Here is a 144,179-nt window from a genome sequence, read left to right on the forward strand (position 1 = left end):
TCCAGCACATAGCAAAGTGCCTGGTATTAAGTAAGCACTAAATAAATGCTGGTTGAATAATGCATGAATATGAATAAGTGAGTGAATGAGTGGTCTGATACATATGGTCTTTCAATTCACTTTCATCCATCTGTTCTACGATCATATTTATTGAGTATTACTATTACTCAACACTAAGCTCTGTACCTTAGGAGGAAAGTAAGCTCACCCTGCAGGATGTTTTTGCTCCCCCTTGGAGACTACAGAACTGTGTAACATCCCTTCTTTCTTTCTTTCTTTCTTCTTTTTTAAAGGAAACGTGGTCGCTGACTGCACAGGTATGCTAACTCCTCCATCTAGGTGAGTGAACTCCAGGCAGGTTGAGTTAAGAACATTGGAAAACTGGATAAGGCATGATAAGGAAATATGCAAGCAGCTCTGCTCTTATCACTTAATATCACTCTACATGTATTTTTTTTCCTCTGCCAGAGAAATACAGAAGGACAGATTTATCTAAGGCACTGGTACATCAATGTGTGTGTGTGTGTGTGTGTGTGTTTCTTATTTCTTCTGCTCCATTGAGTAAAATATTTGAAGTCAGGACAGCTCAAGATCAAGTTTACTTATTTGTTTGCTTATTTTAGATGCCGGCTTATGTAAAAGGGTGTGACTGATGGAAATCTCTGGACTCTCCAGGAGAAAACAAAACTGCATAGATTAAAAAAGCAGTGAAACAGCCCATAAACAAAGAACCTCTTCTGGGTTCAAATACAAAGATAGTGTTATTCTTAGAGTGTTAGCTCTTTCTTTTGCCCTTTTGAACCAGAAGATCAAGGTCAAATGCAGTAAAGAAAGCAAGATTCCCATACAAAATTTAACATGCCTCCTCCCTCTTCCCTGGGAGGAGTAGGGTATGGAGGGGGAGTAAAAAGCTCTAAAGGAAATTACACACCTGGGGTCAGCCTTGAGGCCCTCCTTGGAGTCTCTCAACCCTTTCTTTTCTTGTGGTTGCCCCACCATGAAAAAGGTGTCCCTGATGGTAGGGAAATCTTCCAGCAGGGCTCTCAGGCTATTGCAGTATGCCATAATCTGACCATGAAGAGCATAGTGAGACATACGGCAGTTGAACCTGAAAAGTCAGAAGAGATGATGTCCACAAAGTGAATCAAAGTTATTCCATTCCATTCCTTCTCAGAAGGATCTACTTCCCTAAAAGATCTTTCAAAGATAATAGAGGACCTCATCAAGAAGAAAGTTCTATCTGGGTCAGGTTGCTATTGCCTGAAGGCAGAGGCATGAACCTCTTCAAAGCACCTCCCATCCTTCACTTCTGATACTCTTCTATGTGTCAGAGAATAGTTTGGTTTGGTTTTATCCAAGAAAACTGTGTTTATTTAAAAACAAACCACCTAGTGATCTGAAGGGGCACCTGCACCCCAATATTTACAGCAGCAATGTCCACAATAGCAAAACTATGGGAAGAGCCCAATGTCCATCAACAGATGAATGGATAAAGAAGATGTGGTATATATATACAATGGACTATGACTCAGCCATCAAAAAAAAAAAAAAAAGAAATCTTACCATTTGCAATGACATGGATGGAACTAGAGGGTATTATGCTAAGTGAAATAAGTCAATCAGAGAAAGATAATTATCATATGATCCCACTGATACGTGGAATTTAAGAAACAAAACAGGATCATAGGGGAAGGGAGGAAAAAATAAAACAAGATAAAATGAGAAGGAGACAAACCATAAGAGACTCTTCTTTTTAAAAAGATTTTATTTATTTATTTGAGAGAGAGAGAGATGAGAGAGCACACAGAGGGAGAAGCAGGCTCCCCACTGAGCAGGGAGCCCGATGCGGGGTTCTATCCCAGGACCTTGGGATCATGACCTGAGCCAAAGGCAGATGCTTAATTGACTGAGCCACCCAGGCGCCCCCCATAAGAGACTCTTAATCATAGGGAACAAACTGAGGGTTGCTGGAGGGGAGAGGGGTGGGGGATGGGGTAACTGGGTGATAGACATTAAGAAGGGCATGTGATGTAATGAGCACTGGGTATTATATAAGACTGATGAATCACTGAACTCTACCTCTGAAACTAGTAATATACTATATGTTAATTAATTTAATTTAAATTAAAATACGTAAATAAATAAATGTTTGGTAGAAACCAATAAATAAATAATTAAGAAAACCACCTGACTCATTGTCTGGATTTCTACATAACACTGCAGTTTATTGAATTCAGAGTCAGAGAAATTAGCGTATGTTGTGCACATATACCATACTTACTTCTGACAATATTCAACTGTAACGTCTCTCTTGACTTTACCAATTTCATCCTGTAATAAAAGAGAATGATAGTTCTTCTATTAGATGGTTAGCTATAAAAACTCTCCATCCTAGTACATGTATACAAACTTATAGCAAACTTAAAGTAGGAAAATGTCGCAGAGTTGAGATACTCTTTCTGAAGGCCAACTTGCTGAGAAATACTCCTCCATGGTTCTCTCCCATTCCTGCACACCTTGCTGAGTATGCCAAGAATGCAAGGCCCTGACCACTCTTTACTTGGGCCATTTCTCAAGGTTCTGTGTGCAAAGAGCAACCTTGAGGGATGGGTAACGTCTCCCTCCAGGAAAAATAGCAAGCTTGCCACAAAAAGAGGTAGATTCCTTAAGCTCCGTGTCATTTGACTGGGACAAAAACCCACTGCATACATCTAGGCTCCTCCATGTTGCCCCCTTGGGACTTGGGAGGCAAAGAGAACTGATACAAACATAAAGGTCATGTCACTTGCTCTGCTGTGAGTCATAAAGTTCTTTGTCTATGATCTAGGAGTCCTGTGTCTTCTAATCTGATAGGCACTGGATAATCCTGAAGTGCAGTTAATGAGCTATAAAATTTTTCATTTGGTCAATATTTTTTGAATATAGTAGTAAAAAAGGTAATTGAATATCTCAATTACTTATTAAAAGGAGTCCTTTGCCTCCATTATTGCTCAGCAGTAGTCTAGAAGTTTGGCCTCCCTCACATCGCATTTGTAGAACTGGATTAAGGGAAATTTAAGTCTTTCCTTTTCAGTCATAGATAGGGAAGAAGCCTAGAGATTGTAAACCTATGATTTCTCTCCCAAAGAAATATGCATTAGTCTAGTGACTTCCTCCTCAAAAAATTAATGAATAATGAAACCATATTCACAAAATTAAGCAATACTTTGAACTGCTTAAAGGCTTGAATTTTGTATTTTCCAACAGATTGGGCTAGTATAAAATCCTTAAATAGAAACATGTCATTAATATCTGGATAATCAGATAACACATGAATTAGATAGTAAGAGCCCTTGCTCACCTTGTCTAAACCCCCTGAACATCTGTGGGTCACTCAAGAGTGGGCTAATGTTCCAGAGCAGGTGCTAAAACTAGTTCCGTTTAGAAAGTGACAAAATAAAATGTGGTCTTGGAAAAAATGTGCATATTTTTAAAAACTAGACTGCAATTAGCTTGAATTACTTCCTTTCTATTTCTTATTGAATTCCCTTTTACAGTTCTTTATATTTTCAATAGTCCTATCCAAATAGGCTGAAAGCAACAGATTACAAGTTAAGAATTTTTATTTGCTCAAATGTAAAAGATAATGAGAGCTTTAGGGAGCCCTTCTCACTAAACTCACAAGGCTCTTCATTCTGTCGGCCATGGTTTGTTTCCTGAGGAGGAAGGTGTTCAGCATCATGTCCCGCAGCCCCACCTTTTCTAGTTGAATAGACACAAAAGCCTCCGGAGCCCTGACAAGTGAACAGAGACATCTGAGCCCAAGGCAGGAAGTAAGTGTACATATAATAAAAAGACAACACAAGAGCTCCCTGGAGGACAGGAAACCTGGGGCTGAGTATTAGGCATCACAAAGGAGAGCAGGTGGCTCTGTCTCCATGGTTCTCATCTTCTTCAGATGTTTCTGATTATATTCACTAGGGATGCTGATGTGTCACTGCCCTTCTTGTGGCCCCCATGTGCCTAGAGCATGTATCAGCAGTTCCTCCTCTGTCCCGAACTTCAGAGCCTGGCTCAGTGTTTATACTACCCAGGTCCCTTTGTGCCCTCCTGGCCTCTACTGCAGGGGTTCCTGGACTGAAGTAGCCACGCAAGGGTCCTCTTGACTAGACATATTGGTCTTAAATCTTCCATCCACATGTTGGGAATGGGAACTTAGGGTATTTGAACTCTGGCCATATGTCAGACTGATGACATCTTGGATAGTAGAGTAGTTTTGCTTGTTTGTTTGTTTGTTTGTTTTTTACATTTTAAATTTGCCAGAATTAAATTAAACTATCATTGGAAATACTCAGAATATTTATTATAGAATACAAATATCTCCTTTCTCTGTCATGATAGAGAGATCGGGACATTATAGGACATTCCTGATTTAGAGCCATCTCTCTGTAGAGGCTCTAGCTCTCTGATAATGCAGCACCTTATTATCCTAAGCATTGATAAAACACTTGTTAGAATAGTGAGGGGTAGTTCCGTGCTTTTCAGTCTAAGATAAACATGGAAAATTTGGAGAGGCCCATATTCTTCTTCCTTGTGTTCTGTCTTCATACAAGGTCTTAAAAATTAAACACATGCTGGTCACTTTGGGAATTTAGGCATCCTTCAATCCCACAATCTGTTATTAATTGACTTAAAAGAGGACACTTTTGTTATTTTAAACAAACCCCTAGGGTAGTACCTTTTGGTAGGCTGGAATCTTTCTGAAGGATGAGTAAGGGTGTCTGGCACTTTTGGAGTTGGGGCTAACAGTAAGTTCTCTATGCCATTCACAATTCTGGAATTTCTTCTTCTGGCTGGACCCATTCCACCATAATTTCTCAGATCTGAAGTTATTTCCTAAAATGTTTTAAACCAAAGTGAATTAAATTTGTTGGATTTGTAAGTCCTGTAGTACTGGCCGCAAAATGATCTCACAGTTGCAACTGACCGCAAATACACGTAAAATGCTTAAGTATGTGGGGTCCGGATGGATTGGAGTGGAAGAAAGAGAGGAGAAGGGTAACAGAGCGGAGGAGAGGACAGGGTACAAGAGGGAAGGGAAGAGAGATTTTGCACAATATGGGGGTGAGGCAGTAAGTGTAACTATTTCTACAATAAAGTACAGTTGTCTAAATTACCCTGAAAAAAATTCTCCACTCTACAAGATAGCTAGTTGGCATGCTCTGTATAGAGTGGCCTCTCAAGAAATACTGCTGATGGACTTCATGGCTGCAAGGTCTGAGAAACTGAGGCAGGGTACCCACTGTGGTTCAGCCTAAGCAATGGAGGTAGGCTATATATGCTGCCATGAACAAGGTAATGATAAAGGGTGGGGGAGTGAGAGAATGTGGAAGCAAAACTTCCTATGGTATTATGTTGTGGCAGCCTAGATGGACTGATACAGGAGCAATAAATGCACACTACTTCTATCCTTCTATCACCCTCTCACTCCTTCACTCTGACAGCCTTGCTTTCAAGTAAGTCTTGCTTTCAACCCCACTAGAACTGCTGTCTCAGTCAGCAATGAGCTTCTGAGAATGTCAAATGGCCTCATTCTAATCCCTGCTCTTCTGGTTCTTCCCTCTACATTTAACTCTATCAACTTTCAACTTCTTATTCTTTTTTCATCTTCTTTTAAAAACAGTAGCTTTACTGAGATATAACTGACATTTAATAAACAACACATATTTAAAGTGTACAATTAGATAAGTTTTGGCATATGTATACAACTATGAAATCATCACTGCAATCAGAATGACCATCCCATCCATCCAGCCCCCTTTCTCAAGCAACCCACTGTTCTCTGCTTTCTCTGACTAAAAATTAGAATGCATTTCCTAGAATTTTATATAAATGGAGTCATGTAGTACATACTCTTTTTTGTATGGCTTCATCCATATTGTTGTGTATCTCAATAATTCATTTGTTTGTATTGCTGAGTAGTATTCCATTATATGGATATACCACAATTTGTTTATCTGTTCACTTGGTGAGGGACATTTGGGTTCTTTCCAGGTCTTGGCTATTTTAAATAAAGCTGCTATAAACATCTGTGTATGTTTCTGTATGAACATATGTTTTCATTTCTCTTGGATAAATACCTAGCGGAATCCTGGTAAGTGTATGTTCAACCTTTTAAGAAACTGTCAAAATGTCTTCCAAAGTGATTGACCATTTTGCATTCCCTTCAGCAGTATATGAGAGTTCCAGATCTTCCACATCCCTGCCAACACTCAAAATGGTCAGTCTTTTAAATTTTAACCAGTCCTTTAAATTTTAATGGGTGTGCAGTAGTGTCTCACTGCGGTTTTAATTTGCATTTCCCTAACAACTCTAACTTCTCTAATAACTAAAAAGGTGTTAAACACCTTTTTATGTGCTTATTTACCATCTGTACATCTTCTTTGGTGACTCATTTCTTCCTGAAACATTCCTCTCCTTTGCTTTGATAGCAGTGCACAATTTTGTTCTCTCCCTGTCTCTCATCTCTTTCCGTCCCTCCTCCCTTCCCTCATTTCCTCTTGTTCCCTTTCATTGTCTCCATCATTTATTCCTCCTTATTATACCATCAGTCCTCATCTTGTCCCACCCTTGTAGGAGAGCATATAAACACACACACATTCACACATTATTTCTATATATTCATACACATTACTAGATATTCATATATTACTATATATATTCACATATTCATTCATATATATGTAAATATATGTACACAATACATATATATTACATATATGTAAATATATGTAACCCTAATGTCTTCCTATTCCTGCCCTGTGCTCCAATCTAGCGACTTTCAACATTTGTTTTTTGAATGGATCTTAGGGACTCATAATCCTCTCACTCTCCATTTTAACAAGAATAGCCCCACTTATATCTGTTTTATATAATTAGTATTCTTTGTAAGATTAAAGTACTTAAATAAAGAATTCCTTATGTCAACTATGTATGAAAATCACCAGTGGTGGTCAAGCTAGACTCCTCATTTTTATCTAGTACCCATCTGCCCTTTATTGTTCCCAAGCCTGAGTTATCTGAAAGCTCTTCTTTCTGTCTGTCAAAAAGCTCATCCTGGGCGCCTGGGTGGCTCAGTTGGTTAAGCGACTGCCTTCAGCTCAGGTCATGATCCTGGAGTCCCTGGATCGAGTCCCGCATCCGGCTCCCTGTTTGCCAGGGAGTCTGCTTCTCCCTCTGACCCTCCTCCCTCTCATGCTCTCTGTCTCAAATAAATAAATAAAATCTTTAAAAAAAAAAAAAAGCTCATCCTTCAGGTTTTCCCAAATGCCCCTTCTCTGTGCTGCCCTTCCTAGTTTCCCAGATGTGACCTTTCTTTTCTTTAAATTCCTTCTATAGCTTGTTGAACCTCTTTTATGCCTGTGCTTAAATGACTTGTGAGCCTGTCCCCCTTATATACCCTGGTCTGTAAGTTCCTCAGGAGCAGGAATTGTGCCTCAGTATTTTCTGATGAGCCTAACTTATAGGAGGTACTGAATTAAGATTTGGGGGGTTGAGATTTAAAAAAATCAATATAACTCACTCTATCCTTATTTTCTACTTCAGTATTTAATTTCTATGGGAATTACTATTTGGCAGTAGAAGCGAGGAATGAGTATTCTTGCCATACTCATAAATTTGGATTCTCCTATTAACATGAAGAGTAGAAATAGATAAATAGAGGTTGAGAAATGTGATAAGGGGTAAATATGGTGAGCTGTAGAGAATCTATAAGACTTAATGTTAAAAGGCCACCTGGAAAGTTGATTTCCTAAAACCATGTTTAATTTTACTGGCGAACATACATACACATGAGAACTATACTGTTGTTTAAAAAAGTGGGGGAAAATCTCTATGAACTGATGTGGAGTGATTTTCAGGATATACTGTTAAGTGAAAAAACAAAGTCCAAAAGAGTATATGTAAATAAAATCCAAACCCCTTTCATGATAAAATCATTCAACAAACTAGGAATAGAGAGAAATGTCCTCAACCTATAAAAAGCATCTATGAAAAACCCATAATTAACATCATAATTAGTGGTAAAAGATTGAAAGCTTTCTCCCTAAGATCAGGAATAAGATAATAATACCCACTCTTGCCATTTCTATTCAGCCTTGTACTGGAAGGTCTAGTTAGGGCAATTAGGCAAGAAAATGAAAGAAAAGGCATCTAGATTAGAGAGGAAGAAGTGAAAAGTATTTCTATTTGCAGATGACATGATCTTGTGTATAAAAAGTCCTAAGGAGGAATGCCTGGGTGGCTCAGTCGGTTAAGCGTCTGCCTTCAGCTCAGGTCATGATCTCAGGGTCCTGGGACTGAGCCCTGTGTCAGTCTCCCTGCTTAGTGGGGAGTCTGCTTCTACCTCTCCCTCTGTCCCTCCCCCTACTGCTTGTGCTCTCTTTCTCTCTCTCTCAAATAAATAAAATCTTTTTTAAAAATCCCAAGGAATACATACATACAAGTAAACTATTAAAACTAATAAACTAGTTTAGTAAGGTGGCAGGATACAAGATCAAGATACAAAAATCAATTGTATTTCTATACATTCGCAATAAACATTTTGAAAATGAAATTAAGAAAACAATTCCACGGGCGCCTGGGTGGCTCAGTTGGTTAAGCGACTGCCTTCGGCTCAGGTCATGATCCTGGAGTCCCGGGATCGAGTCCTGCATCGGGCTCCCTGCTCAGCAGGGAGTCTGCTTCTCCCTCTGACCCTTCCCCCCTCTCATGTGCTCTCTCTCTCTCTCAAATAAATAAATAAAATCTTTAAAAAAAAAAAAAAAGAAAACAATTCCACTTATAATAACATAATAAAAAGAAAAAATATTTTGGAATTAATTTAACAAAAGAAGTACAGAACTTGTACACTGAAGACTACAAAATACTGTTGAAAGAAATTAAAGACATAAATAAAAAGACATCCATGCTCATGGATCAGAAGAATTAAGATGGCAATAGTATCCAAACTGATCTATAGATTCAATGCAATCCCTGTCAAAATCTCAAATGTTGTTTTATGTGTGTGTGTGTGTGCAGAAATTGACAAGCTGATCCTAAAATTAATATGAAAATGCAAGGGACTCAAAATAGCTAAAGCAATCTTGAAAAAGAAGAACAAAGTTGGAGAACTCATACTTCTTAACTTCAAAACTTAACACAACTCTACAGTAATCAAAACAGCAGGGGTACTAACATAAAAATAATAGACATATAGAACAATGGAATAGAATTCAGGGTCAGGAAATACACTCTTACATTCATGGTCAATTGATTTTTGACATTCGTGTCAAGACAATTCAATGGGGAAAGATGAGTTTTTTCAACAAATGGTGCTGGGACAGCACACCACATGTCAAGGAATGAGGTTAGACCCTTTCTTCATACTACACACAAAAATTAACCATAAATGGACATAGACCTAAATGCAAGAGCTAAAACTACAAAACTCTCAAAAGAAAACAGAGAAGTAGATCTTTGTGACTTTGGATTCAGCAACGATTTCTTAAATATGACACCAAAAGAATTAATGACAAAAGAAAGACTAGATGAATTGGCCTCATCAAAATGAAAACCTTCTGGCCAAAGGATACCTTCAAGAAAGTGAAAAGATGACCCTCAGAATGGGAGAAAATATTTGCAAACCATATACTTGATAATTATACATATACTGATACTTGTATTCAGAATACATAAATAACTCTTATAATTAAATAATGAAAAGACAAATTTTATTTTATACAAAGGGCAAAGAATTTGAATAGAAATTTCTCTAATGAAGACATATAAATGGCCAATAAGCACATGAAAAGATGTTCAATGTCATTAATAATTAGAGAATGCAAATCAAAACCACAATAAGATACCATTTTACTCCCAATAGAAGGGCTAAAATAAAAAAGAGACATTAACAAGGGTTAGCAAAACTCAAAACATATGTCCTTGGGCGCCTGGGTGGCTCAGTCGTTAAGCATCTGCCTTCGGCTCAGGTCATGATCCCAGGGTCCTGGGATCGAGCCCCGCATCGGGCTCCCTGCTCTGCGGGAGGCCTGCTTCTCCCTCTCCCACTCCCCCTGCTTGTGTTCCCTCCCTTGCTCTCTCTCTGTCAAAAGATAAAATCTTTAAAAAAAAACAAACAAACATATGTCCTTGCAAAAACCTGCACATGAATGTTCATAGCAGCATTATTCATAATAGCCAAAACGTAAAAACAACCCAATATCTGTCAGCTGATGAATGGATAAACAAATGTGGTCTATCTATATAATGAAATATTACTCACCAATAAAAAGGAATGAAGTACTGATACATGCTACAACATGGATGAAACTTGAAAACATGCTAAGTGAAAAAATCCAGATACAAAAGGCCATTTGTTGAATGATCCCATTTATGTGAAATGTCCAGAATAGGCAAATCTATAGAGCCAGAAAGTAGATTACTATTTGCTAGGGGCTGAGGGAAGGGGGTAGAATGGGGAGTGACTGCTAATGGGTACAAGATTTCCTTTGAAAGTGATGAAAATGATCTGGAATTAGATAGTGGTGATGGTTACAAGATCTTGTGAATTATATACTTTAAAGGGGTAAATTTTATGTTATGTGAATTATATCTCAATAACAACCAAAGAAATCTGGGGGGAAAAGTGTTATACATTATGTGTAACCTTTTGCAGAAAAAAGAAGGGACAAATGTCTCCGTTTACTTTTGCAAAAAGAAATGCAGGAAGAATGAAACAGAAAACAATAAAATCATTTGTCTACAAAGGGTAGAGGTGGAAGAACATGATATTTTCTGCTGGCTGATTCTAGCTAGCCAATATTATAGAGTTACATACAAAGAAAAAATTGTTAGCAAATCACTAAAAATTAAGAGACCCAGTAAGGATTTGGTCATGTGTTGACTTCACATTAGGAAAGGAAGGAAGGAGGGAAGGAAATAAGATAAAATGATAAAAGAGAAGGGAAAGAAGGAAGAAAGAGAAGGAAGGAAGGGGAGAAGGGGAGGAAGGAAAGAAGGTAGGAGAGAGGGGGCAGGCTAAAGGGAAGAAGGGGCAGTATGGGTAGCCTGGCATCAGCTGTCATAGTGGCAACATGCCTCAGGTTTCTCTATCTTATAGGCTGACCTTCACATCAGCAGGACAGCCCCACCAGGGCGTGTGATAGAAGGATGCCTGTTGGACAGCCACCATCAAGGCATTTTTCTGAGCTGCTTGGCATGCAAGGGTCACTTGCATATTTTCCACTCCTGAATGGAATAAGAGCTAAAGGAAGAAAATGTGAAAGATATTAGGAATTTCTGCCAGAAAGAAAGAGATGAAGTTGAGGATTTCAGATCACCACTTATTTAACATGTAAACATATGAATCAAACTGCAGGATGAGCTGAGATCCTTGCTCCTCAGCCACAGGACTGAATCTGGTCTCTCTCTAAGCACCATTTCATCCCGGAAGGCACCCTCCAGGCCTGATTTGCTCTGTAGCTGGACACCAACAGGTTTCTGGTCAGAAAAGGATGAGTTGGCTCTGATGAACTAGCAAACGTGCTCAGTGGCAGCCTTTTAAAACTGCCAAGATTAGATCAATGTTTAAAAAATAAACACACAGGGGCGCCTTGGTGACTCAGTCAGTTAAGCATCGGACTTCAGCTCAGGTCATGATCTCAGGGTCCTGGGATTGAGTCCCGAAGTGGGCTCCACACTCAGCAGGGAGTCTGCTTGTCCCTCTCCCTCTGTCCCTCCCCCTGCTCGTGCTTTTTCCGACTCTCGCTCAAGTAAATAAGATCTTAAAAATACATATATAAATAAATTAAAAAAATAAAAAAATACACAAATACAAACCTATACATACACACACAGAAGCAAAAAGATTCATCTGAGTGGAAAGGGAAAATAACAGTACCAAGTTTAAGAGATCAGATAAAAGCTCCTATAATAGGTGCATGTTTTAAAAACTCGGTACAAAGATGGTTCACTACAAGTGCTTCCTTTTAAAACCTAACAGAAGTTATTGCAAGGGTGTTGCAGGCTCTATGTTTCAAACCAGACCAATATGCACAACAAATAAGACAAGGCTATCATCATTGTTTATGAAGTTGGAAGCTTTTCTTCTACATGGGAGCCAAATGTATGAATTAAATATGATGATTTGTAAAGAAATACATGAGCAAATTGCTTAATTTTACTTTAGTTTTCTTTAAAAAAAATAATTTACCTTAAGGATGGCTTCCTTTGTATAAAAGCTAAACTTGCCAACCTGGTGATCATCCACCTCAGAGATGGCTAAGACAAGAGTAGTAGGAGAATATCTGCAAGAAGAAACATGACATTGTTCTGTTGTACCATGGCGTTAGTCAAGAGACGCCCATTCTGATGGGACCAAACCATATGTGATCAGCTCTGAGACATCAGCAATAATACCAAGTGCAGATGTTACACAAGACTTGATATTTCTGCCCAAAGACTGAAGGGCTCTGGGGTCTTTTTAATCCTTATTGGACTTGATCTCCTTGCAGTTTCCTTGTGGTGACCACTGACTCCAAATTCTTTTTCTCTTGATCACCATTCCACTGTTTTATCCTGTTTCTCTTTGTACTTTTGACCTCATGTCCTCAGGCTCTTCACTGACTCAAACCCTTTTATCCACTCCCTAAAAGCTGTCCAGTTCTTTCTCTCTTCCACTGCCCCAATAATTATTTAAATGTTCTTTGCAACCATGTTTATGCCTTGGGATATAGTCCTTTGTCCATACTTATGAGACTTTGTCAAGTAATTTAATATCTATGAATCTTGGTTTCTTCATCTGTAAATGGGAGATATCACCTATCTCATAGGGTTAAGGCAAATATTAAATGGGATAATATGCATGAATGTGCTTTTTAAAATGTAAGCCACTATGCTCATGTTTGATATATGTTGTTGTTATAACAGCACTACAAAGTGGCAACTTTAAGGAATTAACATACATAAAATAAATGCAAACTCAAGAGACAAGATCCTTGGATGCATAAACCTTCCCCTGGTAATTCAGAACGCTCCCCAGATCTTACAGGATTGTTGGATCATTGTTGGGAGAATCAATCATGGCTTGACCAGGTCACAGATCATTTGGGCACTTTGTGCTGATTGGTTGATTCCAGTTGAACAAAAATATGCCCTATTTTACATCAGTGCAGAATACCAGCTCCAGCAGGAGGCCTTGAAGAGCCAGAGCATAGCTTGGCTCCAGGCTGGAGACCTAACTAGCCTCATCTGAGGCCCAATCATACTTCCTGCCTTCAGTTTCTGTGAGACATCTCTATATCCTTATGATAAATTCTCTTTTTGGTTTAGCTAGTGTGACAGGATAGAGCAGGAAATATTTTGCCTCCGGGGGACATTTGGCAATGTCTGGAGACATTTGTGATTGTTACAATCGGGGAGGAGAAGGCCTATTACTGGCATCTGGGAGGTAGTGGTCAGGGATGCTGATAAACAACCTCTGCTGCACAGGACAGCCCCCTAGAAGAAAGGGTTATCCAGCCCCAAATTTCAATAATGCCAAGGTTGAGAAATTCTGGGATACCATATTCTATCATCCTAACCTTCTCCATTTCAGCCCATGGTCTCTTTGGAGAAGAGAGGAGTCCTTTAACATATTAACACATCAAAGTTACATTTTGAGCACTGATCCACACTAGCAAAACAAAGGGGATTTTTCCTCCTTGGAGTCATCTTTGCTTTCCTTGGGGTGGGGCCAGTACCAGGAATCTCCAGGAACAGAGCTCGGACCCTCAGGGGAAGGGCAGACTAGAAGAGAAGGAAAGAAGAGGGAGACAGAAGTTTCTCCTCAGCACACAACAAAGGCTGACTCTGCACAGAGGAAAAAGATTCCTTTCCCTGACTAAGTAGACTCATGATCTGTTACTAGTAAGAGTGTTTTCTTTCCAGCAATGGGCTGAACCTATGGGGCATGAAGAAGTTTCACTGCTTTGAGTCTGCTTCTGCTGCTGGCCAACAAAAGAGTGACTGAGATATTGCCATACACGTTAGATTCGTACATTATATTAGAGTTTCAAGGAAACAGGGGCTCAAAAAATTTGACTGACTTCTTCCTCATCCCAGGGGAAGTGGGTGAAGTGATCTGGACTTCTGATCCATGGTTCTTGCCCTATGAGACAAACCCTCATACCCCTTTCTACCCAGAAGCAACACGGTCAACCTGGGCAGTGGCTGAGCCTGTGATTCTATCCCACTTGAGCTCTCTGATCCAATTGTTCCATTAATCAGTGTTTTTAAATTCAATTATCCCCCTTCATTGAGATCTCTCCCCCGCCCTTAGTAAAGTAAAAAAAGAAAGAAAGAAAAAGAAAAAGAAAAAAAGAAATGGCATCATGGCAGATAGAATATAAGAGAGGGAATTCAGATATAAAATTGTATTTGTGTGTCCAGTGGTGATAGAAATTATTTTTCACTGGCTGTTCATTCTACCACTACATTATTTTTACTTTGAACTTTTCAAGGCTCACCTGTCCACTTGATCAGTGTCCTTCAGTAGAGAGGTGATAAAGACAGGAGATGGACGGTCCACTTTTTCTTTGAGTGGTGCAAATTCAAAGTGAACAGGTCTCAGATACAAATGGAACTCTTCAAAACCCATCTTCCATGCCAATTCCTTATAGAGACTAAAAGGGGGGGGGGGTAGATAAAGAACCGAGAGCATTTACTATTATTTTCCACTAAAAGAAAAGTAAGTGGTAAGAAAACCCAAAAAATCTGAATAAGCACAAAAGCAAAAGTCAAAACAAGATAAGCCAAGTCCAGTATAAAGTGAATGAGTCACAAAGGTCTTGCATCCACTCTACATTATGACAGACAGTTAAATATAGAAGTTAAAGTAGGAGATGTGTTTGGGTACTTCCTCAACTCTCATTTCCTGCAAGCTGGCTTTTGTCCTCAGAGTGCTCATGGGGTCACCAATACTGCTTTCAATACAAGGCTATTTTCTCTCAGAGCTCTTTGCAGCTGGCCTCATCCTCTCTTTGAGGAACATCTTTGTTCTCTTGGATCCAGGATCTCCATGTTCCTGCCTCATGACCACTATCTCTCAGTCTTCATTGGCTTCTCTTCCTCTTTATTTTCAAATCCTAGTATTTCCTGGGGTTCCAAACCTGGTCTTCTTCTTATCTTCTCTGTCCCCTCCTTGGGGTGTTCATCTTCCAACCCTGAGCCCTAATGATCACCCCCTATTATAAGAACCTGTGGCCCTATCTCTGTCTTGTCCTAAATCTGAGCTCTGCTCCCACATTTACATGGCTTGGAGCAAGGCTCCGTTCAGATGCCCCTCTGGCATTTCAGCCTTAAGAGTCTAGAATGTCTTCCCCCCACCCCTCCTCTCACACCCACATTCTCTAACACATTTCTCCATTTTGAGAAGTTGGTACATTAAGGCTGAATTCAAATGGCACCTCTGTTAGTTTGCTAGGCTCCTGTAACAAAGTACCATAAACAGAGATTTGTCTCACAGTTCTGGAGCCTAGAAGTCTGGGATCAAGGTGTTGGTAGGGTTGGTTCCTTCTGAGGGCCGTGAGGGAAGGATCTGTTCCAGGCCTCTCTCCTCGGCTTATAGATGGCCATCTTCTGCCTGTGTCTTCCCATCATCTTTCTTCTGGTGTATCTGTGTCCAAGTTTCCTCCTCTTATAAGAACACCAGTCATATTGGATGAGGGCCCACCCTAATCATTCCATTCCTCTGTAAAGACCCTACCTTCAAATGGGGTCACATTTTGAGGCACTGGGGATTAGAACTTGAACATATAAACCTGCCAGGGAACACAGTTCATCCCTCAACAGTGCCTCTTTTATGAAGCTTCCCTTGATCCACTTACAGAGAATGAAATGCTCCATTTTCTGAGTTCCCATAGTATTTTGGTTGTATGACTAAAATATCATATTAAACTGTAGTAGAACTAACTTTTAATGAGCTCCCTGAGAACAAGGATCAAAAATTATGGGGAGGTAGTATCATAAAAGTTAATAAATATCTTAACTCAGTTTGAATTCTGCTTCTACTACTTTCTAGTTATGTGATCTTAGGCAAATAACTTAACCTTCTGAGCCTCTACTTCCTTGCTGGTAAAATATTAGTAAGGATCCTCTTAAGGATATTCTGGAAATTAAATGAATGAATACACATCAAGTCCCCAGGACAGACCCTAACCATAGCAGACTCTCGGTAATGGTTGGTGGTAGATGATTGGGCCCTTTAGGTCTTTAGGGCCTCTCATGAGGACTAGAACATAACAGAACTCATACGTATTTGCAACTGACCCTTTAATTCCACATCTTTCCTGCTTCTAAAACATGTCCACTTGGATGTCTTCCCATCACCTCACATTCATACCTAAAACCTAACTGTTCCATCTCTCTGTCTCTCCCTACCTGTTGAGCCTTCCAAACCTCTGTCAGGCTTGAATACTGTCACTGACTCCTCCCCTCCTCTCTCCAGTCCTCTACTGCTTCTGCTCTGCTATTCAACTTCATCACAGTTAAGAGCAAATCCAGTAAATATTCAGAGCGACCGTGTAGGTCAGGCCTCATACCAGGTGATGGGACACCACAGGAAACAACATGGACAGTGTTTTTGCAATCAGTGAGCTGACACCAGCAGGAAAACTGATAAACCAGTATCAAGCATTTAACTGAAAGGTAATGTACCGAATGGAGAGGAAGCCCGGGTGCCAAGAGGAGGGCCTAGCCTCGCCGAGTGGTCAGAGAGGCACGTAGGGAGGCTTGTGTGAAGAAGGAACAAGGGAGCAAGGTGGTCATTTCAGCCAGTTAGAAAGCTCACTCTGGCTGCCCTGGGGCACAGAGGGAACAAGACTTGTAGACGGGGAAACCTGTGGTCTGTTCTCCCCCATCTGGATCCTCAGTCCCCCTACTGACCGAGCTAAATGTACACTCTCCAGACTCATTTCTATCAGCCGGTGGCGGAGGGTCAGAAGTTCTAGAAGTTTGGAAAATGTCTCCAGGAGCAGCACAGGAGAATCTTGGCTTTGGTTCTCTCCTTTGTCTGCTGCAGACTTGAGTGCGAGCAGACCTATCTCTTCTAGGAGAAAGGGATCTCCCATTACTTTAGCTGAAAACAGCTGAAAGAAAACAAAGCACTTTTTAAAATCTAAAAAAAAGAAAGTTCACATATTAAGAAAAACAGTCTCGGTGGCACAGCCTCTGGATCCAGATTTCCTGGGTTCAAGTCCTAGCTCTGCTGCTTATAAACTGTGAAATTTTGCTATCTCTCATTTTCCTCATCTGTAAAGGGGGGATAAGAATAGTCACAGTAGCTAAGAGGAACAAGTAGATAAAAATTACCTAATAGGATTGTTGAGAGAGTTAAGTGAGTTAATACATACAAAAGTGCCTGGTACATAGTATTTGCTGTTATCATTATTATAAATATTTTAAGCCAAAATAAAGAATAGAAGAAGTCCCTGATATTTTCCAAGTATTTTAGAGGCCAATAATAATAATAATTTCCTATAAACTCTTCTAACTGCAGTTTCAAAATTTCAAAGTGTTTTCACATACATTTTTTTTTTTTAAAGATTTTATTTATTTATTTGACACAGAGAGAGACAGCGAGAGCAGGAACACAAGCAGGGGGAGTGGGAGAGGGAGAAGCAGGCTTCCCGCCGAGCAGGGAGCCCGATGTGGGACTCGATCCCAGGACTCTGGGATCATGACCTGAGCCGAAGGCAGACGCTTAACGACTGAGCCACCCAGGCGCCCGTGTTTTCACATACATTACCTCATTTCTATCTTCACAAGATCCCCATGAAATAGGAATCACGGACGCCATGATTTCTATTTCATCGGTGAGAAATCTGAAGCAACACTGAAACTTTCCAAGGTCACACAGCAGTACCAAGAGTAAACTTATGCTTCCTAATTCCAAGTTCAGTAGTTTTACAGTATGCTAAACTGCCTTTATAGTTCTCCTCGTGGAAGAGCCAGCCCTGGGCAATTTTTTAAATAACCTCATTGTTCTTTAACTCCTTCCTGCCATGGTCAGCTCCTCTGCTCTGACATCTCTGCTACCCTTTCACTTACTCCCAGCAAGGACCCAGTTTGGGGCCTCCCCCGCATCTGCCTTTCCTGGCTTGGCTCCCTGGGGGTGCACAAGCTCCCTTATCTGTCCACTTATCGACACAGGCTTGTTCTACTCGAAGATGCAATTTCTCGATCCTTGAAGTCTTCCAAATGATAAAGAAATGTATTAAACTAATTTCTGCATGTCTTCTGAGGGCAATACCTGCCCCATTTTTCGGCCTAATACAAAAGGTTAATCTGAGGATTTATCATTTCTGGCTACAAATTTGAACACATTTTGAAAATAAGAATAATTAAAACTGGCATGGCATCAATGGGAAACTAGACAAGTATCTCAAATATTCACTATGAGTTATAAGAGAATTTAAAGTACATTTAAAAGATCTGGTACCATAATACAATGTGAAAAGAATCTGCAGTAAGTGGTAGTAAGATACATGACTGGTAATTTTGGAAAAAATTCAATTTTGAGCCATACTTCATACCCTCCTCTCTCTCTCTCTCTCTCCAGGTAGAATACTAAAGAAGTTAAATATTTTTAAAATGAAATCAAAGCCTTAAGAAATTATAAAAAAGTAAGACATAAAACATGTGGGAAAAGATTTGCTTTCTGGATTTAGAAAGATAGAAGAAATCACAAAGAAAAAGATCAACAGATTTTACTATATGAAAATAAAGTTAAAAAATAAAAAGACAAATTGGGAGAAATATTGCAGAAAATATGGTAGACAAAAGGGTTAAAGTCTTCATTTAAGAGAGCTCATGTAAGTGGATAGGAATGGCATTAGGATTCTAAGAGATAAAGGGGAAGAACAGAAGAGTCACAAAAAATACAGCTTGTGACAAGACATTTAGAAGGATATTTAGTCTCAACAAATACCAAGGAAATGAACATTAACAGTGCAATGCCAACTGTTATATATATAGAGAGATTTATTTATTTTTATATAAATATATAGAGACATTATATACTTATACCTAATACTGTACAATGTAGTACAATTGGTACTCTTATAAATTATTGGTGGCATTTCAATATGCCAACTTGCATCCAAAGACTTAAATTTTGTTCAGTAATTCCACTTCTAAGAATGTATTGAAAGGAATTGATTTAAAATATGGAAAAATCTGTAAGCAGGGAGATGTACCTCATAACATTTTAAATAATAATGAAAAATTAGGAACTACTTGAATGTCCAACAATAGGGAAATAGTTGGATAAGTTATGATTCATCCCTTAAGGGAATTATACTCATAAAGGTTGAGTATAAAGACTAGTTAGCAATATGGAAAAATATATAATACAATGTTAACTGAGGAAAACAGGGGATAGGATATGAAGGATATGATTATAACTATGTAAAACATGCATTTGAAGAAGACTTGAATTCAGAAAAAATAATTATTGTGAATGCATTTGAGTGATTATATTTAAGGTAATTTTTTTTTTTTTCTTTCTTCTTTTGCTAAAATTCTTATTTTTTGCTTTCTTCTTTTGCTAAAATAAAATCTTAGTTTGGGCAAGAGGGAATAGGAGGCCAAGGCAGACACATGGAAGGGATATTTTTGGCAGCTGGGGCCCTTGAAAGTTTCTTCATCATTCAGCAAGTACCCACACAGAGTAAGGTCAAATTGGAACCCCAGGCTCAACTGTGATAGCCTTAACAGAAAAAGGAAGGAATTAAAATCTAACTACAAATACCATGTAAATCATTAGGCCACAGTTTGAGCCATAGGACATTAGAGTTGAAATGGGCTTTAGAGACCATCAAGCTCACTTCCACCCCCCTCCCCTCAAATACACAAACATGATGTTAGAAAATAGGAAAGGGAAGCTCAGAGAGGCTAAGAGACCTGTTAGAGTCACACAGGAAATTAATGGCAGGGCTGAACTTGAGTCCAGGTCCCTGACTCCTCACTTAGCCCTCTCTCTCCTCTACCAGATCTCAGCTCAGGACAAAAAGAGGGAATTTCAGGAAGAGTCTCAGTGGAAATAAAATATATAACTTTAATTAAAAATGTATGTTGTTAAAATATATATATATATTATATATATATTTATATGTAAAATAAGCCAAAAAAACATTTCCCACATACCTATTACCCACATACCACATACCCATCTCCCTTCTAATTGTAGCAGTATCCTGATAAAGAGGAAACTTTAACCAAAAATGAAAAAAGAATTACATAAAAATGTTGGCAAGGCCTAGGACTATGATCTGTCTCTGGCCAAACAGGGGAGGAACAGAGCCAAACAGAAAAACAAAGCTAAGTAGTAACATCTGGGTGGAAACATTCTCTTTGCCAAGGAACGCCCCCTCCCAGACCCTCTTCAGAGAACCTACATCTCTCTGGAGCTGAATGCTGTACCAGGACTCGGGCCTGGCTGGTGTGAGCCACACATCCAGGGCCAGCTGCAGCACACGCCTCTCCAGCAAGGTGAGGCTGCTGACGGATGTGGGTCTGCAGGTGTGGCGGGCCTCCCGGAGGAGGTACTCAAGGGATCGGGGGATGAGTGATGCGAGACCCAGGGAAGGGTGGAACTCCAGCAGATAAATGTTTTTCAAAGCTGGGCTTAAAAAGAGAATCCATCAATGACAATTTTACACAATGAAGAACTTAATCTATTTCAAAAGATATTTGAATTTTTCATTTTTTAAAACCAATAAAACAGCTGCTATAATCCAGGACATTATAAAAAACTGGGAGTTCAAAGGGGCCAAAGAGGCCATCCAGACTCCACCAGATTATACAACATGCTCTTTGCTTTAACATGAACCCCTTTAAAATTGGAAGCTGTAAGAGTTTATTCCTAAAAGTCCAATCTGATTCTTAAACTGTATATGGCAAACCTGTAAGCATTCCAATAATCGGCATTTAGTCAAATATTTGAAAACAAAATAACTTAAAATTGAAAATATAACTTAAAAATAAAAATATTAAACAAATAATTTCCATGATTGGTTTCTATTTTTTCCCTGAGTCTTTATCCTTTTCCCAAAAAATGGTAATAAACAGAGACAAATTTTAAACTCTGTACACAACTGCTAGAATCATTCATGTTTGCCATAAGAATGTTCTATTTTATAAATGGATGAGACCAGAAATGAGAAAATGCTTGTCTGTCGGTATTCCTTTGAAAAGAGAGGATACAGCACAAGTCAAGGGCCTTTTTCTACCTACATCGAACTAAAGAGCATAAATAACTTCTTAAACCTAGGCAAATGGGTTTTTCTTTGTTCTAAATCTTAAAAAATACAACCCTAAGGTTAGAAAGGAATCTCATCAAGCAAATAACATTTGCTTTTGAGACTATTCTGTCAGGTCTTGGTATCCATATAATCCTAGCATGTTCTGCCAAAAAACCATTTCCTGAACAGTGGAGTCTGGCCATACATAGTCAGCTGCACACACACACACAGCTGATGTCTCAAGCTTATTACAGTGAAGAAATCAGTTCTGAAAAAGGTCTGTGGAGAACATGCTGTCTTGTGCCTGGAACTCCCAGGGCTCTTTCTCAAGGGATAAGGTTAAATGTAAGCTAGGAAATCCCATGGCATCCTGCTGGTCCCCAAGAGGATTTCATAGCCAGTGTGGCAATGTCCTACTGAAAGTGTGCACTTGACAGGAGTGCAGGGCCATGCCTCTGTTGTTCACAACTGTCTCCTCACCTCCTAGCACAGTGCCTGGGGCCTGTAGCTGCTCAACAGATACTTGTTACATGTTGAAAGGAGCTGGACAATTTCTCTACCCATTTGAAGACAAGCCTGGGGCTTGTCACCCACTTGCCGATTCCCTCACTACCCTTAAAGGCTGGGAAGGAATGGGGGTTCAAACTACATGTCAAGGGGGTGACTTAAAGTATGAACCTTCTCTGAGTGATCTCGGGAAATTTAATTTGCTCCTTAAAGGGGTAGGGGTCACAAGGTGAGTCTGCAGAAACCTTTTTGGTGACACTTACTAGAATAAGTAGATTTCTTCTTAAGAAACTTTTAAGCACATCCGAGTGTCATATACATTGGCTTATGTGGCACCTCTGATTAAACCCTCTAATGGCATTTTAAGAGTAACTGCTTTTTTTTTTTTTTTAATAGAACTTCTCAAGAGAATACAGATTCTACACCTGGTGGTATAACTTTAATTCTAGCCTCCTATTCTTTATTACTTACAAAGCAAATGGATACTGAGTATGCAAGAAAATCCCTCTTCTGGGGCTTTTATATCTACTTCACTCATCTTCCCAAATACTTGAGAGGTACTTTATAGAAGAGTATTTAAACTTAACACCATACCTTAACTTATCTAAAAGATTAAATGTAAAATGTCTGAAGACAATGCCACCATACCAGCTATTGTTGATGGAAACAAGTTGTTTGCAAATTATGTTAAGGGGAAGCCCAAAGTTACTGCTATCATCCGGACGGCCTTCCTGCCAAAGCCTCTGGACATACTCCCGCTGACACTCTATCTAAAAATGTAACATAAAAGTTAAAATTAGAAAAGTTAAACTTGCCCATGGATGTGAATTATGAGCCCTAGTATGAGAAGAACAGCAGTCCTTTGCGTCCCTTCATTATTTGACTAATTTTCACCCAGACACGGTTTTGAGGATCCACTTACACGAAGACACACTGTCTCTCAGTCTGAGCCAAGGGTCAGCCAATAAAAGCAAAGGCGACCAAATTCAGACAATCTTAAGAGGCATAGGAAAACTTCTTTCTGTCAAATAATGGACTACAAGGGAAAACTTCTAACCAGGTCTAAGGTAAATGCACTGCAACAGTCTATCTCCTGCTTACTTCCTGCCCCTGGCTTTTCCCCCAGAGGACATACACGTAATTTTTTCCTTCAGTGTCCTAAAAATAGCCACAAAAAAATAATAAACATAACTTTATACATTAATGGCTTGTAAAGGGGTATGTTTCATCCTCCTTTCAATACCAATAAACTCGATCATCTAGTGAAAATAAGTTTTCTATTTTTTGTGGACCATTAAATGTAATTAGGGTTGGAAACTTCCTTTAAAGACCATAGTTATGCTTGGAATTCAACGATGCAAATGAGCTTACAAATAAACATGCTGTACATGCTGCCCTAGAAAACCTGGATTCTGAATGCGCAGTGAAAGGAAAACACTTTTCAGTTCTGGCCTGGGTTTTCCATCGTCTTCTCGCATGTAATATTTTAAAATCCAATTGTACTTACGTGCTGATTGAGGATGCCCCTCACGAGCTGCAAGTGAAGCCTCAGACAGGTGCATTCATCTCGGTAGGCCTTAATGAAGTAAGGGTGGCTGAAATCAAACCTTGGGCGCCTGTGCATGATGTCAGTGATCACTTGTGCTAAGGCAAACCTCTCCTCAGGGTCCAGAACGTGCTGGTAGGCTTCAAAGTAACAGTTAAGAAGCTGCAAATAAGGTTTATAGTCAGGGAACAGCAGAAGCAGCCCTAGGTTCCAGCAAAGAGAGGTGAGCCTCCCATTCCCCATGCTTTGGAAAGCCCTGGAGCATCAGCAGGAGAGAGATGGCTCAGACCCTCCGGGTACCAGCCTGGTGCAGGCAGCTGCAGCACCAGGGCAACCCAAGGGTCATTAGTAAACCCACAGAGGTAGGAAGGGCAAAGGAAGGAACACTAGTTTTGCCTGTGTCCCCTCTTCCTCTGCTCTCCACAAATAAAAGGGGGGGTATATAATGAATAATATAACATCTAATAGTTATAAGCTCCAATGAGACAGTGCATGCAACGCCACTTCATCAAATATATTTATCTGCAACACCCTTCTCCGAAGACTCATTCTCCCGCTCCCATTTTACTCCATCACCAAACGTAGGCAGGTGGCTTCTTCCTCTCTCTTTTTTTTTTTTTAGTATTTTTATTTATTTGAGAGAGTGAATGACAGAAAGGGTAGGCAGGTGGCTTCCTTCCCTCTTTTTAAAAAAATATTTTTATTGGGGCACCTGGGTGACTCAGTCATTAAGCGTCTGCCTTTGGCTCAGGTCATGATCCCAGTGGCCTGGGATGGAGCCCCGCATCAGGCTCCCTGCTCTGAGGGAAGCCTGCTTCTCCCTCTCCCACTCCCCCTGCTTGTGTTCCCTCTCTCGCTGTGTCTCTCTCTGTCAAATAAATAAAATCTTAAAAAATATATTTTTTTATTTATTTGAGAGAGAGAGAGCAAGCGCACAAGCGGGGGGCAGGGGAGAGGCAGAAGGAGAGGGAGAAGCGGGCTCCCTGCTCAGCGGGTACGGGACTAGATCCCAGGACCCCAGGATCATGACCTGAGCCAAAGGCAGACGCTTAACGACTGAGCCACCCTGGTGACCCTCCTCCCCTCTTCTTATCCTCAGCTCCATTTCTGACCCCTTTTCTTTAATAGTCTGCCCAAATTTCACCTAGAAATGATAGGGCGTGGTAGAATGGAAGGCTGAGGTGAAAGTCCCCTAACTACAAAGGCATTTATCCCAGACAGGACTCTATTAGGAAGGGCTTCATGTACAGAACTCTCAAAGGCATCGAGGGAGTTTCCCTTCTAGTGGAGGTCACAAACCTTTTCTAAAAACCAAAGAAAGCTCCCAGACACTAACCCAGTAACCATTGAAGAGGGTTCTCAGTGTGGGAATTCAGAGAAAGATGCTCTTTATTTTGCTTTTACATTTGTCTGTGACCTTAAGAATTTATGTTCTGTGTATAAATTCTGTTTTTGTGTAATTAGTCATGGTGCTAATCGGAAAAATGCTCTTCAGAGATCACTGGGCTGGAATCCCAAACAGGGACCTAAGGGCAAGATAAGCAGTTCTGAACAGTGTAACTACTGTTCAGGCCTGTCCCACATTATACCAAATACATTAAGACGTGCTCACATCCCAATCAAATTCTTTTCTGTAAAAATGTTAAATGATATTCATAATTTTGCTTTTCAAGTTATTTGGCTACAAGCGACACATTGAATTAGTGATTGGCTCTGATTTCTGGGCAGTATATACTCAGAGGTCCTTATGAAGTGAGAAGATCTGAGCTATAAATTTTCAAATGCAATGAGAGGTTTATAAGTGCTCAGTTACAATGTTTTTACATTTTACTGACATGTAATTAAGCATTTATTGATAACAATTTTGTATTTTCTTTTCATATTTCGGAGTAATGCATGTGTTTTTCCTCAAATTGCAAACATTTTCAGTGGTACCTGCAAAGCTCTTAGATCCTAAACACTGAGTCCACATTGCCTGATGGATAAATCGGCTCTGACTGGAAGCTTCTGAGGCTTTATTCCATTCATTTCACAACAGAACAAATTCCTTTCCTCTGAGGATCTAATCCAACACATCCTCCCTCCAGGGTTTAGATCAAGAGGTCCCTCCCCAGTCCTCTTTCACTAGCTCCTCTTATGGAGGCTTTACTCTTCTGGAAGGTGTCAGCTGTCATTGTAGCCTTATCACCAAAGTCACATAGGCTTGCCCAGTGTGTGCATTTAATTGGCAGCAAGGAGTGAATTGTTGAGGTTGCAATTTCTACCAACCTGACAGCCTAGCACACTCTGACGTGCATCAGAGAAAGAGTGTGTCTTGTTTCCTTGGGTGTTGGTCTTCCCAGTGGCTTGAGGCCAGGAAATCAGCCCTCATCTTAACAAACTAAGAAATTTCCTAAAAGGAGATAAAAAGCCCCTCTCTTTGTGTGGAGTCCAGAGCTAAGAATGCAAAACCAGAAAGAACTGAGAAGGTGCAAGCACCACTTGAATACAGATGGCAACAGTGCAGGAGGCAAAGGGGAGTAAAGGACCCACGTGGCAGGAAAAGCCAGGAGTGTCTCCATCTTGCCATTCATGGCTTCCAAGGCTCCCAAATGAGGTAAACACTCGAGAATCAATAGCAGACCAGGAATCAAATGCTGCCTTATTAACAGATGTCCGGTATCCGGCCTTCAATGCTAAAGCACAAGGACAGAGAGCCTTGGGCACTTTATTTAAAATAGCATCGGGTTTTGCAGGATACCCTTTGGGAAACATTGGTCTAAGGGACCTTAGGTCAACCTTAGCACAAAAAGGAAAACACTAAAGGAGGCCAAAAGCTCAGAACACACAACTCGCTCCACAGGTTAGAAACTCACATATCTCAGAGTGCGAAATGAAGGAAGGTGGAGATTGCCAGGCCTATGAAACAAGCAGGGTGGTCTAAATTACCTGTTCCCTCCGCTGAGCTCTACTCTAGAATAGCATTCAATTATTAAATAGTAGAAGACAAAGCAGAAATGAAGGAGTGATGGGTAAGACCGGTGTCACTCAGTAGCCTAGGGGGGGAGATTAGGAAAGAAACAATCACTTCCCTAAATCATTCTGGACTAACTTGAGCCTTTTTGACTGGGCCAAGGCAATCCCAGGAGCCGGTTTATAGTATTTGTATGCCTTGACCTGTTTTTTTTGTACAAAGAGTCCTATTGTTTGGCTATTTGGCAGAAGTTCATGGGGCAGGGTTCTTGCCAGTGATTTCAATCTGCTGATACCAGGTTGCAGAGGTTGGCACTAAAATGCCAAGCTCACTTGTGTTGTTCATAGGATTGCCCAATTTAACAAAAAACATACAGGTCATCTAGTACATTTGAATTCCTGATAAACAACAACTTTTTTAGTATAATTATGTCCCAGATATTGTCAAATCTTACTTGGCAGTCCTAGCTTTTGAAAAGGTAAAAAGTGGCTCTCTTTACACTGAGAAGGCTTTCTCAAGCATTGGCCTCAACCTCGAGATGCTCTCAGATGGGCCCTTGCATAATTTTATTGTTAATTCTTTCCCAACAGGGGGTAAGACCATGATCTTTCTGCCTTACAAGTTCTATTTATGATCTGTTTGCTAACTGGCCCATTTCCATTTAGACTCTGGGCTGGTATTTGTCTAAGAAGTCTTCCTAGCGGGGCGCCTGGGTGGCTCAGTCGCTAAGCGTCTGCCTTCGGCTCAGGTCATGATCCTAGGGTCCTGGGATCGAGCCCCGCATCGGGCTCCCTGCTCTGCGGGAAGCCTGCTTCTCCCTCTCCCACTCCCCCTGCTTGTGTTCCCTCTCTCGCTGTGTCTCTCTCTGTCAAATAAATAAATAAAATCTTTAAAAAAAAATAAAAAATAAAAGAAGTCTTCCTAGCCTGTCAAATGTCACCTGTGTGTGTCAAGGGCCAACTCTCAGGCAAAATAATATGTGATACACACTGATGGGAGGTCTCAAATATTGGAGAAAATAGAAAAAAAAAAAGTCAAAATGAATAATCTCAAACCTGACTGTGTTTGTATTATTTTTACCTCAAACTTTTTATATTTTCTGAGACTTAAGAAACTTAAAAAAATAGCATTTTAGGTCAAATGAAAGTGCAAAACAGAAAATCAATGCTAGGCACAATTTGTCGGTTTTTTTTTTTTTTTTTTAGTGCTCCAAACACTAATTCAAACTACCCCAAAAATGTGTCCTCTGGTGGCTGTAGACAGAATTAGCATTTGGGGCACGTGTCACTTAGCGGCCTGTACAGCTGATGCCTGGCTTCTCTAAGAGTTCCTTAATCCACTTAAATTCACATCAGCTCTAGTTTTATGAACATTTATACATAATACAGTTACTTTAAGGATTTAAGACAACCCAGTGTGTTTGAACAATTCTTAACTCTAGTGTTTCCAATATAATTTAACAATCAAAAACAGCTGAGCAAACTTGGCAGTAGAATCAGTACTGGGAGAAATCAATTGTACTCTAGATAAAAATATGGTTTATCCATTAAAAATAGGCTCTTTTGACAGAATTTCTGATTTAGAAGGCCACATTTTACAGTTTTGGCACAGATAGCTCAGTTTCTATAGAGAACTTATTGTCAGGGTGAGAAAGGAGGGAGACATATTCAATGATTTTTTTTTTTAAGATTTTATTTATTTATTTGACAGAGAGAGACAGCGAGAGCAGGAACACAAGCAGGGGGAGTGGGAGAGGGAGAAGCAGGCTTCCCGCCGAGCCGGGAACCCGATGTGGGGCTCGATCCCAGGACCCTGGGATCATGACCTGAGCCGAAGGCAGATGCTTAACGACTGAGCCACCCAGGCGCCCCAATGATTTTTTTTTTTTAAGTTAAAATAATTTCATTTACCGTAGAAGAAACTAGTGGACAGCCCTGGTAGCTTAGCACAGAATGAAGCATGGGCCAAAGTGTAGAGAAATCGGTTTGTTTTTCAGTCCTCTTTGCCCTTCTATTCTTCTACTGCCATTGAGTCCTGTCCGGGGCCTCCATAGGAGGCCTAGGAGCACTGAAAGGGAAGGCGGGAAGAGAGAGTCCAGAAAAGGGGGGCTGTTTAAAACTCATGTCTGGACCAACAAACTTGTTGAGTTTAGGGATTCTGTCTTATTTACCTTTAATGTAGCCTTTTCAATTATTACACTCTGAGTCTAGATCTCTCACTTAGTTGATCAAAGTAAGTTTCTAATTGGCAGATCAAGATTGCAGATGCAGGGGGCGGAGCAAGATGGCGGAGGAGTAGGAGACCTGGATTTCGTCTCCTCTCAGGAATTCAGCTGGATAGGGATCAAACCATTCTGAACACCTACAAACTCAACAGGAGATCGAAGAAAAGAAGAGCAACAACTCTCTCATCAGAAAAGCGACCACTTTCTGGAAGCAGGGACCCAACAAGCGGCAGATCCGGGGAGACTCACCTTCCTCCCCTGGGAGGAGCCGCACGGGAGTGCGCTGCAGGGATCTGCTGGGGTGGAGACTCCACACGGGCTCCGGTGCCAGGGATAGAAACGCGCGGTCACAGGCCGGGTGAGCACGGAGTGCGGCTGGAGACCGGGGAGACGGGAGTGACTGACGGCTTTTCTCTGGGGTCTCACTGAGAAGCGGGGCCCCGAGTTCGCGGCTCCTCCGTGGCGGAGATTGGGAGGCTGCCATTTTCACTCTCCGCCTCCAAAGCTGTACGGAAAGCTCGCAGGGAACAAAAGCCCCGGAGAGCAAACCTGAGCAGATTACTTAGCCGAGAGGGGGCAAGGGCGGGGCAATTCCGCCTCCTGCAAAGACATTTGGGAACCACGGCAACAGGCCCCTCCCCCAGAAGATCAGCAACAACAGCCAGCCAAGACCAAGTTTACCCATCAATGAGAACGGCAGAACTCCAGCTGTAGGGGACTACTGCACATAGAATTCATGGCTTTTTTACCATGATTCTGTAGTCTTTCAAAGTTAATTTTTTTTTAACTGTCTTTTTTTCTTTTTTTTCTTTTTGAATTTTTCTTTTTCCCTTTTTCAACCAACATCTTATCAATCCCATTTTTTTAAAAAAAAAAAAACATTTTTATTTTTCATTTTTGGAGTCATATTCTATCCCTTCATAGTAGTTACCCGTATTTTTGGCTTATATATATAAGTTGTTCTCTCTTTAAAATTCTGAGATAGTTTCTTCTAACAGATCAAAATATACCCTAAATCTCTAGTATATGGTGTTTTCTATTCCCCTGCCTGATCACATCCTCTCCCTTTTTTTTTTCTTTTTTTAAATCCTCTTCTTTCTTTTTTCAAACAACTTCTTATCAATTCCTTTTATAAAATTTTTTATAATTTCCATCTTTACAGTCATATTCCATCCCTTCATCATATCAACCCTTATTTTTGTACATATATAAGTTTCTCTTTCTTTAAAATTTTGGGAGGCACTTTCTTCTAAAAGACCAAAATACACCCCAAATCTAGTGTGTGGCACTGATCTATATACCAGCCTGATCATATTCGATCACATTCTGGTTTTTTTGTTGTTGTTGTTTTGTTTTGTTTGTTTTTGTTTTTATCTTTATCTTTTTCTTTTTTTTCTTTTTCTTTTTTCTCTCTTTCCCTTTCTTTCCCCACTGCTTCAGGTTTTTTCTGATTTGTTTAGAGTATATTTTCTGGGGACGTTGTTAGTCTGCTAGCATTTTGTTCTCTCATTAATCTATTCTCCTCTGCACAAAATGACAAGACGGAAAAAATCACCTCAACAAAAAGAACAAGAGGTAGTACCGACTGCCAGGGACCTACTCAATACGGACATTAGTACAATGTCAGATCTAGAGTTCAGAATCATCACTTTAAAGATACTAGCTGGGCTTGAAAAAAATATGGAAGTTATTAGAGAAACCCTTTCTGGAGAAGTAAAAGAACTAAAATCCAACCAAGTAGAAATCAAAAAGGCTATTAATGAGGTGCAATCAAAAATGGGGGCGCTAACTGCTAAAATAAATGAGGCAGAAGAGAGAATCAGTAATATAGAAGATGAAATGATGGAAAATAAAGAAGCTGAGAAAAAGAGAGATAAACAACTACTGGATCACAAGGGCAGAATTCGAGAGATAAGCAATACCATAAGACGAAACAACATTAGAATAATTGGGATCCCAGAAGAAGAAGAAAGAGAGAGAGGGGCAGAAGGTATAATGGAGCAAATTATAGCAGAGAACTTCCCTAATTTGGGGAAGGAAACAGGCATGAAAATCCAGGAAGCACAGAGAACCCCTCTCAAAATCAATAAAAATAGGTCAACACCCCGACATCTAATAGTAAAACTTACGAGTCTCATAGACAAAGAGAAAATCCTGAAAGCAGCTCGGGAGAAGAGATATGTAACCTACAAGGGTAGAAACATTAGATTGGCAACAGACCTATCCACAGAGACCTGGCAGGCCAGAAAGGACTGGCAGGATATATTCAGAGCACTAAATGAGAAAAATATGCAGCCAAGAATACTATATCCAGCTAGGCTGTCATTGAAAATTGAAGGAGAGATAAAAAGCTTCCAGGACAAACAAAAACTAAAGGAATTTGCAAACACAAAACCAGCCCTACAGGAAATCTTGAAAGGGGTCCTCTAAGCAAAGAGAGAGCCTAAAAGCAACATAGACCAGAAAGGAACACAGACAATATATGGTAACAGTCACCTTACAGGCAATACAATGGCACTAAATTCCTATCTTTCAATAGTTACCCTGAATGTAAATGGGCTCAATGCCCCAATCAAAAGACACAGGCTATCAGACTGGATTAAAAAACAAGACCCATCGATATGCTGTCTGCAAGAGACTCATTTTCGACCCAAAGACAGCCCCAGATTGAAAGTGAGGGGGTGGAAAACCATTTACCATGCTAATGGACACCAAAAGAAAGCTGGGGTGGCAATCCTTATATCAGACAAATTAGATTTTAAACCAAAGACTGTAATAAGAGATGAGGAAGGACACTATATCATACTTAAAGGATCTATCCAACAAGAAGATCTAACAATTGTAAATATCTATGCCCCTAACATGGGAGCAGCCAATTATATAAGCCAATTAATAACAAAAGCAAAGAAACACATCGACAACAATACAATAATAGTGGGGGACTTTAACACCCCCCTCACTGAAATGGACAGATCGTCTAAGCAAAAGATCAACAAGGAAATAAAGACTTTAAATGACACACTGGACCAAATGGACTTTACAGACATATTCAGAACATTCCACCCCAAAGCAACGGGATACACATTCTTCTCTACTGCCCATGGAACATTCTCCAGAATAGATCACATCCTAGGTCATAAATCAGGTCTCAACCGGTACCAAAGATTGGAATCATTCCCTGCCTATTTTCAGACCACAATGCTTTGAAACTAGAGCTCAATCACAAGACAGAAGTCAGAAAGAACTCAAATACATGGAGGCTAAAGAGCATCCTACTGAAGAACGAATGGGTGAACCAGGAAATTAAAGAAGAATTAAAAAAATACATGGAAACCAATGAAAATGAAAACACAACTATTCAAAATCTTTGGGATGCAGCAAAGGCAGTCCTGAGAGGAAAGTATATAGCAATACAAGCCTTTCTCAAGAAGCAAGAAAGGTCTCAAGTACACAACCTAACCCTACACCTAAAGGAGCTGGAGAAAGAACAGCAAATAAAGCCTAAACCCAGCAGGAGAAGAGAAATAATAAAGATCAGAGCAGAAATCAATGAAATAGAAACTAAAAGAACAGTAGAACAGATCAACGAAACTAGGAGCTGGTTCTTTGAAAGAATTAACAAGATTGATAAACCCCTGGCCAGACTTATCAAAAAGAGAAGAGAAATGACCCAAATCAATAAAATCATGAATGAAAGAGGAGAGATCACAACCAACACCAAAGAAATACAAACAATTATAAGAACATATTATGAGCAACTCTATGCCAGCAAATTAAATAACCTGGAAGAAATGGATGCATTCCTAGAGATGTACCAACTACCAAAACTGAACCAGGATGAAATAGAAAACCTGAACAGACCTATAACCACTAAGGAAATTGAAGCAGTCATCAAAAATCTCCCAACAAACAAAAGCCCAGGGCCAGATGGCTTCCCAGGGGAATTCTACCAAACATTTCAAGAAGAATTAATACCTATTCTTCTGAAACTGTTCCAAAAAATAGAAATGGAAGGAAAACTTCCCAACTCATTTTATGAGGCCAGCATTACCTTGATCCCAAAACCAGACAAAGACCCCATCAAAAAGGAGAATTACAGACCAATATCCCTGATGAACATGGATGCAAAAATTCTCACCAAAATACTAGCCAATAGGATCCAACAGTACATTAAAAGGATTATTCACCATGACCAAGTGGGATTTATCCCTGGGCTGCAAGGTTGGTTCAACATCCGCAAATCAATGTGATACAATACATTAACAAAAGAAAGAACAAGAATCATATGATCCTCTCAATAGATGCAGAAAAAGCATTTGACAAAGTACAGCATCCTTTCTTGATCAAAACTCTTCAGAGTATAGGGATAGAGGGTACATACCTCAATATCATAAAAGCCATCTATGAAAAACCTACAGCGAATATCATTCTCAATGGGGAAAAACTGAGAGCTTTCCCCCTAAGGTCAGGAACACGGCAGGGATGTCCACTATCACCACTGCTATTCAACATAGTATTGGAAGTCCTAGCCACAGCAATCAGACAACAAAAAGAAATCAAAGGCATCCAAATTGGCAAGGAAGAAGTCAAACTCTCACTCTTTGCAGATGATATGATACTTTATGTGGAAAACCCAAAAGACTCCACCCCAAAACTGCTAGAACTCATACAGGAATTCAGTCAAGTGGCAGGATATAAAATCAATGCACAGAAGTCAGTGGCATTCCTGTACACCAACAACAAGACAGAAGAAAGAGAAATTAAGGAGTTGATCCCATTTACAATTGCACCCAAAACCATAAGATACCTAGGAATAAATCTAACCAAAGAGACAAAGGATCTGTACTCAGAAAACTATAAAATACTCATGAAAGAAATTGAGGAAGACACAAAGAAATGGAAAAATGTTCCATGCTCATGGATTGGAAGAACAAATATTGTGAAGATGTCAATGCTACCTAGAGCAATCTACACATTCAATGCAATCCCCATCAAAATACCATCCACTTTTTTCAAAGAAATGGAACAAATAATCCTAAAATTTGTATGGAACCAGAAAAGACCCCGCATAGCCAGAGGAATGTTGAAAAAGAAAAGCAAAGCCGGCGGCATCACAATTCCGGACTTCCAGCTCTATTACAAAGCTGTCATCATTAAGACAGCATGGTACTGGCACAAAAACAGGCACATAGATCAATGGAACAGAATAGAGAGCCCAGAAATGGACCCTCAACTCTATGGTCAACTCATCTTTGACAAAGCAGGAAAGAATGTCCAATGGACCAAAGACAGTCTCTTCAACAAATGGTGTTGGGAAAATTGGATAGCCACATGCAGAAGAATGAAACTGGACCATTTCCTTACACCACACACAAAAATAGACTCCAAATGGTTGAAAGACCTCAATGTGAGACAGGAGTCCATCAAAATCCTAAAGGAGAACACAGGCAGCAACCTCTTTGACCTCAGCCGAAGCAACTTCTTCCTAGAAACATCGCCAAAGGCAAGGGAAGCAAGGGCAAAAATGAACTATTGGGACTTCATCAAGATAAAAAGCTTTTGCAAAGCAAAGGAAACAGTCAACAAAACCAAAAGACAACCGACAGAATGGGAGAAGATATTTGCAAATGACATATCAGATAAAGGGCTAGTATCCAAAATCTATAAAGAACTCATCAAACTCAATACCCAAAGAACAAAGAATCCAATCAAGAAATGGGCAGAAGACACGAACAGACATTTTTCCAAAGAAGACATCCAAATGGCCAACAGACACATGAAAAAGTGCTCAACATTGCTTGGCATCAGGGAAATCCAAATCAAAACCTCAATGAGATACCACCTCACACCAGTCAGAATGGCTAAAATTAACAAGTCAGGAAATGACAGATGTTGGTGGGGATGCGGAGAAAGGGGAACCCTCCTACACTGTTGGTGGGAATGCAAGCTGGTGCAGCCACTCTGGAAAACTGTATGGAGGTTCCTCAAAAAGTTGAAAATAGAGCTACCATATGATCCAGCAATTGCACTACTGGGTATTTACCCCAAAGATACAAAAGTAGGGATCCGAAGGGGTACGTGCACCCCAATGTTTATAGCAGCAATGTCCACAATAGCCAAACTGTGGAAAGAGCCAAGATGTCCATCAACAGATGAATGGATAAAGAAGATGTGGTATATATATACAATGGAATATTATGCAGCCATCAAAAGGAATGAGATCTTGCCATTTGCAACGACGTGGATGGAACTGGAGGGTATTATGTTGAGTGAAATAAGTCAAACAGAGAAAGACATGTATCATATGATCTCACTGATATGAGGAATTCTTAATCTCAGGAAACAAACTGAGGGTTGCTGGAGTGGGGGGTGGGGTGGGAAGGATGGGGTGACTGGGTGATAGACACTGGGGAGGGTATGTGCTCTGGTAAGCGCTGTGAATTGTGCAAGACTGTTGAATCTCAGATCTGTGCCTCTGAAACAAATAATGCAATATATGTTAAGAAAAAAAAAAAAGAAGAAGAAGGTAGCGGGAGGGGAAGAATGAAGCGGGGGAAATCGGAGGGGTAGACGAACCATGAGAGACGATGGACTCTGAAAAACAAACAGGGTTCTAGAGGGGAGGGGGGTGGGAGGATGGGTTAGCCTGGTGGTGGGTATTGAGGAGGGCACATTCTGCATGGAGCACTGGGTGTTATGCACAAACAATGAATCATGGAACACTTCATCTAAAACTAATGATGTAATGTATGGGGATTAACATAAGAATAAAAAAAATAATAATAAAAAAATAAATAAAAAAGATTGCAGATGCAAACTCTGTAAAGGCCAGTTCCCCTTGAAAAGAGGAACAGTATTCAAAGCCCAAGGCTCCCACCCTTTAAGCCCAGCCAGGTGTTTTCAAAAATTGGGTGACCTACATCTCTATGAGTAATAGACCAGAAAGGTCGACGAAATGGTAAACCATCTAATCTACTAGAAAAACAGTTCAAAGAAAACATTTCCACTTCCCCATCTTCTGACCACATCATAGTGCGCTGTAAGCTGGCTTCCACCCCCATACCTCTTCTGAGAGTCCTATGAAGCTGGCAATGACCCTGGTGACTGACCCCACTGCCTGGTGTTTAGGCATCATCTTTCTTGATGTTTTGCTGCACTCCACACTAGTAACTATCCTCTCCTAATTAAAATGTTTTTTTTCCCCCTAGTGGCTTTCATCACACTATTCCTTCCTTTTTTCTCCAGTTTCTTTGGCTTTGTCTTACTCCTTTCGTGGATTCTTGTTCTAGGACCTTCCCCTACAATTTAAGTGTTACCCAGGGCTGCATCTCAGACATCTCTGGATTTTCCTAGTCATTTGATTCATTACTGTGGTTCAATGTTCACTCTCATACCTCAGCTCATACCTGCTCCTGACCTTCAAACCTCCAGCTCCCACAAAACAGTCACACCTGTTTTAGCAAGCTCTCCTCGCATGCTTGTTGCCACGGACTCAGCACTATCTTCCCCTCTAAAGTGCCCCTCCTCCTGCATTCCATTTCAGTTAGTAGCCTCCTCCCTGACCCTGAGAAAGTCATTTTTAATTCCTTACTCTCTCACCCGACCATCCAGTCTTCAAATCCTGCCATGTCCACTTCTACAAAGACTTCTCGAGTTTACCCCTCCCTCCTGTTCTGACTCTTCCATCCTTGGTGTAGGTCCCCTCCTACCTCTCCAGGTCACTGTTGCAATAAGGGCACTTGTTCTCTGCAGGAGCTCTATCCAGTCCATTCTCCACACTAATACCCGAGCAGCTGTTGAAAACAGAGCCATGATCGTATTTCTCCCTTCCTGAAACTCACCAGTGGCTCTTCTTTGCTTATAAAATACACTGTAAATGTAGCATGGATTAACAGGCCTTTCACAGCTGCACCCAAACACATAGTCAGCTCGTTTCTCATCATGGCTTTAGCGCCTAGTCATACTAGCCTTCTTGTTCCCCAAACTCGCCATCCCCATTTTATACCTCCCTGACATCGCTAATGCAGTTTCCTCCACTTAAGAATTTTTTCCTTCTCTGACCGACAACATCTTCCTCATCTCTTAGGAACAGGATTAAATATCTACTCCTCTGAGAAGATTTGCCAACATTGCCTTTACTCCGATAGCCCCCCACAGGGCAAATCGCTCCCTCCACTGTGGTCTCCGGGGATCTTGCATGTGCCTGAGTTGTAAGCTGTTAGTCACTGGGTTGTAATTTTTACTTAAGAGATTGGATCAACTTCTATAGACTAGAAATTCCTTAAAGACAAATTATCTTCTCTTATTTATCCATAGGTTCCTAATGTCTGGAATAGTACCTGGTGCAGAGTAGATACTTAATGTTTGATGAATAAACTCCTAACAATTGGTGATCATCAGAGGGGTTCATAATCCATGCCAAGGACACAAATGAAGAGCAGTGTTTCATTTATTACTAGGATATAAGCCATTGATGATATGATGATGAATTTAGCAAACTTCTGTTTCATTGCTTTAAACTTACCCTCAGAACTTGCTGCACTGAGCACATACCTTGCCCAACTGCTTGCCCCCCGTGTGGTGTATTTCTAAAGACTCTAATAAGGTCAGTTTGTGTTTCACAGAGTGAGGTTTGTCCCTGACAGGACAATGAATGTGAATGGAACCATCATGCATTCTCACTAAACACACACATAAAAGCCTAAATTATACAGCCCTCTAACAAATTATGCCTGTAAGATAAAGAGGTATCCTTCCCATTTTATTTCTTATTAAAAGGAACCACAGTAAAGAAAATAAAATGTATTATTCACATCCTTACAACTAGCTGAGATGATTTAAATAAAATAATTATTTACTTTATTAGGAGCCTAATAGACCCCTAAAAGACCCACTGAGTTTTTTCGTTTTTGTTTTTTCAATACTGGGTTTTGTAAGAATGTTTAACAGATGTTTTATTTTCTAGGGAAAAATACCTGACGCTTGTTTTCTAGAAGGGCTGCTTCCCAAGTCCACATGTCATACAGCACAGCAAATCTATCCACACTTGCATGGGCCCATCCCCAGTCCTGGCCAGTATTTGACTCGTTGCCCTCTTTGTGACCTGGGAGAGAAGGGGATGAGAATGACCAGAGACAGGCCTTTCCACAAAGCTATTCTTATTAGAAAAGCAGCCCTTCAACTGTCAGCTCCATCTCAGGAATGAAAACACTGATACAGTCACAGGGATTCCTAAGAATCAGCTGGAGAGCCATTGGCAAAGACTGGGACATACTTGTTGACTTCTAAGTCAGTAGAGGTTTTTGTTTTTACTCTTTAATTTTAGTTTTAAAGACTAATTTTAGAAATGTAACCAAAATTCAGTTAATACGAAATCTTCACTAAAATGTCCTCAGACCTATAATTTAAAGGCAAAACATACATTTCTCCTTCTCTAAAAACAGGTCCTCGGTGGTTTAACAATAAACCCAGTTTAACCTGCTATTTCAAATGATGCTAGCCAAGGAAAAACTCTTTAGAGAAGTTTCTAAGATATTCCTTAATTATGTTAATTATTAACTGAAATCAACAAAGGTAATCATTGTTATTATTCTGCTAAAATATTTTCCCACTACATTAATGTTAACTTTCAGTATCAGTATGATTATTGCTTTTAATTTTTGAGTGGTCTATTTCAGAACGAAATATCAAAAAAGAAGGAAATTTTCAGGGACTGAACTTTGAGTTCAGGAATTATCACACATGTGATGGGTACTGAACAAGAGAAAGACTTTGATCAGGAATTTCTCTACAGCAGTTGGGAAACCATTTCACAATGGATGACTACATACTTCCTAGCTCAGTTGAAGGATGCTGTGTGGCTAATGACTACTGACTGTTCCAATCAAATTAAATTCTTAGCAGCTTGAAATGGTTGCATGGGATTACAAATGAATATCAATAGAAACGATGCATTAGTATGTAGAATAACCAGTAAAGATAAAAGCCAAAGGCCGAAATTAAATGCTGTAGAATGTTGGATGCCATCACTGCATCCCATGATTCAGACACCCAGTGGTCTGTGGCAAAGAGGAGTTCAAGCCAACATTAAGTTAATTCTGCCTGGCTCAGAAAGGTTAATTGTCAAACGTTCTTTGAGCAGCATTTTATATCAATATGAAAATGAATGATTCTTCATTACCATCTACATAATTACAAAATAGCACAAACCCTTGCTAAATTTCCCTTTAGGTGTTGCAATATCTCTAGAAATTTTAAGCTCTTTCCAAATATAATGCTGGTGTTGTCACATTATTCCAAAAGGATTATTCTTTCCTCACCTATTTCTAAAATAGGATACATTTGAGTGGTGCCAAAAGGAAGTAGAGAATACATATTATAGGTTATTTGATTACCCTGAGTAATGATTTCTCCCTTTGGTGCTTATCTGGCATTTTTCTACCCAGAACTTCTTGCGTCCTGGTGGTTTTTTGTCAGGAACCCAGGAATGTGTCTGCTTCTAACTGCTGTCTGCCCAAGGTCAAACACTTTTTTTTTGTCACTTAGGGGAAAAAAATCATTACCTTCACTTGCTTACTTTGCTTCCCTCAGGGCCCAGCATGACACCACTTGCACCCAGTGAGTAATGCAGAAATGCCACTGAGGAACGAGTAGAGTCTAAACAACAGTAAGAATTATAATCAAGCTTTGAAAGAATAGTTACAGTCTCCAACAAGAAGAGGGACTTGAGCTGGAAACAGAACCGTATCTTTTCTAAAGAAGGTATATATTGCGGAGGTGTATGTGCTTACTGAATTTTCACATACTCTTGGATATGCATTTATATTTTGAGGTGGAAGGTGTTAAATGGAGCCCTTAGTGTTTATTGTTTGTTTGGCTGGCTGACTTCTGACCTTTTCCTTTCTCAATGTAATGGCTGGCCACAAGCAGCAGTTCTGCCTCTAGCTCCTTCAGATCACTCAAGGCTTCATCATACATGATATGTACTCCACGCTGGTCCTGCGTGTAGATGCAAGCAGCGTCCATGCTGTAGTAGTCATCCTGGTTCTCCACTTCCGAGAACTCCATGAACTGGACACTGTGGACCTGGGGAAAAGAAAGCCAAACCCAGAAGTTACCGGAGAAGGGAGAGCTATATTTTGCCAGCCCAAATGGCAGGCTTCTGCTCTCATGCAATGGGCTGTCAGCATGGAGCTGTACCTGCCGCATGTATAAAGCGCTGCATGTAAAGAAGGAGATATTAGCAAAGAGTGTTGGCAGGGAAGGGTGGTGAGATAGACAAGTAGCTGATGAAGTTCTTTCTGATTAATTCAGGGCTACCTGGAAAAAGGCAGGCAATAGAGCTGAGTGTTATAGGTGTTCTCTGAAGTCAGAGTGCCTGTGTCTCAGGCAAGTCACTCAGCTACTCTTAGCCTCTGTTTCCCCATCCGTAACATGGGGACAGTGGAGATACCACAAAGGTTGTTAAAGGGAGTATGTGACACTGTGCTGATGAAGCACTTGAGATCTATAAACATTAACTGTTGAAGATTTTTTATTTTAATTATACAAATACTTTAAGAATACATTAATACAGTCTCATGTCTTAGTAATATACTGAATTGAATAGCATCCCCCCAAAATTCATGTCCACCTGAAACCTGTGAATGTGACCAGATATGGAAATGGAGTCTTTGCAGATATATATAGGTTAAGATGAGGTCATACTGGATTAGGGAGGCCCTAATCCAATGACTGATGTTCTTATAGAAAGAGGAAAATGTGGAGATAGATACATGGGGGAGAAGGCCATGTGAGGACGGAGACTGAGATGGGAGTGAGGCATCTACAAGCCAAGGAATGCCACGTAACACCCAGGATTATTAGCAAGGACCAGATGCTAGGAGAGACAAGGAAGGAACTTCTCCTGGAGACTTCAGAGGGAGCATGGCCCTGCTGACACCTTGATTTTGGGCTTGTGACAACTAGAACTATGACAGAATAAAGTTCTCTGCCAGTTGTTATGAGCCTCTCACTTTGTGGTGTTTTGATATGACAGCTCTAGAAAACTAATGTAAGTAATCTGGGTATTCCAATCACACTTTTTCTTAAATGACTGAGGAATTACTGCATCCTGAGAATCATTATTCTAATAATAATTCTCATAGTTCCAAACTTCACCCTTGCCAAGACTCTGAATTCACCCCCATCCCACGCCTAGCCTTCACTCTGTCTCAGCAGAAGCCCCCCACCGCTTGTCCACCCCCGCCCCCATAAAGCCACTGCACCCACGCCTCTCTCCTCCTGCTTCCTCCTGTACTATAGGGAATGACTCTGCTCTCCTTCTCTGTGGCCATTCCATCCCACCTCTGAAGCATCCCTTCTCCTTCTTGGATACCCAATTCCTCTCAACCAGCTATTTCTCAACTGACACTGAAACATGCTCACATCCCTCTTGCCCCTCCCCAGGTCCCATCTTTGGTCTCTCCTCCTCCTTATGATCCAGCTCCCAAGACGGGATCTGCATTCACTGTCCCCGTTTCCTCACCTCCTACTCCTCACTCATTCCCATCCAGCTCCTATCTCCATCAAAACAAACCACTTTCACTAAGAAAAACAGTGATCTTTTCTCCACATCCAGCAGACTTTCTTTAGTCATCTTATGTAATGTCTCAGGAGCATGTGGCACAGTTTTGCTCTCCCTGCTTCTTGACTCACTCACTTCCCTGGCCTGCTGGGACTCCACATTCTCCTTGCTCTCACCAGCTTTCCAGCCATCCCTGAGGTGTATTTTCCTCTGTCAGGTCATTAAATAGTAGACACACTTAAGCCCCAGTCTCAGGGCCTCATCTTTTCCTCTTATACTCCTTCCTTAGGAGGTAGTACACTTTCACAGCTGAGATTAGGGACCATTTACTCCCTAATTGATAACTGTAATCCAGACTTCCTAGAGCTCTAGACCCACATATCCAATGACCTATTTGCCATCTGTTCCTGGGCATCTCAAAGACCCCTCAAATTTAACATGATCAAATCATGTGGTCTTCTCCCACAAACCTAGGCCATCTCCAACTTCCCCATTTTAGTAAATACCACCACCACAAAGCCACTTCCTCTTGCATGAATCATTCCTGACACCTACTGCCTCACCCTACATGTCCAGTCTATCACTAACTCCTGTCAATTTGACTCCCTATCTCTCAAATCCATTACTTCTCTCCATCTCCACCACCCACCATCCTAGTCCAAGCTGTTATTAGCTTTCACTAGAACAAATCTAGGAGTTTCTAGGTGTAGTTTTCAAGGCTGAGCACAATCTGGCCCCTGCCAACCTCTTATACCTCATTTCCTTCCACTGTCTCCATACGTCCATCCTGATGGACCTGGGCCTGGCCCTCTTCTGAATGGGCAGAGCTCTTCATGCCTCTGGGCCTCATACATACTGGCCCTTCCATCCCTCACCTCCTCTTTCCTTGGTAAGTACCTACCCTATCCGAGAGTCCATTCTAATAACACCTCTCTGGAAGCCTTCCTTACAACTCCATGCAGAGCTGAGTGCTTCTCCCCATGACTTGTCTAACTCCATTATAACACTCAGCTCATGGCCATACTAGACTGTTGGCTCATCTACTCCCACAGGCTGTGAGCCTGTCATTCATTCATCTCTTCATTCACTCATTCATTCCACAAATGTTCTGATCAGTGAATTTACTAGCACTGTTCTAGGCACTAAGGATACAGCAGTAAACAAAATTGGCACAAATCCCTGCCATCATGGAACTCTTTAGTGGAAAGAGACAGACATTAAATATGTCAGATGATTTGGCACTTCCTAGTGCCTTGCTGTTGGGTGGGGCCTAGCTGAAATGCCTTCTTTCCTATTGCAGCCTCCAGGGTTGCTGTTAGAGTCCTCTCTGCCTGTGTCCTACTCTCAAGTGGACACTGAACTTTTCTAAAAAGCCATATCCCTAAGAAACCCCCACCTGTTACTCCATCATGTTAACTGATTCCAGGTGCTAAGAAGAAGGTGTCTTGGGAGACAGGATAACCAAGGCAGAAAAAACTCTCAGCAGAACCTTAACCTCACCTTGTGCTCGGTGGCTGTCCCATGGACATAGTGGTGAGCTCCTATGCCTTGCAAGGTGCCCAAGCCTCCTTTGGCCCTATTTACCCAGGAGCTATCTTCTATGGTAGGGACCAGACTCCCTGCAACCAAGGTAAGGCCTGAAGTGTTGATTGTCAGTGTTCGCTCAACAGATCTGAAGTAGTTCAGAATTCCTAGACAGGTGCGCTGAAACAGAGAAAGACCAGGTCAGGACCCTGCCCTTTGCTCGCCCCACACAACAGAGTAAAACTGAATGGGGCCCTGGAAGTTGGCAAGTCAACTCCACTGCTGAGAGAGAAACACACCACCCCCCAGAAAGGCCTGATTTTGTGGAAAAATCAGAACAAAGAACAAAGTGTAAAAATGTGTTGCTACTGGAATAGCAGGAAAGCCACCTTGGTAGACAACCAAACGTTCCAGCTGCCTGAAGCCAGTGTGCCATGCCATCCACATACCTGCAGCTCCCTGATTCGCAGGTGGCGCAGATACAGATAGGACAAGTAGGTCCCTCTCATCAGGACAGGATCCCTATCACTGGGCCCAGTCCCACCATCCAAACCCAGCAGTTGTAGGGCCATTGCATAGCTGTACCTTTAGTGGACAGGAAAAATAGAATGAATGCTTTTCACCTCCAAGTGGTTCGGAAAATTCATATACACCAAACTGAAGTCATTTTATTTAACTGAAGGGAGTTTCACCAGTAGCTACTTTTTAAAAATGCATTAGATGAAAAATAATTACTCCATATGTATAAATATAAAAAGAAATTTCTCTTAGCAATCGCTCTTGTGAAAAACCCAGTCCTAGGGTGAAATGTTAATTTAGTTGTCTGACCTGCTTTAACAGTCTTGCTTTTATTTCAGCTTCAAATATTTTTGAGTTAACATGTAACCCACCTATTAATCAGTCACTCAATTTTCCCACTGGGTTTAATCCATTTCCTTGAGCCCGCAATAACATGATTTAATTTTACCCTTTCTCTTTTTTCTGCTTGATAGGCTCATCAGCATGTTGGCAGCAACTTATTTGTGCTAGGTAATTTTCATTTTGTTCCATTGAAAGGTCATCTTCCTTCATATTTTCATTCTATCAAAAAAGCAGCATTAGTTGAATTACATAAACATTTGCAATATCATTAACAAAGTCACAGTTGGGTCACCACAAAATTAAATCCCATGATCCAAGGCATCTTTAGATGAACAAGCAGATGAGCATCTGGATCCATTGCAACGTGTCATATGAAAATCTGGATTTCTAAAATAAATTAGAGGCTACTGTTTTTATTATTATTTAGTCTTTGTTTTATAAAACTATTCACAGCTTTTATTTTTTTTTTTAAGATTTTGTTTATTTATTTGAGAGTGACAGAGAGAGAGAACGAGTGTTGGGGAGGGGCAGAGGGAGAGAGAGAGAAGCAGACATCAGGAAGCCTGATGCGGGGCTTGATCCCAGGACCTGGAGATCATGACCCGAGCTGAAGGCAGATGCTTAACCGACTGAGCCACCCAGATGGCCCTATTCACAGCTTTTAAATACCACCCTCCCACACACACACCTTTTACATGATTCACTTATGAAAAGTTGATACACACATTTGTAGATGTTTGAAACCTTGAATGTCTCTAATCTAGCCTTGTTCCAGGCTGAGAGAGATCAGTGGATTAAATGCCTCTTTCTACTTTTTAGCTATATGATCTAATTATTTAAAGTCTTGATCCTGTTTTCATACTTATAAAATGCCGTAATAATAGAAAATAAATTGCTGTGAGAATTAGCACGTAGTGATTGGCACCTCACAGGTGCCCAAAACATGCTAGTTCCCTGCCTGCCTATGGACTGCAGGAGTCAGTCAGCCCTGCAGGATCTATCACAGAATTTGTGGTTTATGTTTATTTCTACGGGCATTTTTCCTGTTGTCAATCAGGATGAGGTCACACACGCAGAGTTCTAGGAAAAACTTGAAGAAGGTGATATTGATGAATGAGCCTGCCCCTTGTCCTCTGGCAGCCCCTTTCCTAGCTGCCCTCTTTGCCTGTCCCTGGGCATACACCCCATTCTCATAAGAAACGCTCTTTCATAGTGGTGCCCATACCCACAAAAACACTGAGTGGCAATGAGTTAGCTTGGAACCCCACTCTTTGGGTTACTTATATTCTAATAGTTCTTGGAATTCCCAAAAGTCCTTCTGGCAAAAACTGCTGGTTGTTCCCCAAGATCCATTTTCCTCTCTTCCTATAGTAATTAAATATTTATTGTGGCACATGGCCACCCAGATGGAGATGACATTTCCAAGCCTCTTTTGCAGGTAGGTGTAGATATGTGACTAAGTTCTGGTCAGTGGAATGAAAGTGAAAATGCCATGTGGCAGCTTCTGGGAATTTCCCTGAAGTGGCAGCTTCTCACCCCCATTGTCCATCCTACTGCTTAGGACATGAATGTAACCGCTGGAGCACCATCTCAGACCAGGTGTTGATCTCGGGTACGGAGGCTGCATCTGTTGGAACTCCAGGATAGAAGGAGCATGGGTCCATGAGGACTCCATGGAACAGAGTCATCACACTAGCTCTGTACTTCCTCCCCCTGGATCTTAATATGAGGGAGAGAGAAAGAAATTCCCATCTCCTTTAATCCTCTGCTATTTTGTGTTTAATTATGACCAACAGCCAAATATAATTTTAACTAATACACTACCAAAGACTCTAAAGATACACTATTGGTCTTTATGACAAGCAGTAGAAAAGAAAATTGGGGGCAGGGATATTAGAAAGAGTGGGTGAGAGAGAAAGTTGTCTAATTGAGTATCGTGAAATGGCTTCCCATTCTGCCTGGGGGTAGAGTTAGTTCCTGTTTGTTCTGGGTAAGTGGGTACATCAGTGTATTTCCATGTAAACATCCCACAACCCTAGGACTGGGAAAGACCCTGGGAGGTGACATGAGGCACTCCCGTTTTTTCATACAGAAATGCAAGTTCATCATCCCCAAATTAAGAGAATCTCAGATACTTGTAGAAAATCTGTAGGAAAGCATTTACTCTATGAGGGAAGTTGAATCTTGGCAGTTTCTATGTGGCCCAGAATTTTGGGTGAGAGGGGCTCTCCCGAAGACTTCTGCCTCCCAGGTCTCTGGTGCCCTTACGTTGCAGTTCAGCCTTGCCTGGTGTGGCTCCGGAGGGCAGGCTCAGAACCACAGCCTTTCTCTGATGGGATCGTGACTTTTCCAGGTGCTTCTAAAATTACCCAGAATTACAGAGGGAGGAAGAGAAAGTGACATCAAGTTACGGTGAAAGACACTATGAATAGGTATGACTGAGCAAGCCACAGAAGTAGTGCTGGACCCGTAGGCGGCTGGGAAGAAAGGAGGGGGGCACAACCGGGTTGGGTGAGTAGAGGGAGAGAGCCCAGCACCCTCTGGAAAAAGAGAACCAGCCACAGCCCACAAACGTCAGCTGCTTAGGAAACACCCGAAGTGCACGAGGGTCCTCCCCTAAGAGGACTGGACATGGTGCAGGTAAGCAGTGGGGCCGACCAGAAGCCAGAATGTCAACACCACCTGCGTTTGTTCCGTCTTCCTGGGTAGGTAAATCCTTTGACATTTACTCTACCTGGTAGCTGGGTCTTTGCCAGCATGGCCTGGCCAGTATTCTGACAGTTTCGAGATCTCCACTGATTGCAAATCTCATTTTCTTCTGGGAAACTGGCAGGGGCAGTGGAGTGGGAGGTGGAGTGGCGGGGGGCGGGGGGGGGTGGGAATAATCAGAGGGAAACTAAGTCTATAATGTATTTCCCACCTCCTAAATGTCCCCACAGCGTATTTGTGTATATCCACAGAATAAGAAGACTAGAAGGATAGAAACCATATTTTAAATATTATGGTTATATTTGGGTGGTAAAATTACAGCTGATTTTTATTTTCTTCCTTGAGCTTTTCTACATTTCCCAAATTTTGTATGATAAATACATGTCATTATTGTCAACAGAAAATGTTTGTGTTTTAAATGTTCTATTGAATTTGATGAGGGAAACCAGAAAAGAAGTGTTTTCTGTTCCCCTGAACTTCTTGCACATTGGAACTACTGTATACAACAGCACTTTTGTGAGGGCACACCATGTCCTCATTCTGTCTCTGGAAATGGAGGGGAGCAGTTAACGCCGATCGGGGAAAACAACAGCTGTCCCCTTCTCCTCTCCTCCGTGTGGCCAGTGAGAAGAAGCAAAAGAAGAGGCAAAGGATATAGTGTTTTCTGCCACTGCAGCACTCCATAAAGTTAAAGAACAGTGACCAATTTAAACCATATCTTCAGAAATATGATGGTCAATAGTAGCACTTAATGTCTGTACATAAACAGCTATTTTAATAAACAGGTGTTTTCTTGGGGAATGGCATTGGGTACGAGTAACTTGATATAATACAAGTTTGGGAGGTTTGGGAGGATCCACACAGGGCTGGCTCGTCTATTCCTTCTGATTAGGACTATAGTTAAATTATTTTTAAGTTTTTCCAAAAGGATATCCGAAAGAAAAAAAAATGCAGTCTTTCTGGACCAGAATTCTCTCTTTCTAGTTATAAATTATCTTCAATTAACAATGATAAGAAAATCTGATATTTTTTCTTTACCCCTAAACCCAGATCTTTAAGTGAATCTGGAAAAAGAATTGTGTATAAAGAAAAGATAGCCAGCCTTACATGCCAATGGTAAATAAAGGGCCAATTCAAACTGTGATAGAAACATTACAAACATTATCAATGTTCAGACAAACATATTCAATGTTAAAATGTGGGGAAGCAGGTTCTCTCATAAGTTTCTGGTTAGGGGAAAAAATGGTATACCACTTCAGCAGGATCTATGGAAAATTTTGAATGTGCATGTCAGTGACCCAGAAAATCCACTTCTAAATATCTACTCTAAAGAAATACATGTGTGCACAAGGAGGCATGTACAAGAAAGTTCAGTAGGAATGCTTTCTAATGGGGTAAAAAAAAAGGCAACAAGTATCCACAGGGAGGTGTCTGTGTGATCTGTAGTATATAATAAAATATAATGCAGGCATTAAAAAGAACAACAGAGACAGATCTCTAAGACATATTGTTGGGTGAAAAAAGCAAGTTAACAAAGATATCCATAGAGTATGACACATAATTTATATAGAAAACTAAAACACAAATTATACCATATATATATATAGAGAGAGAGAGAGACATATGTTTGAATGTAATGTATTGAACAGGCTGAAGCAGTGACAGTGTTTACCTCTGAGGAAGTGGAATGGGGACCAGTATTAGAATTCCCATTAGTTAAAGTTAAAGCATTAACTTTTCAGTGATGTTTCAATTTTTCACAAGGAGAAGAGGTTTATGTATTATTTCTGTAGTTTAAAAACTGATTTCTAACAACTTCTTAAGGAGAAAAATGGTAACTTCACAGTGCAAAAACCTAGCAAACACCACTAGCTTAACCACATATTAAGCTTAACATCCCCAGTAATACATCAGGTTGATAGCATCTGGCCCAGATATGATGTAATAAGAAGGGCACTTCACCTCTGGTGTGTCCTTCCTCTAAACCTATAGCCCCAGTTATAACCATGAGAAAAACATCAGACAAATTCAAGTTAGGGAATGTTCTACAGGTTGCCTGGCCAGTACTCCCAAAGACTGTCAAGGAAAGCCTGAGAAGCTGGCCCAGACCTGAGGCGCCTGGGAAACATGACAATCAAAGTCACTGTGGTACCCTGAAGCACAAAGAAAAACCAGTGAATTCCAAATATAGTCCAGTTTAGATATCAGTAATGTACCAATGCTGGTTCCTTTGCTGTGACAAAGTAATATAAGATGTTAATAATAGGAGAAACCTGACAGGGGATTCCCGGGAATTCTTTTTACTATCTTTGTAACTTTTCTGTAAATCTAAAACTATTCTGAAATAAAACATTTATTTTCTAAAAAAAAAACCTCCCTAAAGAAAGGCTACCGGTGAACAGTATTCACTGAAAACTGATCAGAAACTGTCCTGAAGTCATGCTATATTCTTTCCAAGCTGTCAAAACAGGCAATCCTATGAGGTTTGCTTTCCTTCATGCAGAAGGCCCTTAAGAAAGTTATTTTTCATGGGGTATGGATTGTCCCTTGCCAACTTCAGAATCAGAATGCTGACCAGCGTATAGATGCTAAAATTCATACTTGACTGCTACATGCTTGCAAAATAGTCACAGAGCTTTATCATACCTACATCCTCTGACTCCTCCCATCTGCCACCTTTAACTTCATCCTAATCTCCTCTGACTGGTATTCAACATTCAGAATGGCATTCGGATACTGTATAAAGTGCCTCTTGACCAGAGCAGAAATACGTAAGGAGGTCACAAAGTAACGCCCACAGGAAAATGTGAGGGAAAGTAGAAAACCATTGATGGTTGCCTCACGATTTTCTTTCTCAAACGCCGTGCTATTTTTTGTTCCCCACTTGGAAAGCTCTTCTCTAGCATGGCTGACTCCTTCTCATTCATCAAATGTCAGCTCAGATGCCCCCAACTCTGAAAGAGCTTGGTCCATCTATCAGAGGGTGCTCCTCTCGACCCCACTGCCCCCTCTTCCTGTGGTTTTCCTCCTGGCACCCACAAGTTAGAGATGTAGATTAACTCTTTTGTCCGCCTGTTTATTGCCTGTTTTGTTCCCTGAGCAGCACAGTTCCTGGCACAAAGGCAGCATCCATGTAATAATCACTGAATGAATGAACGAATGAACAGGAAACTTGCATGACACTAATATGTAGGGTAGGTTGTGTGTGCTATATGTCTCCCCTCAGGCTCCACCTCTGAAATCCATAGGTATTCTCAGTCTCCTTAGGGTCTATTTACCATAAATCAACTTGAAAATAGGTGCTCACATTTTCCTCCTTTTGGTCATTTCCAAGAACAACATTTACAAGTCAGTAAATAGCCAGAGGAAATGGTTGTCTTTTCTTTTCTTTTTCCCTCCAATTTAACACTGGGCAACTGCATTCAAAACAGACTTTGGTGAAAGCCGAGGCTGCATATCATCATACCCTGACTTTCTACCTCATGTGCAAATGGAGGGAAGCAGTAACAGAGAACGGCAGGAAGTGTTAGTTCTCTCCACGGTGTAGCTGGGCTCCTTCTTCACATTGTGGCTCTTAGTGTTTTCTGCCTTTCAACAGAAAACTGAGCCATCATCTCCTGCTCTTGCCCTGCACTTTCTGCTTTTCCCTGGTAGCCTCCTTTGTCCCCTAAGTCCCCATGGGCACTGCTACAATTCTGGCCTGCTGGTCCAGCCAGACCCTAGACCATCACTTCTCCGTGACTTCAAACACGAAGCTCTTCACCTCTGACTCCTTCTTCCATTGCCTCCTACCTCTCCCTTACTCATATTCACCTCTTTTCACCCTCATCTAGCCCCCCCCCAGGAATTTAATTGCCCTTATTCTCTCAGTCAAGGAGGAAAACAGACTTGTGGTGGCCCTCGAATGTTAAACCCAGAATCTCAGGTAAAGAGGGTTATATCAGGATCAAGAGCCAGACTGTCCAGGATCTTAGGAGAAGAGGTCTTATTTAGGGATAAGGGCTGACTCTGTCTTTGACCTCCCTTCTTTCCTACTCCCTACCTCCTTCCCCTTAAGGTTGGTTCAAGAAGCGAAAGAACTGGATGTTTTTAAATGTCCCCTTGTGAAATACAAATCAAAACCACAATGAGATACCACCTCACACCAGTCAGAATGGCTAAAATCAACAAGTCAGGAAACGACAGATGTTGGCAAGGATGTGGAGAAAGGAGAACCCTCTTACACTGTTGGCGGGAACGCAAGCTAGTGCAGCCATTCTGGAAAACAGTGTGGAGGTTCCTCAAAATGTTAAAGATAGAACTACCCTATGACCTAACAATCACACTACTGGGTATTTACCCCAAAGATACAAATGTAGTGATCCAAAGAAGCACCTGCACCCCAATGTTTATAAGAGCAATGTCCACAATAGCCAAACTATGGAAAGAACCCAGATGTCTATCAACAGCTGAATGGATAAAGAAGATGTGGTATATATATACAACACAATATTACACAGCCATCAAAAAATGAAATCTTGCCATTTGCAATGACATGGATAGAACTAGAGGGTATTATGCTAAGTGAAATAAGTCAGTCAGAGAAAGATAATTATACGATCTCAGTGATATGTGGAATTTAAGAAACAAAACAGAGGATCATAGGGGAAGAGAGGAAAGAATATTTCCTTTTATAGTTTTACTTTATTCTTTGAAGATGATTTCCTTTATTAATTCATAATTAATATGAACCTCTTTTTTTTTAAAGATTTTATTTTTTATTTATTTATTTGAGAGAGAGAGAATGAGAGAGAACACATGAGAGGGGATAGGGTCAGAGGGCAAAGCAGACTCCCTGCCGAGCAGGGAGCCCGATGCGGGACTCGATCCAGGGACTCCAGGATCATGACCTGAGCCGAAGGCAGTCGCTTAGCCAACTGAGCCACCCAGGCGCCCTAATTCGTGAACTTCTTAAACAACAAAATCATTTGGTGCCAAGTCTAGTGAAGAAGACAAATGTTTAAGAGGGAGACCAACCGTAAGAGACTCTTAATCACAGGAAACAAACTGAGGGTTGCTGGGGGGAGGGGGGATGGAGGGATGGGGTAACTGGGTGATGGGCATTAAGGAGGACATGTGATGTAATGAGCACTGAGTATTATATAAGACTGATGAATCACTGAACTCTACCTCTGAAACCAATAATACATTATATGTTAATTAATTGAATTTAAATAAAAAAATGTTTTAAAAAATCCCCTTATTAGTATAAGGTCTTCCTGGTGACATATATCTCATTGTGAAATGGCAATGGATAGGAAAAATGTGGCCATTTTCTCAACTCTGGCAGGATGCTAGCTGAGGAGTGTCACTGGTAGTTGCATGCCTGTCAGGGAATTCAGGGAGATCCACGCCATGATATGCTGTCTCTGTTCCTGATCTGTTTGGCCAACTCATTTTTTATTAGATTCTCCAGATCCTTATCTAAACAGGTTGAAAAGTTATAGAAGTTTTGGGGTGTGTGTGTGTGTACACATGCATGTACTTATGTGTTTGCTTCCAGCCAATCTGTAACTCATTTAGGTTTCACTTTCTCCCATACCCAGCCTGGGATGATGGACCATGACAGTGCTTCCTCTCTAGCATTCTACTAAACTTCTTCATACCTTTGACTTTATGTATAATTTCTACAATTATCTTTAGGGGTGAAAATAATAGGATTATTATGCAGATTGGGCTCACTAAAAGTCATGCCCTCTTACTTCAACTGGGCCCTCTAGCTACACGGTCATCCTTATATTCTTTTCTCATTGGTGGCCCTATGGCATTCCCCACAGTGATCCACCTCCTCACATGTCACTTCCATCTTGCATCTCACTAATGCAGGCATCTTCTCCCTCTCTTCTCTCTCTCTGAGACAGCCAGGGCCATGTACAAGTGAGCACATCTTATCCTTTTGTACCTGACAATTCTTATTCACCTCAAGGGAAGTGATGCCACTCTCCCTTTCTCAAAATTACTCCTTCAACTGGTTTCTTCATCCCATCCCCTCCTCTTTGGCCAGGGTCATCTGTTTCTCAAATTTACCCTTTCATATCTTCTATCTCTTCTTCTCCACTGCTTATTCCTCCCAGACCATAAACATATTGAGTCTTTCCATCTTAAATAAGCAAAGGAAATAAAACTCTTCCCTTAGAGCAACAAACAAACAATAGCAGATTATTCAAAAATGTGACAGCACCATTGTAAAGACAAATATCCAATAGGTTTGTGTAGAAATTGCCTTTCATTGCCAAACTTCAGGCCTATCTTATGTAGCAGCTATCTAGCTGGCTTCCCTGCCTCCAATCTCTCCCTCTTCCAATCCACCTTGCTGCCATATCAATCTTCCTAAAAAATACAACTTTGTATATATCACTTCCCTTATAGGATAAAGCACAAATTCCTTTGTCTGAAATTTATGGACATTCATAACTTTCTCTCTCCTCCCCCTTAAAAAAACTTCTCTTCCCCATATTTCCACATGAATCTTTTACTCCACCAAACTGGCCTTGAACACTCCACACACAGTGTCTCCTCTGCATTGTTGTTCATGCTTCCCTCCTACATAATGTGCTTCCGTCTCCACCACCACTTCCCTGAGCCCCACGATTCCTTCAAACCCAGTTCAGTTTCCTCCTCCTTCAAAAGGCCTTTCCCAAAAGAACGAACCCTGGGGGGACCACTTTGCCTCTACACACTCACAATATTTAACAATTGTCCAGCTTATTGGTGTTTAGCACTAGAGTGTGCAGCTTTGCATTGGTATGTAGTGGTTAAGTATATGTCCCAGCAGCAATATCTTATATTATACCTCTTTATATCCCTCTTTTTAATTAGCATTTAATCTTTTTTATAACAAAAACAAACCTGGCTGGGTAATGAAGCCTTTATGGGGAGGGTCTCTGAAAAACTACCAAAGTAAATGTCTAAGGTCTACACACAGATAGTGAGTTGACCAGAAAGGCATGTTGGTTATTTCTTCCTGTTATACCTGGTAGAGGTTGATGTTGCTATAAATATTCTCCCAGATGTGGTCATAATTGCACTGATGCAAATCCTGGGAAGCCATGAAAGTTGGATGAGATGGAGCCAGCATGACTGTCTTTGCAGCATGGTCTTGGAGCACTTGCTTTACTCGCTCAGGCCTGGAAATCTCAAGTAGAACAAGAAGAAAAGGAATGGTTCAGTAAAGGGTTATTCCCTTCTTCTCAGCAAGAATTTGGTCATATATACACAAATAAGAAATAAGCCCCAGGTGGGGCTTTATTCAGTTAAAAAATAAAATCAGACTCAAACATCACGATTCCCTTTGGTATGTCCATCCATTCAACATTGTAAGTATTTATTTATTTATTATTTTTAATTTTATTATGTTATGTTAGTCACCATACAATACAGCATTAGTTTTTGATGTAGTGATCCACAATCCATTGTTTTCGTATAATACCCAGTGCTCCATGCAGTATGTGCCCTCCTTAATACCCATCATGGGGCTAACCAATCCCCCCTCCCCCCTCCCCTCCAAAACCCTGCTTGTTTCTCAGGTCCATAGTCTCTCATGGTTCATCTCTCCCTCCAATTCCCCCCCCCCAATTTTTCCCTTCCTTCTCTTAATGTCCTCCCTGTTACTCCTTCTGTTCCACAAATAAGTGAAACCATATGATAATTGACTTTCTCTGCTTGACTTATTTCACTTAGCATAATCTCCTCCAGTCCCATCCATGTTGATGTAAAAGTTGGGTATTCATCTTTTCTGATGGCTGAGTAATATTCCATTGTATATGTGGACCACATCTTCTTTATCCATTCATCTGTTGAAGGGCATCTCGGCTCTTTCCACAGTTTGGCTATTGCGGACATTGCTGCTATGAACATTGGGGTGCATATGGCCCTTCTTTTCACTACATCTGTGTCTTTGGGGTAAATACCCAGTAGTGCAATTGCTGGGTCAGAGGGTAGCTCTATTTTTAAATTTTTGAGGCACCTCCACACTGTTTTCCAAAGTGGCTGTGCCAACTTGCATTCCCACCAACAGTGTAAGAGGGTTCCCCTTTCTCCACAACCTCTCCAACATTTGTTGTTTCTTTCCCTGTCCATTTTGGCCATTCTAACTGGTGTAAGGTGGTATCTCAGTGTGGTTTTGATTTGGATTTCCCTGATGGCTAATGATGATGAACATTTTTTCATGTGTCTGTTAGCCATTTGTATGTCTTCTTCAGAGAAGTGTCTGTTCATCTCTTCTGCCCACTTTTTGACTTGATTATTTGTTTTTTGGGTGTTGAGTTTGAGAAGTTCTTTATAGATTTTGGATACCAGCCCTTTATCTGTAGTGTCATTTGCAAATATCTTCTCCCATTCTGTGGGTTGCCTCTTTGTTTTGTTGACTGTTTCCACTGCTGTGCAGAAGCTTTTTATCTTGATGAAGTCCCAAAAGTTCATTTTTGCTTTTGTTTCACTAGCTTTTGGAGATGTATCTTGAAAGAAGTTGCTGTGGCCGATGTCAAAGAGGTTACTGCCTATGTTCTCCTCTAGGATTTGCATGGATTCCTGTCTCACATTGAGGTCTTTCATCCACTTTGAGTTTATCTTTGTGAATGGTGTTAGAGAATGGTCGCGTTTCATTCTTCTGCATGTGGCTGTCCAATTTTCCCAGCACCATTTATTGAAGAGACTTTTTCCCACTGCATGTTTTTTCCTGCTTTGTCAAAGATTATTTGACCATAGAGTTGAGGGTCCATATCTGGGTTCTCTATTCTGTCCCACTGGTCTGTATGTCTGTTTTTGTGCCAGTACCATGCTGTCTTGGTGATCACTGCTTTGTAATATAGCTTGAAATTGGGCAACGTGATGCCCCCAGCTTTGTTTTTCTTTTTCAACATCTCCTTGGCGATTCGGGGTCTTTTCTGATTCCATACAAATTTTAGGATTGTTTGTTCCAGCACTTTGAAAAATGTCATTGGAATTTTGATCGGGACGGCATTGAAGGTATAGATTGCTCTGGGTAGCATAGACATTTTAACAATGTTTATTCTTCCGATCCATGAGCATGGAATATTTTTCCATCTTTTTGTGTCTTCTTCAATTTCTTTCATGAGTGTTTTGTAGTTCCTAGAGTATAGATCCTTTATCTCTTTGGTTAGGTTTATTCTGAGGTATCTTATGGTTTTTGGTGCTATTGTAAATGGAATCGTTTCTTTAATTTCTCTTTCAACAGTTGCGTTGTTAGTGTATAAGAAAGCAACTGATTTCTGTGCATTGATTTTGTATCCTGCCACATTACTGAATTGCTGGATGAGTTCTAGTAATTTGGGGGTGGAGTCTTTTGGGTTTTCCACATAAAGTATCATGTCATCTGCAAAAAGAGAGAGTTTGACTTCTTCTTTGCCAATTTGAATACCTTTTATTTCTTTTTGTTGTCTGATTGCTGTTGCTAGGACTTCTAGTACTATGTTGAACAACAGTGGTGAGAGTGGGCACCCTTGACGTGTTCCTGATCTTCAGGGAAAGGCTCTCAGCTTTTCCCCATTGAGGATGATATTCGCTGTGGGTTTTTCATAGATGGATTTTATGAGCTTGAGGAATGTTCCCTCTATCCCTATACTCTGGAGAGTTTTAATCAGGAAAGGATGTTGTATTTTGTCAAATGCTTTTTCTGCATCAATTGAGAGGACCACATGGTTCTTCTCCCTCCTCTTATTAATGTGTTCTTTCACATTGATTGATTTGTGAATGTTGAACCACCCTTGCATCCCGGGGATAAATCCCACTTGGTCGTGGTAGATGATCCTTTTAATGTATTGTTGGATCGGTCTGAAATTCTCCTTTTTGATGGGGTCTTTGCCTGGTTTGGGGATTAAGGTAATGCTGGCCTCATAGAATGAGTTTGGAAGTTTTCCTTCTGTTTCTATTTTTTGAAACAGCTTCAGTAGAATAGGTATTATTTCTTCTTTGAATGTTTGGTAGAATTCCACAGGGAATCCATCAGGCCCTGGACTCTTGTTTTTGGGGAGGTTTTTGATCACTGCTTCAATCTCGTTACTGATTATTGGCCTATTCAGGTTGTCAATTTCTTCCTGTTTCAGTCTTGGCAGCTTATAGGTTTCCAGGAAGGCCTCCATTTCATCCAGATTGCTCAGTTTATTGGCATATAGTTGTTGATAATAATTTCTAATAATTGTTTCTATTTCCTTGGTGTTGGTTGTGATCTCTCCCCTTTCATTCATAATTTTATTAACTTGGGTCCTTTCTCTCTTCTTTTGGATAAGTCTGGCCAGTGGTTTATCAATCTTATTAATTCTTTCAAAGAACCAACTTCTAGTTTCATTGATCTGATCTACTGTGTTTCTGGTTTCTAATTCATTGATTTCTGCTCTAATTTTAATTATTTCTCTTCTAATGCATGGCTTAGGCGTCGTTTGTTGCTTTTTCTCTAGTTCTTTAAGGTGTAGAGTTAGTTGGTGAATTCAGGATTTTTCTGTTTTTTTTGGGTGAGGCTTGGATGGCTATGTATTTCCCCCTTAGGACCGCCTTTGCAGTATCCCATGGGTTTTGGACCGATGTGTTTTCGTTCTCATTGATTTCCATGAATTGTTTAAGTTCTTCTTTGATTTCTTGGTTGACCCAAACATTCTTGAGCAGAGTGGTCTTTAGCTTCCAAGTGTTTGAATTTCTGCCAAATTTTTTCTTGTGATTGAGTTCCAGTTTTAGAGCATTGTGGTCTGAGAATATGCAGGGAATAATCTCAATCTTTTGGTATCGGTTGAGACCTGATTTGTGACCCAGTATAAGGTCTATTCTGGAGAAAGTTCCATGTGCGCTCGAGAAGAATGAGTGAGTATTCTGTTGTTTTAGGGTGGAATGTTCTGTAAATATCTATGAGGTCCATCTGGTCCAATGTATCATTCAAAGCTCTTGTTTCCTTGTTGATTTTCTGCTCAGATGATCTGTCCATTGCTGAGAGTGGAGTATTGAGGTCTCCTACAATTAACGTATTGTTATCAATATGACTCTTTATTTTGGTTAACAGTTGGCTTATGTAGATGGCTGCTCCCATGTTAGGGGCATAGATATTTACAATTGTTAGATCTTCTTGTTGGATAGACCCTTTAAGAATGATGTAGTGGGGCGCCTGGGTGGCTCAGTTGGTTAAGCGACTGCCTTCGGCTCAGGTCATGATCCTGGAGTCCCCGGATCGAGTCCCACATCGGGCTCCCTGCTCGGCGGGGGGGTCTGCTTCTCCCTCTGACCTTCTTCCCTCTCGTGCTCTCTGTCTCTCATTCTCTCTCTCAAATAAATAAATAAATAAATAAATAAATAAATAAATAAAAGAATGATATAGTGTCCTTCTGTGTCTCTTATTACAGACTTTACTTTAAAATCTAATTTGTCTGATATAAGAATTGCTACCCCAGTTTCTTTTGAGGTCCGCTGGCATGGAAGATGGATCTCCATCCCTTCACTTTCAGTCTGGATGTATCTTTAGGTTCAAAATGAGTCTCTTGTAGACAGCATATGGACGGGTCCTGTCTTTTATCCAATCTGCAACCCTGTGCCGTTTTATGGGAGCATTTAGGCCATTCATGTTGAGAGTGATTATTGAAAGATATGAATTAATTGTCATCATGTTGCCTGTGAAGACGTTGTTTTTATAGATTGTCCCTGTAAATTTCTGTTGTAGATCATTCTTGGGGTCTTTCTCCTTTTATAGAACCCCCCTTAATATTTCTTGCAGGGCCGGCTTAGTGGTCACATATTCTTTCAACTTCTGCTGGTTGTGGAAGCTCTGCATCTCTCCATCCATTCTAAATGAAAGCCTTGCCGGATAAAGTATTCTTGGCTGCATGTTCTTCTCATTTAGTACCCTGAATATGTCTTGCCAGGCCTTTCTGGCTTGCCAGGTCTCTGTGGACAGGTCTGACGTTATTCTGATGTTCCTCCCTCTGTACGTAAGGAATCTCTTCCCCCTAACTGCCCTTAAGATGGTTTCCTTGGTTCTAAGATTTGCAAGTTTTACTATTACATGCCGGGGTGTTGGCCTGTTTTCCTTGATCTTAGGAGGGGTCCTCTCTGCCTCTAGGACTCGAGTGTTTGTTTCATTCCCCAGATTAGGGAAGTTCTCAGCTATGATTTGCTCAAATACATCTTCTAGCCCTCTCTCACTCTCCACTCCCTCCGGGATTCCAATTATTCTGACATTGGAACACCTCATGGTGTCACTTATTTCTCTGATTCTATTTTCATGGATTCTGAGTTGTTTTCCCTGGCCTCCTCTTTTCCCTTTTTATCTATTATACTGTCTTCCAGATCGCTTATTCTCTCTTCTGTCTCAGTTACCCTAGCTGTTAGATTATCTAGATTGGATTGGATCTCATTGATAGCATTTTTAAGTTCTGCCAATTCACCTTTTATTTCTGCCCTTAGAGACTCTATGTTGCCAGTAATTGATTTCTCCATTGTAGCCATTGTCTTCACAATTGCTAGCCTGAATTCCATCTCCGACATCTTGGTTATATCTGCATCCATTTGTAAATCTGCAGCATAAGTCATAATCTCTGAGTCTTTTCTGTTTTGGGGGCTCCTCCTCCTAGTCATTCTGTTGATGGGTGTTTGAGGGAATGTATAGAGTCCAAATTATTGACCCGAACCCAAGCAAGATGCACCTGTTTTCTTGGGACCTTAGGGTTGCTGGCCTCTTGTTTTCCCAGCCTGTCTTCTGGGGGAGGGGCCTGCCGCGCTGTTACTCAGGCAACCCTGTTTGGGCGGAGTTGCCCTGCGCCCCTGTGGCGGGGGATGGGCTCAGTGGGAATCAGTCTTTGGGGCTTTTGTTCTCTGGCGCCTTTCCCTGGGGGCTTTCCGAGTCTCTTCCGGGAGTCAGAGCAGAAGAGACCGTTTCCAACCCTCTGCCTCAGAGCAGAGAGACCTCAGTATGTTCTTCAGTGAGCTCTCCAGGCCACACTGTCTCCGTTTCTGTCCGTGCTGCTATAAACTGCAGTGTCCTGGGTTGTGCGCCCCTCTGCAGCGCTCCCAGTCCTGCCTCCAGGTCGGGGCACATCTCTGCCCTTTCTGCTTCTAAAACCACCAGCCACTCCCAGTTCGCGTGCGGGCACGCACGACTCCGCCGCTTGGGGTCCTGTCCCGGGGACTGCAGTTCGCGTGTGCTCGACTCCGCCACTCAGGGTTTCCACCCCGGAGGTTGCAGTTCACCGGCGGGACCCCGGCGCACCAGGTTTCCGTCTCGGAGGCTGCAGTCCGTGTGCGCGCGACCGTCGCTCCGGGTTTCTGTCCCCGCAGCTGCGGTTCGCTTGGGCGCGACCCCACCGATCTGGTCCTCCACCCCGGGGGCTGCCCTAAAGTCCTTTCCCAATGCTACGGGTCTGCAAATCTGTGCCCGTCCGCAGCGGGCGAGGCTGTCACTCACCGGCGGTGTAGGATCCCCACGTCCAGGCACCCTCCCGCCTCCGTTTATCCTCCGATATCTGCCCGCAGAATCACGGCTCTCATCTTCGTATCTCAAAACCAACCGCCTGTGATATTCTGTTTGTAGAGATCCAGATCTTCTTACATCTGAGGCTGGTTTCGTGGGTGCTCAGAGTGGTCTGGTAGATATCCAGCTCAATTCCGGGGACCAGTTGAAATAGGGTCCCCTACTCCTCCGCCATCTTTCCCCCCTCCCAACCATTGTAAGTATTTAAATACACATAGCAGCTCATTTAAAATTCCGTGACAACCCTCTAAACACAATAGCAGATTGTACCCCCACAAGTGCGGTGGCACCAATAAAAAGATAAACACCCATCATTTTGGGTACAAACTCTGTTTGCTACTAGGAAGCTGCCAGCAGATGGAGGAAGAGGAAACTGAGTAGTATGAGGAAAGCACAGGATTTGTAAGGACACGGGCCTTGGCTTGTATCTCTGCTGAAATCCTGACTTCACCACACAGAGCAGGACAAGTCAATCTAATAAGAACACTAATGATGTCTCTCCCAGGATTGCTGCAAGAATGCCTGGCATGTAATAGGTACTGAATAAATGTTCCTTCTCTTCTGGAGGTAAAGGATCAAATAATAGTCACAGAGTTGAATTTCAACAGCAGCGATACATGTATTATGGTATTTCAGTCATTTTAATATCACAAAGAACTTCAAATATCATTTAGTCCAATCCCTACCAAATCCTAATGGCATTTTTTTGCAGAAGTAGAAAAATTCATCCTAAAATTCATATGAAATCTCAAAGGACACCAAATAACCAATGTAATTTTAAAAAAGAAGAACAAAATTGGAGAACTCACATTTTCTGCTTTCAAACCATATTACAAAGCTACAGTAATCAAAATGGCATGGTACTGGAATAAATTGGGTATATAGACCACAGAATAGAATAGAGAGCCTAGAAATAAATGCTCGAGTATATGGTCAAATGATCTTAGACAAGAAAGTTAATACCATTCAACAGAGATGGGACAGTCTCTTCAACAAATGATTCTAGGAAAACAGGATATCCATGTGCAAAATAATGAAGTTAAATCTTTATCATCCACCATATACAATAAATTAACTCATAATGGATTAAAGATCTAAACATAAGACCTAAAACTACAAAACTCTCAGATAAAAACGGGAAAATCTTCATAACAATGAATTTGGCAATGATTTCTTGGATATGACACCAAATGCACAGGCAAAAAAAAAGCAAAAATAGACAAATGTGACTATATAAAACTTTAAAACTTCTGTACATCAAAGTATACAATTAACAGAGTGAAAAGGCAGCTTATAGAATGAGGGAATATATTTGCAAATTATATATCTGATAAGGGGTTAATACCCAGAATATATAAAGAACTCCTACAGCTCAACAACAACAATAAAAATCAAATAACCCAATTAAAAAATGGTCAAAGGACTTCTATAGACATTTTTCCAAATATGATATACAAATGGCTGATAACCATATGAAAAGATTCTCAAAATCACTAATCATCAGAGAAATGCAAAGCAAAAACAAAATGAGATTATCTCCTTATCCATTAGGATGGCTAATAACAAGAAGAAGGAGGAGGAGGGGGAGGAGGAGGAAGGAAGGAAGGAAGGAAGGAAGGAAGGAAGGAAGGAAGGAAGGAAGGAAGGAAGGAAGGAAGGAAATAGCAAGTGCTGCTGAGAATGCAGGGAAATTGGCTCACTGTTGGTAGTATTGCCAAATGCTGCAACTGCTATGGAAAATAGTATGGAGATTCCTCAAAAAATTAAAAACAGAATTACCTTATGATCTAGCAATTCTACTTCTGGGTTTATATCCATAAGATTTGTAAGCAGGATTTCAAAGAAGTATTTATATATCCATGTTCATAGCAGCATTATTCACAACAGCCATGAAGTGGAAGAAACCCAAATGTCCATCAACAAATAGATTTTTTAAAAACGTGGTGGATATACACAAGGGAATATTATTCAGCCTTAAAAAGGAAGGAAATTCTGATATATCCTACAACATGGGTGAACCTGGGTGGGTAAAGTAAGCCAGTCATAAAATGACAAATACTGTCTGATTTCACCAATAGGTGGTACCTAGAGTAGTCAAATTCATAGAGACAGAAATTAGAATGGTGGTCGCCAGGGACTAGGGGGAGGGAAGAATGAGGAGTTATTGTTTAATGGGTAAACAGTTTCAGTTTGCCGGAGAAAGAATTCTGGAGATGGATGGTGGTGATGATTACCCAACAATATGGATGTACTTAATGCCACTGAACTATACACTTAAAAATAGTTAAAATAGTAAAGTTGATGTTATGTGTATTTTACCACCATTTAAGAAAAGAGGGGAAAAATAATATAAAGAGGTCCCATGTACTCTTCACTCCATTTCCCCCAATGTTAACATCTTGCAAAACCATACTACAGTATCACAACCTGGATATTGACTTTGATACAGTCAACTTATAGATAAGATCCATCACCACAAAGATCCCTTATGTTGTTGTTCTTTTATAGCCATACTCCTTTCCCTTCCTCACCAGTCTCCCCTTAACCCTTACAATTCACGAATCTATCCTCATTTCTCTACTTAGTCATTTCAAGAGCATTGTATAAATGAACTCCTACAGTCTTTATGGGACTGACTCTTTTTCACTCATAGAGTTCTCTGGATATTCATCCAGGCTCTTGGGTATATCACTAGTTTGTTCTTTTTTTACAGCTGACTGGTATTCTATGGTATGGGATATACCATGATTAGTTTACTTGCCCCGTGAAATACATCTGTGTTGTTTCCATTTTTGGCTATTATGAATAAAGCTGGTAGAATGTTCGTGAAAAAAAAATGGGGAGAGGAAATCTGGTCACATGCTACCACATGGATAGATCTTGAGGACATTGTCCTAAGTGAAATAAGCCAGTCATAAAAAGACTAATACTGTATGAGTCCACTTATATGAGGTATGTAAAGGTAGTCAAATTCAGAAACAGAAAGTAGAATGGTGGTTATTAGGGGCTGTGGGGAGGAGGAAGTAGGGAATTGTTGTTTAATAGGTACAGAGTTTCAGTTTGCCAAGATGAAAAAGTTCCAGTAGATTGGTTTCACAACAGTGCGAATATACTGAACACCACTAAACTGTGCACTTAAAATGATTAAGATGAGAAATTTTATCCCATGTGCTTTTTACCACAGTAAAAATAAGATAATTTCATCCAGTATTTTTATTTCACAGATGAGGAAACAAACTCAAGGAGATTGTGCGATTAGATCAATATCACACACTTAGTGCCAAAGCTGGAAAAATTGTTACTTTCTATTGAAAATTAACAGTATTATAAAATTTTGGCAATTAGATTAGAAAGTTCCAAAAAAGTCTTCATAGAGAATCCATGGCTAACATTTCTTAAAAAGGAAAGAAAATTCAATTTTCTGAGAATGATTTTAGCAAGAATTTTATCTACAAGGGAAGATGGCAATTTTCTTACCTTCAAAAACTTTGCTTGGAGTTGCATTAATACATCTATTCTTCTCCGTTCTTTTAGTTTGGTCAAAATCTTCTTTTGCCAAGGATCACATTTTGGCTTAATCTAGTGGACAAACATGTTCACACAAAGTTACAACATAACAGAATAGTTCTCAATAAAAGTTGCAAGCAAAGAGATTCAAGGACCTTCTGAAATGGGATTTAGCCTTAGCACTAGAAAGTTTGTTAGAGCATGTGAAGTCTTGGAAAGGGTCTTCATGGGTCCATGGATCCATGGAGGGAGATGGCAGGGCAGTTCCTGTTGGTGCCTGGCCTATGAGATGCATTAGCTTCATCTGCGATGACACAGCACCATCCATGAGCAGGAGGGACCCTAAATCCATCAGCGTAGGACACCACACTTGACTTATAGGGCAAGAGAAGTTCTCCTTCAAAGACTCCACATGTAAAATTTTACCTTACCCGTTAACAGGGCATATTTCAAAATTTAGTTCTATAGCTCTGAATACACCAATATACTTATAACTTTCAAACTTATATCTAGCTCTAAGCTCCAGTATGTGATATCCAACTATCTCCTTGATATCTATAGGTGGAAGGCAAATGTAAAAATCTAGAAGAGAAAGTCTGGCTTTCCCTACACCAATCACCTATTTGCTCAAGCCCCGTTACTTAGGAGTAATTTTTGATTTCTCTCCTTTCCTTCCATTCATCTTTATCACGTAAGACTTTTCTTTCCTACACAATATAGCTGATCCTCATTATTCATGGATTTTGTATTTGCAAATTTTTCTCACTAAAATTTATTTGTAACCCCAAAATCAATCCTGGCAGATCTATTCTGGTTATTCATGGGTATGCAAAAAATGGTGAAAAATTTGAATCACCCAACTCCACATTCCCAGCTGAGGTCATACAAGGCAACATTCAACCTTCTTTTTCAGCTTTCATTCTATAAACAAGTGTCCTTTTTGTGGTCTAGTTAATGATATGTTTCTATATTTTTGTGTTTTTTTGTTGGTGAATTCGATGTTTAAAGTGGCCCCTAAGTGTAGTGCTGAAGTGTTGCCTAGTGTTCCTAAGTACAGGAAGACTGTGATATGTCTTATGGAAGAAATATTTATGTTTGATATGCTTTGGGCATGAGTCATAGTGGTATTGGCGATAAGATCAATGTTAATGAATCAAAAACATGTATTAAAGTATATTTAAACAGAAATACACATAAAGCAAGGTTATGTATCCATCAGTTGATGAACCTAACCTTGTATTTCCCCTAGGAGAGATGGCTCAGTATTTGTTAATTCAATGTTTGTGGCAACTTTATAGAAGAGCTGCCCCAAACAATGAGGATCAATTATACTTACCACTACCCAAAATCACCTTGTTTAATCTGCTTACTTGTGCACTGTTTGTGAATTGCGTATCTCCAGAACCAAGGGTCATTCCTGACACATAGTATATACTCAGTGAATAGTTTTTGACTCAAAAGCTGGATTTATACAACTCAATTATACCCTTGAGTGTTATTCTTGGTTCTAGCCAAGTAGCCAAGATCACTAACAAGAAGAATGGAGTTCTGACCCAACAGAGAGTACAGGAGTATGGGGACTTTCCAGAGAAGGCAGGTCAACATGGCTAACTTCAACGTAGACCCAAGGCAGGAAGGAGCTGCGGGAACCTGGTGTACAAGGCCAGGCACCTACCCTTGGTCCCAGGGGACAGTTTGCTTAGGGCATTGAAGAGAGGGGACAATAGGAATGTGACAGACCTGGTGCTGCCAGGTTGCCTGGCCTGCTTGGAGGATACTTTGTGACAGGTGACTGTCACCACAGGTCTCCTTACCTTTATAAAGGAAGTCCAGTTAGCTCTCTTTTTCAAGGCCATACCAGGTCCTGCCAAACCCAAATTCTCCACTTTAGCTATCTCCGCATCATAATCTGGAAATGTTTGCATTCTCTGTTGCTCCATGAAGATGCTTTGAAATTTTAGGGAAACCTAAATAGGATTAAGAAGAGAGTATGGAACCCAGAAAAAGTCTCAGATTGTAGGCCATTTCAAAAACAGCAATTGATTGCCTTTGAGACAGTCTTGAAGTTAAACTAATTCATAAAACATAACTCTGACAGTAACAGGCGTTGAATGTATTCAGCTGTGAGGCACGTGTATGCAGTCAGCTCATTACCATAGTTGTGTGTGTATGTTACTTGTTCTGAATATCTGCTCCAAAGATTGGAAATTATGTAATATATTTATTTATATGTGTTTTGAGATGGACCCTAAATAGGAAGCAAATTTGTCCACCATTAGAAATACATTCACTTTTTCTGGCCACCTGGTAAACTTGAAAATCTAAAGGTTAGATAAATCCTTGTTCCAGAATTCTAACCAGGATGTTGCTAGAGAGAAGGTTCCAAATGCTGGGACCTGTTAAAACTCTTTAAGGTACCTCAGCCAATTCCTTCACCTCTCATTTTCTGACTGAGGCTAATAGTGTTTTCTGTGACATAAATTTTCTCCTGCCAAATGTAGAACACTTCTTCCTTCTTTCTCTAGAGTGGGCCCAGGCTTACTGAGCCTGTGATAGCACCTTCCTCATTGCACTGGCCACAGTACATCATGATTTCCCCACAACTTGGTGAACTTCTTGAGCGCACAGACTATGAATCTTAAGAACCAACCACATGGTGATGGCTGCACAACAATGTGTTTGTAATTAATTCCACTAAACTGTGCATTTATGAATGGTTAAAATGGTCAGTCTTATATATATTTTATTACACATACACACACACATGCACAGAGATCCTACCACAGTGCTGGCACATACTAGGGCCTTAACAAAGGTTTCTGGAATGAGAGAGCAAGTTTAATGAGTCACAGAGCTAAAGATTCTTCCAGTTAATGCTGGTACCTTGTGGGCTGTGCTATCCAATGTTCTTGCCCCTAGCCACATGTGGCTGTTTAACATTTAAATTTGAATCATTAAAATTAAGTAAAATTTAAAATTTAGTTCTTCTGTTACACTGCCCACATTTCAAATGCTCAATAGCTGCATGGTTAACATACTGAACCGTGTAGATTCAGATCATGTCCATCAATGCAGGAAGATCAGACAGTGCTAGCCTAGGGCTAGGGTGGTCAAGTTTTTCTTAAAGGGCCAGATAGTAAATATTTTAGCCTTTGCAGACCATACATAGGTCTCTGTTGCAACTACTCAACTCTGCAGTTGTGGTATAAAAGCAGTCAAAGATAATATGTAAATGAATGGGTATGGGTGAATTCCAATAAAACTTTATTTTAAAAAACAAAACAAAACAGGTGGTGGACTGCAGGTTATACTTTGCTTATCCTGCTCTAAGGAATTAGAGAACCAGAATAAATAGTACCCAAATATAAGAACTCTTCCTACACATTAAAACAAACAAACAAACAAACAAACAAACAAACAAACTGTGCACAAGCATTGCACATAATAGTATTATAAGAAAGTCAGAAGTGGAAACTATCACTATATAAGGAAACAAGTTATTCTTTGGAGAGAAGTTTGCTCAACAGCCTCATGGTTTTTGTTATCATTGACGATAGTCTACTGTGTTATAATTTATTTGTATTTATTTTGACTCTTTTAAAACACCATCGTATTCCAATTCCAGTTTTCATCTATCATAACACTTGCTGATAATGAGGGTAAGGATACTCGCATAGAAGCGCTGTGTTGTAGAGGCGCCTGGGTGGCTAGTGCCTACAGCATCTGACTCTTGGTTTCAGCTCAGGTCATGATCTCATGGTCATGAGATTGAGCCTCTGTTGGGCTCTGCACTCATCTCAGAGTCTTTTTCAGATTCTCTCTCCCTCTTCCTCCTGCTCACACTTGTTTGCTCTCTCAAATAAATAAATAAAATCTTAAAAAAAAAAAAAAAGCGCTCTTCTGTAGATAGTGCTGCTGGAGATAATGAAAAGAAAGGCAAGAGCTAAAACATCATCACCTTCAAAGAAACTGGAGGACATGTGATACCACCGGTTTCAGGGAGTGTAAAGAGCCTGTGTTACATACAGAAATAATCCTAGTAAAATCATGTGGAATAAGCACACATGGAAGTGAAACCTGAATGTCAAGGCAAGTGGTGATAGAGAAGACAGTGGCTCCTTCTTACACAAAGAGCATTCAAAAACATTCAGATTTGATTTTTGCCTGTTTGGCTAAATCAGTTTACTACTTTTACCTAGCAAATATATATACTTGCAAATATTATATACCCAGAGCTAGAGAAATATCATTATTGTGGATGCTTTGGCTGAAAACTTTATATTATAAACTTGAAACTGTCTATACATAATCCTATTTTTCCCTTTGAAATAAGTTTTAACATGGCTTTTTTTTTTTTTAAAGATTTTACTTATTCATTTGAGACACAGAGATACAGAGAGAGAGAGCATGAGCAGGGGGAGAGGCAGAAGGAGAGGGAGAAGCAGGCTCCCCACTGAGCCAGGAGCCCGAGGTGGGGCTTGATCCCAGGACCCTGGGATCATGACCTGAGCCGAAAGCAGACGCTCAACCATCTGAGCCACCCAGGCGCCCCTTAACATGGCTTTTGTTAATATGAGGCTTTTTTAAAGGAAGTGCAACACTGTGTTATAGCAGAGCAGACTGCATGACTTGAAAAATCACTATGCAATATAAACTGTTTTGAATATATAAAGCATTTGCCAGTAGGAGAGCTATTACAACACATTGTGAGAATCAAAGGGCTCGAGACTCTAGACAGCTCCATTATGCAACTCTGCCAAATCTTGGCTACATTTACATCATCTACTACGGACTCTAACCTACTTTTTTCTTTAAATTCTGCAGAAAAATCAATCCTGCAATCCCTCTGCGTTGTATATTCAAGGGTCCCAGTTCTCTTAACAGAGGGGAGGTTCAACTGCCAATCTAAATCTCACCTATTACTATTATATTTTATCACTCTAGAAACAATTGTGGCAGAAGAGATATCCAACTTTGTGGCAAATAGTAGTGTTTTCTTTCATGAACACCTATCTTTGTATAAAAAAGAGTCCATCAAGTACCAAGTTAAAAAGTTCCATTTCCTGAGCAGGATCTCTCAGCTCCTCCACATCATAGGGGATATTGAAATGGGAGAGCAGGAGCCCCAGCTGAGGTGTCAGTTCTTCTCTTTCAGTCGTGTGTTGGGGCAGGAAAAAAACAGCTTCTGTTCTTGTCAGCCCTAAAACAATCCAAAATCAAGAGCATGAAGACCAGTAAACACTAGTCGGGGAGAGAAAATGGAGTGTCCTTTGAGATGAAATTGAGGCAGGATCTCCTCTGCTGACAGGGCCATTCTGCTTTGTCCAACCTTCTCTGCTATAATTTACAGATTGCACCACACTGGGCCACACCTATCTGACAAACATTTGATGCTGGATTTCTGGGGGAGGGAGCAAAACCACTCACCTTCACAAGGTCTATAGGAGAAACACAACAGACCCTTTGAAGAATGACTTAGTGGGAGGAGAACTACCCATAGTCCTTTGTGGTAAACTAAGAGCATGATTTATAAATTAAACAACAAATTAGAAGAAGGTGAGAGCCTTTATCTCCTTTTGCCTGACTCATTTCTGTTCATTTTTAAGGACCCAATTTGGACTCCCTTCCTTTGAGATGCCTTCCCTGATTCCCCACAACTAGGTTGGCTGTCTCTTCAGGTGCTCCTGTGTCACTCTGTACATATCCTAAGCAAATATGTCACTCAGAGTAGAAATCTAATTAGGTTTCTTAGTCATCTATAACACAAGATAAGGACAGGAAGATCATTAAATTGATTCAGATAAGGAAATTATTTTTCAAATATGTAATACTCAAACTGAAAGAGATCTTAGATATCACTTAATCTACAAGGTTTATTTTGGAGATGAATAAATTGAAGCCCAACGAGATGAAATGACCTAAACATGCAGGCCCACAGTGAAGCCCTGACAGAAACACATCTAGAACCCAGTACTCCCAACTTCAAGTTCATTGCTTCTTTTCCTCTCTCTTTATTTGCCAGTTATAAGGATGGAGATAATAATGGCTAAGAAAAGTGCATATTTTTTTCATCAGAAAGTATTAAATATTTGTTTATTAAGAAGATATAACTTCTTGGTATATAGAAAAATTTCAAGCAAGATCAAGTGACAAAATAACACATGTGCAAAGCCACAATCTTCTTTCTCCACATTACCTTAGGGGAAAGAAGACTAATTTCTTACCTGAAATGCTGGTATCCACCGAGCCTGGAGATGCAGAACCCTGGTTGTTAGGGTTCATGTCATTGACACAGACCTTTTCATTCTCCTGACCAGCCTCAGGGACTTCATCGACAGCTACACTCAGCACTTTGGAGATGGGCAAGTACTGGAGGGACTACAGAAAAGCATCACCAAGAGGCCAAATGTCAACTCTACTCTCACAGAAGCTTCTAGACTTAGGTTCAGGGGCAGCCCTTTGCTTTGATAAAGGAACCTGATAGTTGGGCCTGATATTACTGCTCAAACATGGGGTGCTAAATCTAGATCTGAGAGACCTGTTGCAGTCACCAATGTTAAGCAACCTTAACCTCCAAGTGGGTCTACACTGATCAAGCATCCCTAATGGACAAGACACTGTGTGAGGTGCTAGGGATACCAAGAAGAATTAAGCCATGGACCAACCTCAAAGAGTTTACAGTTTAGTGGGGAACAGAGACTTAGGAACAGAGTGTTATTATACCACATGACTGGGGAGAGAGGATTCAGAGGTAGACACCATAGTGACTGACTGGGGAAGGGGTGAAGTTAGGATGGTGGCCAGGTTTCTGGTTTGGGTAACTTCATGGATGGTGGTATCACTGAGATAAGCTGTAGAGGAGTAGGAAAAGGTTTAGGTGGCAAAATAATAATCTTTCTAAAATGAAAATAGGATCACATCACTCATTTCTGGTGCCTCTGGCCTGGGTTAGGGCTTCTCTTCTGTGACTCTCTTTACTCTGTGCTTATACTTATTCTATTCTTTCTTACCACGTTGTATTTCCATTAACTATTTGCTTGCCCATTTTCCTACCAACCTGGGACCCAGTTACTTTTCAGCAAAGACCGTATTTTTGCTTCATGGCCCTGGACATTTACCTGGCATATATTAGACCCTCATTAGATATTGCTGAATAAAAAAGTGGATCTAAATTGGACTTCATAAATTCTCAACAAGATGATGAAAACAAGAACTTGCAGAGTGAGTATGAAATAATACAACAGAGACATCTTTGAGAAAACTAGATTAATGGAGTGGTTTCATTAGAGCAAGATTTCAAAAGAAAAAGTTTTCAAAGGTTTCAAAGAAAAAAGCTAGTGGCTCATTATTTTCCTGTCATTTGTAGGGTAAGTAGAATACAGAAACAGTCACAATCCAAAAGTAGGTGACAGGTATGAAAAAACAATGCTGACCATCATGGGAGGGTACCACACCATCACATAATTATGTTTCACACACCTGTAAGTAGTGGTGAATAGTCCTGAGTGAGTGTAGGTGACACACAAACCACTTTGTGTAAATAGTCAGGTCTTCCTGTGTCACTAAGTTAGAAGGATTGTTTTTTCCCATTAGGAAGTTTTCCCGTGCAACAGACAATCTTTCAGCTCTCTGAACGGCATCATTATACTCCTGCATAATGTAGGCAACTTGTTTCTAAGAGTAATGCAGAGACAGAACATGGTTATTTGCAAGCCTTATTCTCTTGTGTCATTTGCTTCCAAGCATAGGGTAATGCTGTTTGGGGGCCAAATAAGAGGCTCTTGGAATATCAAAGTACTTTCACATTCTGAATTTGACTGACAATAGCAGCAGTTACATTCTTAGGAGAAAGAGACTTCAGAAAAGAGTCAGTGCATACAGATGTTTGGTAACTGAAGGTGGCTTCTTAGCTTTTTATCTATAGCAGAGGAAGCCAAATCCATGAAGAAAAATGCATTTTCTATCATACAAAGTTTCCTTCAAATCTCATCCTTAAAAATAGGTGCCATTATCTTCTGCCACAGGCAAAAGAGGCAAATAGGTGCTCCATTAGTTTCTTTCCCATCTTTAGCCATGACTTAAAAAAACGGACAAGATACATTGTTGGTAATAATGTAAACTGGTACAGCCATTATGGAAAACAGTATGGAGATTCCTCAAAAAATTAAAAATAGGAATACCATATAATCTAGCAATCCCACTTCTTGGTACATATCTGAAGAAAACAAATCAGTATATCAAAGAGGTATCTGTATTCCCCTGTCCACTGCAACATTATCCCCACTAGCCAAAATATGAAAACAACCTAAAAGTCTGTTTACGGATGAATGGATTAAGAACATGTGGCATATATATATATACATATATATTTATAATTGAATATATGAATATGAATATTATTCAGTTATGAGGAATAAAAAAGGAAAGAAGGAAATCCTAACACTTGTGACATTAAGAATGGACCTGGAGAACATTATGCTAAGTGAAATAAGCGAGACAGAGAAAGATAAATACTGTATGATTACATGACAAATTAAAAAAATGTTAAACTCGGGCGCCTGGGTGGCTCAGTTGGTTAAGCGACTGCCTTCAGCTCAGGTCATGATCCTGGAGTCCCGGGATCGAGTTCCGCATCGGGCTCCCTGCTCGGCAGGGAGTCTGCTTCTCCCTCTGACCCTCCTCCCTCTCATGCTCTCTGTCTCTCATTCTCTCTGTCTCAAATAAATAAATAAAATCTTTAAAAAAAAAATGTTAAACTCATAGACACAGAGAGTAAAACAGTGGTTACCAGGGGCTAGAGAGTGGGGAAATATTGGTCAAAAGGATACAAATTTGTAGTTATGTAGGATGAATAAGTCTAGAGATCTAATGTACAGGTATGATGACTATACTTAATAATATGTATTGATAGGCTTATTGACCATTTTGTTTCTTAATAAAAAAAGAGCCCAAAGATTCTGTTCCTAGGCTTCCTACCTTGTAAAGAGGATAAAGTTGCTCCATAATCTTACTGTGCTGGCAAAACCTCTTCCATCTAAGCATGTGTGAATATTTACTCTGGGCCAGCTGGGTAATTCTCTCTGTATAATACTTTAACAGAAACAACAATAAAAATTAACACTTAGAATACAATTATAGTAGTAAGAACACTAACAATAGGAAAATCAGTCTCTGGTTGTTTCAGAAAGATAGATTTTTCTACATGAAGATCATAAAATTAAGAAACCTGGCTCAAGATACCATTAAATTTTAAATAAAGCAAGTATGTATTTCTAAATCTATATGATCTGTTGCCAATCTAACAGATTATAGTTTTGTTTATCAATTAGTGAACAATTAACAGGGATATAAAAGCCTATACAATTGTCTAAGGCTAAGCTCAAAATTTCTTAAAAACTGAAGTTATGAGACTAAAAAATACAAAGCACATTACAGGTAAGATTATAACTTTTAATCTTAGACCAGAAATTTCATTTAGATTTAAAAATAGTTAAATAAACCAACCATTTAGATGTTTTATTTCCAATAATAAATATAATAATGGCTATGATGGAATAAGTAGGACCAGACTCATCCTTCCATCATACACCACTAGAAAACGGGACAAAATAAACAAGACAACTATTTTCTGACCAAGACAACACATAGTGCAGGACTGTGGTCCTTGAGAGAAAGGAAACAAATGAAATGAGCCCTACAATCACCTTGGTTTTCTGCCTGAAATAGGCAGTTTCTGAACCAGGGAGTAAGAAAGGGAATCCCAAGCAGAGCACAATGGTCTCTCTGGGTTAAGGAGAAAGAAATTGATGCTTAGGAGGCTGAGTCAGCTGGAGTTTGCAGGGCACAGGACTGGAAAGGGGGATAGTATACAGAGAAAGGGCTACAGAAATCTGCACAGAGATCTCAAACTCAGCACTATTGACATCTGGGACTGGACAATTCTTTGTGGTGGGGGCTGTCCTGTGCATAGTTGGATGTTTAGCAGCATCCCTGGCCTCTTCCCACTATATGCCAGTAGCAATCCACTCCCAAATTGTGACAACCCAAAATGTCTCCAGACTTCGCCAAATGTCCACCATCTCCAGTCTCCCCTTCTCTCCCCTGAGAATCACTGATATACACAAAAGAATGAAGAGTGCTAGAATGATAGGGAAAGAGAATCTTGGATGAAGATAATGACAAAACTTTAACTTGCAAATAGAATCTCAATGTCTTTTATTTCTTTGTGATTCATTGCTAACTAGTTGCTAATGAACTAATTTGTATGCATAATGAGGATATAACTTCTAACAAAAGAACAAAGAATTTTAAAAATCAAAACAATACATGCCTATTATAAGAAATTTAGAAAATATATAAAAGTAAAAAAAGGAAATTCGTTGTTCTGCCATCCAAAGACAGTGATTGCTAACATTTTGATCAATGTCCATCAAGTGGTTTTTCTATATATTATGTGACCCTTATTATGACACACACAGACATGTTAGTTTTTGTTCACTAACATTACATAAAAACAATAATTCCTTATGCTAAAAAATGTTTATTGGCAGAACAATATTCTATCAAGTCTCATACTGTTTTTCCTAACTCTTTCCCCTAGCGTTAGATATGTAGGCACTTCTGATTTTTTCACTTTTATTATAATGCTGCAATAATAATCCTTACAGAAAACATTTTCTACCACATTTTGAGTTATTTTATAAAAAGATATTTCCATAAATATCTTCCCTAGCTAAGCCAACAGCTTTTTGAGGACTGAGACTTTCTTAGTATTGTATTTCCTCATAATACCAGCACAGGGAGTAATTGATAGAAAATCAATTGTTTAGTGACTATAACTAAACCGAACTGAACTATGACATGGGTCTCTGACAAAGAACAGAATTTACACTAATCAAGTTCTGCAAACTACACAGGTAGAGAAAATCCTACCCTAGCCAGAGGATATACCAGAAAGCCAACTTTGTTCATACATTTCTATTAATTTCCAGATCTGTTTTTCAGGTTGCAACATGACTTACCTGCAACAGAAGCAAAGGTAAATTTTCAGGAGTGTACTCTCTTCTTAGGCAGCTCTCTAGCTCCCTCTGCATGACATCTGCTTGAACAACAAGGGACTTTGACTCAGCCACCTGAACCCAGGGCAACAGAGCAGGCAAACAAAAAGAAGTAAGGAAGTAAAATTATCATTGTGTATGACAGCAAATGACATACAACACATTATACTGTTATACCTCAGTTACAATATAACAAATTTTAATATCACAAATCAAGAAACTGTAAAATTTTAAAACATCACAAAAAGTAAGTATCTCCAAAGAAGTAGTGGCCTGCTCTGATCTAGTAGTGAGTATTGGGCTGTTTTGTTCTCATAACACTGTCAATAACATCAGCTGGTTGTTTGCAAAAATAAAATTTTCCTGCTAAATGTTTCCAAAAAGTTAGCAAAATCCAACATATTGTTGTATTACAATACAGTTGTGTCTTACAATTACACACTCCTACTCACCTGTAAAGTTTTCTTTAGAGCCAGTTCCCTTTCTCTTCTAAAGTAAGAAATGTCCTTTGGTATTCGAACAGAGCTGTAGAAAGATTTATGCAATAGATGCTGTAATTATAGAAACTGTCATAAACAAAATTACAGACAGACCCTGATTAATCTGTAACTCTTCACAACTGCTAATTTCTAAATAACTATGTCATATTAGGGTGGATTATTGAGAGCATGTAAAGAGCATGTGGTCTTTAGTCTTAGTCTGAATCTCTCTTGTGTATACCTCGTTTGCTAACCTTTTCCCTGGGCGAATTTTCTTCACCCCAAACAGGATCTTTCCTACTACCCGTGATTTACCTCTCTGGTTTCAATTCCAGCATACAGGAAGAGGCAAAGTGGTGGAGATTTTTCTTTCCCCGACCTGTATTTCCTCCAATAACCTCAGCTCTAACAAGTGCTCATCAGACATCTCTCACCCTACTTAAACTAGACTCTTATAATTTAAACAGAATGTTTTTATTTCTGTGTTCTTGCTGGTTTACCAAACATGAAATACTTTGGGAATTTTTTTTAACCGAATTCTATCATCCGAGCCTAGTCACAAAGGAGTTGTTTGCACGATGGGCTCTGATGTGAGAAGGCACAAGCAGCACTGCTGTGGGGCCCAGGAATGGCGTGGGATCCTGTGGCAGGAAGAAGGGAGCTCTCCCCATTTGGGGTAAGACACACGCCAAGGCTTGGCAGCTCTGGGAACATCAGGGGACAGCACCCCTGATGTAGACATCACTTACTTAAGTGAAACCTTGCAAACACTGGCAAGGAAACCACAGCAGGTAGCTGTGAAACACATGTAAGAAACCACCTAGAGACTTGAGAGGGATGGTAGGCAGTGGAATTTAGGTTAATATTGTTCATATGACCCTATTAGTCCCCATGGGTAAGTTTTAAGGAAAGATGAAAATAGACTGTTAGTTTGTACACTTGTCAGCTCTTCCCCTCACTGGGGACAGTGGTCCTGTGAAAAGACCAGTCAGGAGGTCCCTCAGCCACATGACTCAAAGCAACTCATTGAGCCATTTGTGTTGAATTCCCAACTGAAGTTGGAGATAATGCCTCCCTTACCTCCTCACACCTTGGCTTTGATTAAAAAAAAAAAAATGAGGCAAGCTCTGAAAGGGCCTTAAGAGTAAAAGCATTACTAAATCAAAGCTATAATTTCTGTGATTCCTGGGTACCTGAATCCTGGCTGCAGCCTCATGGAGGTCAAGTAACCAACTAGAAAGGGAACAGGCAGTCAGGGAAACAGAGGAAGCTCATCCCTCTCCTGCCCTCTTGTCTTCGAATTTCTTTGGCATGCTGGAAGATTGGGCAGTGTCCTGGGCTTAGCTGCTGAACCTTCCCTTACTCAAATCATGTTTTTCATCTCAGTTAGTCTTGAAGTGTCTATGAATGAGATTGGTGGTGAGTATGTCAACCCACAAAAAAGAGATTCACCTATTTGTTCATCAAGTATTGTTTATTCAACATACATTCATTCATCTATTCATTCAGCAAGCATTTATGAGATACTTAACCACTATAAAGACTTGAGCTCATGGGGATAAATTGATGAAAGAATGTAGAAAGAAAAATGACCAAGGCATCATTATCCTACAGTTCTCAATAAATTTTTTCAATCTGGTGGGGAATGAGAATACTAAAGTGATTATTAGAAGTGGACATTTTACATTTTCCTTGGACTCCAGAACCTAGTACAACACCTGGCAAACAGAAGTTGCTCAGTATTTGTCAGATTAATAGGTAGATTCTTCCAGGTTCAGTGTTTAGTGGTTTGGGGGAGTAGAAAAATACAAGGGTCCAGAGATTTCCCATCACTCTATTCTGAAAGATAAAAGAGACTTCAGGACAATGTACAAAGAGGAGTCACTTGTTTGACACTCAGACATTTAAGATGTAACAATATCAATTGTAACTTGATCTTTGTATGGTGTCTTCTAGTTTTCAAAGTGCTTTAACGTGCATTATCTTACTTGATCCTTATAAGATAGGCAAGGTACATATCTATAACCTCATTTTTCACAGAAAGAAACCAAAGTTGGGAGAATTTATGGCTTGCATGGTTCCATTACCTTTTCACTTCATCATACAATCTTTGATCTGCTTCCTACACCCAATGGCTTTAAATACCAAATTATAAAACACACTAATACTGGTTCTTCAGAATCATCTTTGGAGTGAGGTAGTAATGCACCTACTTACTGCTTTTTCAACTGATCTTCCCTTTCCCACCCTCACCATCCACATTGTATTTACTTGGCTACTCAACCTAACAGAGACCTCATATTGTTCCTCTTGATCAATTGTGGCAGTAATAGAAATAGAGGGATTTGAAGGTCCTGAGCCCATGAGACTTACAACTTAGGGGCTGATCTGGTTACCCTATTTCTCTAGAAGAGATTGATATTATTGCCAACATTTACCTATAGAAGAGCTCCTTAATAAAATACCATTTTGCAGAACTCATTACCAAATACCTAGCATTATTTCAGTTTTTATATTTCTCATCAAAATCAAGGTCAAATTCAATGAAAATATTTTTGGGTAAAATGAGACCTTGCTTTTCAGTGAGTATGATTTGTATAATAGCTTCTGGAACTTTAAGACAATGGTATTTGTGAAATGTAAAAAGCACTTTTCTATTTCTTTGGTAGGACATTGCCTCTAAATGCCTTGGCAATTCTAGAAATATAGGGAACACTTACAGACAGCCATAAAATCTGAGCTTGAGATAATGCTAGTTGTCTATATAAAAAGAAGAGGGAGCTGATGGAGATTATGGGGCAACAGTGGGGGCTAAAGCCCCTGAAGACCATGCCTTCTCACTACTACTATTCACCTGTAAGCTCCATGAGTCCCCTGTTCTTCTATTGCAGACTTCAGTTCAGTCAGTTGCACAGACAGTTCTTTTTCTAACTGCTGGATCCTTTCTGTGGAAGCGATCTTATAAATTTCATCCATGATTTGCTATCCCTGAAAAACAAGAGTACAAAGCTTGTCTATCTTTCTTCAAGAAATCATGTCAACTTTGTGAAAATGTGTGCTTTTGCAATTTGAGGAAACAGGCTGACTAGACTGTTGTCATCTATGATTTAGTTAACAGTAGAGAAAAAAGAAATTAGAACCTCCACTGACCATTCCTTTGTTCAGCCCAGTTCACCTTCAGAAACATCTCCACTCCAGCTTTGATGATGGTGGTTTATTAAAATGAGAAGGCATCCCTCTGGTTCAACACCTGTAGTCTTCATAAAGGTTTGTGGGAATTGCACACTAAATGCTATTAATGTTGGTTAAGGCTTTCTTCTAGTATCATTTCAAGTGGAACAAACAATAGGTGTGTACAGGATCTCTCTAATGCCTAGAGCCCTTTTCCATAAGCCTTTTTGAAGGCATGAACTTCTGACTAGGGAGAATATATTGAGTATGGAAAGCAACCTAACATGATCATGATCTATGCACTTTGGAGTTTGGAAGAAAATCATACTTAAGCATTTAAATGTGTTTTCTTAATTTTGAATGTTCATATTTGGCACACTGCTTTTACCATTAAATAAAATAGTTGATAATCCCCCAGCCCTACCCCACCCAGTTCACAGCCTGTCAAATGCAACACAGTTGTTTACTAAGTACTTTGTGTCAGTATTCTAATTAACAGCATAGATTAACCGCATGACCCAGAATGAGACCCATGAAATGCAGGGGATGCAGAAGATGGTGTGTTTCCTGTGCTACTGTTGTCCTCATCTGTCCTGGACAGGTGGAGTGAAATAACCCTTGGGTCACATTAGAGAGGCTTAAAATATTTAACCCTTTCCCTTTTTCCTTTGACATTTCTAGGTTTTCATTTTTCCTTTCAGAGATATTTCATTTTCACAAGTTAATCTGCTATCACTCCAACAAATAATTAAGCTGTAGAGATGTTTTGTGTAGAGGCTTCCTTTGGGGCCTATTTATTCTTTTTATAAATATCAAAAATGGAAATGAGCATTCATGCTCAGTCTAGGTTGTGAACCTGCTGAGTCATAAATGTGTCATGTCTGGCACACTGCTGGAGCTCAGTAAAATGCATTGTTGTTCTTAGCAAAAGTAAAATGTTGTTATGAAAAGTATTTGCCACTTGGCAGTATCCTTTCAAGTTGGGCAAACAGTTAAACAGCTGCCTTAACAGCTACATTCCAATCAGCAGCCAAGAGTGGCGGCCACATAGACTGGCTGATTCTTCTCCCAGAGGATGGACATTCTGCCTTCATTTCCTGATCAGTTTCAACACTTCACAGCTCAGAAATGAGAACATTTAATCCTGCACCGTTTAGCATACTGCACAATCAAGTACAGTACTCACAAAATTAACATAAGGAGAGGTCAGTCTTTGACAACTGTCCATGAAATGGATCCAACCCTGGAATCTATGCCTGCTGAGCGCTCACATCTAGTGCTAAAGAGACAACTGTGTGTGCTGGAAGGCGGGGTACGGCGGATTCCATTTACTGAGCGCCTACTCTGTGTCAGGCAGGCACTGGGCCCTCTTTTAAAGTCTCAGAAAAGAGATTCTCAAAAATTAGTTCAGTGGCCTTTAAAAAAAAAAAAAACATTTAGTTAACTCTTGATTGTAAATAAATTAAAAAAACCTGTTTAAAAGTGGTAAAATCTAAACTCTAAGACAAAGATAGTAAGATTAGCTTGAGCAGCATTTGTGGGCGTTCAATGGCTGGTTAAAGTGCGCTTTGATGGGCTTAAGGCAGGCATGTTTAGAAGAGAATTACTGAGTAACTTTAGACTCTGTTAGGAAAATACTACGTTAAAAACTTCAAGGTGACTACTGAAAGAATAGAAATGCAACCTAGACCCTCTCAAACAAGTGGAGGTGAGGGGTAGGAATGGGTCTTGTAAATCCAATAGAAATCAGAAAAAGAGAGAAAAAGAAAAAAAGAAGTATGGTAGAAATAAGTTCAAATATATCAGTAATTATAATAATGTAAATGGATTACACCCATCAATCAAAGTAATTTTGGTATTATTCCATCCTTAAGTGTTTGGAATAATTTACCTATGAAACATCTCAGCCTGAAATTTTCTTTATGGGAGGATTTTAAATTACAGATTCAACATCTTTAACAGATTATGAGTATTCATATTTTCTATTTCTTTTTGTGTTTAACAAATTTTTAAAAGAACATTTCATCTAAGTAGATAATTTTTTTTTGGTGTAAGGTTGTTCATAATATCCTTTCATATGTTGAACAGCTTTTGAAAGATATAGTTAACACACCATACAATTAACACAATTAGAATGAACAATTCAATGATTTTTAGTGTATTCACAGGGTTGTACAACCATCACCAGAATCCATTTAGAACATTTTCATCTCCCAAAAGAAATCCCATATCCATTAGCAGTTTCTCCCCATTTTTCTGAGTCTCCTACCCTCAGCAATAGGCAACCACTAATCTACTTTCTATCTTCTATAGATTTGTCCAGCCTGGAAATTTTATATACATGGAATCATACAATATGTGGTCTTTTGTGACTGGCTTCTTTTATTTCACATAATGGGTTTTCTTCTTTTTCTTTTTAACATTTATTTATTTTAGAGAGAAAAAGAGAGAGCACATGTGCTTGAGTTGGGGGAGGAGCAGAGGCAGAGAATCCCCAAGCAGACTCCCCACGAGTGTGGAGCCTGACTTGGGGCTCAATCCCACGAGCCATTTGATCATGACCTGAGCTAAAACAAAGAGTCAGACACTTAACCAACTGGGCCACCCAGGTGCCCCTCACATGTTTTCAAGGTTCATCTCTGTTTTCATATGTATCAATGTATCATTCCTTTTTTTAAAATTTAAATTCCAGTTAGTTAACATACAGATATATCATTCATTTTTATGGTTGAATAATATTCCATTATATGGCTAGTCCACATTTCGCTTATTGGTTCATCATTTGAAGGAAATTTGGGTTGTTTCCACTTTTTTGATATTATGAACAATGCTTTTATGTAAAAGTTCTGCCAGCTGTCTTCCAAAGCAGCTGCACCATCTTACATTCTCACCAGCAACATATGAGGGTTCCAATTTTTCCTCATCTTTGTCAACATTTGTTATCTATCTTTTTTATTTTAATCATTCTAGTGGATGCAAAGTGGTATCTCCTTGAGGCTTTGATTTGCATTTTCCTAATGCTAATGATACTGAGCATTTTTTCATGTGCTTGTTGGTCATCTGTATATCTTCTTTGGAGAAATGACTATTCAGATTCTTTGCCCATCTTCTAATTGAGCTTTAAGGTTTTTTTACTGATGAGTTATAAGAGTTCTTTATATATTCTAGATACATGTCTTCTATCAGATACATGATTTGCAAATATTTTCTCCCATTCTGTGGAAAATATTTTCACCTTCTTGATGTCCTTTGAAGCCATTTGTCCTTTTAATGTCTGTAGGATGTGTAGTGCTGTCTCCTTTTACATTCCAATTACTGATAATTTCTTTACTTGTTATTTTATCTTGATCAGTTTTATTAGAAATTTAATAATTTCACTAATCTTTTTAAGTGAGTGATATTTAGTTTTGTTTTTTTAAAGATGTTATTTATTTATTTGACAGGGAGAGACACAGCGAGAGAGGAAACACAAGCAGGGGGAGCGGGAGAAAGAGAAGCAGGCTTCCTGCGGAGCAGGGAGCCTGATGCGGGGCTCGATCCCAGGAGGCTGGGATCATGACCTGAGCCGAAGGCAGACGCTTAACGACTGAGCCACCCAGGTGCCCTGAGTGATATTTAGTTTTATTGTGTTTATTCTAGTTTATTTATGTCTGCTTTATCTTTCATGGCTTTCTGCTCATTTATTATGATTCACATATTATTTATTTCTATTCATTTATTATATCAATTAACTCATTGGTATAATAAATTCAGTGTACCAATTACATTGAATTATTATTCATTTATTATTTATTATTTACATGTTATTACTAATCATTTATTATACCATTCTTTTTACTATCTTGGATTTAATTTGCTCTTCTTTTCCCAGCTCTTGAGATTTGAAGTTTTAGATAAATTTCCTTCTAAGCATTGCTTTAGCTACATCACCATTTTGGATGTTGTGCTTTCATTATTTCTTACTTAAATATTTTCTAATTTCCATTATCCATGATCATTTAGAAGTGGTTCTTTTTTTTTTTTTTTTTGGTCAGTTTTCAGTGTGATTTCATCATGGCCTAAGAACATACTCTGCATGATTTCAATTTTTAAAAATATCTTAAGCTTGTTTTATGACCTAACATATGGTCTATTTTGGTAAATGTTCCATGTACACTTGAACATATATTCTGTTGTTGGGACTAGTGATCTACATAGGTCAGTTGATCGAGTTGTTTCATAATGTTCAAATCTTTTATATTGTTACTGATTTTGGGTCTGATTTTTAATGAGATATTGAGATATGTACATTAAAATCTTTGGCAATGATTGTGGATTTGTGTATTTCTCCATTTAGTTCTGATATTTTGGTTTTATATATTTGAAGTGTTATTATTGGCTGCCTACTAATAGGATTATAAGGATTTTCTTTATTGAAACTTTTGTCACTATGACATTTTCATCTTTAGTAATATTTCTTAAAGTCAAATTTATGTATTAGTAATACAATCACACAAGCACTTGGGGGGTAGTGTTTACATGGTATATCTTTTTAATCCTTTTAAATTATCTGTGCCTTTTTGTTTCCTGAGTCCAATCTGAAAATCTTGTCTTTTAATTCGAGTTCATTTATATTTAATGTGATAACTGTTGGGTTGACATTCACAATCTTACTATGTATTTTATTCATTTTGTTTATTTTTCTAGTTGTCCTCTCTATGCTTTCTTCCTGTATTCCTCCTTTCTTTCATTACTTTGGATTAGTCAAGTGTTTTTATTATTCTGTTTTACCTCTTCTTTTAGGTTCTTAATTATACCTACTTATTTTCTTTTGGTAATTACCCAGAGCAGTGGTTCTCAAATGTTAGTGTGCATCAGAATCACCTAGAGGACTGTTCCAACATAGATTTCTAGGCCCTACTTCTAAAGTTTATAATTTAATAGGTCTAGGGAGGACTGAGAATTTTTACTTCTAAAAAATTCCCAGATGATATTTATACTGCTCCTTTGATAATACTTATGCTTTGATAATCATTCCTCTAGATTTCAATATGCATCCTTGGCTTATTACAGCCTACATTAAGCTAGCATTTTTTTAAAAACAGATTTATTTATTTAAGAGCAAGAGAGAGCACACACACAAGTTGGGGGAGGGAGAGAGAAAGAGAATCTCAAGCAGACTCCCCACTAAGAGCAGAACTGGATATGGGGCTTGGTCTCATGCCCCATGAGATCATGACCTGAACCAAAACCAAGAGCTGGATGCTCAACTGACTGAGCGACCCAGGTGCCTCTCTAGCATTTTTTTTTTTACACCACTGTCCAAAGAATAAAAGCCTTACAATGCTTAATGCCCATTTATCTCCTTCCTACAATTCATGCAGCTGTTTTTTTTTTTTTTTACTTCTGCATATAAACTCCACATGTTTTATTTTTGCTGATTTGAAATACAATTTAAAAAATGTAATCATATATTTATTTTTTCTGCCTCTCTTTTTTTCCTTAAGACCAATGTTGCCATTTGAGTTAATTTTCCTTTAGTCTAAAGAACTACCTTTAATATTTTTTATAGTGTGGGTCTGCTGATGATGAATTCTCCCAGCCTTTGTCTGAATAAATCTTTATTTTACCATGATTTCTAAAGGATATTTTAATTAGGTATAAATTTTTTTCTTTTAGCACTTTAAATGTCTTTTTATTCTTTTCAGCTTCCGTAATTTCAGTAAAAAAATCAGTCATCTGTCTTACTGTTCCTTTTGTAGAAAGTAAATGTGTCTTGTTTTCTCTTGCTGCTTTTAAGATTTTATCTTTGCCTTTCAGAGTTTCAACTGTAATGTATTTAATTGTGGCTTCCTTTGTATATATCCTTGCTGTGTATTGGGGTTCACTGACCTTTAATGTTGGGGCCGATGTGACTCATCAATTTTGGAAATTTCTTGACTATTATCTCTTCAAATATTGCTTCTGCCCCATTCTCTTTCATTCTTATCCTTCTGGGACTCTAATTAAACATACATTTGATTATTTAGCTAGATTCCACGTGTCTCTTTTACTCAGTTTTATTCATCCCATTTTTTGTTTCTGTGCCTCATTTTTTGATATTTTCTATTTATCTGTCCTCAAGTTCACTAACTGTATTTTTTGCTTAGTCTAAGCTATTTTAAAAAACAAACTATCCAGTGAATTCTCAATTTTAGCTGTTGTATTTTTAAATTTTATAATGCATATTATTTTATAGATTCTAAATCTGCCAAAATTATCCATCATTTTATCCAATTTGCCCATCTTTTCCTCTTTTTCCTTGTGCACCTATATATGTGTATGTGTGTGTGTGTGTGTGTGTATAATTTTAAAGTCCTTATCTGCTAATTCTAATACCTGGATCATCTATGAGTCTGCTTTTACTATCTGCTTTTCTCTCATCACTCATATTTTCCTACATCTTCTCAAGTCTTATAATTTATTATATGCTATATTTGGTGTATAAAAGAACCAATGGGGGGCATCTGGGTGGCATAGTCGGTTAAGCAACCGACTCTTGATTTCGGCTCAGGTAGTGATCTCAGGGTCGTGAGATCAAGCCCTGCATCAGGCTCCATGCTCAGCGAGGAGCCTGCTTGAGATTCTCTCTCTGCCCCTCCACCCCATGCTCTCTCTATCTAAAGTAAATAAATCTTAAAAAAATAAAAGAGTCAATGGGACTGATAGTGATGTTATTTACCCCCATAAAGTTTCTCCCTTTCTTCTGTCGGATGCATAATTTAAAGGACTGATCATCTTCATCCCATCAGGAATTGAATTAGATTGGGGGCTGGATTCTGGTTTTAATTAGACTCAGTTCACCTCTTCTTTGTCTTTTTTCTTCAGGTGTGACTCACCTGGACTTTTGATTGATAGCTTGTCAGGTCTCTCTCCTTCAGCCCTTAAACACTATGGGAGAATCAGTTCTGCCCTTTAGAGATTTTAGTTTAGCTTATTAGCTTCCTACCTCATGCAACTTCAAAATCTGGCAAATGTCTTGAGAGGGAAAATGGGCAAGTGTTTCATGCTGGCTTTCTGTCTCTGGTGGGAGTCCATCTCCTAAGCATTGTGGAGAGACTTTACCCTTCCAATCCAGTTTCCTTCTTGAGCATGGCCTTCTGAAGCTTTTGATTGATAGGTTGGCTTTTCTCTTTGTCCTCATCCCTGAAACTCTATCTTTCAAAAGTTTTGAGCTTAGTCTTCCACAACATCAAGTTCAACATCTGGCAAAAACTTGAGGGAGAGACCTGTTGTATGTTTGGTGCAGTCCCTCTCTCTAAAAGGAATTTATCTCCTAAGCATCATAAAATTGAAGATTTTATTCTGCCTTTCTGGACCACCTCACCAGGGTCTTTTATACTCCAACATTCAGCAAAAATCCATGGTATATTTCAGACTTCTTTAGATTCAAATCTGGCATGTCTGCACCTATGGTCTTCAAAAACTCATCTGGCTTCTTTTTGTCTCATTAGAATCCCTATGCCAAAAACAGTCAATATGACCAGAATTGGTAAATGATCTAAGGAATAAAACAGCCAGAGATTGTTAACTCACCCAGGAGAGCTTTTCCTTCTCTAGAAATTTAGTTCTTCTAGGCTTCGTTGCGCCCACAATTTTCCAACAATTTAAAACCTATGACTTTGTTATTTATTTGTTTCAGTGGGAGCCTGGTCTTTCTACTAAATCCTACCTAAAGTAGAAGTCTCAATACTTACTTGAGGAGTACTACAGATAATGTATTTTCTACTCTATTTTATTAAAAACAAACTTCTGGTCAGAGCTCACTATTGTCAGGATCCACTAATGAATCACAGCTCCCATTTTGAGAAAAACTGGTCCAACAGGTCTCTGGGAAAAAGCAAGCTGTCTGTCAGTTTGGAAGATGAGGCTCATCAAAGGGATATGGGTTAAATGAACCTCAATCCACTTAGTATTATACAAATTTGTGAAGTATGGAATTCTGCCTGTATTTTTCCTTGAGTCTGACAAAGTCAGCTTTTGAATCAAATTAACTTCTCACTGACAGGCTAGGCAAATTTAACTTTGTTCTGCCCCTTCTCTCTAGTCTTTTTTCTCAGTCAAAATCAAATTTTTATGATTTGTGTTAGTCATTAGTATTATAATCCCATTAATCCAAAGTTTTTATTAGTTTGTCCACAAGGATATGACAATTTCTTAAAAAAAAAAAAATCCATTCTCCAAAGTACCTCCCTTAAACTTGGCCTTTTCCCCCTGTATTATTAGGTCTTTTCCCTTAAGTTATAATAACTACCTCAGTATTTGTTTGTGAAAGGGTTTTCAACTACCAAGGACCAAAAGACGCATGTGTAGAAGCAAAGCTGACACATTGCTCTGCTGTATCAGTGTGTATACATCATAATCAGAGAATAAAACAACTTGCACAGTGAGAGCAAAAAGCAAACAAAAACAGAGTCACTGTGTCTGGTTCACTTTCCCAAAATAAAAGAATCCCTTAAGTTTTGTTTATAAGTACTGACTCCCTCATAAAAGCAATTTTATCATCAACTTTTGCAATGTTGATAGCTGAAAACTTGTGATAACCTTTGTAGCTATGACAACCATGTGAGAAAATTGCTATCTTTTTACCATGAGCAGACTAACTATAAGCTAACAAGGTTGGTGATTTTGTGGGTTTTTTCTCCTCTTGTATTCTTTTATTTGGTGAACCAGACCTTTTAAAACTTAGGAGTTTCTTATAAACTTTCCTTGAAAGTAAACTTTGCTTTACTAAATGCTTTGTCTCTGAGTATCTCTTTGACAATGCTATAGTTTCTACCAAGATTTTATGTATTTATCTACCAGAGGTGTATTCACTAGCCAGAGCCGAGTTAACTGCAACTCAAGGATTCTTTGAGGTATACTTTTTTCCAGTCCTAGGGAGAATCTCCTGTGGAAATAGGGTTTTAATCTAGTTGATTCTATTTCTTTTTATGACCATTTGTTTGGTTTTTGTGTCCTGGTTTTCATGCTGGTTCTGATTTGTACACAACCCCTATTTCTCCTTTGGCAGCAGCAATGTTGATAATATAGTTTTTAATGGTCTGTCTGGTCTTTATGAGGTAACAAATGACAGGATATTTGATTGTATTTTATGTTTGTCTTGAGGATTCTGTTAGCTCCTGTCATTTGAGATATATCTTTCTTTGCCCCTAGGTCTTGAGAACTTGATTTAGTCAAACTGATAACTGGCTTCACTAGTAGGTTGGAAAGTTGCTCATATCACTCAATACAGTACTGATTTGTTTTATTGCTGCCTTACCATTGGTGAAACTCTCTATGTTGTTTTTCATGTTGTGTGCCACTCTGATTCAAATCAAGATAAAAATATTTTTGTGTCTACTGGGGTGGAGAGCAGCTATCAGAGATCTGGAGATGCAACCACCAGCCAATGAGTTTTTTTGTACTTTGACTTTGATTACATTTGATCCATCTGTGGCTAATGTTATAAAACCAAAGTTGTTGGTTCTTTTAGTGTATTTTTAAAAGGGCTTTCCTCCTCAAAAAAGAAAGGCATAGCTTTCTACAATAGTCTATTTATTTATAATTATAAACCTTCTCTGAAGCCAACTTTCTCTGTCCCTTGGGACACTATTAGAGATTGATGGGCCATAAAAGCTGTCATTTGAACACACTATATAGGATATCCAATTCCAACAGACAAATTTACCATAAAAAAGAACAAAACATACATAATGAGTAAAATTTGAAATTGTTTTTACCTGGTTTTAGGGCAAAGGGTAGAGACTTTAGAGAAGGTTTTGCTTGAATGGTACAACCATTCTACAAATAAGCCTGAATTTGTGATGGAATGAAAATAATTGCTTCTTGACTCACCTAGAGTTTCACAGTCTCTGCAAGAAATCTAAAAAGTTTGGTTACATAACTTTTACTCTCTTTTCTCTCAAAAGAGAGAAATCAATAAATTTCAAATTGTCAAATCAATAAATAAAATCTTAAAAAAAAAAAGAAAGTAGGAAAGCATAAATAAACAAATGAACCAGGTAAAGATGTGAGAAAGAGCTTGGTGCCCAAAAATAAGGTATTAATAAATCTAAAGTTGTGCTTCCAGCTCAACCTACAATCTGATTGGAAAATTACCACAAAAATAGCCTTGTTTACAAGTTGACAAGATAAGTAATGAAATGCAAATTGATAGCCCAGAGAAAAATAGAAAGAAAACTTTAGTACTTTTAAACAAAACTTGAAGAGTTCCTAAATATTTAGTATGAAAAATAGAAAAGTTTAAGTAATCACATTCCTAATCAAAAGGAATCCTTGCACAAATTACACTGGTTTAATAATGCTGTTTTAAAACAGCTATATGTCTTCTTCCTGATTTAATGACAGTGTGAATTAAAATGTTAGTATACTATTTAACTTATGCAAGACTTGGGTTTGTCTTCTCATAGAAAGCCTAAGTAATTTAACTTTATAGATACTTTTCTAATTTCTAAACTAATATTAAATTGAGTTACTCATTTAATTAATAATCTTTGGATATAAGTTATATCTAAGCAACTCATTTGTAGAGCACAAAATAAATCCTGGATCAACAAACAGTTTTAAGATACCCCTGCCTTTTGTTTTTATACGTTGTAAATGACCATTACTTAATAGGTTGAAAAGATACATATGAAAACCTGAGATATGTTGGTATACATGTTCTTTTTTGAAAAACATGTAAAATAATGTTTGTGAATCTGTCAAGAGGTATAAATGCAAAGTAATAAATTTTTATTTGCCTATCATGGGAAGAGATTGATTTTATCTTAAAGTCAAATTGTCTGGTTGTGCCAGAATGTGACAGAAAATATTAAAAGCCAAATTTGAGGGTATAAAACAGGTTGTAGAAGGTATGAAAGAAAATGGACTTTGTCTTGGTTTTTAATATTTGCAAATAATGAATTTGAAAGAAACATAAAAATGTATTAACTTATTTTATAAAGTTAGCTAGATAAAAATGAATTTATTCATAAGATGGAGAAAAAGATTCGTGAATCCTATTCTATAAAACATGGATGGCATCCCCAAAGAGTAAAACTAGAATTTGGATTTTCTTTCTGTTAAATTGACAAATTAAATCCATGAGTATGTTTACTCTGAACAAAAAGCAGTTAAAAGATATTTAGTGCCCAAGTAGCAGTTTTCTTACATTACCAAAATATTCTTGAGAACCTAACATTTTGTGCTTTGTCATACCCTTGAACTATTTTTTAAACAAAAGTCCTTTGCCTCTGAAAAAGTTTCTTTAAGAGTTTATTTATTTGAGAGAGAGAGAGAGAGAGAGAGCGTGCACATAAGCAGGGGGGAGGGGTAGAGGGAGAAGCAGACTCCCCACTGAGCAGGGAGCCCCAAAGCAGGGCTTGATCCCAGGACTGTGGGATCATGACCTGAGCTGAAGGCAGCCACTTAACCAACTGAGCCACCCAGGTGCCCTGAAAAATTTCTAGTATCATTACTTGATGCTGACTTTATTTTAAATATTACCTGTAACCTTTTTTCTGTCGTCACTTACTCATGTATTTTCTCCTCTGATAACATTTTTTGATATGGCATTTCCCAAATCCAGTCCCCAAATTCAGAATTATAAACTATGTCTTTTACATAAAGATTTTCTTTGGGGTTTCCCAAAGAGTTGCTAGACAGCCCCAAAGTTTTGCTAATTTATCCTATAAAAGGAGGAATACTAAAAATAATTAGATATGTTTGGTTGGTATACTGCAGATTTTTTTATTAGCTCAAAACTACTGTAAAAGTCATCCTGCTTATCCCCTCCTATATATGAAAAAAACTTATACAACAGTAAGAGGAGTTTAACCTAAGTTAATTACATTTAAGTAAAACGTATTACTATAAATTTAAAGATATTTTTAGCAATTTAACTTTCAGGTTGGACAGAAGCATACACCTGTCCATATACAAAGATTGGCACTGTAACTATTTTTAAAAATTGATTTTTTTAAAAAGAACATTTTGTTTGCAGGTGACAATCCTAAAATATTTTATGAGATAAACGAAATTTAATGCCTACTCTGTCTATAAATGTATTTTTCCTCTCAGGATAATCATTTACTAAAACCTTACAAAATGATTACGTGTTACTTCAGAAAAAAATGATTCCACTCCCCACTATTCTAGTATTGTGGCCTTTACAAATTAACCTAAGCCATTGCGTCTTGTCATCCACAGTTTATGCTTTTTCCTTACATTTGCCTGAAGTCCCTGTGATAAGCTACAGGCCAAAAACCCAGTCTTCTGGAAGAAACATGAAAAGAATGAAAGCCTCAGTAAAGACTTTTACCACACTCATAATTATTGACTCTATAGGGGTAGACTCATGGAAACAGATTTTTCAGTATAAACTGATATCAGCATGACAAAAAGATACCAGGTCAGACTACCAAAAGATAACATCAGGATTTCTACGATTCTTTAAAATCCAGAAGCAAATGACTTTGTGAAATTGAATGCTCCACCCCAAATCAGAAAAACAAGAATTACCTAGGACGAAATGAGTTAATTATGGTTAATGCTTTATTTCTGATGGACATACAGGAAAAATTCCTCTCTTCTTTATTTTGAACTGTCTATTGGCTACACTTACATACACTGGTAGAAACATTCTTTAAATGGTATTATGTTCCAACCCTTTGGAATTCCAGAAAAAAAATTCTTTGAAAATTCTTAATATAATTTATAAGTAGTATGTTGTCAGGAAAAAATATAAATAATGATTCTGGAGAAAATGACATATAAATATGTACCACAAAATGGTAAAAATGGTTAAATATTACACAAAACGCTTTTACTGAGGTTTCTTATTTTTGATAGCCATGTAGCTATTTTGCATTAAGTTCAATAAAAATCTGTTCTTCTTCCTATCAAACAGTAATTTAAAAATTGCTTTTGTGTCTGTGTCTGTGCCCTAAATCTAATTAAATTAGATATGGCAAGCCCATTACTAAACAACAAGGTCCAAGCAACTTGACTGAGGTGAACTGAATGGCTCTTGGTTCCCAATCTTGGTATATGAGCCGATAAGAGCAATACCCTACACATAAAGCAATGACAACCTTAAAGACTTTACAAAGCCTCCAAAGTAAACCCCTAAATTTTAGTATCATATGTCTCTAATTTCACTAATCAGATTATAAGGAGGTCTCTGTGCATTAAGATCACCTTTTATCACATTCATATAATAAAACTAACCAAATAAAACAAATCATCAAAGTAATACTACTACATCATAAAATCACTGGGCATATTTATGTGGTCAAAGCCAGGCTTAAAAGGAAATTTGAAGGCAAAATTTATACCTTAACCAGATGTGTATGCAATGTACATCACATCCCACAGTCAGAAAACAAAATGAAACAACACTGTACAGTAGAGGGTCAACACAGCATGCCCAAGTTGTGCAAACCTTTCACATTCCAAAGAAAGGTTTGGTCTTTACTCAGCTCCTAAGAGATGACCTCTAAACCCTTGGAATATCCTGTCTGATAATGTTTCTGTTTACCTAGGGGCCTCAGGCCCTGCCAGATAGTCTATGCTAACAATGGGACTTATGATCCACCATGGCCTTGGGCCATACAGTATCAGCTTGACCGGTAGAGGGGCTGGAGACTGAAGGTCCGCCATATGGGCAGTAAGCCATGCTTGTGTGATCGGTCCACAGGGAAGAACCTGGACACTGAGGCTCGGAGGAGCTTCCCTGCTTGGCAATACTGCAAGCGTATCATCACACATAATTGCCAGGAAAATTAAGTGCTGTCTGCATGACTTCACTGGAAGAGAACAACTGGAAGCTCATGCCTGGTGTTTCCTGGACTTGGCCTTATGTCCCTTTTTCAGTTGCTTATTTAAGTCTGTATCCTTTTGCTATAATAAACCATAACTGTGAGTATTACAGCTTTTCTAAGTTCTGTGTGTCATTTTAGTGAATCACTGAACACAAAGGTGATCTTGGGGAATCCCTGCAAACACACTTTAAAACCCTAAGATAAAGTAACATCAGCGAACAGTTACCCTGTCTGGTTCCTGCTCCTAAAGTAAATGAAATTTTGAGTCTTTCCTGTAAGCTACTCTCTAATTAAAACAACTATATCTCTGATTTTGGAAATATTGATGTCTGAAGATATGCAATGACCTTTTTGGATATGGCAATTATATGAAAAAAAGTGCTATTTTCCACCTTGAAGAGACTAAATGCAAACTTGGTGACCTTGATAAGTTTGTAGGTTGCTTTTTTTCCTTTAAACGTATGTCATATTTTTAATTTGTTAAGGCTGTCTTTCTAAAGCTTGATTCCCTTGCAGATTTTCTTTGCATGATAAGCTCCTTCTCTTTTCTAAATGCTTTAGTCTCTAAGTGGTTTTAAGTTTTATTTCAGTAGGTGGTAGTTTGAATCAATAGCATTTTAGTAGACTGGTTAAGAGAAACTCTACTTTGTGCGGAACATCCATAGGAATGTTAGGAAGTGGCTCTGAGAATTTGAAATCACAGGCAAATATCCTACCCAAATACCAAAGGCACAGCCCTCCATCTGCTTGAGACCTATGCTGTAAACGAACAAAAAGAAAAGTACCCTATCTGAAAATGTAGCTTAGGTGCCCAGCATTTAAATCATACCATAAGAGAGAATCAAGGTGTATAATAACTGATATAAACTCTTCCAAGTTTATCAAACAGAGAAGTTATATACATAAAAATCATAGAATAAGTTTTTAAAATACCAGTGACTTTTGAGATTAAAGTAAAAGAAATTTCTGAACTTGAAAATAATTTCTTTTAACTCTGGTACTGAATTCCCTAGCTTCAAATTTGTAGCTTAGTTTATTTTTGGGAAAGCAAAAGATAATAATGCTTTTTATGTTGTGTTCAAGCATTTAATAGTTAAGATATTAATAGCACTATTCTCTCATATGTATTACATATTTTAGATTTGGCTATTTATGAAAAGATATTTTTAAGGTATTAAACATATTTTTTTCTTTTGCTAGAAATTATACACTATAAAACCATAAATAATCCATGGAATCCTCAGGAGTGTTTTTCAATTTAATTTTAAATGGGCTTCCTGTGTACCAATATGATTTATGTTTTAAATAACACATTTGTAAAGTTAAAAGGACCTACAGTGAAGAGAATTGAAATACTTTCCAGTTCAGCAAGAAGATTCTGGACAACTGCCCTGTAAACATCAATCTTTTATTTCAGACAAGAAATGATTCACATTCTGTACTAGTTCAGTAATAGATTTTTCTAAGAAATACCATCCAAGTCAATGTACATTTAATTTTAAAGAAAACTAACCAAAAAATGCCTTCCAAAGTTTTTGTGAAGTTATCCTAAAATTTACTTAATCAGGCTAAGTAAAATTAGGTCAAAAGTATATTATTTTAGCTATGACTAGAAGGTCTGGTCACATCCTCCTTTCATAAAGACTAAGATCTCTTTATTTAAGCAACTTTAATAATTTATAGTGAATAAACTTTTACAAGTGGGTAGAATCCCATTGTAATGAACATGATTCCAATGTTTACTTCCCTATGGCACTTCTTCCTATGTTCTGACCATAATTCAGAGCTGATATGGCTACAAAGAAATACACTGAGGAGGATATCAAAAGTCACAGAAATGTAGCCCCTTAGTAGTACTTTATTTAATGAAGCTACTTTTCAGGTAAGGTATTTATTATATATTCCATCTACTCACTCATTTAAAAATATTCTATTAGGTCTAGGGCTCATGATTTTAAAAAGTGCCACATTGGTAATGTATCAGATTTTTAATTTTTTGTATGTATTGAATGTTGATGCTTGGGTTTGTCAATGATAAATCTTTGCTCATTTCAGATTCAAGACATGCATACAGTTTTTTTCTTGCAAATCTCCTCTCTTTATGAATTTTAAAACTGTCTTAAGCGCCTGCAGAACAAATTTGTTTCCTAACCATAAGGCCCATACTTGGTTAGATTCCATGCAGTGGCAGTGACTAGATAGCAACAATGGATGAGGAATAATGAGGTCATTTGTTAAGGGATTCATGTTTGAATACATTTATTTGTGCCCACATGAGAAAAGTGACATTTCTCTAATATAGGTTGGTTAGTGTTTGGAAAGGGTATTCTATAGACCAGGAAATCTAATGGTATTAAAATGGGACTTCTACCTGTAAAATATATAAAACAGATTTGTAATAGTATTACTGGGATAAAGAGTAGATTGTCACAAGCCATATAGGAGATTTGGGAGTATTCCTATTTTAAACTGGCTTTCTTTCCTCCACATCTTTCAAATTCATTCCCTTTAAACATTTATTATGAGTAACATTTAGGACTACATTTTAAATTATAATCCAGTATTCACAGAGTTTCACAAAAACACTGACTACCTTCTCTGTGTGATGCACCCTGATATTTTCAATGCTATTCTAGTATTTTTTTAAAAGATCTTATTTATTTATTTGACAGAGAGAGACACAGTAAGAGAGGGAACACAAGCAGGGGGAGTGGAAGAGGGAGAATCAGGTCTCCCGCTGAGCAGGGAGCCTGATGCAGGGCTAGATCCCAGGACCCTGGGATCATGACCTGAGCTGAAGGCAGATGCCTAATGACTGAGCCACCCAGGTGCCCTGCTATTCTAATTATTTTAAAAATGTTCATAGTGACCCACTAAATGTATTTTACAATCCATTAATAGGATATGACCTGCAGTTTGAAAAACACTCACTTAGTCCAACCAATGAGGAAGCTGAAGTGTGAGGAAATTGAGTGGCTTAAATTCATAAGAAAAGTGAGTTGTGATCATTTGCATAATTCTGTACAGGTCAATAATTGGTCTCTAGAATACAACTTTTCTGTAAAAGTATTATTTTTCTGTTTTAGTCTAAGTCATTATTGCTTGATTTTTTTACCCTCCTCGTTCTCTACTCCCTTCCCATTTTACTTAGGCGTTTCATACCCATTTTTTCTATTCATGCCTTGATACATGGTTATATGGACACTTGTTTGAAATTTATGCTAAGGGAACTGGTATCTGGTACCAATACTGCCACCAGGTGAAAAAGCAAATGAAAGCTACATATATCAAGAAAGAGAATGAAGAAATACAAATAGGTCAACTTTATCTATCAACAGATGAAGAACAAAAATTTAGTGGACAAATATTTAAGCATCTCCTCTGGGATGGTCATTATACCTCTATGTCACCTACTGTTTTCTTCCTTCTGTTATATTTTTGTCCCCTCTCATGAGACTATAAGCAACTTGAAGAGAGAATCCACGCATACTTTGGCTTTGAATCTCCCATAGCATCTAGCACAGTATCTTAGAGATAACAAATACTTGATTAGAGATCAAGAAATACTTGCTGACTGAACAAGTCCCAACATACCATATACAAATAAAGAACTACCTTGGCTCTCTAACCTCTTCCTCTTCGCATCATAAAATCAAAGCAAGCATCATTCTGAGTGCCTTTTATCTTTACCCCCAAACAAACAAACAATAAAATACTGGCATATTTTAACCAGGGATTATGTAAAATTTGGTCACATACCCTTGAAAGATGAAACAGCTGCACAACTGAACTGGTGCCTAAAACAGCAGTGCGAGAGCCAATATGCTTACTCAGATGAGACCACCAAAGAAGGTAAACATAACTTCATGACATTAATTATCAAATATTTATTGAGAGGGCTACTACTTATGGGCTAGGTATTGTGCTGGGTGCTGGCTACAGTGGTGAGCAAGAAAGGATCTTGCCCTTAGGGAGCTTTCAGTCTATAGGAAAGACAAACAAGCGATAACAGGAAAGTGTACTAAGTGCAAAGATAGGAGAAATACCTAGAAGTGGCAGTGAAGCCAGATTTGGGAGAAGAGGGAGGGGTATGAAGGGGAGACTTACAGAGGGCTTCCTAGAGGAAGCACTACATTGAGACCTGAAGAATGAGGGAAAGATGGATAAGCAATATCTATGGAGGAAAAACCTGCGCCAAGAGTATAATGGATAACTTCACTCTTATTTTAAAAGATAATCAGATGGAAAGCTGATTATTTCACAGAACTTTTTATCTTTTTTTGGACAGATAATTCTTAATTCCTAACATCCCTCCTCTAACCACAACTGGATCCAGTCTCCCAACATTGTAGACTGCTAAACTGGTCATTAACATTTTGTAGACTGCTGACCTGAGATTGTCAAAAAACTGCCTCAGAGCATAAAGTAACAAGAGATCAATTTGCTTCTCTGTTACTTTCTGCTGAAACTGTTAATGCACAGAGGTACCCAATGGACCATGCATATATAATAAAAAATAAATTTCTTTGGGGGGTGCTAATTTATAATTCTAATAATTGCCTATGGCATCTAGTAGGATCTTGTATCAAATGAGAATTCAATGACTCTATACCAATAAGGAGAACACTCCCAAAAATCCCACCAGGGAAAAAAAAATCCACTTTATTCTTTAAATGACTAATTCACAACTACAATAAAAACAAATTCTGCCCTAGACAAGATTTTAAAACTTTAAACTTTACAATTTTGTTATGCCTAATTCTCCTTATATAACAAAGTATAAAAAAGGAATTAAAAGAGGAAATTCACATGAAAATAAGCTTATAGATTATGAAGAAAAAGGCTGAGGCGTTGGCAAGGTCTATTTAATTACCAAGAAATAAATTTAGTTTTACATCGATGACAGTCAATATTATTTTTATTCATCCTTATTTCATTCTAATCAAAAGGTGCCATGGCACCCATATTGAGTTTTTTCCCCTCCCTCACAGATGCTATTATGCCCTAGAGAGGTTTGTCTTGTTACACATCTGGGAGTCAGCTTGTACTTATCTAAACTTCATATACAATTAAATGTTCTCAGTACATACAGCTTTAGTTACAGGTGAACAGATTTCCAGGAAACCCCATTAGGTGTTTCACTATTTACTCTACACCAACAACGGCAGCTGGTATATTTTTGGCCATAGTGAGCACTGCTTTCATTGTGCATAACCAACCAGACTTCTCCCCTTAGTTTCTCACCACACTGCAAGTCAAATTTTAATTTAATTTTTTGGATGTCTTATCACAGATTAAGACTACTCCTTCAGAGTTAAAATTGTATTTTTAAAGGAGAAAGGCTATCTAAAAATCTCAAAAACCTTTAAGTACACCATCACCATTCACTGAGCTCACTATTTTAAGTATCTCCTTTAATCTTATACTGCAGAAAACTGAACATTTCCCTCCAACCCTCCTATCTTCGGCTATCACCTAATAAGAATGGCTAGGTTGCCAATGACCCACACAGGTATGGTTAATTCAAGATTCCAACTGCAATTTCCAAAATTAGAGTACTCACAATACCTGCTGTTTTAAACACTCAAACTTTCTAGTTTCACAGTTACATCAAAGTTGAGACCGGTCTTGGCTAGAAAGTTCCAATTTCATTTTTTCAATTTCTGATTAAATAAAAAACAAACAAACCTGTTTTTCACTGGAGTGAACAAATCAATGATATCCTACCGAGTTTCTGCTAGGCAGAGCACAGCTGCGGGGTTGCTACAGCAACTCTTGTACACTGACCACAGATTGCCCCTGTCCAGGAAGGAAATCATTTGCTCCACCCCCTGAGGAGTCAAAGCCTCTGGCAAGCAGCAGTCTGCGAGCAGGACACGTTTTTAGTTCAGTAGCTGTGATGGAGCAACAAGAGACAATTCTTTAGTGTCTCTCCATACTAACTGTTACCCAACAACCAAAACTGACTCTAAACCAAGTTGCTGTGTGTGACTGTGTATTTCTGCACCATGGTAAGACCATACTCTTCCCCCGCCTCATGAGAAACCTGAACTAGGGAACAAACCAAAACAATTTCCTCCCAGACACACAGGCAAAAAACAAGAAACAAAACAACAACCCAAAAAACCAAACCCAAGTAATTAGAATATTCCCATTTTTATGAAGAATACATTTCGGTTCTTGCTTTCAGGCTTTAACCCATGCAAACTCAGGTTCTCTGACAACTTTTGGTGGGGGAAGGCAGTCAGATTTAACATTTATTGAGTTTTTACTCAATGCCAACCCTTCTGCTGGGTGCTTTGATGTGTTATTTCATTTACTCCTCACAACAACGCTATGAGGTAGGTAACAATATAATCCCTACTTAACAAATAAGAAATGGAGGCTCCGAAGTTATTTGATTGTCCAAGCTACTAAAGGGTGGAGTCACAATTTGAACCCAAGTCTCCTAATTCTGAAGTCTTATGGTTTTTCTCCTATACTACTCCGATCTTCCAAGAAAATTTCAATTCTTAACTGAAATATTCACTTTCCTAAAATGACTTTTTGTTTTAGCAATACATTTTTGCAGGTAATGACTTCACTACTGATAAACTAAATATAGTCAGCCACCTTCCTAAATGCATAGAAAACAAAGGCCCAGAAGAATATCAGGCTGCAATATGGTCCTGGTGAGTTTTTGCTAAGTTTAAACTACAGCACTCACATTCTTGAGGAGGAAAGGCAAAGCTGAAAAGTAGGTAAGGTGATGAAAATGAATTTAGATGAAGCGCTCTGTGCAACATCTCTGGGGCTGAAGAAGCTGTAGAAGGAGAGGGAATAAGAGTGGGTGAAGGACACAAGCAGTACTTAAACCAGAGAGAATCTTTCATCTCTATCGTAAGTTACTTTCAAGGATAATTCCAAGTATCCATCTGCCCATTTTCAGTCATTTCCCCACTTCGGGTTTGGAAAGGTCCTCTAACATAACATCTCTTCTCTCAGTGAGAATGAATCACAGTTTTCTTCTTCCCTCACCAGAAGTTCCACAATTACCCCCTTTCTCCTACATACTGTTGGGGATTTTCCTAGGAGGATTGTCTTTAACATAATTGCTTTTCCTAGCTCCCCCAGATCTTGCCCTGAAAATTCCTTCATACCTGTAGCTTGATTACTCCCCCAGCTGTAGATAAATATACTTCCAACTCTGTCCCTTTGGAATCACCATCTCTTAAACTGCTACCCTAGCTTCTGAGTTCCTCCCTTCTACTATGCCTTTTCTGTCAGTCTTCTATTTCTACTTCAGTTGAGGACTTCAATTCTCTAGTTGCCCCAAAGGATTTCAGTGAAAAACCAAAAAAGTTCAAAAGAGTCATACCAGTTTCCATAGGTTTCTTAAAAGATAGGTCAACAAGTGTAAATTTATTATAAAGTATACATAAACAAAGAAATTGCTTATGACAGCACTGATTTAAAAATATTTTAAAAAGTATCATATTCCTCTGAATTTTTACTGGATAGGTAATAATAAGATGTCCAATTTATTTTTCCTATACTTTGCTATAAAAGTGGGTACTGGATATTCACATTCTCAATTTATACTGATGAATATATATATAATGCAAAGACTACAACTCATCAAAAGTTATAGTTATAAAGGAATAAGATAAGTCACTCATGTTTAAAAGCAGCCCTGGATTTGTAAAAGAGAACAGGAATTGCAGAAAAAGGCTTCTGTACTTGAGTTACTGTCATCTAAAAATTAAGTAACTACGAGTTCCTATTTGAAATTGTCACATAAAAACTCGGGCTAAAGGCCTCTTTACAGAGCTCTTAAATGTCCAAAAATGAAAAACATTTCATAGCTCTAAAATAAGATAGGGAGGAAGCACCATGAAAGGTAAAAGACCTTTCATTACTGTGTTCATTTTACATTGGTTCTTAAGGTTACAAGCCTACTAAATGAAAAAGTGGAATGGTACTTGCATCTCAAAATTTAACTCAATTTTAAATATCACCAATCTACTATAATTTCTTAGATTTAGCTTAAGAGATCTGCAAAGTGAACAATGTGTCTAAAACATGAACAGATTAGGTATTTCAGTCAGTAAGAGAAAAAAATGCAGTCATTTATTTTGACTCTTAGGAGGTCATTAGGCATTAATTTAAAAATACTACAACTTGACACATTATAGGGACTAGAAACATAATTCAGAATTTCATAAAGGTATATTAAAACCACTTTAGACAATTCAAGATCTCACTGACAGAGTTCATTTAAGGTGACAGTTTTACTATTGTGTTACTGTTCCCACATGATATCATCTCTTCTCAATTTCATTTGAAGATTATGGACTTGTACTGGATGAAAATTGCTGTTCTTCTGAAGAGAGTTAGTTAGCAAACATTTTCTGGGACTATTTTTTATGTTCTTTGATCCTTTAAGGTTGCTCTCTTCTCGCTGAATACCCGAAGCTTCACTCATCTTTGAGTTTTGAACTTTTTGCTGCAGTTTACGGACCTGGAAAGAAAAAACATCTAACATTTTAGTAAAAAAAGATATTAAAAGCATACCCTAAAATAGATGGATTGGATTGATGTTATAAAGATTACATGAAATTTAAAAAGTTCATTAAGTCTTTATTGAATACCTATATATGCCTAACTCCATGCTAGTTAGGTAAAAATATCATGAATAAAACAATCCTTGCTCTCATAAAGCTTATTGCTCTTATTAGTGAAAGAAAAGCATATACGTGACAACTAGAGAATAATTTAGGCTGCGATAACTCTGAGTAGGACAAAAGGTGTTTATTTGAGAAGACTAAAGCAGGACAAGATTAATATGGGCTGAGAAGATCAATGAAAAGCTGAGAGGAAGATTTATAAAGGATATGAAATGAGTAAAAACTGAAGAATAGAGACAAGAGAAAAAGGACCTTTCAGGTGGTATTAACAGAAAAGCAAAGATCTGGTGCTAGGAATGAGCAATGAATTTATAGAGTTGAATGTGTATATATATATTTTACTGAAAAGTATTCCTGAATTTAAAGTACTACTGAATGCCAGTACAAAAAAAAAAGTTTCATTCAGTAGTATCTGATAACAGTTGGGTAGAAAGAATTAAACAAAATAAAACCTATCAACTTGCCAAAACCCATTTCTGCCAAGCTTAGTCCATTACTTAGTCTATTTCACTTACGCATAGGCCTAATTTGTAGAGCTGATCCAGACATTGGCTAAGAACCTGGTATTTGTCCAAGACCATTTTAATTGCAGAGATTAAATTTCTCATGATAAAATGCTTGAAAATTTATACTGCTATGGCTATTATAGAACATAAATAATATTTTTCAAAATATAATTTTTTTTTTAAAGATTTTATTTATTTATTTGAGAGAGAATGAGAGACAGAGAGCATGAGAGGGAGGAGGGTCAGAGGGAGAAGCAGACTCCCCGCTGAGCAGGGAGCCCGATGCGGGACTCGATCCCGGAACTCCAGGATCATGACCTGAGCCGAAGGCAGTCGCTTAACCAACTGAGCCACCCAGGCGCCCCTCAAAATATAATTTATGTGCATTAAAAATATGGCTGAAAATTTCTCTATTCCCTTCAAATTTCTCCTATGCAATTCTAAGAAAGTATATAAGTTAAATAATCTTCACCCTAACACAATCATACAAAAAGATTTACTTACTAGAGCCTTAAAAGCCAGTAAAGTGAAAATATTTGCTTCAAAAGTTTCATTTCCTCTTTTTCTCTTTATTGGTCACAGAAGAATAAAGGCAGTAAAATTCTGAATCCTTTATTACTTTCCTATAAAAGTGGGGAAGGCTTTATTGTGAGGTTAATATATCACCAACTTATATGAATGCTGATTATTCCATAGGCAGATAGCTACATGATGTGATTTGAAGGTTCCTGGAAAGACTCCCTCTGCCTTCTGCTCTAGCAGTCTAATAGTGCTAATAATTCAACCTATGGAATCATTGTCTTGGAATAAAATATTATAATATTCCATGATTCTGTTAAAATATCAAAATTGTTATGTGATTCTTAGTTATTAAGAATTCACATGCAACGAGAGAGTCCCCCTTACCACCACACTATAGCCAGCTAAGCACAGGTCCCCAGGGAATAGAACACAGCATAGCTTGTTCTGGGAAAGTAGAAATAGTAGTTTTAGCATTACAGTACTGCTTGAGGAGCCAGGTTTATGTATGGTACTGAAGTAGAGGCCTGTCAACATAAGCGGCTTCATTAAAGGATTAGGGGTGGGAGAGATAAAGGGAAAGAATGTTAAAAGGGTAACCAGGAGGGCTGTCTACCTCAAAATTTTCCCAAGGCCATTTCCGAATACATAACTAAACTTTCTTGTTCCTCTTACTTTACATTATCTTGGAGAGTTATGTAGGAGGCAATGTTATTCCAGTGGGACAGATGGCTCTTTAACAGGCCTAAGGGACTCCTGTCATCTTTTCACTAAGCCACACATACAGACCTTAAATTTGAAAGATCATACAGAGATATAACACTGACTCCAGATATATCTTTTTATTAAAATCTTTTACTAAAGCCTTCTTACATTGTCTTGATGCTTCAACAGTTTGGAAATTTGTTCTCCTTTAATTTCCATTTTCTTGACTAAATGTTCTAGTTCACATTCTATGTCTTCACAGACCAAATGACTTTCAGTTTCCTTCATTTGATTCAGTAGTTCTTCATGCTCCCTATGAAAGAAAAGCAAATATCAAGCACTGTTATGGTTTATACTATATATCTTTGATAGAATTAAATAATATTCTGTTCAATCATAAATTTTTGTCACTTAAATATTAATTTTCAAAGACAGTCTCTTTATGTACAGTTATCTAATTAATCTATGGTAAATATAAAAGGCTCTTATGATTTGAGATTAGATAAATTTAGAAATAACTTAGACTTAGGGTCTTAAAACACCTTAAAATAAAGTCTGAATTCTTGATGTTCATAGCTAAATATAATAAAATATTCTGATGTCCTTAGCTAAAAGCATTAAAGGACTCTTTTTAGTTCCAACTTTGGAATTCTTAATATAGGGTGTTTGGGAAGAACTGCACCTATAAAAATATTTGCCCAAGAAATCTCTATTTGGTGATAGCCCACTTTAAGGAATACTGTTAAGAGAACCAGCTGTATCTTCTACAGATGTCCTAGTTCAACTAGTTGGCTACCCAAATCTCATATTTTCTGGAATTTTTGTTGAATATATATTTAAACTTGGGGCTTAAAATATGTATCCCACTCAGAATCTTATTTACTATGGATGCTTCAAAACTTATAATGCAGCCCAGCCAGAGTTTAAAACAAAGAATTTCCTACTTGTCTAATGAAATTTCACTTTATTAAAAAGATTATAAAAAACAAAAGGAGAATCTTTCTTATAAAAGCATTTGTGAGTTATAATTTAAGGTCACCAGACTATATCTGTTAGAATGACAGTAGTATTTGTCTATCAGGTCAGATCTTGGGAGCACAGAAACTCCTTAGATCGGAAAAGTAGTAATTACACACAGTTGAAAACTTAAATACTATCAATAAATACAGTGAAATATCAGTGAAAACAACTCTGCAGATCAAAATAAATCCAAATCTAAGCAAGGCCTTTAAGAATTCATGAGTGGCATTGTTCTTAAGACAGAAGAAAAAAAGATACCTATATATCTTACTAGTTCTGATAAAGAATGAAAATACTTACATACTCATTTGGTCCAGCTCATCCTGCATTGCCATCAAAAGTTCAGACAAATTGTCACCAATAGAAATGGAATTTTTTGAATCAGAAGGTTCAGCTTTACCCTGGGAAGTTGTTCTAGTAGGCTTGTAGAGACATCGAGGCTCAGTAACTTCAGTAAGTTTCTGACAGTTATGTGGCCCATAACGTTGCATCAACTGCAGGAGGCTTTGCATACTTGCATTCACAGGATAGTTTGCACTGGCGGACTTTAGGGGAAAAGAAATAGCTAAGAACAATTTCAAATGACTCATGGCATTTAAATTGCACTTACAACAAGGCAGGAGTGTGTCTGAACAAGTATCTTCATTTTTCCTTTCTCACCTTCTCAGCCACAACAGGCAGTGATCCAAACTCTGAATGAATTTGCTGAGGTGGTCCTCCCTTTAAACATCTAGTTTTCTAAATATTGACCAAAAAACATAAACAAAAATTGTTTTAAAAGACATTTATGATATGAAGAAGTCTCAAAATTCAACAGTAAACAATCTGATTAGAAAACAAGCAAAAAAAATGTGGGTAGACATTTCACTGAAGAGGTCATATAGATGGCAATAAACACATAAAAAGATCTGCAACATCATTAGCCATTAGGAAAATGCAAGTTACAATGAAATATCACTATATACCTATCCGAATGGCCAAAATAAAGAACAGTGACAATACCAAATGCTGGCAAAGAGGTGGAGAAGCCAGATCACTCATGCATGGTTTGTAGGAATACAAAATAATTTGACAGTTTCTTGTAAAACTAAACATGAACTTATATGGTAAGTACATATGATGATTCGGCAATTACACTCTTGGACATTTATCCCAGGGAAATGAAAACCAATGTTCACACAAAAACCTACACACAAATGTTCATAACAGCTTTATTTGTGATAGTAAAAAATGAAATGAATCCAAATCTCCTTCAACAGGATCCAGCAAATACCAACACATTCTTTTATTTCTGTGTAGTAGTTCATATTATGGATGTACTACAGCTTAATCACTGATAGTAAAGCAAGATGAGCTGGACCAAATGAGTATGTAAGTACTTTCATTCTTTATCAGAAGAAGTAGCAAGATATATAGGTATCTTTTTTCTTCTCAGTCTTAAGAATAATGCCACTTATGAATTCTTAAAGGCCTTGCTTTAGATTTGGATTTATTTTGATCTGCAGAGTTGTTGTTACTGATTTTTCACTTTTTTTTTTTATTTTTTTTTTGACAGAGAGAGACAAAGCGAGAGGGGGAACACAAGCAGGGGGAGTGGGAGAGGGAGAAGCAGGCTTCCCGCTGAACAGGGAGCCCGATGCGGGGCTCGATCCCAGGACCCTGGGATCATGACCTGAGCCGAAGGCAGACACTTAACAACTGAGCCACCCAGGTGCCCCTTTTCACTGTATTTATTGATAGTATTTAAGTTTTCAACTGTGTGTAATTACTACTTCTCCGATCTAAGGAGTTTCTGTGTTCCGAAGATCTAACTGATAGATAAATACTACTGTCATTCTAACAGATAAGGTCTGGTAACCTTAAGTTATAAAAAACTGCTTCTAGGATCTATTGTGTTGTTATCACCTGTTGTGTCATTTAGTGTCTCTTTTATAAAATATTGCAGAATACATTTCTATAAGAGTTTAGTACTAGGGGTAGCTTGAGGGAGGCCCTGACCCTCTGTGCCTGTGTTTGGCAGAGCTGGTGTGAGGCAAAGAGACAGTCCTTCCCTGTGCAGCCTTTGAGCACAAACTGAGAGAGTGAGGAGCCAAATGAAAAGGACAGGTCATGGCACTGAAATGGATTAAAAAGGAACTTAGTGATTTGGCCCATAACCCTCCAGCACAATATTTTGCAAGTCCAGTTGGGGATGATACCTTTCATTAGCAAGCCACAATTATGGAACCTAATGGCAGCCCACATCAAGGTGGTGTATTATTTTTGATGATTCATTTTCATATAGTCTACTTCAAACCACCTGAGGCTGCATTTACAACAAGAATTTATCTGCCAAATATTAACAGTAATGGTAGCATTTGTCTTGATATTCTAAGATCAGAGTGATCTGTTGCTTTAACTATTTCTAAAATTCTTTTATCCATTTTTTCACTGCTATGTGACCCCCTAGTGCCAGAGATTGCACAGGTCTATAAAACAGACAGAGATAAGTACAACAGAGTATCTTGGAAATGGACTCAGAAGTATGTCATGTGATGCTACTGTAAGGTCAGAATAACCTGCATTATAGCTGGAATAAAATTTAAATTACTGTTCCTTTTTTAATTTTCTTACCAGACTGCTGCTCCCTTATCAAACTAAAATAAAATTTTATTTTTTGTTTATTTCCCTCCATTCATTCACATGTTCATCTGACAAAGACTTAACTTCTTCCAGTTTTGGACAATAACTGCTTTTAAAAACTACAAGGTATTTATAAAAGTATAGTTGCCCAAGATTCAGAATTTTTAAAAAAGATTTTATTTATTTATTTATTTTAGAGGGGGGTGTGCAGAGGGAGAGGGAGAGAATCTCAAGCAGACTGTACCAAGCGCTGAACCCAATGCGGGGCTCCATTCCACGACCCTGAGATCACGACCTGAGATGAAATCAAGAGTCTGATGCTCAACCGACTGAGACACCCAGGCACCCCAAGATTCAGAATTTTTTAAAAAATGGAGCATGTGTATTATGTGGCCAATGTCTTCACTCTAACTTGGTTATGAGACTAAAACCATTCCTCACTGCTCTAACATGCTGAAGAAATCATCTGAGGGGGACTGAGATGGATGCTCAGTTGTCACAACAAAGGAAGCAACATTATTCAAGCATCCATTCTTTCTTAAGCCTTCCACTGAGAGAGATCTGAGTTACATGATACACTTTATGCTCATAACTGATATGACTGGAGAATTGGTGTTAATTTATAGCATCAGCAGAACAGAATCTATGATGTATTTTATGCATGTTAATAAAGGAATGATATGTTCTTGTTCTACAGAGAATGGAAACTGGAAGTCAAATACCCTTTGCATTCCAAAACAGGGTCTCAAATATTTTTTTAATTTTCATTTAAATTTAAATTATTAGAAGGCTCGGAGCTCATAGTTAATCTATCTTCAATACACTGTTTAATGTACAAATGATGCAAGTTGTCAATGCATAAGTGATCAACTAAGAGCTCTGCTAATAACATATTTTTCTTGCAATAAAGTTGCACAAATCGAAAAAAAAAAGTTTAGTACTAGGAAAATGTCTATCTTTCTAGAAAAACTGGCATGCTTATTGTTATTTCACAAATATACTGACTGTCATGTGGTCCTTTTTGCTTTGGTTGTCAAGTAAACTCAAAATTAGTTTTTGTGCTCAACTGCTGATACTTTCTTTAACCTGGATTTTATGGAATTTTCTATCCTCAAACCTAAAACCATCAGCATTCAACTTATGTTTTTATCCACATTTCATAGCATTATTGCATGTCTTTTATTATAAATCTCTCTAAATTCTTTTTGGAAATGGATAGGTATAAATATTAAAAGAGTAAAGAAATAAGCATTAGCAAATAAGAATAAAGTATCTGCATACCTTCAAAGACTTCTTCTTCTCCTTGCAGTGTTTTGGATTTGATACTGAAGACATTAAAATTCTATTGATTTCAAGTCCAGTTTGAAGCTATAATATTAAAGAAAAAGCTTTATGCAACTGATTTTTAACAAACTTCTTCAAAAACATTATAATAAGAAATCAGGTCTCAGTTTATGAAGACAAAAATGCTTGGGGCGCCTGGGTGGCTCAGTTGTTTGAGTGCCCGGCTTAGGTCATGATCCTCAGGGTCATGAGATCGAGCACCATGTCAGGCTCTGTGCTCAGTACTGAGCCTGCTTGAGATTCTCTGTCTCCGCCCCTCCCCCCACTCATGCGCGCTCTCTCTCTCTCTAAGATAAATAAACAAAATCTTTTTTAAAAAGTGCTTTTTGAGGAAGAAAAGAAAACCCCAGGGCGCCTGGGTGGCTCAGTCCGTTAAGGTTAAGTGTCTACCTTCGGCTCAGGTCATGATCCCAAGGTCATGGGATCGAGTCCCACATCAGGGTCCCTGCTCAGCAGGGAGTCTGCTCCTCCCTCCCACTTCTCATGTTCTCTCTCTCTCTGAAATAAATACATAAAATCTTAAAAAAAAGAAAACCCTAAATACTGTTTTTTGTATGTGAAAGCCCCACTAAGTCTATTGGTAATTGCAATCATTTTCTGTTTATAAGAGAATGCATTATTTAATACATACATATCAATCAAGCTGAAAACAATCTAGACCAGGAATTATTTCATATACATATATGTCAGAATTTCAAAAGACTACAAGACTTCTTTTGGCAGTGCATCCAAGTATATAAATATACTGGCTGACTTATTGAGAATCTCATTATTATAGCAAAAAGAGACCAAAACTAACAAGCTAGGAAGCAGAAATTATAGTCTAAAATATAGCCTACAGATAATGAAAACAAATTATAATAAAACATATATGGTTTGGGGCGCCTGGGTGGCTCAGTCGTTAAGCGTCTGCCTTCGGCTCAGGTCATGATCCCAGGGTCCTGGGATGGAGTCCCACATCGGGCTCCCTGCTCGGCAGGAAGCCTGCTTCTCCCTCTCCCACTCCCCCTGCTTGTGTTCCTGCTCTCGCTGTCTCTCTCTCTGTCAAATAAATAAATAAAATCTTTAAAAAAAAAAAAAAACAGGGGCGCCTGGGTGGCTCAGTTGGTTAAGCGACTGCCTTCAGCTCAGGTCATGATCCTGGAGTCCCGGGATGGAGTCCCACATCGGGCTCCCTGCTCAGCAGGGGGTCTGCTTCTCCCTCTGACTCTCTTCCCTCTCTTGCTATCTGTCTCTCATTCTCTCTCTCAAATAAATAAATAAAATCTTTAAAAAAATAAAAATAAAAAATAAATAAAAAATAAAAAAAACCATATATGGTTTATTGTGATAATGATATAATGCTCTATTTACTTCAGATGCTTTGTCTTGAAATAGCTTACGCTGATGTTCTTCTTCCTTAAGTTTTTCCTCTAAATGTTTAATCTTGTCCTGCAAAAGAACAAAAAAACTGGGATTATTATATAAAAACTAGAGCCAAATAGTCTTTGTTCTTTTTCCACATAGAGTCTTCCAGTCTTGATTCTTAGTAGTTCAGCAAGCTAAAGCAGAAAGTAAGAAAAAGAAATGGCAAAAGATGCTACAATTTTTCTTGGCTTTCTTCCTATGCTTCTTTACCTGCTATTACATATAAGAAGAACAAAGGGAAAGCATAGAATGTGCATGCAAAGACATTATTAACTTCTAGCAACAAAACCGTAATGATGAAATTTTGGGGGGTATTAAATCTAGAAGGTCAAATGATCATAGTCTTGGGTCTTAATGTTTCATTCAAAACACAGACAAATCACAATGTCTACTGTGTGCATATTATTAAGGGTACAGCTGTTGGAGGAGGGAAGGGAGAGGAAGACATATTAGAAATATAAGATATAGGAGCGCATGGGTGGCTCAGTCGTTAAGCGTCTGCCTTCGGCTCAGGTCATGATCTCAGGGTCCTGGGATCGAGCCCTGCATTGGGCTCCTTGCTCCACGGGAAGCCTGCTTCTCCCTCTCCCACTACCCCTGTTTGTGTTCCCTCTCTCTGTGTCTCTCTCTGTCAAATAAATAAATAAAATATTAAAAAAAAAAAAAGAAACATGAGATATAGACTAAATCAAAATAAAAAGCTTCTGCACGGTGAAGGAAACAATCAACAAAACTAAAAGGCAACCTACAGAATGAAAGAAAATATTTCCAAATGACATATCTGATAAAGGGTTAGTATCCAAAATAATATAAGGAACTTATGAAACTCAACACCCCCAAAACAAATAATCCAATTGAAAAATGGGCAGAAGACATGGGTAGACATTTTTCCAAAGAAGACATCCTGATGGCCAACAGACACATGAAAAGATGCTCAACATCACTGATCATCAGGGACACACAAATCAAAACTACAATGAGATATCACTTCATACCTGTCAAAATGGCTAAAATCAACAACATGAGAAACAACAGATGTTGGCGAGGATGGGGATGGCGAGAAAGGGGAACCCTTGTGCACTGTTGGTGGGAATACAAACTGGTGTAGCCACTGTGGAAATCAGTACAGAAGTTCCTCAAAAAGTTTAAAATAGAAGTACCCTACAATCCAGCAATCACACAACTAGGTATTTACCCAAAGGAAACAAAAATACTAATTTAAAGGAATACATGCACCCTGATGTTTATAGCAATATTATCTACAATAGCCAAACTCTGGAAACAGCTCAAGTGTCCATCGACTGATGAACAGATAAAGATGTGTGTATATATATATATCCATGTATATGGATATATTTATATATATGTATGTATATATATGTATGTATATATGTATTTATATATTTATATGTATGTATGTATATATATGTATGTAGATATATAGATATATATATCTACACACATACATACATATAAATATATAAATATATTTAAAATATATATATATATATATAAATATATCTATTTATTCAATGAACCATTACTTGGCCATAAAAAAGAATGAAATCTTGCCATTTGCAATGACATGGATAGAATAAGTAAGTTTTAAATACCAAAGGACAAATACACTAGAAGGTAACATGAGAAAAGGTGGCAACGATTTTTGCAAGACAGAAAAGTAGATGGGTGACTTCCAACCTTACTTTGCAAGGCAGAAAAAGCTGAAATTTCACTAGAGAGTATAATGCTAAGCAAAATAAGTCAGCCAGAGCAACATAAATACCATATGATTTCACTCACATGTGGAATTTAAGAGACAAATGAGCAAAGGGGAAAAAGAGAGAGACAGATCAAGAAACAGACTCTTAACTATAGAGAAAAAACTGATGGTTACCAGAAGGGAGGTGGGTGGGGGGATGAGTTAAATAGGTGATGGGGATTAAGGAGTGCATTTGTTGTGATGAGCACCAGATGATGCATGGAACTTTGAATCACTATATTATACACATAAGACTAATATTACACTGTATGTTAACTGGAATTTATTCATTTATGTATGTATGTATGTATGTATGTATGTTATGTTAGTCACCATACAGTACATCGTTAGTTTTTGATGTAGTGTTCCATGATTCATTGTTTGTGTAAAACACCCAGTGCTCCATGCAATTCCTTAATACCCATAACTGGGCCAAACACACCCCCTCACCCCTTCCCCCTCTAAAACCCTCAGTTTGTTTCCCGGAGTCCATAGTCTCTCATGGTTCGTCTCCTCCTCTAATTCCCTCCCTTTATTTTTCCCTTCCTTCTCCTAATGTCCTCCATGCTATTCCTTATGTTCCACAAATAAGTGAAACCATATGATAATTGACTTTTTCTGCTTGACTTATTTCACTTAGCATAATCTCTATTTATTTTTAAGATTTATTTATTTGAGAGAGAGAGTGAGAGCACGGGGAGGGGTGGGGAGGGAGAGAGAGAAAGAGAATTCCAACCAGACTCCCCACTGAGCTCTGAGCCCAATACAGGGCTCGATCATATGACCCTGAGATCATGAGCTGAAACCAAGAGTTGTACACTCAATCCACTGAGCCACCCAGGTGCCCTAACTGGAATTTAAATAAAAACTTAAAAAAAAAAAGAAAAACAATTGTGTAACAACATATGGCGATGGATATTAACTAGACTTACTGTGGTGATCATTTTGTAAAATATACAAATACCAAAAAAATACAAATATCAAATCATTATGTTGTACACCTGAAACTAATACAACGTTCTATGTCAATTTTATCTCAATTTGTAAAAAAATGAAAAAAAAAAAGAAACATAAGATATGTTCCTTGTTATTTAAGACCTTATACTGTACTTAAGGAAACAATAGTAACATACATGAAACAAACAACAAAACAATGAGCATAATTTGACTCAGACCATGTATATACTTATACATATAAGTATTTTATCTTATATCCATGGTATGGTTCAGAATTTGAGGACAGTACCATTTCAAAGGGAGAGCTCCCTGAGTGTTGGAGAACTCAAGGAAGGCTTCATAGAGAAAGCAGGACCTGGAGAAAGTCCTATGAAATGGATAAAATTTGGTTGGAAAAAGGAAAGGGCATTTCAGGAGGACTGAGGATAGACTTAACTACAAGTGGTGAAAGACAATCTTCAATTTCCTTTAGGCAAATTATCTGACAAATGAAAATGTTCTGCCATTTCAGAAGAAGCCAAAATTACAATTTTACATCAAAAGGCAAGCTCATTTGTGCCATGACAGAATACATTAATTTTAATCTCCATAGGCAGAAATTCATATCTGGATTACTAAGAGCTGTTAAAGAAGTTTTATAAATCAGATTTACTGTATATTCACATATAGGGCCAATAATGCTTAACACTAAAGATTTATTCCTGGCATCATCACTTCAAAAAATAAGTGGAAGCTTACCTCAGCAGTTTTCTGAGTGGTTGTAAGTTTAAAACATTCTTTTTCTAAGACATCAAGTTTTTCAAGTTTTGCTTGCAGCTTCCTATGATCTTGTTCTTTTTCCCTTTGAAGCTGGGCCTGGAAAGGATAAAAACAAAACCTGAATTTGGCAAGTGATGCCAATGCTCAAAAATAATACAATTTCTGAGAATTAAAGCACAATAAATCTGTCATAAGAAACATGTATATACATGTATATGCTTTAGGTGCTTATGAATAAAAAACAAGAAAATCAAATTATAAAAATAGATGAGCTATATTTATCAATGGAACAAACTCTTCTATGCATGTTTATATAACATTTCTACTAAAGAAAACATCATCAGTGAAGCCTGTATTAAATAAACTGTTATTTGTAAGGTGACCAAACCTACACACTGTCTTATCCTCTAATTATAACATAGAAAAGCAACTATGAGAGGAATAAAGCATACAGAGAAACTGGAGAAAAGGAAAGTTTATAAATATATTTTCATATCTATACACAGTTTTGTAATGTATTTATTACCACACTAATGCAATGTGTTAATAATAGAGACAACTGTGAGGGGGCAGGAAGTATATGAGAACTCTCTGTACTATCTGCTCAATTTTCTATAAACTTAATACTGCTCTAAAGAATAAAGTCTATTAAAAAAAGAAAAACTGAAACAATCAATAAACAGTCTTGGTGACCTGTGGTCTGACATTCAAATGGCGTTACACACGGAGAGAAGAGGGAGGTCAGACAAGAATAATTATTTGAAGGATAATGGCTAAAAATGTTCCAAATTTGATGAAAAATATTAACTGACAGATTCAAGAATAATAATAATAAATTTTAAAAAGGCAGAATAAATACAAAAAAAACTCACATTTGGGCACAACATTATCAAATTGTTGAAAACCAGTGATAAAGGGAAAACCTTAAAAGCAGCCTGAGAAATGATGATACGTTATGCACAGGAGAATGAAGATAAGAATTATCATTAGAAACTATTAAATCCAGAAGACAACTTTGACCACATCTTTAATGTGCTGAGAGAAAAAACCTGTCAACCAGAATTTTATATGCATTGAAAATATCCTTCCCCAATAATGGTGAAATAAGGACCTTTCCAGAAAAATGTATGCTAAGAGAATTCCCAGCATACTTGTAAAGGAAGTACTTTGGCCTGAAGGAAATGACACCAGACATAAAATCAAATCTACACAAAGAAATAAGAAACATTGGAAATGGTAAAAATGGGAATAGATACATATTTCATCTTATTTAAGTTTTCTTTAAAGGATAATTAACCTTTAAAGCAGAAATAATTATGATGCCTTGTGGGTTTTACAACAATGCAGAATTAAATGTATGGAAGTTGTAGCACAAAGGGGGACAAGTGGAAGCATACTATAGTGAGGATGGTACATTATATTGAAATGTTTTAATACTAATTCATGGCAGGGTGTGGGGTAAGTTAAAAATACATATTTTAACCTGTACAGCAGCTACTAAAAAGAAGGAGGAGGAGGAGAGAAGTAACAGAGGACGAGGAAAAGTCAATAAAATTTAAAAAGAAATCACTAGAGAAGTTAGAAAATATTTTTAGCTGAAAGATAATGAAAATACAAAATATCAAAATCTGTGGGATGCAGGTAAAGCAGTTTATAGGGAACTGGATAGCTTTCATCATTAAATGCAACATTTAAAAGAAAGAATAAAAGTTTTAACATCAATAATCTGAACTTCCAACATACAAAGCTAGGGGGAGAAAAGCAAATTAAACCCTATATAAGTAGAAGGAAAGAAATAATAAAGTAGAAATAAATTAAGTAGGAAATAATAAAAAAAATTTAAAAATAAAAAAGGTGTTTTGAAAAAAATCAATAAAATTGATAAGTGATAGGTAGAGGAATAATTTTAAAAAGAGGAAAATTATAAATTAGCTGTATCAGAAATGAAAGGGGGACATCTCTAAAGACACAAAAAGAAACAAAATCCAAGTAGCCTACACCTGTTAAAAAAAATGAATTCGTAATCTAAAACAGTCCACAGAGAAAACTACAGTCCCAGATAGCTTCTATCAAATTTGAATTCTATCACACACTTAAGGAAGAAATAATGCTAATCTTTCAGAAAACAGAAGAAAGATTCTTCCCAACTAATTTTATGAAAAACAAATAAACAAATTGTGGCATATCTGTATAATAAAATTATATACAGCAATAAAAAGTAAAAAAAACTATTGATACAACATGGATTAATCTAAAAAAACTTTATGCTAAACAAGAGAGTACATTTTCTATGATCCAAATATATAAAATTCTAGGACAGGGAAAAACTCTAAGTAAAATAAATCAGAATAGTAGTTGCCCTGTCGGGAAGTGGGGAGAGAGCAGGAAATATCTTGACAGAGATATGAGAGAATTTCTGTTATTTGGATCCATGCTATGGATTGTATGAGTATATTTATTTATCAATAATCACTGAACGTTCCACTTAAGATCTCCGCATTTCACCATATGTAAACTATACCTAAATAAAAAACATTTAAAAAACTGTTAAAAGTCACTGATCTACAATATTTAGCTAGGATAGGAATTTCTAGGTTATTTTATAAGATAAAATGTAAGTTATATTTTATCTTATGAACTTTATAAAGTGGTTGCTCTTCTGGTTGTTGTACCCTCATTTATAAAACCCAGAATTACCAGGTTTATACGTTTTTTCGAAACTGGTGGATGTGAAGTAGTACCTTATTGTGCTGTTAATTTGCATTCTCCTAGTTACTAATGAGAATGATAATTCTTCTATAAATGTATGACCATTTGTGATTTCTTTTTTCCTGCAAAATGCCTCATCATAACTGGGCCCATTTCTCTACTGTTTTGTTACTTTTTATATCTTGTTTAAGAAACTGTTCTCCACGCCAAGGTCATCAAGACATTGTTCTGCATTTGCTTTTAAAAATTACAAAGTTTTGCCTTTTACATGTAAATCTTTAACCCACCTAGAATTGATTTTTGTGTATGATGTAAGATTGGGATCCAATTTCATTCTTTTTTCCTCACATAGCCAACCAATTTTCCTAAAACCATTTATTGAAGTCTATCTTTTCCCCACTGATCTGCAATGGCATCCTTGTATATTATTTCCATGTAAGTGAGTTTGTTTCTGAGTATATTCTATTCCTTTATTCTGCTTGTCTATCCATACAGATATGTTAATTTTGATAGAGTTACAATTTGTTTCAATATGTAGTAGAGCAGGACCTTATTCTTCAGAATAGTTTTGCTATTCTTGGACCTTTGCTTTTCCATATAAATTTTGCAGTCAACTTTTATAGTTCCTGGAAAAACCTATTAAATACTTGACCCATTAAAATCCAGTATTGATTGTTACTGTTAACCATTTCCAAAACAATGCAAAAACCTTACAACACTTAGTAATTTTTTTCAGTTTTTATTTATTTTTAAGTAATCTCTACACCCAACATAGGGCTCAAACTCACAACCAAGAATTGCCTTCTCTTCCAACTGAGCCAGTCAGGTACCCCAAAACCTTACAACACTTTAAACTACACTTACCCCTTCCTAATTTATAAGCTATTGTTCTCATTAATTTTAATCCTTTATATATCTTTAAACCACATAAAACATTACTATTTTTGTATACAATACTCATTTAGATTTACATATATATATACACACACACACCATCTTCATTGCTCTTATTTCTTTCCTGCATCTCTGACCTTCCATCTAAGATACTTTTCCTTTTGTCTGAATAATGTCTTTTAGCATTTCTTTTAGAATGGATCTCCTAGTAACAAATGATCTCAGTCTTTGTTAGTCTTTAAATGTCTTTATTTAATCTTTCTTTTTTTTTTTTTTTAAAGATTTTATTTATTTATTTGAGAGAGAGAGTGCGCATGTGCAAAAGAGAGAGAGCAGGGGGGCAGGGCAGAGGGAGAGGGAGAAGCAGACTCCCCGCTGAGCAGGGAGTTGCGGGGCTTGATTCCAGGACCCTGGGATCATGACCTGAGCTGAAGGCAGATGCTTAACTGACTGAGTCACCCAGGCACCCCTCATCTTTATTTTTAAGGATATTTTCCCCAGGTTTAGGATTTTTAGATTGGTAGGTATTTTCTTTTAATACTTAACTATATCAATCCATTGTCTTCTGAATTCAGTACTTTCAGTTGAGAAGTCAGCTGTCACTTTCATTGTTGTCCCTTTGAATGTAATCTTTTTTTCCCCACCAGCTTTTAAGATTTTATGCTTGTCTTATTCATTATGAGGTGTCTAGGTATATATTTCTTTTTATTTATCCTAATTTAGTTTTATAGGTTTTATGGAATTAGTTTTCTTGAATCTGTGGTGTGAATTTTTTAATCCATTTTGGAAAATTCTCAGTCACTATGTCTTCAAATATTGCTTCTGTCCCATTTTTTCACCTTTCCTAATGGAACTCCAATAACACTTAAGTTTGACCTTCTCACTCTAACTTATGCCTCTTGCTCTCTTTTCTGAATTTACTTTCATTTTGCCTCTTTGCTGATTTGGATGACTTTGCCTTCCAGTTCACTAATTATCTCTTCCAATCTGTTAGATCCATCCATTCAGTTCTAAATTTCAGGTACTGTATTTTTCAGTTCCACAATTTTTATTTGGTTCTTTCTCAAATCTGCTCTGCCATTTTATGGTTTCCAATGCTTTCCTGAAAATGCCAATCCTGTCTTTTATGTCCTTGATTATAACAAGCAAAATTATTTTATTTTTAAAGATTTTATTTATTGGGGCACCTGGGTGCATCAGTCGTTAAGTGTCTGCCTTTGGCTCAGGTCATGATCCCAGGGTCCTGGGATCGAGCCCCGCATTGGGCTCCCTGCTCCGTGGGAAGCCTGCTTCTCCCTCTCTCACTCCCCCTGCTGTGTTCCCTCTCTTGCTGTGTCTCTCTCTGTCAAATAAATAAATAAAATCTAAAAAAAAAAAAAAATTATTTATTTATTTATTTGAGAGACAAAGAGAATGAATGAGTAAGTGGAAGGGGGGGTGGGGGGAAGAGGAGAGAATCTCAAGCAGACTCTATGCTGAGCGTGGAGCCCCATGAAGGGATAGATCTCATAACCCTGAGATCATGACCTGAGCTCAAACAAAGAGTTGGACACTTACCAACTGAGCCACCCGGGTGCCCCAAGCATAATTATTTTAAAGTCTGTGCCTCTTAGGGCCAGCACCCAGCTGGAACTAACTTGTAAGAGTGCTTACATAGTCTGTTATGTATGCTATTTCTTTTCATAGTGTCTTTTTTCCTTAAGTAAAATTTATTTAAATTCCAGCTAACATACAGTGTAACATTAGTTTCAGGTGTACAATAGTGATTCAACAGTTCCATGCATCACCTGGTGCCCATCACAACAAATGTACTCCTCAATCCTCAACACCTATTTAATCCATCCCCCCACCCACCTCCCTTCTGGTAACCATCAGTTTGTTTTCTACAGTTAAGAGTCTGTTTCTTGATTTGTTAGTCTCTCTCTCTCTTTTTTTCCCCTTTGATCTTGTCTCTTAAATTTCGCATATGAGTGAAAACATATGGTATTTGTGTTGTTCTGACTGACTTATTTTGCTTAGCATTATACTCTCTAGTTCCATCCATGTTGTTGCAAATGGCAAGATTTTATTCTTTTTTATGGCCAAGTAATGGTATACTTACTTGGCCATAAAAAAGAATGAATATATCATCTTTATCCATTCATTAGTCAGTGGACACTTGAGCTGTTTCCAGAGTTTGGCTATTGTAGATAATGCTGCTATAAACATCAGGGTGCATGTATCCCTTTGAATTGGTATTTTTGTATCCTTTGTGTAAATACCTAGTTGTGTGATTGCTGGATTGTAGGGTACTTCTATTTTAAACTTTTTGAGGAACTTCTATACTGATTTCCACAGTGGCTACACCAGTTTGCATTCCCACCAACAGTGCACAAGGGTTCCCCTTTCTCGCCATCCCCATCCTTACCAACACTTGTTTTTTCTTATGTTGTTAATTTTAGCCATTTTGACAGGTATGAGGTGATATCTCATTGTAGTTTTGATTTGTGTGTCCCTGATGATCAGTGATGTTGAGCATCTTTTCATGTGTCTGTTGGCCATCAGGATGTCTTCTTTGGAAAAATGTCTACTCATGTCTTCTACCCATTTTTCAATTGGATTATTTGTTTTGGGGGTGTTGAGTTTCATAAGTTCTTTATATTATTTTGGATACTAACCCTTTATCAGGTATGTCATTTGGAAATATTTTCTTTCATTCTGTAGGTTGCCTTTTAGTTTCATTGACTGTTTCCTTTACTGTGCAGAAGCTTTTTATTTTGATGAAGTTCCAATAGTTTATTTTTGCTTTTGTCTCCCCTGCCTCAGGAGACATATCTAGAAAGAAGTTGCTATGGCCAATGTCAAAGAAGTTATTGCCTGTGTTCTCCTCTAGGATTTTAATGGTTTCCTGTCTCACATTTAGGTCTTTAATCCATTGTGAATTTATTTTTGTGTTTGGTGTAAGAGTGGTCCAGTTTCATTCTTCTGCATATGGCTGTCCAGTTTTCCCAACAACATTTGTTGAAGAGACTGTCTTTTTTTCGTTGGATAGTCTTTCCTGCTTTGTCGAAGATTAATTGACCATATAGTTGTGGGTTCATTTCTGGGTTTTCTAATCTGTTCCATTGATATGTGTCTATTTTTGTGCCAGTGCCATACTGTTTTGATCACTATAGCTTTGAAACACAACTTGAAGTCCAGAATTGTGATTCTCCAACTTTTCTCTTCTTTTCAAGATTGTTTTGGCTATTCGGGGTCTTCTGTGGTTCCATACACATTGTAGGATTGTTTGTTCTAGCTCTGTGAAAAATACTGTTGGTATTTTGATAAGAGATTGCATTAAATGTGTAGATTGCCTGGGTAGTATAATCATTTTAACAATATTTCTTCTTCCAATCCATGAACATGGATTGTTTTTCCATTTCTTTGTGTCTTCTTCAATTTCTTTCATCAGTGTTCCAGCAAGGAAGAGGTAAAACTTTCACTATTTATAGATGACATGATACTCTATATAGAAAACTTGAAAGACTCCACCAAAAAACTGTAGAACTGATAAATGAATTCAGTGAAGTCACAGGATACAAAATCAATGTACAGAAATCTGTTGCATTTCTTTCTTTTTTTAAAAAATGTTTTTATTTAAGTAGGCTACATGCCCAACATGGAGCTCCATGTGGGACTTGAACTCACAGCTCTGAGATCAAGACCTGAGCTGAGATCAAGAGTTGGGATGCTCAACCGACTGAGCCACCCAGGCACCCTTGTTACCTTCTGTACATCAATAATGAAGCAGTAGCAGAAAGAGAAATTAAGGAATCAATCCCATTTACCATTGCACCAAAAACAATAAGATACCTAGGAATAAACAAACAGGTGAAAAAACTGTACTCTGAAAACTATAAAACACTAATGAAAGCAATTTTCATAGTGTCTTAACTCCTTCTGCCTGGTTATGTCTGATTGAAAGTTTTTCACTGTGTTAAAGAAATGTTTATAGAAATAATTTGAGGTCCCCAGGAACATTAGCTATCCAGGATCCCTTTAATCCAATTTCAGGGACTAAGATTTACTCTCATAGAGTTGTAAATTGGGTTGTTTTCTTTCTTGTTCACCTTTACAAAGCATTCAGAGCACAAGAGATTTATTATGGTTCCTACTCTTGATAGGCCCTGGAATCTAACTTCAATTTCTTAAGCCCCATAGTTTTCAAAAGCATTATTAGGGGCGCCTCGGTGGCTCAGTCAGTCAAGCCTTCCCCTCAGGTCATGATCTCAGGGTCCTGGGATCAAGCCCTGCATCGCGCTCCAGCTCAGCGGGGAGTCTGCTTCTCCCTCTCCCTCTGCCCCTCCCCACTTCATGTGAGAGAGCTCTCTCTCTTTCTGCTCTCTTTCAAATAAATGAACAAAATCTTAAAAAAAAAAAAAAAGTTTTATTTAGCCTCTCAATGGACTCTTCTGGAATCAGAAATTCCTAAGAAGGATGGGGCCTGAAATCAACCTCTCTGGAGGCCAACCTCTTCAGATTTAAGTACACAGACAGATTTTGAATTGGTGATTTTCACGACTTCATTAACTCTCCAATGCCTTTACGTCTTTTTCCCTTTTCTTCCTTTCTTCCTCCCTCCCTGTCTCCCTTCCTTCCTTTCTTTTCTATCCTTTTTCCTTCCTCCCTTCCTTACTCTTTAATATCCTGCCCAGTTTTTCTTGTTTTCTTCTACAGAAAGCTTGGTCCAAATGACCTACTCTACTTCACTGTAAGTGGAAATCTCCTCAATATAGCTTTCTATCCTACTTAAGATTATGATACAATTTTCCCATGACATTAAATATTCTTCAAAAACATATTAAATTATATTCCTATAGAAAATGTGTTTACCTGTTGTTCTAGGATCATATTCTTCTCTCGTTCTACATTGAGAACCATTCTCTTTGTATATTCTAGTTGCTTCTCTAGAAGAGTACAGCGAGACTGAGCTGAGCTTAACTGTATAGTAATATCTGTGAAAAAAGAAAAAGTAATAATGTCTAGATTATCACATAGATCAGAGATTTGGTAATCACAAGAAACATTATATAAATTCAATCAAGAACTAAAAGCTCAAGGATTCTTTAGTTCTAAGTACTGACTCTGTAAGAGTTGTGGACATATATTTTGTGCATATCTTATTAACTACATAATACTAGTTTAACATTGTCTTCCCCTAAAAGACCCACAGGGCAAACTTCTGAAAGAGTAAGAAGTCAGTGACTTGTGGGATGATAAATATCTTGGCTGTTCCTGGGAAATGACATTATCTGAAAAAATAGAGGACCTAAAGTCTCTTTCCTATCAATATATTTTTCTCTTTCAGGAAACTCAGGTATATCCAATCTTCCATTCCCATTTCCTCTGCTCTTGACTACTGACAGCATAGTTATTTCCTAAGAAGTAATCAGCCTCTTTCTAATTCTTTAATTTTTTACTTTCCTCAGTTCTTTAGACCACTTTTCTCCAATATCCTCAGAAAAAAATCTTCTCATTTCTTCACTCTATTTATAAGTTGAAACACAAACTTGAACCTTATTTAGGAGGGTGAATGTACTACAAGGAAAAAGAAAGCCATACATTATGAAGTAAAAATTATATAAAGAACTTATGTTCTAGGGGCGCCTGGGTGGCTCAGTCGTTAAGTGTCTGCCTTCAGCTCAGGTCATGATCCCCGGGTCCTGGGATCGAGCCCTGCATCGGGCTCCCTGCTCAGCAGGACGCCTTCTTCTTCTTCTCCCACTCCCCCTGCTTGTGTTCCCTCTCTCGCTGTGTCTTTCTCTGTCAAATAAATAAATAAAATCTTAAAAAAAAAAAAAAGAACTTATGTTCTAAATCTCTAAAACTTATGTCCGATTGTCTTTTTTATAATTTCCACAGAAACCTCTACTTACCTGTCCATTTCCTCTAATTAATCTTTCGAGTCAATAAAATTTTTTATTCATTTTTATGGTCTCTGTATTGTTCAATTACTAGTGTTGCTTTTTATTTTCAAATTTTAAAAACCAGTGTTGACTGAATATATAAAGTATTTTAAGTATATTATAGGTAAAATTAGATTTTGTTGGTATTCTGAAAATATTCTAATTTCTAAACACAATCTGTCTAAAAACTTAATGTGTCTTTTACCCAGGTTAGGCCTACTATGGGTAAAGCTGATATGAATATTCAAGTATAAGTCTTCTTATGGAAATATCTTTGTATTTATTGGATAAATACCTAGGAATGGAATTACAGGGTTGTATGGATAGCACATGTTTTAGTTTTACAAGAATCTGTTGAACTGTTTTCTGCAGTGGTTGTACCATTTAATGGTCTCACCAATAAGATGTGAGAGTTTCAGTTTCTCCACATCCTTACCAATACAGGATATTATTACATCCTTTAATTTTGGTCATTCTAGTGGGTATACATTAGTATCACATTGTGATTTGATTTGTATTTTCCTGTTGACTAGTTTTGCTGAGGATCATTTCATGTGCTTATTGGCCTGTATATCTTCTTTTATAAAATGCCTGTTCAAATTTTTGGCCCACTTTTTCTGTAGGTTGTTTTCCTTTTATTATTATTATTAAGTTTTGAGAATTTTTTATATATTCTCAATACAAATCCTTTTCAGATATCTGTTTTGCAAACATTTTCTCACAATCTGTTACTTGTCTTATTTTAACAGTATATTTTGAAGAATAAAAGTTTTAAACTTCGGAGAAAAAAAACTTAATGTGTCTTTTAATCTCAAGAATTTATGAACTGGGATAATATATAATAGAAGTAAGCTCAAAGTGATACCTATTTAATGCAAATATCAAATTGTCTGTGAACAAGGCTTCAAGGTTTGAATATATATAAGAACAAAGATATTTGAGTAAATCTTAGACTGGGCTTTTTATTTTCAAGTTGTAAATTTTGATAACTCCTTATTTCTGAGAACTATTGAATTTCCTTACCTTTTTTCTGCTTTATCAGTTCCTGGTGTGCCAGATTTCTCTCATTTGTTTCTTTCTCCAAGGCCTTTTTATACTGTGCTGCCTCTCTGGAAAGAATGTTTAGGTTATCCTCAGCTTGTGTTCTCTCCAACTCTAAACGATGAATCTTTTCCTGAAGAGTTTTTAAGGCTAAAATAAGAGCTGTTGAAAAAAAATTTGCTTGTTACTTCAATGAAAATTTTTGAACACTTACATAGTAGCAATAAAAGTGAACAGTATATTTTTGTTAGTGAGCCAGAAAAACATACAAGTAACATATATTCCTCAAAAAAAAAAAAAATCACTAAAACTCTAAAGAGGGACAATTTTTTTCTAATAGATTTTCTAAAAACAATATATTTATGATTATATTTAGTAATTTTCTAGGTTTGAGATAGCTAATAATCAAAATTTTCAATTCAATAAAGTAAATCTCTTCAAATAATGTCCAGTCTAGGAGGCATAAGAGTCTGAGTATGGATAAAGAAAATTAAGATGTAGTGTCACTAATTAACATGGAAATTTAGGTTTAATGTTAAAGGTTTTTCTCGGTTCTTGATATGTTCAATTTTAGTTAAATCACAAACATTTATTGTTTCTTTGTCTAAGATTTAGTATTAATAATCAGAACATATGAGTTAGAAGACAGTTTCTTCCACCAGAAGAAAAATTATAACCTAGTGGTTTAACTCATGTCAGGCTTGAAAGATTTTAAGTGGTACACATGTACTACTGTGATTTTTATTCAGGTATATTAATATCATCATGATTCGGGTATGTTCAGAGTTCTAAAATTTTCAAATAACACTTTCTATTCTGTTATAACTTCAAACTATAAAACGAGTGGAATGGAATATAAGTAAATGTTATAGGTTAATTTTCATATGCCAGCATACCTTGTTTATTGTGCTTCACCTTATCGCATTTCACAGATAATGCATTTTTTACAAATTGAACAATGGTTTCTGGCAACCCTATTTGAGTAAATCTACCAGCACCATTTTCCCAACAGCATTTGCTCACTTCATGTCTCTGTGTCACATTTTGGTAATTCTTGCAGTATTTCAAAATTTTTGTTATTATTATATTTGTTATGGCAATCTGTGATCAGTGATTATGACTCACCGAAAGCTCAGATGATACCTAACATTTTAGCAATAAAGTATTTTTTAGTTAAGATATATAGTACATTGTTTTTTTAAACACAATGCTATTGCACAATTAATGGACTACAATATAGTCTAAATGTAACTTTTATATGCACTGGGAAACCAAAAAATTCATTGACTCACTTCATTGTGATATATTTTGCTTTATTGTGGTGGTCTGGAACCGAACCCACAATATCTCCAAGGTTTGCCTGTAGTTCATAACCAATTAAAAAGATGTTTGCTAGAGATTACCATGTGGTTCTTTTTGTTTGTTTGTTTGTTTGTTTTACAAATGAGATAAAGAAATTATATTTATTGCTCTTTAGAAATGCAATACCTGGTTTGCTGACTTGGAATATTTCTTGTGGTTTTTTACTCCACAGAGCTAGTCTATTTATTAATGGTAACATTTATTATAGAATATTAAAAAACCAGGTGATAACCAGCATTTTAGAAGGTAATTTGTATGGCATAGGCATGTTTTCCTAATTCAATTCTGATATCCTCCTAAGTTTATTATTTTTTTAAAGATTTTATTTATTTATTTGTCAGAGAGAGAGAGAAAGCACACAAGCAGGGGGAGCGGCAGGCAAAGGGAGAAGCAGGCTCCCCACCAAGCAAGGCCGATGCAGGACTGGATCCCAGGACCAGGGATCATGACCTGAGCCGAAGGCAGACGCTTAACTGACTGAGCCACTAAGGCGCCCTTCCCCCTAAGTTTATATTTTAAAAGTTACAATACTTGTATTTTGTAGTTACTCCAATGTCCTAGCTTCCCAAGGAATTTTCAAGGGTAATTTTGGAAATAGGCAATTTCCGAATTTAATCCTTGAATAAGATACAACTTTACTTAATTCACTAGTATTCTAATCATCTAGTTTAGAAGGATTCCAAATCTAACCTTTGATTCTTCAAAGAGTATTTTCCTATTTTCTCATGATTTTTTAGGATAAAATTGTAATTATGTGTCTAGGTGGTTAATCTTCATCTTACAGCTGAAGAAGCCAAAATAAAAAATGTTAAATAACTTATGTTTATAGAAACTTTAAGCAACAGAGTCAAAACTAATAGTTTTATTAAAATTAAACACATAATCATATTATTTTCTATGTAAAGATGTAAAGTTTTATATAACATTTCATATCATTCCCTTAATTTTTAATATGACTTTATTTTAGAATTACCTTGGCTATTTGGACTATGAAGCATTTTAGGAGAGGTAGCTTCTAAGTTTGCAGAGTGGTGAGTCTGAGACGATTCATCATTCTGGGTAAATGATGGAATAAAAACTCTTTCTGGAGGTTTAAGATAGCTTCCTACTATACTATGCATTAATTCAGAATCCATTATCTGTAGAGAATAAAGGAATAATATAGTATAGCATCATTCTTTCCTATTTAAATGACAAAAATATTAGGTGAAACTTAACATAAATATATAATCATACACTGTGGAGTTGTTTTTTTATAGAGTTAATTATCACAAGTTCAACTATAATAAGCTCATCAATACAAGAAAGAAACATGACTATTTACTGTATAAATAGTATGGACAATTCTGCCTGATTTTCAGTGAGCAAATGCCCTGGAGTGAGCATTAATTATATAGGTGGTGTGAATTTACTGGTTTCTCAGTTGATCATAAGTTCATATACCTCTCATCAACTGAGCACTTCTCTACAAACAGTGTGACTCTAGGATTCTTAGGGAAAGTACACATTCTAAAAGACAACATAGCTTTGAAACACAAGCCACCCATATAATCCAATCCTCAAAGACTGATGAATTCCAATGTACTGGCTTCCTAAGGGATTTTCAAGGGTAATTTTGGATATATCAATCTCTGAATCTAATCATCGGATATGACACAACTCCATTTAATGTGCCAATATTTTTTTTTTAAATAGGCTCTACACCCAGTGTGGAGCCCAAAGTGGGGCTTGAACTCAGATGGTGAAATCAAGACCTGAGCCGAGATCAAGAGTTGGACACTTAACTAACCCAAGCACCCCAATGCACCCAGCATTCTAATCATAGTTTAGAATGGTTCTCAATCTGAAGAACCTAAAATAGCTTTGTCATTCTGGGAGGTTATACTTAATTTTAATGTTTTATTTTTTAGGAGAGCCCTTTTAACCATTTTAGCAGATAATTTTTTGGTCTAATTTTCCCCAAATCATTTATTTTCCTTTCTGTAATTTACTTTAGAAAAGGGGTGCCTGGGGGGTTCAGTCAGTTAAGCGTCCGACTCTTGATTTCAGCTCAGGTCGTGATCTCAGGGTCATGAGATAGAGCGCTTCACTGGGCTCTGTGCTCAGCAGGAAGCCTGCTTGAGATTCTTTCCCTCTCCTTCCCCTTCTTTCCCTCCCCAAGCTCACACACCCACACACACACACTCTCTCTCTCTAAAATAAATAAATAAATCTTTAATAAAATAAATAAAAGTTAAATAGCCTAGGAAGCTTTCTAGAATATTTGATGTTCTTTGCTCTTGAGAAGCAATCATTTTTTTTGCTATTGTTATTAGTATCAGCTACCATTTACTAACCATGTCTCCATCCCTCCGGGTTGTTGCTGCTCAGATACTGTCTGCTCTCCATGGGAGATTGCATCTATCTAAGTTGCTGTTCCCTCAAAAAAACAAGAGAGCAAAGTTAGTCACAGCTGGCTCACAATGAAGTAGAGATAAGATCCCAAAGTACAGAAGTTCTGAACGTGATTGTACATCTTCAGAGAGAGGTATGTGGCTGAAGCTAACCCAAGAACCTCGGAATTACTCAAGATATCTCAGTTTTAGGCTCCTGGTGAGTTTCTCCAATAATAAGAAGAGTGAAATCTTGCCATTAGTCATTATACCCTGAGGTCCTTGGGAGGACTCCGCTTCCTCTTTACCAAATATAGTATTTATTTTACAAACTGGATTTTGTGCCAGTTAAAAAACAAATTCAAATTTGAGGTTTTTAATGTAAATGAAATGACTACTTAGAAGATGCCAATAAGTTAAAAATTAGACTAAAGTTTATTTAAATTAAATGTGTAAACACATCTTAAAGTGGGGATAAGCAGAATAACAACCCACTGGTAGGTGAAGAAAAAGAAAGGAAACAGTACAGAAATGAGAGAAGACACGCTAGGATGCTCAGTGGATGGCATTGTAATAGAGGTCCCAGCTTAACCCTTACAATCTAGTCCTATGTTACAAACAAGTGTAGTGTAGAAGTGTATATACATAAAGAACTGTGGCATTCTAGGAGAAAAACTCACTCTGAAGGAAGTCATACATGGGCATGTATGACAGAACTTTCTAGAGAAAAAATTTCTGAAAGTAGAGAGGTGCCTAAGCCCCAGCCTCCAAGGATTTTGACATATCTGGTATGGAGCCTAGCTGTAGGTCATTGAAAAGACCTCAAAAAATCCTGTGGAGCATTTCAGAGGATTTGCAAGGGGGGCAAAAGGCTGTGAAATGTGGGCCTTATTTGCATCAATAGCCTAGTAAAGCTTAGGGAAACTTAAGTTATAACTAGAACCATTACTGACAGCTTGTAAACAACCAGGAAAATGATCCATTTTCTCTATGGTATATAAAATTAAAATACCTTTGTGGGCTACAACTAAGGAGCCACTGCATAAAGAAATACCCTCCCCCCAAAAAACTGTGCTAGACACAAATACTGTACGGCAAAGTCTTTTTACTTGTTCTTGAGGAAAACAATTGTTCCAAAATGGTCCTTTTTAACAACCAGTGTCTATTCCTGCTAGTGGCTGACTGTGCCATCATCTCTGCATAATCCCAGAGGACTATTAGGGAGACAGCATTAGGAGACAGAGATACTACAATGGGTTCTAGGAATGGGGTACTCTCTGTTTCCTAAACTGCTCTGTTATCATTATTATAATTCTCATTTTGTAAATGAAGAAATAGAGGCAGAGAGGTTACTGAAGGTCATACAACTTGCAAGTGGTGGAGCGAGGAATTAAACCTAGCCAGTTCAATTCCAAAGCCTGGGTTCTTAATCACTATATTTAACAGCCCATAGTTTGGGGACATTTGCAGTTAGCCAGGTGTGAGACTATGCTGCATCTGGATTAGGGTGGTGACAATGGAGATGAAGAGAGTGTATAGAAGCAAGATGTATCTTGAAGACAGAAGTGACAAACTGGATTAAGAGGAGAAGAAAAAGGAGAAATCGAGTTTTCTAGCTTAAATAACTGGGTAGCCATTTATTAAAAAAATGAAGACCATGGCTAATACTCATATAGTACTGATATGTGTCAAAACCAGTCTAAGTGTGAGACATCCAAGTTAAGATATGAAACACGTAGTTTGATAGAAGAGTCTAAAGCTTGGAGAAGTCTAGTATAGAAATACAAAGAATGGCATTGTCAGCATATGGATGGTATATAAAGCCATAGAGAATAGAAGTCATTTAAAAGGAAGAGTATAAATAGAAAAGATTTCAGATAAGGAAGGAAAACAAGAGAAAGAGAAACCTATGACGGAAAAGAACCAGAAAAGTATGATGTCAGAAATAAAGAGAGGAGACTGTTTCCAGGAGGGAGTAGTTTAGAATTAAAAAAAAAAAAAAAAAAAAGTCAACTGGGGGCACCTGGGTGGCTCAGTCGTTAAGCATCTGCCTTTGGCTCAGGTCATGATCCCAGGGTCCTGGGATCGAGCCCCACATTGGGTACAGAAAGCTGATGCAATGTAATTTTTTAGCCATTTCTGCTTCTCCCTCTCCCGCTCCCCCTGCTTGTGTTCCCTCTCTCGCTGTGTCTCTCTCTGTCAAATAAATAAATAAAATCTTAAAAAAAAAAGTCAACTGATTTTGAAAAGGAAGAGACCACTGATGATATAATGTAAGAACTGAAGACAGTTCCAAAGGCCCCATACTAAAAGGGCAAGTAGAGGAAGAGAAACCAGCAAAAGACACAGAAATTTTATTCAAATTAGAATGTCCTTTTGCAGAGAACTTCAATTATCTGGCTTAAAATCATCCAGGACTTATAAATTGTGTCATGTCATCCATCCTGTGAGCTAACCTGCCTTAAGTCACAGTGCAAACAATTCTACCCATCATGCAAGTCACTTGCACAGAATCAATAATTTTCATTCTTGAAAACTTCTGTGGCAGGAAAGTACATTATATCCAATTTCACTGACTGAATTCATTATTCCCCCCAAATTCATATGTTGAAGCTCTAACCTCCAGTATTTTATACTGACTGTATTTGGAGATAGGGCCTTAAAAAGGTGATTAAATTTAAATGAAACCCTTAAGATGGGCTCTAATCCAATCTAACTGGTGTCTTTGGAAAAAGAGGAAATTTGGACATACAAATTATGCACCAGGGATTTTTGTGCCAGGGATCAGGAAAAGACCAAGTGAAGACACAGTGCGAAGACAACCATCTGAAAGCTGAGGAGAGAGTCCTCAGAAGAAACCAAACCTACTGTCATCTTGATCTTGGACTTGTAGCACCCAGAACGGTGAGAATAAATTTCTGTTGTTTAAGCCACGCAGTGTGTGGTATTTGTTTTGGAAGACCTAGCAAACTAATACACTGACTGCAACTTATACCTTTGTTCAACAGTGAATGAAACACAGGAATAGTGATAAGGACGTAACAATAGATGCCTAAGGTCTATGCTATTTAGAGGACATAATAAAGTTACTTGCAATTTAGAGTTTCCTACTTGAAATGATGTGTAACAATTATTTAACTCTGCCTTGATTTATTTTCCCCCTATAATTGTTAGTAATTTCTTAAGCTTAATGAATTGAATAGGAAATTATTAATGTGCTATCCTGTATGCAATAATTTAAAATAATTAAAAATTTCCCAGCATAATCAAATGGGAGAATAAAACTAAAATCATGCTTCTGACTCATATTTAATTTATATGTATTTGAATTAGTTTCTGACCCAAATATTAGCCTTTTTACCTAAAATACTGTAAAATATTTATTCCCTTAATAGTTTATATTAAAAATGAAAGAATACTGCTATAGACTTAAGAATTAAAGTGTCATTCAAAAAATTACAGCATTATAAAATTATAAAAATATGAGAAATTTGAATTATAGGGACATAAATACAGGGACATATAAATAACTAATCTGAAGGTTAAGGTACAATCAAATTCAGCTAACTTTAGAATACAGTAAAATACAGTCTGTTTTTTTTTTAAAAAAGAGATTTTATTTATTTATTTGAGAGAGAGAGAGCATGGGGGCAGGGAATGGCAGAAGGAGACTCCCCACTGAGCAGGGTACCTGACATGGGGCTCGATTCCAGGATCCTGAGATCATGACCTGAGATGAAGGCAGATGCTGAACTGACTGAGCCACCTAGGTGCCCCTAGAGTCTGTTTTTTTTTTTTTATTATTTATTATTTGACAGAGAGAGAAAGAGAGAGAGAGCACATGAGAGGGGGGAGGGTCAGAGGGAGAAGCAGACTCCCTGCCAAGCAGGGAGCCCGATGCGGGACTCGATCCAGGGACTCCAGGATCATGACCTGAGCTGAAGGCAGTCGCTTAACCGACTGAGCCACCCAGGCGCCCTAGAGTCTGGTTTTTAAAAAACATTATCAGAAGACATGAACAGACACTTATCCAAAGAAGACATACAAATGGCTAACAGACACATGAAAAAATGTTCATCATCATTAGCCATCAGGAAAATTCAAATCAAAACCACATTGAGATACCACCTTAAACCAGTTAGAATAGCAAAAATTCACAAGGCAAGAAACAACAAATGTTGGAGAGGTTGTGGAGAAAGGGGAACCTTCCTACACTGTTGGTGGGAATGCACGTTGGTACAGCCACTTTGGAAAACAGTGTGAAGGTTCCTCAAAAAAAAAATATGACCCAGCAATTGCACTACTGGGTATTTACCCCAAAGACACAGATGTAGTGAAAAGAAGGGCCATATACACCCCAATGTTCATAGCAGCAATGTCCACAATAGCCAAACTGTGGAAAGAGCCAAGATGCCCTTCAACAGACGAATGGATAAAGAAGATGTGGTCCATATATACAATGGAATATTACTCAGCCATCAGAAAGGATGAATACCCAACTTTTGCATCAACATGGATGGGACTGGAGGAGATTATGCTAAGTGAAATAAGTCAAGCAGAAAAAGTCAATTATCATATGGTTTCACTTATTTGTGGAACATAAGGAATAGCATGGAGGACATTAGGAGAAGGAAGGGAAAAATGAAGGGGGGGAAATCGGAGGGGGAGACAAACCATGAGAGACTATGGACTCTGAGAAACAAACTGAGGGTTTTAGAGGGGAGGGGGGTGGGGGGATGGGTTGGCCCGGTGATGGATATTAAGGAGGGCACGTATTACATGGAGCACTGGGTGTTATACGCAAACAATGAATCATGGAACACTACATCAAAAACTAATGATGTATTGTATGGTGACTAACATAACATAATAAAAAAAAAAAGAAAAATCATTATCTTATACTTTCCTCCAAAAAGTATTAAGAGGTGACAAAGGATATATTTCAAGTTATTTAGTTTGAAATGGTGACTATATTCAAAATGTTTGAGAAGTCTATGGTACCATAAATCTGTATAAGTCATAAATATTTGGGAGTTCTAGAATTGACAGGGAAATTTCATATATCCATTTAAAATTTAGATCAGCTGCAATCTACTCATTTTATAGATGTAGGAGCCAAAGTCCAGAGACACTAACTAATTACTAACCACACAGCTCAAGTTTCCTGCACTCCAAAATCCATGAAGCTAGAGAAAAATATTCTCTCTTAAGGACTTTGGTTGATTTATATTTATCTAAACAGAGACTACCCTAATGGAGAGTCATCAGGAAAATGCCTTCCGGAGAGAAATGAGAGGTAAGAAACACTGAATCAAGCATAGAATCATGTAATCTTGGTGAAGTCTGAGAGCGTCTTAGAGGCCATCTATTCTAACCGTTGAATACAAACTTATTCTCACACTATCTTTAACAAGTCATCTAAGCTCTGCTATGTCTCCAGAGAGACAAAGCTCACTATCTTCATGCAGAATTCAAAGCCGCTTTCTCTGATTTTTATGGATTAAACAGATTTTGGGAGAAAAAAGTAGAGCTTCTATATTTATTGATATAGATGTTGCATTGAATATTGACTGTGATAGCTATTATATTACATACAAAATTCATCTAACAAAAACTTGCTGCAGATTTTGGGATCATTTTAAAACTTCAAATTTCATCACTGTATCTGAAATGCCTGTAAAATAGTAATCCCATCCCCTAATTGAAGGCAAAATTGATAAATCAAATGGAGATAACTAAATCATATAACTGATAACTTATTTCTGATTAAATCTCAGTAGATTTGACTAGATCCAGATTAGCACAGCTGAATACTAACTTAGGAGATAACTTTAGCATGTTCTGGTCACCAAGACCAGCAGATTCCTTTCTTAATACCTTAATAGAGTTAAAAAAATAATTTACTATATACATAATACATGCATGTATAGTTAAAGGAATTGTAACAAAACAGATTTCTGTGTATCTACACCTAGATTAAGAAATAGTGATAGTGCTGTGGAAGCCCTCGGTGTGCCTTTCCCATTACTTGCTTTGAATTTTGTGTTACTCATTTTAATGCCTATTAAATAGTTTTATCATATTTGTACATATCCTTATCAATATATTGTTTGGTGTTTGTGGTTTTTAAACTTTATATAAATGGAAACATACTTTTTTCATTTAAAGTATCTTGTTATTTATATTGGAACATGAAGCTGTATGATATTCATTTTCACTTCTGTACAGTATTCTATCACAGAACCCAGATCTTAGAAGGCATTAATTCCAATCACTCCCCTCCAGACTCATATAATACTATGGTTCTGAAATTTTTAGTTCTATTTTTAACCACACAAATTAGACAATATTGCTTTGATTTATAAAGCCAATGTTTGCTATGTTCACCTGCAAGTTTTCTTTGCTCATCGCGGTGGACATTATGATGCACTGCCTGGATTCCCTTTCAGGAATGTGAACTTTTCCCACAGCTCCTGGGAATGCTGCCAGAAAGTGGCTCTTGGCTGCTGGCCCTCTTTGGGGATTGCTTTGTCTAAAGAATACTGTCTCATCTAAGGTCAAGGCTCTTTCCAGGGGCAGCCCACATCCAATGAGGGTAAAAAGGCCTGACCCTCTTGGCCCAATCCAAGTCAATTCCAAAGGATCACCCCATCTCCAGAGCTCCCTGTAGTAGCAGTGAAACCTTTGTTGGGTCTTCACTGAAGCTGGACTTCTCTGCCTAATAGTACTTCCTTCCTCTCCCTTCCTCATGTATTGATCCCAAGAATAGTCTCTAATAAACGTGTATGCTCGGAACTTTAATTAGGGAAATATTCCAAAGCCAGTATATAAAGAACTTTACTTCAGAGAAGATTTCTGTTTGTTTCTGCTAGGTCCTTAGGGCACCCCAAACCCAAGGCACCATTAAACAACTTTTATATTGAGATTTTTTTTTTTTTTGGCAGTATGAATTCCAACTCCAAACCCACATGAGAATAGAATTGTGATGAGGAGAGATTCTTTTTGTTCACTTCATCCAAAGCCAAGGATGAAACAAACAGTGTCATTCTGAAGAGCAGGTTATTTTCCCGTCACTAATAGAAGGTTTTATCCTTTGGGGATCCCAGCTTTTTACACTGCAGTGTCCAAACTTACCACTGAGTATGCCCATCAGAATTTGTCCCTTGCCCCATAGAAGCAGAAATACCTCCTTAATGCCCAGGTTCTGGGCCATGAGGGATCACAGAAGGTGTCCTTGGGGATAAAATGGGTTCTAGGGCTCATTTATCCCTGTGGAACTGGGCTTTCTCATTACATACAGCCTCATACTTCCCCCCTTACTTTGCTTCCAACTCAGCCATGCCTTTCAAAAGTTGCTTTAACATTTTATGCAGCATTTCTGTTCTTTACCAGAGGAGGTTTCTCTGAACATCTAATGTGTCATATTGCTTGCAACTGTAACAACTTTAGACATACTTGAGATACTAAATGCTTTAGACCAACCAGTTTTAATTACACACATAAAATGAGATTTATGCTTTAAAAAGGAAAGAGAGTTTATAACTTTCCATTCAGCTAAAGTTCTCAAAGCTACTCCATATTGTAAAGTTTATTCTTCTTCAATAGTAGAAAGTGAATATTATTTGGTTACTCATTAATTAAATACAGAGTTCACTAGCAGGATTCAGACAACAGAGTACCTGGTAAACAATCTGTAAACTGAGAGTAAGAAAAGCACACTATAGGGGTGTCTGGCTGGCTCAGGTGGTAGAGCATGTGACTCCTGATCTCAGGGTTATGAGTTCAAGCCCCATGTTGGGTGCAGAGATTTCTTAAAAGTGAAATCTTTAGGGGCACCTGGGTGGCTCAGTCGGTTGAGCATCCTAGTCTTGGTTTTGGCTTGGGTCATGATCTCAGGGCCCTGGGATGGAGTCCCGCATAGGACTCTCTGCTCAGTGGGGAGTCAGCTTCTCCCTCTCACTCTCCCTCTGTGCTCTTTCTCTCAAAAAATTAAATAAAATCTCTTTTAAAAAATAGCCCTTACTGGATTTGGAAAAATCATCATTTTGCAACCATCATAGTAAAGATTAATTTAGGCAAGAAGCATTAATACTAATCCGAAGGTAGAAATTTTGATGAGGAGTGGGATATCTGCACGGTCTTAAAGTATCTCTTCCACAGATGGCTTGTAAGTTTCAAGAAAAAAAGGAGTAACTATATAAGAGAAAGAGAATAACACTTGAATTGATGATTAAAATTAATATCACCCCTAAGAGGTAAGATGGACATCATGTGCCTCTGTATGTGAAGCTCTGAAGAAGACATGTCACTTAAGCAGTATTCGGTCCAGGAATGTATAACCTGAATCTCAACATAAGAAAACATCATTAAAGCCCCAAATGAAAAACATTCTATTTTTTATAGAGGGGGAAACCATTTTCCTTAAAAAATGTCAATGTCTTAAATGACAATGACACTTCTGGGTATATCCAAAATAACTAAAAGCAGGGTCCCTTGAGAAAATATCTGTACATCCATGCTCATAATGGCATCATTCACAATTGCCAAAAGGTGGAAGCCACCCAAATATCCATCAAAAGATAAACAAAATGTATATACATAAAATGGAATATAATTTGGCCTTAAAAAAAAAAGAAATTTTGACACACACTGAAACATGGATAAACACTGAGGACATCATGCTAAGTGAAATATGACAACCAATAAGAAAATAATGTATGATTCCTTTATAAGCGGTATCTGGAGTAGTCAAGTTCGTAGAAACAGAAAGTAGAATGGTGGCTAAGGGGAAGGGTAAATGGGGAGTTATAGAGATTCAGTTTTCCCAGATGAAAAAATTCTGTAGATTGGTTGCATAACAATATGTGGTAGGGGAGGCAAGTTAAAAACAAGATATGACTCAGTGGGATCAGTTCCATAACAAAAGCATACACCGAGTGTCATGGGAATACAAAAGAGAGATTATCTAACTCTTCCTGATTGATGGAGAAATAAGTAAAGCCAGAAATAATTTAGAATTACAAACAGTTTTGAATGAGTTTAGGTAAATATGCCAGAGTGGACATACACACTAACTTTTGCTCCCTCTTGGAAATACACTAAAATAATACTAAAACACTTTTTTAAAAAAGATATCAACCTGCAAGGACAACAACAAAACTTTGGAAAAATAGAAGACAGATGTACAAATAGTAATAGATTGAGCTAATGCAAAAAAGGCAGTCTTCTAATCCAAGTAAGAAAAGCGACTTTTTTTTTTTTTTTTTTTTTTTTTTTTAAATTTTATTTATTTATTTGAGAGAGAGAGAATGAGAGAGAGCACATGAGAGGGGGGAGGGTCAGAGGGAGAAGCAGACTCCCTGCCGAGCAGGGAGCCCGATGTGGGACTCGATCCAGGGACTCCAGGATCATGACCTGAGCCGAAGGCAGTCGCTTAACCAACTGAGCCACCCAGGCGCCCAGAAAAGCGACTTTTAAGTTTACTCTGCAGAACCTCCAAGTGGCTCAGGACTTAGCTGCACCTCTGTAAGTAAGAGTTAAGATAGAGGCAAACACTAGAAAACACGATGAAAGTTTAGGTTAGTAAATTATGTGCCCAAACTCCCTTCGTCTATCTATGAAGCCAGAAGACTGCTTTACCCCCATCTGGGAAGAAGACTGGAACTTATGTTTTGTTTTTTCTAAAAGGGAACTACAGAGTATCTCTGGATTGAGCAACACTCAGCGTAGGTGAGGGTAGCACCAGACTCAAGGCAGGAACGTTCAGTTCTCAGAACATTGGTAGTCTAGATTATATCCAAGTGGAGATGGGAATATCCTGATGAAGGGAATATGACTAGCCCAAGTTAACAAAGATACTAAAGATGATAAAATAAATGGATTGGATGGATTTCGAGTTTCCAATCAGTTTTTTACTGCCTGACTCTGAGATTTAAGTTGTTTAATCAAGACTTACCAGACACTGAGGAAAGATATGAAAGACAGAGACCAAAACAAGCAAACAAGAGGCTTAACAGGAACACAAAATTTGGAAATATTTATTTAGTGGAGATAGAATGTAAAATCATTGAGGGACATGATAGACCCTAGTGAATTTGACTGGAGCACAGTGAATAAATGTTGGCAGTAAGAGATGGCTAAAAGGGTATGCAAGGGCCAAACCATAAAGGACTTCGTACATCACACTGAAGAGTCTGTCTTCCGTAGGATCAGGCAATGGGGAGCTAATGAAGGATATAAAGGAAAATAACATGATCATGTTTACATTCTGACAAGGTTATTCAGATGGCTATGAGACAGATAGACTGGAGGGGGAAGAAATTATTGGCAGAGGGACAAAGAGGTTACTGAAGTAATTAAGACAAGGAATAATATAGGCCTGAATTAAGACTGGAGTAGATGAGATGAACATGAAAGATATTGAGAAGATACAATCGAGGGGTGCCTGGGTGGCTCAGTCGTTAAGCGTCTGCCTTCAGCTCAGGTCATGATTCCAGGTCCTGGGATCGAGCCCCGCATTGGGCTCCCTGCTCAGCGGGAAGCCTGCTTCTCTCTCTCCCACTTCCCCTGCTTGTATTCCCTCTCTCGCTGTGTCTTTCTCTGTCAAATAAATAAATAAAATCTTTAAAAATAAAAAATAAAAAAAAAAGATACAATCGAAAGGGTTTAGGAACCAACTAGATATGTGAAATGGGGAAATGGGGGACAGGAAAGAATAAAAAATGCTACCAAAATTTTCACCTGGTCAAGTGAAGAGATGGCAACGGCATTCATGGAAATAAGAAATAATATAAAAAGAGATAGAAGTCTAATGGAAAACAATGAATTCTGTTTTAGATATGTCAAGTTTGAGGTGCTGGAGACAAAGTTATTCAGCAATCAGACTGAAATACGGGTCTAATGTTTAGGTAAGCAGGCTAGGTTAGATCTAGAGATACAAATTTGGTTATCAATTAGATCACCCAAGGAGAGTATAAAGATTAGCAATTTTCAGTGTGTGTGTGTCTGCATGGAAAAGGGTGGCTGAGATTCAATGCCTTTGTTCATTAGAGAGCTACTGTTATCTATCCATTGTGGTGCCCCACAGACACATTTAGGGAAAATTTTAAGAAGTTAAGAATTACAGACTTAGGAGAGAAAAAGGTGGGGCTCAGAATGCTAAAGACCACTAACATTTAGAAGGCAAATGAAGAAAGAAAATATCTCAAAGGTGATCAAAGAAGTGAGGGGAAAAAGCAGGAGAAAGTGGTAACAAAGGAGTCAAAGTGAAACACATAAATATTTAGTTATCTACCTCTCATATACTATACCCTGTAGAAATAAGAAACACCCAAGGCATGGCTTTTGCTGTCAAGTAGTCCGCAATCTCACTGTTGAAAAAAGACCAACAAGAGAAAACAGGAGGGGAAAAAACAATATGGCAGTAAGTCAGCACTACTACATCCAATAAACTTGGTTTGCTTATTTCATAATTAAATTTTTATTGATCATTCTTTATACTCATCTTTTTTAAGTAAGTTTTTATTTAAATTCCAGTTAGTTAACACACAGTGTAATATTAGTTTCACATGTAGAATTTAGTGATTAAACAATTCCATGTATTAGTGCTCATCACAATAAGTGTACTCTTAATCCCCATCACCTATTTCACCCATCCCCCCCCACCATCCCTCTGATAACCATCAATTTGTTCTCTATAGTTAAGAGTGCTAGAACTGGAGCGCCTGGGTGGCTCAGATGGTTAAGCGTCTGCCTTCGGCTCAGGTCATGATCCCAGCGTCCTGGGATCGAGCCCCGCATCGGGCTTCCTGCTCAGCGGGGAGCCTGCTTCTCCCTCTCCCTCTGCCTCTCTCCCTGCTCATGCTCTCTCTCTCTCTCTCTGTGTGTCTCAAATGAATAAATAAAAAAATCTTAAAAAAAAAAAAGAGTGCTAGAACTGATACACGAGTTCAGTAAAGTCAGGACACTAAACCAATGTACAGAAATCTGTTGCATTTCTATACACCAATAATGAAGCAGCAGAAAGAGAAATCAAGGAATCAATCCCATTTATAACTGCACCAAAAACGATAAGATACCTAGGAATAAACCTAACCAAAGAGGCAAAATATCTGTACTCTGAAAACTATAAAACACTGATGAAAGAAACTGAAGAAGACACAAAGAAATGGAAAGACAATCCATGTTCGTGGATTGGAAGAACAAATATTGTTAAAATGTCTATATTACCCAAAGCAGTCTACACATTTAATGCAATCTCTTATCAAAACACCAACAGAATTTTACACAGAGCAGGAACAAACAATCCTACAATGTGTATGGAACCAGAAAAGACCCTATTCAGCCAAAGCAATCTTGAAAAAGAAAAGCAAAGCTGGAGGCATCACGATTCTGGATTCAAGTTGTATTACAAAGCTATAGTGATCAAAACAGTATGGTACTGGCACAAAAATAGACACATAGACCGATGGAACAGAATAGAAAACCCAGAAATGAACCCACAACTATATGGTCAGTTAATCTTCGACAAAGCAGGAAAGAATATCCAATGGAAAAAAGACAGTCTCTCAACAAACGGTGTTGGGAAGACTGGATCACTTTCTTATACCAAACACAAAAATAAATTCAAAATGGATTAAAGACCTAAATGTGAGACAGGAAACCATTAAAATCCTAGAGGAGAACACAGGCAGTAACTTCTTTGACATTGGCTGTAACAACTTCTTTCTAGAGATGTCTCCTGAGGCAGGAGAGATAAAAGCAAAAATAAACTATTGGAACTTCATCAAAATAAAAAGCTTCTGCATGGCAAAGGAAACAATCAACAAAACTAAAAGGCAACTTACAGAATGGGAGAAAATATTTCCAAATGACATATCTGATAAAGGGTTAGTATCAAAATATATAAAAAACTTATGAAACTCAACACCCCCAAAACAAATAATCCAATTGAAAAATGGGTAGAAGACATAAGTAGACATTTTTCCAAAGAAGACACCCTGATGGTCAACAGACACATGAAAAGATGCTCAACATCACTGATCATCAGGGATATACAAATCAAAACTACAATGAGATATCACCTCATACCTGACAAAATGGCTAAAATCAACATAAGAAACAGCAGGGGATGGCGAGAAAGGGGAACCCTTGTGCACTGTTGGTGGGAATGCAAACTGGTATAGCCACTGTGGAAATCAGTATAGAAGTTCCTCAAAAAGTTAAAAATAGAACTACCCTACCATCCAGCAATCACACTAAGACGTATTTACCCAAAGGATACAAAAATACTGATTTGAAAGGATACATTCACCCCGATGATTATAGCAATATTATCAACAATAGCCAAATTATGGAAACAGCCCAATGTCCATCGACTGATGGATGGATAAAGAAGAGTGGTGTATATATACACACACACATACACACACACAGAATGGACAATTCCTGGGCCATAAAAAAAGAATGAAATCTTGCTGTTTGCAACAACATGGATGGAGCTAGAGAGTATAATGCTAAGTGAAATAAGTCAGTCAGAGAAAGACAAATACCATATAATTTCACTCGTGGAATTTAAGAAACAAAAGAGATGAACAAAGGGAAAAAAAGAAAGAGACAAACAACAAGAAAACTGCTTTTTATTTTGATGCTTTCAAGATTGCTTTGGCTATTCAGGGTCTTTTGTGATTCCATACACATTGTAGGATTGTTTGTTCTAGCTCTGTGAAAAATGCTGTTGGTGTTTTGATAAGAGGTTGCATTAAATGTGTAGACTGCTTTGGGTAATATAGACATTTTAACAATATTTGTTCTTCCGATCCACAAGCATGGAATGTCTTTCCATTTCTTTGTTCTTCTTCAGTTTCTTTCATCAGTGTTTTATAGTTTTCAGAGTACAGATATTTTGCCTCTTTGGTTAGGTTTATTCCTAGGTATCCTAACGTTTTTGGTGCAGTTGTAAATGGGATTGATTCCTTGATTTCTCTTTCTGCTGCTTCATTATTGGTATATAGAAATGCAACAGATTTCTGTACATTGATTTAGTGTCCTGACTTCACTGAACTCGTGTATCAATTCTAGCAATTTTTGGGTGGAGTCTTTGGATTTTTTATTTGGAGTATTATGTCATCTGCAAATAGTGAAAGTTTGACTTCCCCACTGCTGATTTGGATGCCTTTTATTTCTTCATGTTGTCTGAATGCTGAGGCTAGGACTTCTAGAACTATGATAAATAACAGTGGTGACTGGACATCCCTGTCTTGCTCCTGACCATAAAGGAAAAGCTCTCAGGTTTTCCCCATTGAGGATATTAGCTATGGGTTTTTCATATATGACTTTTATTATGTTGGGGTATATTACCTCTAAACCTATTTTATTGAGGGTTTTTATCATGAATGGATGTTGTACTTTGTCAAATGCTTTTTCTGCATCTATTGGGAAGATCATATGGTTCTTATCCTTTCTTTTATTAATGTGGTATATCATGCTGACTGATTTGCAAATATTGAGCCACCCCTGCAGCCCAGGAATAAATCCCACTTGATCATGGTGAATGATACATTTAACATACTGTTGGATTCGATTTGCTAGTATTTTATTGAGAATTTTTGCATCCATGTTCATCAGGGATATTGGCCTGTAGTTCTCTTTTTTAGTGGAGTCTTTATCTGGTTTTGGTATCAGGGTAATGCTGGCCTCATAGAATGAGTTTGGAAGTTTTCCTTCCATTTCTATTTTTTGGAATAGTTTGAGAAGAATAAATATTAACTCTTCTTTAAATGCTTGGTAGAATTCACCTGTGAAGGCATCTGACCCTAGACTTTTGTTGGGAGATTTTTTTATTACTGATTCAATTTCTTTGCTGGTTATTGGTCTGTTCAAGTTTCTATTTCTTCCTGTATCAGTTTTGGTAGTTTATATGTTTGTAGCAATTTATCCATTTCTTCTAGGTTGTCCAAATTGTTGGCATACGGTTTTTCATAATATTCTCTTATAATTGTTTGTATTTCTGTGGTGTTGGTTATTTCTCCTCTCTCATTTGTGATTTTATTTATTTGGGTCTTTTTTCTTTTTGATATGTCTGGCTAGGGTTTATCAATTTTATTAATCTGAGAACTAGCTCCTGGTTTCATTGATCTGTTCTATTGTTTTTTCAGTTTCCATACCATTTACTTCTGCTTTAATGTTCATTATGTTCCTTCTTCTGCTGCCTTTAGGCTTCATTTGTTGTTCTTTTTCTAGCTTCTTTAGGTGTAAAGTTAGGTTGTTTGAGATTTTTCTTGCTTTGTGAGGTAGGCCTGTATTACTATATACTTTCCTCCTGGGACTGCTTTCGCTGAATCCCAAAGGTTTTGGAACATTGTGTTTTCATTTTCATTTGTCTCCATGGTTTTTTTTTTTAATTTATTCTTTTATTTCCTGTGGACCCATTCATTGTTTAGTAGCATGATGTTTAACCATCATGTGTCTGTGGTCTATCCCGATTTTTTCTTGTGGTTGACTTCTAGTTTCATAGCATTGTGGTCAGAAAATATACATGGTATGATCTCACTCTTCTTGCAACTTTTTGAGGCCTGATTTGTGACCTAGTATGTGATCTATTCTGGACTTGAAAAAAATGTATATTCTGCTGCTTTAGGATGAAATGTTCTGAATATATCTGTTAAGTCCATCTGGTCCAGCATGTCTTCAAAGCCATTGTTTCCTTGTTGATTTTCTGTTTAGATGATCTGTCCATTGATGTCAGTGGGGTGTTAAAGTCCCCTACTACTACTGTATTATTATCAATTAGTTCCTTTATGTTTGTTATTGTTTTATATATCTGAGTGCTCCCATGTTGGGGGCATAAATATTTACAATTGTTAGATCTTCTTGTTGGATAGTCCCTTTTATTATGACATAGTGCCCTTCTTCATCTCTTGTTAGTCTTTGGTTTAAAATTTAGTTTGTCTGATAGAGGTATTACTATTCCGGCTTTCTTTTGATATCCATTTGCATGATAAATGCTTCTCCATCCCCTTTCAATCTGCAGGTGTCTTTAGGTCTACGATGAGTCTCTTGTAGGCAGCGTATTGATGGGCCTTATTTTTTTTATTATTATGTTAATCACCATACATTATTACATCATTAGTTTTTGATGTAGTGTTCCATGATCATTGTTTTGTGTATAACACCCAGTGCTCCATTCAGTATGTGCCCTCTTTAATACCCATCTCCAGGCTAACCCATCCCCCCACCCCCCGGGCCTTATTTTTTTATCCATTCTGACATCCTATGTCTTTTGGTTGGAGCATTTAGTCCATTTACATTCAGAGTAATTACTGATAGATATGTATTTAATGCCATTTTATTACTTGTTCTGTTGTTGTTTCTGGAGATTTGTTCTGTTCCTTTCTAGTCTTTGTCACCTTTGGTCTTTCCACGCAGAGTCCCCTTTAATATTTCCTGCCGGGTTGGTTTAGTGGTCATGAACTCCTTTAGTTTTTGTTTATCTGGGAAACTCTTTATCTCTCCTTCTACTTTGAATGATAGCTTTGCTGGTTAGAGTATTCTTGGCTGCAGATTTTTCCCATTCAGCACATTGAATATATCATGCCACTCACTTCTGGTTTGGCAAATTTCTGTTGAGAGATCTGCAGCTAGCCTTATGGGCTAAGTTAGGGACTTCTTTCTGCTTTTAGGATTTTTTAATCTTTATATTTTGCAAATTTAATTACAATATGTCTTGGTGTTGGCCTGCTTTTGTTGATTTTGATGGGAGTTCTCTGTGCCTCCTGATCTGGATGTGGTCCTTCCTCAGATTAGGGAAGTTCTCAGCTATTATTTCCTCAGATAAATTTTCTGCCCCCTTTTCTCTCTGCTTCTTCTGGGACTCCTTTAATATGAATGTTATTATGTTTGATGGAGTCACTGAATTCCCTAAGTCTATTCTTGTGTTCCATAATTCTCTCTTTTGTTCAGCTTCATTATTTTCTATTATTTTATCTTCTATATCACTTACTCATTCCTCTGCTTCTTCCATCCTTGTGCTCATTGCATCAAGTCTGTTTCAAATTTCAGTTATTGCATTTTTCATTTGTTTTTTAACTCTTTTATCTCCGTAGTAAGGGCCCCCCCCCTGAAATCTTCTACTCTTTTCTCAAGCCCAGAGAGTATCCTTATGATTGTTGCTTTAAATTCTCTATCAGGCATGTTACTTATATCTGTTTCACTTAAATCTCTGGCCGTGACCTTATCTTGTTCTTTCAAGATGAAGTCCTCTGTCTTGGCATTTTGTCTAAGTTTCCATCTTCTTCTCTGGGTTAAAAAAGCCTCTTCTGTTTCCTGCTCCTGAGAGTAATGGCTTAATGAAGAAAAGGTCATATAGTGTCCAGGGCCTGGTGTTTCAGGGCAAGTTTCTAGTGTTTGCTGCATGCACTCTGCTGCTGTGTTTTGGCTGCTCTATCTTTCAGGCCAGTTGTCTGCAGAAGCTCTCCTTGCCTGCAGTGGGCAAGGTTTTGTCCTTGGCCAGAATGTGGTATGTTTTAACTAGGTGTACTCTGGTCTGCTTGTTAAATGAGACCTGATACTACTTCCGGTAGAACTGAAGCCCTGCAGAACTCTCTGGTTGGAGATGTGGGCAGGGGTTTCTGCTGGTCTTCTGGGGAAGGGGCCACTGCGCTGGGACTGAGGCAAACTTGACCAAGAAGGGCAGTACCAACAAAATGCAGGGGTGTGGGACTTGGTATAAATAGGTTAGGCAGCCAGTGCTGGTGCTGTACTGATTACAGCAGGTGTCTCTGTGATTATGCTGAGGGGCGGGGAGGGAAATGGTGCCCGCCTGCTCCTTTGTCCCTAGACAGGGGTCTCTGTGCCTGTTGCTCTCAGGAAAGCACTCTGAGAAGAG

At 38.1% G+C, this 144,179-nt stretch overlaps 3 protein-coding genes and 1 pseudogene across 5 annotated transcripts in view; 1 reads left to right on the plus strand and 3 right to left on the minus strand.

The window, feature by feature from the left end:
- Nucleotides 1-11,116: 11,116 nt before the first annotated feature.
- CCDC162P lies at nt 11,117-39,734 on the minus strand. Its single transcript, XM_021693585.1, is given in 10 exon segments — nt 11,117-11,281; nt 12,230-12,323; nt 14,523-14,678; nt 16,939-17,141; nt 20,451-20,679; nt 22,452-22,573; nt 23,311-23,511; nt 37,502-37,629; nt 39,419-39,611; nt 39,726-39,734. Coding segments are annotated over 10 exon segments (1,500 nt in total).
- A 185-nt stretch (nt 39,735-39,919) lies between these two features.
- On the minus strand, nt 39,920-77,708 carry LOC110583534 (putative uncharacterized protein C6orf183). The gene is made up of 11 exons (XM_021693586.1): nt 77,587-77,708; nt 74,706-74,778; nt 74,218-74,328; nt 70,676-70,870; nt 69,421-69,574; nt 68,239-68,396; nt 65,011-65,163; nt 63,167-63,268; nt 43,583-43,695; nt 43,065-43,200; nt 39,920-40,045 (listed from the first exon to the last, which is right to left on the minus strand). Exons 1-11 carry the CDS (start codon nt 77,706-77,708, stop codon nt 39,920-39,922), a joined length of 1,443 nt encoding a protein of 480 aa, XP_021549261.1.
- A 22,037-nt stretch (nt 77,709-99,745) lies between these two features.
- CEP57L1 (centrosomal protein 57 like 1) overlaps nt 99,746-144,179 on the minus strand; it is a 77,298-nt gene continuing 32,864 nt past the window's right edge. Inside the window, exons 1-12 of one of the 3 annotated variants that reach the window (XM_021693097.1) lie at nt 137,589-137,649; nt 126,260-126,342; nt 124,897-125,062; nt 122,544-122,723; nt 120,448-120,569; nt 111,970-112,086; nt 108,462-108,539; nt 107,046-107,132; nt 103,803-103,880; nt 103,443-103,687; nt 102,291-102,435; nt 99,746-100,226 (exon numbers count right to left, since the gene is read on the minus strand). In XM_021693097.1, coding sequence (XP_021548772.1) covers nt 100,008-100,226; nt 102,291-102,435; nt 103,443-103,687; nt 103,803-103,880; nt 107,046-107,132; nt 108,462-108,539; nt 111,970-112,086; nt 120,448-120,569; nt 122,544-122,723; nt 124,897-125,062; nt 126,260-126,262 — 1,440 coding nt within the window. In that variant the 5' untranslated portion in view covers nt 126,263-126,342; nt 137,589-137,649 and the 3' untranslated portion in view covers nt 99,746-100,007. Of the gene's footprint in view, nt 100,227-102,290; nt 102,436-103,442; nt 103,688-103,802; nt 103,881-107,045; nt 107,133-108,461; nt 108,540-111,969; nt 112,087-120,447; nt 120,570-122,543; nt 122,724-124,896; nt 125,063-126,259; nt 126,343-137,588; nt 137,650-144,179 lie in introns of those variants that run through there. The other 2 variants (XM_021693098.1, XM_044917262.1) reach the window with 2 other exon arrangements.
- LOC110583046 lies at nt 105,252-105,677 on the plus strand (annotated as a pseudogene).

This window comes from Neomonachus schauinslandi, chromosome 8 (assembly GCF_002201575.2).
Source record: "Neomonachus schauinslandi chromosome 8, ASM220157v2, whole genome shotgun sequence".
Lineage (NCBI taxonomy): Eukaryota > Metazoa > Chordata > Mammalia > Carnivora > Phocidae > Neomonachus > Neomonachus schauinslandi.

What these genes read in the sequence shown, in the direction of transcription:
- LOC110583534 (XM_021693586.1), bottom strand. Translation starts at nt 77,708, where the DNA reads ATGGATGAAATTTATAAGATCGCTTCCACAGAAAGGATCCAGCAGTTA. An exon ending in GGGACTCATGGAGCTTACAG is followed by an intron (nt 74,779 to 77,586) that starts GTGAATAGTAGT and finishes ATCTTTCTACAG; the next exon opens with CTCTGTTCGAATACCAAAGG. An exon ending in AAGCAGAAAAAAGAGAAAGG is followed by an intron (nt 43,201 to 43,582) that starts GTAAAATTAAAT and finishes TGTCCACTAAAG; the next exon opens with GTACAGCTATGCAATGGCCC.